Source organism: Ruditapes philippinarum, unplaced genomic scaffold (assembly GCF_026571515.1).
Source record: "Ruditapes philippinarum isolate M1 unplaced genomic scaffold, ASM2657151v2 ctg3261_1_1_1_1, whole genome shotgun sequence".
In the NCBI taxonomy this organism is placed as follows: domain Eukaryota; kingdom Metazoa; phylum Mollusca; class Bivalvia; order Venerida; family Veneridae; genus Ruditapes; species Ruditapes philippinarum.
Genome location: NW_026855786.1, coordinates 1 through 103,321, shown reverse-complemented (window position 1 = coordinate 103,321; position 103,321 = coordinate 1). Strand labels below are relative to the sequence as shown.

At 31.3% G+C, this 103,321-nt stretch overlaps 4 protein-coding genes across 13 annotated transcripts; 3 read left to right on the top strand and 1 right to left on the bottom strand.

The window, feature by feature from the left end:
• The first annotated feature begins 3,275 nt into the window (after window positions 1-3,275).
• LOC132744373 (zinc finger protein 768-like) lies at window positions 3,276-63,938 on the top strand. Of its 9 annotated transcripts, XM_060733063.1 has the most exons (6): window positions 3,276-3,310; window positions 10,874-11,030; window positions 12,964-13,869; window positions 60,996-61,078; window positions 62,151-62,397; window positions 62,674-62,954. In XM_060733063.1, the coding sequence occupies exons 3-6, from the start codon at window positions 13,035-13,037 to the stop codon at window positions 62,793-62,795; spliced, it is 1,287 nt and encodes a 428-aa protein (XP_060589046.1). In that variant the 5' UTR covers window positions 3,276-3,310; window positions 10,874-11,030; window positions 12,964-13,034; the 3' UTR covers window positions 62,796-62,954. The 9 variants fall into 9 exon arrangements, with proteins under 9 accessions (XP_060589046.1, XP_060589053.1, XP_060589054.1 ...); XM_060733070.1 differs by lacking the exons at window positions 60,996-61,078; window positions 62,151-62,397; window positions 62,674-62,954 and adding an exon at window positions 63,700-63,938; XM_060733071.1 differs by lacking the exons at window positions 60,996-61,078; window positions 62,151-62,397; window positions 62,674-62,954 and adding an exon at window positions 56,460-56,791.
• Window positions 26,815-34,379, bottom strand: LOC132744375 (uncharacterized). The gene is made up of 9 exons (XM_060733072.1): window positions 34,194-34,379; window positions 33,338-33,415; window positions 32,879-33,069; window positions 32,357-32,430; window positions 30,469-30,581; window positions 29,227-29,282; window positions 28,230-28,422; window positions 27,772-27,862; window positions 26,815-26,949 (listed from the first exon to the last, which is right to left on the bottom strand). Exons 1-9 carry the CDS (start codon window positions 34,375-34,377, stop codon window positions 26,868-26,870), a joined length of 1,062 nt encoding a protein of 353 aa, XP_060589055.1. The 5' UTR covers window positions 34,378-34,379; the 3' UTR covers window positions 26,815-26,867.
• On the top strand, window positions 35,313-45,165 carry LOC132744372 (uncharacterized). Of its 2 annotated transcripts, none has more exons than XM_060733061.1 (13): window positions 35,313-36,190; window positions 36,433-36,528; window positions 36,921-36,993; window positions 37,237-37,299; window positions 38,296-38,408; window positions 38,960-39,152; window positions 39,861-39,960; window positions 40,935-41,028; window positions 41,315-41,488; window positions 42,614-42,811; window positions 43,643-43,800; window positions 44,108-44,220; window positions 44,452-45,165. In XM_060733061.1, exons 1-13 carry the CDS (start codon window positions 35,428-35,430, stop codon window positions 44,924-44,926), a joined length of 2,613 nt encoding a protein of 870 aa, XP_060589044.1. In that variant the 5' UTR covers window positions 35,313-35,427; the 3' UTR covers window positions 44,927-45,165. The 2 variants fall into 2 exon arrangements, with proteins under 2 accessions (XP_060589044.1, XP_060589045.1); XM_060733062.1 differs by having other exon boundaries at window positions 44,456-44,663.
• Window positions 63,939-67,842: 3,904 nt separating the features above from the next.
• Window positions 67,843-80,297, top strand: LOC132744378 (zinc finger protein 431-like; the record flags this gene model as incomplete). Its single annotated transcript, XM_060733096.1, has 5 exons — window positions 67,843-68,033; window positions 70,034-70,047; window positions 70,720-70,878; window positions 72,309-72,431; window positions 79,272-80,297. Coding segments are annotated over 5 exons (720 nt in total), but the record flags the coding sequence as incomplete, so codon positions are not given.
• Between the last annotated feature and the right edge of the window lie 23,024 nt (window positions 80,298-103,321).

Here is a 103,321-nt window from a genome sequence, read left to right as displayed (position 1 = left end):
TCTACCACCAGGCCTTATTTTACCTCTGAGATCTTTTTTAATTGTCAATAAATTTTCACCAAATAAAGTGCAATCTACGCAGAAATCAGGGATCATTCTGGTCAGGATTTTCAGTGAGAGATTTTCTCTCATTTGAGAAATTTTAATGAGAGAAATTAGATTTTCTTGAGAGATTTAATTTTCATGATGGGCGAGGTTAAAAATATGGAAATTTCTAACTTTTTAAAATCACTGTACATAGAAACATTGTTTATCTAATGAGGATATATAGATGTAGCTCTGGTTTATTACAGTGATTTTTGTTTTCACTTTTTTTTGATTCATCCTATGCCTTTTCTTTTGTGAATTTTTAAACATAATAAAATTCTAATTGTGAAAAATAAATATAACACTTTCATTCTGAAATATAAAAGAATTATACATGGATATCTACTACAACTATTATTTGCAGCCAATGTTTCCTAAGGACAACACTGTACTGTACAGAAGTGATTGTTGAGATTTGAAGAATATTTTTTATAACCTTACATTTTGTTTCTTTATGATTCTCTTCACACACCTCCCTCCATTAAAAAATATTCATTGAATATGTGACCTGAACACATAATGACAAATATCTCCATATCCACAAATATAAAACAATACCTAAAAAGTAATTTTTATTTCATAAACATCATTTTTTAGTGTTATAAAACACCTTTAAATAACACTCAGCTTCCTTTTAGTATTTTTTTTAATCACGACATCGCGAAAATATGTGACAAATGAATATTTGTCTGTTTTCCGCTAAAACATTCACAATTCTAGCTGTTGCTGATTGCAATTATATAAAATTAAATATTTTTGTTCAATAAAAGAATATTTATTATCGGCTTTTTCATCAGGAATCATAAAACAAATTTTTTAATTTGTTCTTTACGGCAAAATTTACCGTGGTTGATGTGACATTTAGGAGACAAATTTTAACGGTATTTGTTTTTGACATGTCCATTTTTATGTTAGTCTGTCTAACAATTTTTATTAAAATCAATTAAAAGTGTTTTGTGTAAATTCTCGACTTACAGATAGATAAAGGTTAGCCATCATACCGTATTTCTGTACGGTGAATTTGCGGTCTCCGATCGGCAATTATTTTAGGCTAAATAATTCAAAGTGTTGGACTACTTTTTGGAGTTTTTTTACACCGATTTCATTAATAAACAATTTGAAATTAAATTCTTGATGGGAAATGTAATTTTTTCATCATTTTTTTGTGTGATTTATCATTCTTTACATTGTGATAAGACATTTTCCGGCTCAAATTGCCGTGTGACATTTTCTCTCATTTCACAAATTTCTCTGAGATTTTGGTGATTTTTTTGCGAGAAATCGCGGAAATCGCCCCCTAGAATGATCCCTGAGAAATGATTTCTCTTTCGAAAAATGTACAATATTAGACAAGTTGGTATGACAAAAGATGGAATTTTAAAGCAAAAATGCACTTTTGTCTAGGTTGGACATTGCTTGACCGAGCCGAAAGTAGACAATTTTGAACATAAAATCGATCATTTTCTTAACAAACTAATGTCGGTGCATGCAAACAGTTGAAACAGAAAAGGCAGCTATAATACTATCTCTTACCAGTCCAAATCCTAAACGTCTGTAGGTAGGCATTTTCAGTAATTATTTGCACAAACTTTTAAAATTTCCTGACATTGCATGTATACAAATGCTGACCCGGATGTACCTGCGTAATAAAGATTGAGCAAAGCTGGGTACCAGCGGGAACCAAGCATGTGTACTTTGAATATCCGGATCAGGTTTCAGGGTTTTTTTTTGGCCGATTTTATAGCCGTTATTCGGTCATATTCCCAATTGAAAATAGTATGTTTATTTCCCAATTTTGATACAAAAATTCCCAATCGAAAACTTAAATTTTTTTTTTAAAAATCGATCTTTGGGGAACGTAAAATTGTGTGAATAGCCAGCGTCTAAACAACCCATGTGTTAGTAGACGCTTGATTTCTCAGTATAAGTTTATCGAGCATCTAATGATATTGACAACCTTCAAAAGTGAAAGTAGATCAAAATGTATAACAATTCAAAATATTACGTTATAGAACTTAAAAAAAGCACTGATAAAGACAGAAAAATTGATTTAATGTTTAAGCAAGCGACTCTCTTGGAAAAGAGTTGTACTTCGGAAACGGTAACGGCAAATGAAACTGCAAGTACTAGTGAGAAATTGCCTTCAACGGCGACAGTGAGTTACCACAATGATGTTTCTTCTCGGGGTTTTAAAAGTTCTAGCAACAAGTCTAAGTCAGATACAGTTGTCCTTGTCACTGATCAAAGGTTATTTAGTTCCAACAAATACAAGTTGAAGTATGAATTGTTGTATTATAGTGGTGCAAAAGTTGGGTATTGTTGCAAATTGTGCAAGCTTTTTTCAGCAACAGATGAAAACATCTTCATAAATGGTACAGGTGATACAATAACACAGTTCAAAAATATGAAAACCAGAGACCTACTTTAGTGAACTAAATCCTATTAGACAAGGAATATAATATTATGCCTCAGGAAACTTGAAAATGTTTTGTTGTTTTACCAGTTTTTTGCAAATGCCGCAAAATTCCAATCTCAAGGGTAGGGTCATGTTCCCAAATATGGAAAAAACCCTGGGTTTTAGTTATACATGTAATGTAGGGAAATTCAAAAGTTAGACATGTGAAATATCATTATATGGACTTAGCTGAGTTTAGCTCTGAGCCATCAATATAAATATTGATATTAAAGTTATTTGATTCAATTCAAAGGGAAAATAGAATTTTTGTGAAAAAAAATTGGCTATTTGGCTATAAGGGAATTCGTCGACTGTTGGTGTCAATTTGTCAGGGAAAAAAACCTGCACTAAACGTCATCTGTTTATGTAGTGTGCCCACATCAGTGTTTTTTTTCCAGGTATTGGAACAATGACCCATACCATTGGAATGGGAAATTCAGGCGATGTATTGTTAAAAATTGGAAAAAAAATACTTACTAATAATTTTGGAACTGATTAAAATGGAAGCAAAGAATCAACTGTCCTAGGGTGGCATTATCAATTATTTAAGCACCTTTATTATTTCTTTTTTTTTTTTTCAGATTAATCTGGGACATCTTGAAAATTGCTTGATACTGAACAATAAAAGATTCTTCTTACTCAAGACAATTGAATAAAGAACAGCAAGTAAACCATGGCAAAGCCAGACCTGGAAAGGTGATAAAAGGAAACTCCCTGGATATAAGTTATCCTGGAAGGCTGTTCCCTTAAAAGCCGATTCAACAATTAGTAAGTTTAAAATGGTTTTTAATATTGGCCCCCAGTTTGATGACCAATTTTTTGAGTCATGATCCCAATAAAGATATAATTATGCCCCCCCTTTCCCCCTTTAATTAAGTAAAAAATTCCCAAAATAAAAACCAAAAAACGGGCCACTTCCCCCACGAATTGTGAGTGAAATTTAAAATAACGGAAGCAGGACGGAGGGAAAAATATTGTTTGCACATTGGATTTTGAACCTCCCGGGTTTTGCAAAAAAAGGAGTGATTTTGAAAATATGGGTAGATAACTTTATTGATTTTAAAGAAAAGTAAAGGGTCACATGGGCCTGTTTAAAAAGCTTTCGCTCAAAAATTGAAAATTCCTTGACCCACATTTTTAAATTTTTGGCAGGGAAAGGTTAGCCATGATTATTAAAAATCCATTTGATTTGATCCCCAGTCAAAGGCCCCAAGGGTCACAAGGGCCTTGACTTATTCAAAAAGGGCTTTTTCCGGGCCCAAAAACTTAAGTTTCCTTTGAACCCAACAGTTTTCATATTTGGAAATGGAGGTTATTTCATAAATAGTAGTTTTCCCCCCCAAATTTTAAATTTTGGGGGGTTCCCCAAAGGCCCAAAAGGTAAAAGGCACAGGCCTTAAACTTAAAAAAGTTTGTTCAAACAAAAATTTTTATAGAAAACTACGGGAAATACTGTTAATAATAGATAAAAGACATTAATTGGGGCATTTTGGGTCCCCTGTAAATGGGGGAGCTTTTGTTTGTTTTTTTCCCTTTTTTAAAACCCGACTTTTCCCCTCTTTAAAGCTGGGCCAATTTTCATCCAAATTACGGGAATTTCCCTTTTGGGGTAGTCATTTTTTAAAAAGGGTTCAAAAAATTTTTAATTTCCCATTCCCAAAAACTTTTTGGGTCCCATGGCAACCAAAAAAAAAAATTTTAAAAAATTTTTAAAAAAACCAAAAATAGTTTAGAGCTTAGTATTTAGCACGAAAAAACTTCAGTGGGTGTCTAAAAATTTGCTAAAACAAAACCCCCGGGGTAGTATTGTTTTTCCCTTATAAATAGCGTAAGTAAAAATTTAAAAAATTTTTTTAAAAAAACGAAAAGAGCAGATTTTAAAATTTTAAAGGGATGAAATATTTCTATTTAGTGTCTCCCAATTTTGAAAAAAATAAAACCCGGGGGACAAAATTGGCCCCCCAAAAGGGGGGGGGGGTATTTTTTTTCCCCTTTAAGTGTATAAAAGGAAAAAACTTAAAAAAATTTCTTAGAGTTTAGACCCTTAGATTTTTTATCGGGAAACTTTCCCAATGGTTTTCTTCCCAATTTTTGTTCAAATTTGGGGGTGAGCGTTTTTCGGGCCATAAGGGCCCTTGTTATTTGGATTTTTCAAAAAATGGGAAAGCAATTGACCAGGTGACATTTTGGTTTAATTTTTTGCATGCAAGAAAGTTTTTACAAAACATTGAAGGGAAGGGTTGAAATTTCACATATTTTATTTGAGGCTAAATAGGAAGGTTGCTTTCCTAGGTCCTAATCGAACATCTGAAATTTAACAGAATAATGGCCCTTTTTAAAACTTAAGAAATTTTCTACATTAAATCAACAAGGGCCTTTTTGTTTTTACTAAAAAACAAAAAAACTATTCAAACATGATATTTTAGCCATGCTGCTGCAATTGACAGTCTTGTTTGATTTAAAATACTTTTTTCTTTAGAAAAATTATGAACAGCAATATTAAATGGCCTCCATTGAAGTTTTATTATAAAAACAGGTTCCGTCATTTTTAGTTTTATTTTCCCCCCTGGCATCACCTGGGTGGGCGGCATCCAATTTTTATACCCCCCGCACAACAAAGTTTTCTGTAAGGGGGGATATACTGGAATCAGCTGTCTGTCCAAGCTGTCTGGCTGTTCCGGGCTGTCCGTCAGTTTTTTCTTTGGTCCGCCAATAACTTAAGGGATTCCTTTGACTCTTAGTCTTCATATTTGGCATGGAGGTTAGTCATGATGAGTAGATAACCCTATTGATTTTGAGGTCACCAGGTTAAAAGGTCAAGGTCACAGGGCCTTGACTTCAAAAGCTTGTCCGCCCAATTTCTTAAGATTGCTTTGACCTACAGTTTCATATTTGGCATGGAGGTTAAGTCATGAAGTAGTAGATGAACCCTATTGACTTTGAGTCACCAGGTCAAAGGTCAAGGTCACACGGGCCTTGACTTCAAAAAAGCTTGTCCGCAAAATAACTTTGAGATTCTTTTGACCCACCAGTCTTCTATTTTGGCATGGCAGGTTAGTCATGTTACGTAATGACCCCTATTGACTTTGAGGTCACCAGGTCAAAGGTCAAGGTCACAAGGGCCTTGACTTCATTCAATAAGCTTGTCCGCCCAATAACTTAAGATTCCATTGACCCACAGTCTTCATATTTGGCATGGAGGTTAGTCATGATTAGTAGATGACCCCTATTGACTTTGAGGTCACCAGGTCAAAGGTCAAGGTCACAGGGGCCTTGACTTCAAAAAGCTTGTTCAAACTGGGAATTTTATAGTAACTACTGGAAACTACTGTATATATAATAGATAAAAGACATTACATTGTGCATTTTTAGCTCACCTGTCACATGGTGAGCTTTTGTGATCGCTTTTCTTCCGCCTTTTAAACGACATCTCCTCATAAACCGCTCGGCCAATTTCATCCAAACTTCACAGGAATGTTCCTTTGGTAGTCATCTTTAAAAATTGTTCAAAGAATTTAATTCCATGCAGAACTCTTGGTGCCATGGCAACCAAAAGAAAAAACTTAAAAAATCTTTTTAAAAAACCCCAAATAGCTAGAGCTTAGATATTTAGCACGAAACATCTTCTAGTGGGTGTCTACCAAGTTTGCTCAAACAAAAGCCCCGGGGTAGTCATTGATTTTCCTTATAAATATGCGTATAGTAAAAACTTAAAAATCTTTTAAAAAACGCAAAGAGCTAGAGTTTAAATATTAAGCATGAAATATCTTCTAGTTAGTGTCTACCAAGTTTGTTCAAATAAAAGCCCTGGGGACAAAATTGGCCCCGCCCAAAGTGGGGGAGGGTCATTGTTTTTCCCCATATGTGTATATAAGGAAAAACTTAAATAATCTTCTTAGAGCTAGAGCTTAGATATTTATCAGGAAACATCTTCAAATGGGTGTCTTACCAAGTTTGTTCTATATACAGGTGAGCGTCTTCAGGGCCATAATGGCCCTCTTTTAAGCTTGACTTTTCAAAAAAATAGGAAGAGCAATTGTACACACTGGTGTCACACTTTGGTTAAGTTTTTGCATGCAAGTAAGTATTTACAAAACAATTGAAGGGAATGGGTTGAAATTTCACATATTTATTTGAGAGCTAAATAGGAGGTTGCTTTCCTAGGTTATAAGTCGAACATCTGATTTTAACAGAATAATGGCCCTTTTTAAACTTAAGAAATTCTACATTATCAAGGCTCTTGTTTTACTATCAAACACTGAGAATATTTTAGCATGCTGCTGCATTGACAGCTCTTGTTTGATTTAAAATACTTTTTCTTAGAAAATTATGAACAGCATTAAATGGCCTCCATTGAAGTTTTTATAAAAACAGGTCGTATTATAGTTTCCCCCCTGGCATCACCTGGGTGGGCGGCATCCAATTTTTATACCCCCCGCACAACAAAGTTGTAAGGGGGGTATACTGGAATCAGCTTGTCTGTCCAGCTGTCTGGCTGTCCGGCTGTCCGTCAGTTTTTTCTTGTCCGCCCAATAACTTAAGATTCCTTTGACTCTTAGTCTTCATATTTGGCATGGAGGTTAGTCATGATGAGTAGATAACCCCTATTGATTTTGAGGTCACCAGGTTAAAGGTCAAGGTCACAGGGGCCTTGACTTCAAAAAGCTTGTCCGCCCAATTTCTTAAGATTGCTTTGACCTACAGTCTTCATATTTGGCATGGAGGTTAGTCATGATGAGTAGATGAACCCTATTGACTTTGAGGTCACCAGGTCAAAGGTCAAGGTCACACGGGCCTTGACTTCAAAAAGCTTGTCCGCTCAATAACTTGAGATTCCTTTGACCCACAGTCTTCATATTTGGCATGGAGGTTAGTCATGATTAGTAGATGACCCCTATTGACTTTGAGGTCACCAGGTCAAAGGTCAAGGTCACAAGGGCCTTGACTTCATTCAATAAGCTTGTCCGCCCAATAACTTAAGATTCCATTGACCCACAGTCTTCATATTTGGCATGGAGGTTAGTCATGATTAGTAGATGACCCCTATTGACTTTGAGGTCACCAGGTCAAAGGTCAAGGTCACAGGGGCATTTACTATAAAGAGCTTGTCTGCCCAATAACTTTAGATTCCTTTGACCCACAGTCTTCACATTTGGAATGGAGGTTAGTCTTGATTAGTAGATGACCCCTTTTGATTTTGAGGTCACTGGATCAAAGGTCAAGGTCACAGGGACTTTGACTTCAAAAAGTTTGTCCACCCATTAACTCAAGATTCCTTTGACCCACAGTCTTCATATTTGGCATGTATGTTGATCATGACCATAAGGTGATCTCTATTGATTTTGAGGTCACTGGGTCAGAGGTCAAGGTCACAGGGACCTTGACAAAAAAAAGCTTTTCTTCTCAATTGCTTAAGAATGCCTGTCCGCAGTGTATTGATTTTGACATTTTCACATTTGAAGCATGTAGAATACATAACTTAGCAATGCACTGGCTTAGTAACCTCAGATTTGGCAGGGAGGTTTTCCTTGAGCTCTAAATGGCCACTGTTGATTCTGACAAAGTGGTATGCGGGGGATAGTGGCAGTTCTAGTTGTCTGTAGCATAATTATCTCATACAAAGTTTCATTGAGATATCTTAATGAAACTTGTTACAAATGTTAACCACTATGACAGTCGATGCGAAAGTCAAAAGTTTTTTCCAGCCACAAGGACTTGATTTCCATAGATTTATTTCCGGCCCTGATGATTTTTTCCCAGCCCGGGCTCTGAAGGGTATTTTTTTGTAGGGGTGGGGGGAGGGATATTGCCATCATTATAAACAAAAATATTTAGCAAATATGAATTATCACTCAACTATAAGATACTATGAAAAAAATATACAGAAGCATAATAAATAAAACATTAGCATAATTCACAAGAAAACAATACATCTTTTAAAGGTTTTGTTTTGAAGATTGGAGAAAAAAAATGTTTTGGTAAGGAAGTTATCCAAGACAAGATGGTGGCTTACATTACTTAGCAAAAACTGGTTGTATCTTGCGTGATTTTGGTTTTCTGGGTCTGTGAATACAAGCAAAAATGAAATAAAAAGATCGATCTTGGATGTTTTGCATATTTTAGAAAGCCAAAAATTGTTTCAAACTGGCTGAAATTTTTTTGGGACATGAGGACTGACTGTATGGAAATTAATCTCGGCCCTCCTGATTTTTAGTTGGCGAGGTCCGAGGACAAACAGACTTTTGCAGACTGCTAGGAGAAGCCATGTCGTGCGCATGAACCAGGCCTCTAGGTCAAAGGTCAAAGTCACACTAATATGTCATTGAAAAATGCTTGTCTGGAGCAAAACTTCTACACCCATAGAGGGATTTCAATATAACTGGACACAAATGTTCACTATTGTGAGATGGTGTATTGCGTGCAAAATTAAGGTCCCTGCTGCGAAGGTCAAGGTCACACATAGGGGTCAAAGTTCAGATAAAAATAAGAAAATGTGTAATGGGACCATTTAGTCATCATTTATTGAGGGATTGAAACTCAAATGGTCATTATCATGACTACTGGTGTGAAACATGTAATTAAGGTTAATATATGCAAGGTCAACGTCACTAAAGATGATTGTCAAAGTAACAAATAATGATAAAATATAGAGATTTTGTCCAGAGCATATCTCCTACATATACTGAGGGATTCTAATCAAACTGCATACAAATGTTCACCCCTATGAGAAACTGTGTCATGTGCATAAACCAGGCCTCTAGGTCAAAGGTCAAGGTCAGACTTAGAGGTCATTGAAAAATGCTTGTCCGAAGCAAAACTTCTACATGCATAGAGGGATTTCAATATAACTTGGCACAAATGTTCACAATTGTGAGGCGGAGTGTCGCGTGCAAAATTTCAAGGTCAAGGTCACACATAGGGGTCAAAGTTCAGATAAAGAATCACTAGAGATGATAATATCTCCTATATGCATATCTATGAAATGTTATGTTTTCACATTTTCAGGTAGAACAGTTGGCTAGTATGAAATGTTACATTTTCACATTTTCAGGTAGAACAGTTGGCTTGTATGAAATGATATGTTTTCACATTTTCAGGTAGAACAATTGGCTAGTACAAAATGTTATATTTTCACATTTTCAGGTAAAACAGTTGGCTAGTATGAAATGTTTTGTTTTCACATTTTCAGGTAGAACAGTTGGCTAGTACAAAATGTTATATTTTCACATTTTCAGGTAGAACAGTTGGCCAGTATGAAATGTTATATTTTCACATTTTCAGGTAGAACAGTTGGCTAGTATAAAATGTTATATTTTCACATTTTCAGGTAGAACAGTTGGCTAGTATGAAATGTTATATTTTCACATTTTCCTGCAGAACAGTTGGTCAGTATGAAATGTTATATTTTCACATTTTCAGGTAGAACAGTTGGCTTGCTATTTTCACATTTTCAGGTAGAACAGTTGGCCAGTATGAAATGTCATATTTTTACATTTTTCAGGTAGAACAGTTGGCCAGTATGAAATGTTATATTTTCACATTTTCAGGTAGAACAGTTGGCTTGTATGAAATGTTATGTTTTCACATTTTCAGGTAGAACAATTGGCTAGTACAAAATGTTATATTTTCACATTTTCAGGTAGAACAGTTGGCCAGTATGAAATGTTATATTTTCACATTTTTAGGTAGAACAGTTGGCTAGTATAAAATGTTATATTTTCACATTTTCAGGTAAAACAGTTGGCTTGTATGAAATGTTATATTTTCACATTTTCAGATAGAACAGTTGGCTAGTATGAAATGATATATTTTCACATTTTCAGGTTGAACAGTTGGCTAGTATGAAATGATATATTTTCACATTTTCAGGTAGAACAGTTGGCCAGTATGAAATGTTATATTTTCACATTTTCAGGTAGAACAATTGGCTAGTTCAAAATGTTGTATTTTCACATTTTCAGGTAGAACAGTTGGCTAGTATGAAATGTTATATTTTCACATTTTTCAGGTAGAACAGTTGGCTAGTATGAAATGTTATATTTTCACATTTTCAGGTAAAACAATTGGCTAGTTCAAAATGTTGTATTTTCACATTTTCAGGTAGAACAGTTGGCTAGTATGAAATGTTATATTTTTACATTTTCAGGTAGAACAATTGGCTAGTTCAAAATGTTGTATTTTCACATTTTCAGGTAGAACAGTTGGCTAGTATGAAATGTTATATTTTCACATTTTCAGGTAGAACAGTTGGCTAGTATGAAATGTTATATTTTCACATTTTTCAGGTAGAACAGTTGGCTAGTATGAAATGTTATATTTTCATATTTTCAGGTAGAACAGTTGGCTAGTACGACTGAGGAAGAATCAGTTATCCTAACAGCAAGTGTAGCAGATGGAACACTGTGTCACCTCGGTTCAGACTCGGGTAAAGTTTTCCTGGAGGATCACGAGGATATCAAATCTCAGTTCCTTGGCTTCTGTCTGAAAAGTAAGTGGAATATATGATATTCTATAGTTGCAAATTTTGTTGTATAATACATGGCAAATTTTGTTGTTAAATTTATATAATATGAACAATCAGTCAGTTCACTTTTTTCTGCATTATGTAACTTTTCATGCTGTAACACAGGCCTGGGCTCTAGCAACTGGGCAATTTGACTGTCGCTTAAATTTTCTGACTGATCATCGGAACAAAATCTTTCAATTTTCCCAAATATGTACTAACACCAGCTTTTTTACTTCCCATATAAGCAATTTTAGCGATAATTTCTTCACAATAACAGGGCATCTTCACAATTAAGTGAGAAAAAAGTCACCACTGTATGCACAATTGTACTAGAATTACAACAAAGCAACTTGTATAACACCTGCATATAATGGAAATATTGTATCTAAGTAATTGTATTGTAAGTATTGTATTAGTATTGTAAGATCCCTATTGATTTTGGGGTCACAAGGTCAAAGGTCAAGGTCACTATTACCCTAAAACTGAAAATGGTTTCCGGAGCATAACTTAAGTTCCATTTGGCCCACAGTATTCAAACTCCATAGGATGATTGTCCATATTGGGTAGAAAACCCCTATTGATTTTGGGGTCACAAGGTCAAAGGTCAAGGTCAGTATTACCTTAAAACTGAAAACAGTTTCCCCGCTCAATAACTTAAGTCTTAATCAACCTACAGCTGTAAAATTTTATAAGATGAACAGCCATGTCCAATACATGACCCCTATTGATTTTACACTGAAAATTGTGGTTTCTGGAGCATAACTACAACTTGATGGTAGTGCTTTGAAAACAGCAACTGTATATATATGAAGGTTCTTCAGCTAAAAAGGAGGATTGCTTTTTGAATGAGGTAATACTGTATTTAATTCCCATGTCTTACAAATGTTTCATCCTTACTAACAAAAAAACAACAACAACACTATCGGGCATATAATACTCTGCCTCTTGTTATAATTTTCAAAACAACCTGTGTTAAATCAGGAAAGGAATCAAATTCCAACAACTGAGAATGGAATTTACCAACACAGTTTATAAAATTTTCAGTTTCAATTCAATTTAACATTATACATGGTACGTAGCAGAAATTTATCAACAACTTCAGCTGCTGTTAAGTCATGGTTCGCACAAGACATTTCAGGTGAAAATATAGCATTTTTAGTGGAAAATATACCTATTTTGGGCTAGAGGAATCAGCATTTATTCAGCTATTAAATATAGGGAAAAAAATCATTTGCTGTGTTTACAGTGTTCTAAAGGACCAGGTTCTTGTCCTGAACAGGCAGGTTATATATCTTAATCTCAACTTCTGAAAATTGCAGTTGAAAGTTTTTGTATCATATATATGTATTTTCTATCTGCAGTGTTAGCGATTTTCCCTAACTTTACTGAGTACCTGGGACTCAGTGCTAATAGATCTGTTACGTCCCAATTCAAATGGAACGAGTCCTCAATTACAAAAATGTCAATGTTTGCATAACTTCATAATACAATCAAATTTGTGACTGTTGATGTTCGCGGATACCATTGATAGGTTGGCCCAAAACGAGGCCGAGCACTTGCTCCTAGTCTACGTTTGGGATATAAATCTGCATTGCTAATGAGAAAGGAACAAATGAAAATGAGGTGAAAGTCAAGTTCTTATAATACAATTTATTTAAAGTGAATAGAAAATCATTTTCAAGCAGAGCAAAAAAACTTAAGAGAGAATTGACCAATTATCGGGGAAAAAGTGTTTCGTCCCAGGGACTCAACAGCCCTTTTTTTCTTTCCTCCCTGGCAATTTTAGCGAGTAAATTGATATGTTTACTCATTAAAGGCGAACACTGCTATCTTCATAACCAGAAATGTCAAATCTTATTAATGCCATTTGTAAATCGCTGAATTTTTATTTATATCTTTTTTGTGTGTTTTTTAGGACATCATAAATTGAAGCAAGAGAAGGAAAGAAAAGAAGCGCAAGAGAGAGAAGAAGCTCTTGCTAGAAGTATGCAGGCAGTTACCCCACCTAGATATGACGGTATGGGTGGAGGTTATATGCAACATCGCTCACCTAGGTATCATTCTCCCCAGCAAAGTCCTCATCCTGTAGCACTGAGCCGAGTGGCACCAGGAAGTAGAATGCGGTCACCCGGCAACAGGCATCAGCCTTATCCAATGGCCCGTCCTGCACGACCAACATTAAGTTTTGATCAGCAAGGTCGTTCACCTGGGCAGGGGCCTGGTCCTATGGTAACTCCAGTACGTAACACTAAACTTGATGGACAAGTCATTAAAATAGAACCAGAAGATGAAGATGAAAAGTCCAATCAAAGTGCAAATGAAAATACAAATGTTCAAAGTGATGTAAAAACTAACATATCTGAATCTAGTCAACCATCCTCTCCATCTATCAAACCATCCACACCCTCTCAAACACAAGGACCTTCAGCATCAGATAATGAAGATGCTCGGTCAGAATCATCGTCATCAACCATTCCAAATGAAGCATCAGATCTCAAATTTAGTGACACTAACCCAGCTGCGGGTCTTAGTTTAGATTCAGATCTCTCCAACATATTACCAACAGATAGTTCTGTGAATGAACCTTCTACTTCACAAGGAAATGAACAAGGAACAATGGAAGGATTAGACCCAAATATTAGTGTAAAACTTGAAGCGTTTGGTGATTCAGAAATGGATTTAGAAATTACGGGTGTGGAGTTAGGTCAAAATACTTTAACACAAGAGCAAATGAGCTCACAAGAATGGATGGCAAATGTTCAAAATGTAATGCAAGGTGCATCAGGCAGTTCTGCAGATATGGCAGGTCAACAAGGCTACAGTAAGTGTCTTATTTCCTTTTACTTTCTTTTTTACCATCTTCCAAATAATCAAATCTCACATTGTTGGAGGAACTCGTGTAGCATTTTTTATCCTTCACACAGGTCCAGTAAACCGGACCTGTTTCCAATTCGTACATGGCCCTGTTTCGGGCTACTTAAAATTGGTTTGGGTTATATGATATTTTGATGGACAAAGCCCAAATGTCTATGACCATAAAAAGTTTTTTGTGTTGACTGATAGACAATAAGATCCGAGTACTACCACAGAAACAGCTTGAATATTATGATTTTCTTAGTCAATTGTAACTCAAATTTGAAATAAATCATTTAAGTTTGTGTCGTATAGTATCATAAAACACATTTTAAAGTGTTTAAAACAAATTCCCCATGATTATATCATATATGCCATTTCCAATTTGAGCCAAATCAAGACATTTTCCAGCATTTGTTTTGTAGTTGCACCTTTCCCAAAGTATTGGGGGGGGGGGGGGGGCGGAAGTCTTGCTCGAAATACTCAAGCATTCAAGTACAAAAACTACAAGAAATAATTTTTAGCTCAACTGTCACAAAGTGACATGGTGAGCTTTTGTGATCGCTGTTTGTCCGGTGTCCGGCGTTCTGTCGTCCGTAAACTTTTACTTTAAACGACATCTCCATATAAACCGGTGAGACAATTTCATCCAAACTTCACAGGAATGTTCCTTTGGTGGTCATCTTCAAAAATTGTTTAAAGAATAATTCTATGCAGAACTCTTGTTGCCATGGCAACCAAAAGAAAAAACTTAAAAAATCTTCTTTTGAAAAACTCCAAAGAGCTAGAGCTTAGATATTTGGCATGAAACATCTTCTAGTGAGTCTCTACCATGTTTGTCCCTAGGGTCCTAGGGTTAAAAATTGGCCCAGCCCCAGGGTCTTTGATTTTCCTTATATGTACTGTAAATCCTTTATTTTTCCTGATGTTTTGATTTTCGCTATTTCTTCTGGGGTGAAAGGGGCTCCACTTAAACCTTTTGACCTTTTTCTCAGGTGAGCGATCCAGGGCCCTCTGGGCACACTTGTTCTGTTTCCCTTTAGAAAATTCTTTAAAATTACGCAATTGTCCTCAAAAGTTCTATTTACATCAAGTTTTTGATTACCGAAAATATCGTGTTTCATTCTCTCAAATTTAAAGATGTAAAGGAAGGGCTGAAAAATCTTATCCTCAACCTGGTTCAAAATGCTTGGCACTATTTTAGTAAAAAATTACTTTGCAAGACGAGGAACAATTTTTTTTTTGTATTAAAGCACATAATAATTAATTGTTCATAGTTGTGAGATGTGATGTTTGGAGGATGGTTTATAGACAGAACACAATATTTTATATTTTACTATAGATATAGTGACCCTGATACGGTTTTCTTCCTCTCTGTTAAAGGTGTCTTATACAATTTAATGACTATGTTATATTTTTATATACCAGTTGAAACAGCATGGCTGGGAATCTTAATTAATTAATATTTATTTTCGGACTGTAAATAGAGTTTTAATACTCTACTTTAGGCTGGATTAATTTAAGTAGAAAATCATTTGTTTTGGATCAAAGATACTAAATCTGAATTACTTACATGCATAATATATACATATATTCTTTAATAATATATTTGGTGATGCTTTATGGGCAATAATTGGTTAAATCTAAAACAGGTGACGGGTTAGGAGTTTTAGATTTTTCTTTTAATTATAATGAAATTACTTCAAAATTATGTATCATAAGTTACAATTGATATTAGGGGATAACTGATAAGACTGAAATGAGATAGGTCCTGCCTTGTTACACTGGTGAGCTGAATGTTGTTAACTTGAAATGAAGAAGTTATAGGTATAAGAGACACGTAGACAGTTGATGTATATTTTCTCAAAGAAGTGTATGACCTCCTGTATTTGAGACTTGTTTGGAATGGATAAAACTTCCATATTGTAGTGTACAGCAGTGTACTGGCTTTACTATAGACATAACACAGAAGATGAACAAGTAGTCAGGTAAGTGATAGAATAGGATAAGTGATATAAGTTATAGAATTAAATATTTCTATGTTTTAGAACTGTTGTCATGGTAATGAATCTTGTAGACATCTATATACTGATTAAATAAATTATTCATTGCTTTAACTAGAGAGGAAGAAAATGATATTAGTGCTACTATTTTGATAAAATGATTCATACATGATACATATACAACACATACATATAACACATACATAACACATACATAACACATACATAACTCATACATAATACATACATAACACATACATAACACATACATAACTTATACATGATACATGCACAATACATATATGATAATACATGATACTACAGAGACTTACAAGATGCAGGATTCCACATGATATACACCTAAAATGCCTTTAATTTTTAGCTCACCTGTCACAAAGTGACAGGGTGAGCTTTTGTGATCGCTTTTCGTCCGGCGTCTGTCCGTCGTCCGTCCGTCCGTAAACTTTAGCTTTAAATGACATCTCCTCATAAACCACTGAGCCAATTTCATCCAAACTTCACAGGAATGTTCCTTTGGTGGTCACCTTTAAAAATTGTTCAAAGAATTTAATTCCATGCAGACCTCTGGTTGCCATGGCAACCAAAAGAAAAAACTTTAAATATCTTCTTTTAAAAAACCATAAGAGCTAGAGCTTAGATATTTGGCATGAAACATCTTCTAGTGAATGTCTACCAAGTTTGTTCAAATAAAAGCCCTGGGGTCAAAATTGGCCCCGCCCCTGGGGGTCATTGATTTTCCCTATATGCATATAGTAAAAACTTAAAAAAATCTTCTTTAAAGAAACCGTAAGAGCTAGAGCTTAGATATTTGGCATGAAACATCTTCTGTGAGTGTCTACCAAGTTTGTTCAAATTTAAAGCCCTGGGGTCAAAATTGGCCCCGCCACGGGGGTCATTGATTTTCCCTATATGCATATAGTAAAAACTTAAAAAAATCTTCTTTTTTAAGAACCATAAGAACTAGAGCTTAGATATTTGGCATGAAACATCTTCTAGTGAATGTCTACCAAGTTTGTTCAAATAAAAGCCCTGGGGTCAAAATTGACCCTGCCCCAGGGGGTCATAGATTTTCCCTATATGCATATAGTAAAAACTTAAAAAATCTTCTTTTAAAGAACCCAAAGAGCTAGAGCTAAGATATTTAGCATGAAACATTTTCTAATGAGTGTCTACCAAGTTTGTTCAAATAAAAGCCCTGGGGTCAAAATTGGCCCCGCCCCCAGGGGGTCATTGATTTTCCCTATATGCATATAGTAAAAACTTAAAAAATCTTCTTTTAAAGAACTCAAAGAGCTAGAGCTAAGATATTTAGCTGAAACATGTTCTAATGGGTGTCTACCGAGTATGTTAAAAATGCCAATGAGCTAGTACTTACATGTTTAGCATGAAACATCTTCTTATGGGTGTCTACCAAGTCTGTTCAAATAAACAAATAAAAGCCCTTGGGTAAAAATTGGCCCGGGGGTGGGGGGCCTATATACAGGTGAGTGACCTCAGGGCCATCATGGCCCTCTTGTTTAGCTCGACTATTCGATAAGAATAAGTAGAGCTATTGCAGTCACCCGAGCGTTGGCGTCGGGGTCGGCGTAACCACTTATGTTAAAGTTTTTGTAATAGTTCAAATATTTTCAAAGTCCATTGACATATGGCTTTGAAACTTTGCACACTTGTCCACCATCATGACCCCAACCTGTAGACAGGAGGAGGTAACTCTATCAAGCATTTTGACAGAATTATGCCCCTTTTTCGACTTAGAATTTACGTTAAAGTTTTTGTAATAGTTCAAATATTTTCAAAGTCCATTGACATATGGCTTTGAAACTTTGCACTCTTGTTCACCATCATGACCCCAACCTGTAGACAGGAGGAGGTAACTCTATCAAGCATTTTGACAGAATTATGCCCCTTTTTCGACTTAGAATTTACGTTAAAGTTTTTGTAATAGTTCAAATATTTTCAAAGTCCATTGACATATGGCTTTGAAACTTTGCACACTTGTTCACCATCATGACCCCAACCTGTAGACAGGAGGAGGTAACTGTATCAAGCATTTTTTTTACTATCAAGCACTAAGAATAGTCGAGCGTTGCTGTCCTACCGACAGCTCTTGTTGTGATACACAATTCCTTATATCTTGCATTCGTCTGGATGCATGAAAATATAATACTGGCTTTATAATATATTGCTTAACATAATTTAAAAAAAAACCTTGCAGTATATTAGTGCTTGCTACATCAGTAGTAACTTTTTAGTAAGAATATGGTCTGCTGGATTTAGATGTTGGACCACTATTATTAAGACCTAGACATCTATTGGACCCCTGGAAATTGAAAGTGATGAAAATCTCTACATGGTACATATGTAATGCATACATGCTACATGTATACATAATACACACTATGTATACATGCATGATACATACACAATAATACACGCTAGATTCACATACTCGATTATGACAATATACATGATCCATACGAGATACATATACAAAATCTTGCTATTTAATACCCTACAAGACATGGGTTACCTTACTAAATTTAATCTTTTTACCGGCTGAATTTATGTTCTAATTTTAGACTGTTGAATATGGAACAGTTAAAAGTTAAAGGGATTTCTATTATAAAAATACAAAAATTGTCAGTCTGCCTGGATATATGCAGACTGTCCTAGCTTTATATTGAAGGCAAATGCTAATAACTTGGAGTTTCTACAGGTAAAGGGTTAAGAGAAATCAAAAATATTGTTAGGTCTTAATTTATAGCAGGTTATGAAGATATATTGTGTTCTGTCTAGAGATATTTATAGTATACTGTTACACGTTAAAACATGCATACTGAGAAACTTTTACCCTGTAAGAATAGACCTGCAGATGTTTGTAAAAAAACAATAGTTATGCTTTTTTCTCTCAACAAAATCACAATTTCTATATCTGCTTTCATTGAATTAAACATTGTCAGATTTTTACAAAGATGAAAATTAATGTAGCTCTGTTTTATTTATAGTATTTTACTTCATTTTGAACAGTAAAGGTTAACATAAAAGGGAGGGAACTATAAAAAAAAGATGTTCTTTTTCCTGGTCTGTTCTGACAGGTGTTTAAGTTCAGTGTGTTCATGTAAGGCTGTAACAATAATTAGAATAAGAAAATGTTGTTTATATATATTTTGCTGTTACGTAATTGCAATGGCTGCAAGATTCAGGTTGATTGAGTCTACCTGAATCTAGCAACTGTTTTAGTTATACCTTTATCATTTACTTAGTGTTCTTCTATTATAAAAGACAATATATATATTTTTTTAAAGACATTATTTTAATGTGAATAGTTTTGACACTGGTTTGGTTCATACATTAATCATCTGACATGAACTTTAAAACTATAGAGTTGTCCCCCCTTTAAAATATAAGGTATTATAGGGTTGTCCCCCTTACACTGTGTGTTGACTATTTCATGTTACTGTCACTGGTTTTAGTTTTACGTATATTAATAGTTTTACACACACTTGACTTACAGACTTGAAATACTTCTTTTATAATATATTATTATATACATGAGTGTAGAGCTGTGATTTATATAAGTTGTATTGTTTCTATGGATATTATGATAGGAGAGGGGAATTTCATACTTAGTTATATTTTTCAATGATAAATACATATATGTCATAATTTATGTTTTGTTTGATCCAGTGATTAGGGAAGCTACCAATACCTTATAAACATAGATTATCATATAATAGTTTCCCCCACCCCACTCCACAATAAAGGATATGAAAATGTCATAATTATAAGAGTGCTTGTGTTTGAAAGCCGTACAATCATTCTTATAAAATTAAACAAATGATGGCCTTTTCTGTGTTATAAACCTGACACTGTGTAAGATGCGTATATATGTCATAAATCTGTTACTGTAAGACGTGTATACATGATGTATAGATGGCACAATTACAGTTTCAAAAGAATTTAAAGAATTTGGTGTTGTGTTGCATGAGTCGCGATGAAGGTGAAACTATTTAACAGATGCGTGTACAATAATATATTTGTATATATTTTTCTTCAACGAAAAATAAATTATGTTTTAAGTATATACAATATACAATATAAATAAAAACTTGATTTAAATGTGTATTTTTGTCTGAGATCCACTGCTAAATGTGATTTCTTAGATCTATGATAATATAACTCTGGAAATATTGTACGACTTGTTTATATTATCAGTTAATGAATAAATTTGAAAAATTTTGCCTTGTTTATTTTTTCTTTGAAGCTGTCTAAAAATGCTGAATTTGACATTGTTTTCTTGTTATAACAATGGTAAATAAAACTTGTTCTCTACTTACAGTGAGGGGTGGGGTGGGGTGGTGGGCATATAGATAAAATTGCCCTTGTCTGTCCTGCTGTCATATTGCCCTTGTCTGTCCTGCTGTCATATTGCCCTTGTCTGTCCTGCTGTCATATTGCCCTTGTCTGTCCTGCTGTCATATTGCCCTTGTCTGTCCTGCTGTCATATTGCCCTTGTCTGTCCTGCTGTCATATTGCCCTTGTCTGTCCTGCTGTCATATTGCCCTTGTCCCTGTCCTGCTGTCATATTGCCCTTGTCTGTCTGCTCCTTGTCCTGCTGTCATATTGCCCTTGTCTGTCCTGCTGTCATATTGCCCTTGTCTGTCCTGCCTGTCATATTGCCTTGTCTGTCCTGCTGTCATATTGCCCTTGTCTGTCCTGCTGTCATATTGCCCTTGTCTGTCCTGCTGTCATATTGCCCTTGTCTGTCCTGCTGTCATATTGCCCTTGTCTGTCCTGCTGTCATATTGCCCTTGTCTGTCCTGCTGTCATATTGCCCTTGTCTGTCCTGCTGTCATATTGCCCTTGTCTGTCCTGCTGTCATATTGACAAGCTGTAGCACTGTCTGTTTGTAGACGTAACAAAACAGTGGAAGGGTGGCGGTCATCTGGTGCCTATGGACACATTTCTTGTTTTTAAAATACGTTTTACATAAGGACAAAATTACCTTCATTGAGCTTGACTGTTTGGATAGCTGGTGTCCTTGTAGTATTTAATAAATATTTTGCTGTAAGGAGAGTTATCATTGATAGACTTTCTATGGAGAAAGTGCTTGTCTTAAATGGTTTTATGCTTGAATTCATTACTTTTAAATAGTTTTGAATTAGTCTTTCAGTACTTTAAACACAACAGGTTTACAGAAATACTGTCTCAGCTTGTTTTGAATACTTCCATACTGTTTCATTGATTTTCTTTTACTTTGCCATTTCCTAGTATTAGTTTTCTGTTGTAGAGTGATAAAATGTTGAAAATAAATATTTAATTGAATTTGTGGATACTGTCTACAAGTGGCTTTTCATGATCATTTAGTTTGTTGTTTGGAAAGAAATAAATTAAAGCATATTTATCATGGCAAAAAAATGGTGATTACAATCATGTAGGCTCATTTATCAAAGTCAGCAACTGTTTGTTAAATACAGTGGTTATTATAACCAAGTTTTGTTGAATCTAGAGTTGTGCTTAGTTAGAGCAAGTATTGACATTGTTTGAAACATACATTGTGATTGGTTGAATCATACATTTTCATTGTGTGAAACAGACATTGTGATTGGTTGAAACAAGTATTGTCTTTGTGTGATTGGTTGAATTGTGTGTGTGTGAAACATGCATAGTGATTGGTTGAAACAAGTATTGTCTTTGTTTACAATATACATTGTGATTGGTTGAATTGTATATTGTTGTTGTGTGAAACATACATTGTGATGTGTTGAAACAAGTATTGTCTTTGTTTACAACAGAAATTTTGATTGGTTGAATAGAGTATTGGCATGTCTAAAATATACATTGTGATTGGTTGAAACAAGTTTTATTATCAAAATTACTTACAATAATCTATGATAAAGTTGAATAAGAAAGGATAATAAGAAATTCTGAGGAAAACTTTTATTGTTGTCTACACTTTAAAGTATGTCTAAGTGGAATTAGTTGGTAAAACTTTCCTTTTTGTGTTACAGAACATGACCTCGGCAATGTAGACTATAACATAAATGAAGGGCTTGCAGCAAGTCGAATGGACACGCTTGAAACTCGAAAAATGATGATGCAACTAAAACATGTATGTACATATTGTGGAAAAATTGAACCTTCCAGTGGAAAACTACAAATACACATGAGAAAACATACTGGAGAGCAACCATACACTTGTGATTTCTGTCCAAAGACATTTTCTAACAAGAGTAATAAAACAAAACATGAAAAACTCCGGCATTCCAAAGCACATTCAGATCTGTGATTGTGTGTGTTAGAGCAGTTGTATTGCATAATCGATTAATGAATAAATGTTTATAAATACTCCAGTTTGAATCTTGTTCTATTCAAACATGATAATATATTGTTTATCCCCGGGTTAGACAGAATTTCTCTGTTTCTATTGATCTCAAACATTGTATGTAATGATCATGTATCTCCCACCACTGATTCAGAAATCATGTGGGATTAGTAGTCGGTCACTTGCAGAGAAAAAATGGTCATTATTGGCTTTGTTATCCAGAAATGCCTGTTAGGTTGATCGCCACATACACTCACACCAGTCTGATTGATACTGGATGCAATCTCCAATATTGCTTTGCTATTTAAAAATCTATTCCGAATATTGTCCTTACTGGAATCTTTCAGTTTGCCATTTATGATTAGTTTGTTGTTAATGTATGTACATGTAATATATATGTAAATATAAACAGTGTTTGTGTAAACAAAGAAGGTCTGGTTTGGCACAATCAACATCTACGGGACATGCAGTTATATCTAGATAAACATTGCATAAAAGTGAAAAATAGTTCTACAATAAATGTTGCAGATTTTTGATTGGCTAAAATGAATATTTTTATTAGTTAATAACATGTACTGTGATTTGTTGAATGAGTACTTGAAAATTTTAATAGCATATTTGTATTGGTTAGTAACAAGTACTGTGATTGGTTGAAACAAGTACTGTGATTGGTTGAAACAAGTACTGTGATTGGTTGAAACAAGTACTGTGATTGGTTGAAACAAGTACTGTGATTGGTTGAAACAAGTATCATGATTGGTTGAAACAAGTACTGTGATTAGTTGAAACAAGTACCATGATTGGTTGAAACAAGTACCATGATTGGTTGAAACAAATACTGTGATTGGTTGAAACAAGTACTGTGATTGATTTAATGGTTGAAACAAGTACTGTGATTGGGAGAAATTTATATTGCTGTTGGTAGTTATTTGATTCCAAAGTAACTGTAATGGTTGAAAAATATGTTTGGACAAATATGTAAGTAATGTGATTGGTTTTATTTAGGTAATATGATTGGTTTAATTTATGCGGCTGGTTAAATTTAAGTAATGTGACTGGATGAATTTAAGTATTTTGATTGGTTGAATTTAAGTAATGTTGATAGGTTACACTTAAGTTATGTAAAGAAACATGATTGGATAAATTTAAGGAATATGATTGGTTGAATTTAAGTAATGTGATTGGTTAAATTAATGGATTGATATTTATCATAACATACATAGTGATTAACAATTAACTGACAGAAGTTATGTAATGGATTGAAACATGTATTTTCATTGCTTGAAACAAATATTGTCATCAGTTGAAACATGTTGAGATATGTTGCTACCTGTGCACCCAGTGCTGACCAGGGTAAGGGTTGTCGACTTTAAACCACTAGCCCCTCACCACTGTTGGTTGGAATCCAAATAGGGACTTTGGATTCTTTCATGTTAGGAAGCTTTCCAGCTAGCTTACAAAACGTTTGTGTTTCTTACTCAGGTGGGCCCGTTTGTGTCTGAAATAATGCACGGAAGGGCACCTGAGATCTTCCTCTGCCAGTAAATCTGGAAAGTCGCTATATGACCTTTACTGTGTTGATGTGACGTAAACCCAACTAGAAAAAATAAAAAAAGTGCAGACAAAGATCAGTTTTCACATTAATGCAGTTTGGTCAAGGTCTTCACTGTTTACTGTTCAGTCAGTACATGTATATTTAAAATTGTCCTTAAAATTGAGGAATGGTTTAGTCCGGATTCTGATTAACAGATAGTGGACAAGTCCATTTAAGATGTAAAGTGGAATATATATAAGACTATAAAATCACCCAGTGGAATCAGTAAATAAAACGTTTGTTTATTGTGTTACAGATTATGATCTTCACAATATAGACTATAACATAAATGGAGGGCCTGCAAGAAGTGGATTGGATGGACCAGATGGTGAAATAATGATGTCACTGAAGTATGTCTGTAAATATTGTGGGAAATTTGAACCATCCAATGCTAAGCTACAAATACACATGAGAAAACATACTGGAGAGCAACCATACACTTGTGATTTCTGTCCAAAGACATTTTCTAACAAGAGTAATAAAACAAAACATATAAAACGCTTGCATTCCAAATCACATGTGAGTGATGTGACATTGTAAAGGGTGTGGCATTAATGTTAAATTTCTAAGTCGATGGTTTCTTTAGTTTGAATCTTGTATTATATTTACCCCCTTATTGCACAGCATGAAGTGTTAGGTCTCTTTGAAAACATTGGACATTTGCACCAAAAATACAATAAATCCTACAAAAGTCATCCGTTTAAAAAATACAAGATAACAAATTTAATGACATTGCAGACATTCATAGATTTAATATACCTATTATTGTTTATAGTATTTTGCAAATGTGTTTGAATTATATTGTGTCAGTGATGTTGGTTGAAAATGGAAATAAATGTTGAAATACAAAAAATGATATAAAATGGAAATGAATGTTGAAATACAAAAAATGATATAAAATGGAAATGAATGTTGAAACACAAAAAATGATATAAAATGGAAATAAATGTTGAAACACAAAAAAATGATATAAAATGGAAATAAATGTTGAAACACAAAAAATGATATAAAATGGAAATGAATGTTGAAATACAAAAAATGATATAAAATGGAAATAAATGTTGGAATACAAAAAATAATATAAAATGGAAATAAATGTTGGAATACAAAAAATGATATAAAATGGAAATAAATGTTGGAACACAAAAATGATATAAAATGGAAATAAATGTTGGAACACAAAAATGATATAAAATGGAAATGAATGTTGGAACACAAAAATGATATATAATTGTTATGCATAAAATGGCTTCTTGTAGTAACAAAACATTTTTACATGAGATTGAGTAAAATAGAGCGTAAAATTTCATGAAGACCAGTCATCGAATTTAGCACTGGCCCGATGGCCCATGGCCAGTGAAAATAATTTCGGGCCAGTGAAAATTTTAAGAAAATTTAGTTAAGTAATATAGTAGAATAAATTCAAAACTGGATTTCGGGCTAGTAAATTCAAAATATTAAATTCATTGACTGGAAGACTAAATCCTGTTAAATGTCTACAGTGATTTTGAGGCATCGTTAGATACCCATGGTTGATTAATGTGTAATGAAGCCGTGGGTGAAATGAATCATTGATATACCGGTACATCAACAAGTGCATAAAATATCGATCAATGATAGGGTGTTTAACAAAATTTATGTTTTTCAAGGGCAAAACCTATCAGTATCCCATGGCTGATAGTGTTAACGGAGTAACAGCTGCCTGTTACATGTCTGCTGTGATTTTGAGGTTAAGACAGATCTTTGACCTAACAAAAATGTTAAATGTATATTGTCTAAAATTATATGATACAGTAAAATAAGTTTATCAGTTATCAGAAATATATGTATATAGTTATATTTGCATGTATGCTTATTTTTCCATTTGAAGAGTACATTAATTATGCCTTTAAAAAAAGAGCAATTCAAACTCCCGCCACGCAACCCCACCCCAAAAAAAAACTCAACAAAGTAACATAAAGCTGAAAAATATCAATCATGAGCCTTCCCTCACGAAAACAATTGTCTGAATCTGTCTGAAACATGTCTGAAACATGTCTGAATTTTGTCTGAATTTTGTCAGAAACATTTTCTGAATTTGTCATTAAAATGGAACACTTTCAGACAAATTCAGCCAGTATTCAGACAAATTCAGCTACTGAGATTCAGAAATGTTCAGACAATATCTGAAAAATTATCAGACAAATTCAGAGACTTTCAGACGTCTGAATTTGTCATTAAAATGGAACACTTTCAGACAAATTCAGCCAGTATTCAGACAAATTCGGCTACCGAGATTCAGAAATGTTAAGACAATATCTGAAAAATTCTCAGACAAATTCGTAGACTTTCAGACGTCTGAATCTGTCATAATAATGGTAAACTTTCAGACAAATTCAGCTTCTGAGATTCAGCAATGAATGATTCAAAATTCAGACACTTTGGGATGAAATATTCAGACATACTTGGAGTTGATTTGAATACTGCAAAAAAAACCTGAATACCGACAACAAACAAAAAATGATCACAATATTAGCCAGCCTACAGCTCACACAAGCTAAGCAGACATACAAATTCAATAAACTCAATATTGAAAACTGATCATATTCTCAATTTATGGACGTACAGCTGACATAGCGCCATTGGATAAGCTCTTTTGGCCAAAGATATCTCGTAAAAGGTTTCAATGTTTAATTGAATAACCATTATTAGTTATATGTTTACATGGGAACACAATTTTCAAAAGGGTTTTTATGTAATGTTTTATGTTTACTCTTCAAGCACTAGTAACCTTCTCAGTCCCTTGAAAAACAACAATAAGTTTATTCCTGTAGTCTTATCTGTTGGATAATGAACCTTGACAGAACTACAAGAAGTATATAATCTAGTGGTATGTTGTTTGGCTGGTTTTGGAAATGAACTGAGCTCTCATGAATATCCAACAACTGTATATAAGTTTGGTAAACATTAAATGATAAATGAAGGCACTACTGTGTTCATAAGCTTTATTTCAGGACCCTAATTATAAAAAAAATCCATGTCACTCAGTCCATTTGAACTTCTCCGTAATGATCCTCTTCCCTCTCCTTCATTGCCTTGCGCTTCTTGTTCATTAAAGATTTGTCCCTTAAAATAGAAATGACAAATATCAGTATCCATTGCTATATTCATTTATAGTAAAATAGAGAATAGGTCAAATGTTAACTGTAAATTATAAAGAAGTATCCAAAAATGTCTAATGTTTGTTCATATACAGTTAGAAAATACTATAATTATGTAATGTCCTTGTGAATTTATATGCATTTATATACTATTGTATGTCTTTGTGAATTTCAAGATATGTTATAATGTTTGTATGTAAAATCAGAAAATAAAGTTACAAATTAAAAAAATATCAGTATTCAGAAATGGCTAGAAACTTATAGACCTAAAGATACTGGTCTGGCAGAATTAGTAAAAGTTTTACAGAACAAACCAATTTAGGAAAGTTTTACAATAAGAGCAAACAAGAGGGCCATAATGGCCCTAAATATTGCTCACCTGAAGCTATACCTGTAATGACATGTATGTAAGTAGGTTAAGAAGTCCTGGTGACGGTCATGTAACAACTACAGTTCACAATTGTGTATCATACTAGAACTGGATCTTTCCTTAGACAACAATCTTGTGCAGAAAATTAAGTGGGTTTACCAAGCTACATTATTAGTTGTGCTCTTATGAAAGAATTTCAGAGGGTGGTGTGTCAATAAGAATGACCCCTTAAAAACAAATATATCACCTTTAGCTACACTCATGGTCAGTGGCTCAAGGGACAAATGCAATATCCAGTGAAGAAATGTACCATATTATATGCACTTACCATACAAATTGAGAGCACAGCAGTAGTATTAATCAACCTTGCCAAAGATAAGTTTGAATGTGCTGAGATAATCTATTAATTTTTCATACCTGATTTCATAGGACACTGCATTATGCAGAGCCTTTTTTAGTTGAGCAGCTGTCACTGGCTTTAATTCACTCTTAAACCTCATGGCACATGCTAAAAAGGTATGCAATGCATGAAAATGTAGCTCAAACAAATATGTACATATACAAAGGCATTCATGAATGCTTAACTTTAAATTGTAACCTTGCAGATTCGACTCTTTAATTATATACTTGCACTATTTTCAGTGCTCATAAAAGAATAAGTATTTAATTAACTAGTATTAATTATGACCGACATATGTGACTTAAAGCGAAGATATTTCAGACAAAACTCAATCACATAAGCTTGCTCTATTAACGGTCTGGTTCAGAGGAGCTAAAACTGAATGTCTGGAAATTTTATTGCAATCATAAAGAAGCATTGTCTTCTTGATTTTGTGAGCTAAAGTATGTGCATGTATACAGTTGTAAATACTTACAAATTACAGCGGGAATTATTCTATCAGAGTCTTTAAGATTATTCAAGCTCTTTGCCTTAACCATGTCATCTGATGTGTAAAAAGCCCTGAATAAGTTTGTGGCCAAAGCTTTTCTTGTCCTGCAGTTACTAAACACTACTGCTTTTAAGTGTTTAGGTATAGCCACACCCGTGTTTGGCACGATTTCTACGAGCTAAAAATAATTGAATAACACAGCTGCTTTATAAAGTAACAATAGTTGTTAAGGCAAAAGTGTAAGTGTTAGAAAATACATTGGATCAGTATATTATAAGCAATTGTTTTATAATGCAGAGAAAAAGTAAAATGCAATAGACTTACTGGTTGACATTGCAATGAATAAAATGTTCAGGTCATTTTGCAATATATCAATAGCTGGTTGAGTAGTTCAGTACTAAACAAAAATATTTGTTTTGTATAAGTTAGGGGTGTAACAATACAGCAAAAACTGTATTGCAATATATTGCCATTTTGCTGAAGCGTATTGCAATATATTGCAATACGTATTGTCGTGTATATGTTTTGATGTAAAGATGGAGTAACATTCATATATTATTATTATATGTATATATTTTTACTAGAAACTTAATAAAAATGTAAGGAATAAATAGAAAGTAAAGTGTCACACAATTTGATAAACAAAACTAGTCGCATGTGACCTTTCACATCTGGGCGGCTTATGTAAATTATGCGACCGCTTATTGACTTTTAAGTGTACTAGTTGTCGGATACTTTTATCTTACGTTGGCGCCAACAAAATTCGCCAATTAAAAGATTTTATGTGAAATTTGTACAAAATTAGAAGGCAATTAATTGAAAATTATGATTTTTATAAAATACCGGTTTTCAAAAGATCGTACCCAGTACAAAATTTATTTTTTCATATTGCAATATATCGGTATACCGGTAAACCGTTACACCCTTAATATAAGTTAGCCTAAGCTTAATAAAGCAAATTAATTAGAAAGAGATTAATTACGTTTTCTTTATCACACTCCTCCTCACTATACACACCTGCAGTCATTGTACCTCTGCCTGAAATCATAGACATTGATCAACAAAATAAATGGCATGCATAAATTAATATGTACTTTAGTGTTGGGTATCGGACTCAAAAGTCACTATCGATAATCGGATCACCACAATCCATTGTCTTCCGATAGTATATTTGAGTTTTGCATTTTTTTAATGGCCCTTTTTGTTTTAAGGTACCAATCCTTGTATGTATTTTTTTATATAATAGTGACCACATTTTGAGAATAAATAAGCTCTTGTCTCCTAGAGTAAAGTAAGATTTACTCTTTGAATTCAAAACAAACAACACAAATACCTAATACTAATTTGTGACATAATACAACTTTATGGCAGTCAATACAAGTACAAATCAAAAGGTCAAAATATTAATGAGTAGTATTGTAGATCACTAATTTAACTACAGTAGTGACAGTAGATATATAATTTTATAATGTTATGTTAGGTGGAAGGTGTCATATTAGTTACGATGCCGTAGATGTACAGTGGCGATTGCATATCATGTCACTTGAACTTGTTATTTGCAGTAAATTTTCGGCACTAAATTTCAATGGTTAACAGATATGAACTAAGGCAAGGATTAAATTTATTGTGCTAGGTAAAGATTTATACATGCTGAAAGTAAAAAAAATATTAACTTGGTGTTCAGGAAACAAAGTTATTCAAATTGCCCACTTATTCACTAGCCATGTTTTTTCTGTATTTCTTTTTTGATAAGGCAAACAAAAAAGACTATAGGATCCTCTGGAATTAAAGAGATTTGGTCGGGAAACTTCTATTTTACCGTGTGTAAAAAAGTTACGCCCTAGGTAATTCAGCGGTGGTAGAACATTAAAATAATTGATTGTTAAAAAGGACTATCTATTGTTGCCGAATTTGGGGTGATCCAATTAGTTATCGATTTTCAGAGACAATCGGGACAACACTAATGTACTTATTGCAACAACTGCAAAGTCTGGACTAAATCTGTTTATTGATTGTTCATGAACCTTTGTTGTAAAATTGTCATAGACATGTTTTGAGGAAAATAAAAATTCGGTCAAATGCACTACAGGGATTCAAATCTGGGTAAATGGTCCATGATACTATACCACCACCTTAATGACCTTTTGAGTAAATACTTATTATTACAACTGCCACACAGCACTAACACCAACTACTTAACCTTCTACAGAGAAGAAAATATTACCCTCAGGTTTCATAAGTTGCTCTTCCAACTGCCTCACTTTTTCTTTGTAAGGACAGTTCAAGCAATAACAGTCTGCTGCATCACCTGCTTCTAAATCAATAGTAACCACCTCTCTGAAAGAAGAAAACCAGCTTTAAATCTCCTGTGTACAAAAATTTTGAATCTTTCTGAAAGATACTTCATACATTAAAACAACAGTTAGTTTGAGTGTTAACATACGAATATACCACATACACCTGACATATATTGGTGATCCTAAAACCACACCATTTGTATTTCGTGCTTATTTGTGCTCACAACTACTTTGAGCAGGGGGCAATATTTATTTAAAGATGAGCATGTAAGCTGTCCAATTCTACTATAATTAAACTAGAGGGGGCCATTATGGCCCTAATTCGCTCACCTGAATTAAGTTGCCTGCTTTTCAATGGAAATCTTAAGAATCGATTGACATTGAGAAGTCTACACAAATACACAAGCAAAGTTTCAAAAAGATAAGTCATAAATGTAGCCTCTTGGGGTTAACAAGCTTTTTCTTTGACTTGACCTTCTGACCTAGTTTTTGACTGCACATGACTCAGATTCAAACTTGACCCAAGAATATTAACATAAACATTCTGACTAAGTTTCATGGAGATACAATCTTGAATGTGACCTCTACAGTGTTAACAAGCTTCTCATATGATTTGAACTTAACCTAGGGTAAGGCTCCCACGTTTACAATTTTTTGTAAACGTTTACACGACTGCTAACAACCAAAACAATACCGTTTAAACGGTGGTACCTCTATGTACTATACACACCATGTATTTGAGTCGCCAAATGATGTCTTCTTTCTATTTTTAATACATGTACAAATAAAGTATGTGCAAGGCTCATCACGATTGAGTCAGCACACATTTTTTGCATTGTAACCCATTTTTTACCAAAAATGTATTATGTCCCGAGCAATTTTGCACGGTAATGCTGTGTGGAGGGTTGTAAACACCCATTTTCCGTTCGTTTACTTTGGAATAAACCACTAGAATTGATAAAATCCATGATTACAGACAATGATTAAGAAATTTTGTTAGACAATATGGTCATTTCGATTAAACGGTAAACAATATCGTAAACGTTTATGAATGAAAATCTAAACGAATCCGTTTAAAGGTGTAATGGTGGGGGCCTTACCTAGGGGTCAACAAGATAAATAATTTGACCAAGTTTTTACAATGATAAAATAATAAATGTGACCTCTGCAGTGTAAACAATCTTTTCCTATGATTTGAGCTGGTGACCTAGTTTTTGACCTGTCATGACCCAACTTCAAACCTAACCTTGAGGTAATCAAGATAAACATCCCGACTTACTTTCATGAAGATACAGTCATAAATGTGACCTGGAGTGTTAACAAGCTTTTCCTATGATTTGACATGGTGACCTTGTTTTTGACCGCACATGACACATCTTCAATCTTAACCTAAAGGTCATCAAGATGAACATTCTAAAGACAAAATCATATGACCTCTAGAGTGTTAACAAGCTTTTCCTTTAATATGACCTGGTGACCTTGTTTTTGACCACACATGACCCAGATTCGAACTTGACCGAAAGATTATCAAGACAAACATTCTTATCAAGTTTCACGAAGATACAGTCATAAATGTGACCTCTAGAGTGTTAACAAACAATTGTGGACAACGGAGGGACCGACAAAAGGCGATCACAAAAGCTCTCTCTATCACTATGTGACATGTGAGCTAAAAAGGCAACATTTGTCCGCACATTAACTTGGAAGAACTTACTAGCTAAGAAATGGAATGGCTCTATACATCTGTCATTTAGATACAGCAGTATTATTTTTGGTTTCTAAGACAGACGATACAAATTCAAAAAGACTGCTTACCTCTTCTCCTCTTCTTCATCACTTGATTCATCTAAGTCTTGAATTTCCATATTTGCAGATGATGTTTCAGCCACCTGTAACATAGAATTTTCTACCCTAAAAATTTCACTTTGAGAATTAAACATATTGTGTCCTATAAATTTCTACCCGAGCAGTTTTGATTTATCTTTTAAATGAATGAAATAGAATTTACATGTAACAAGAGCATTGCCTATGGTCTTAGGAACTCACTTCATATTAAAAAGTCTGATAGAGGATATTCAAGATTTTTCTATAAATACATGATTTATCTTCATCGAGTGGTATGAAAATAAATATTTCATGAGTGGCGGTAGCCACGAGTGAAATATAGTAATTTTCATGCCACAAGATGAAAATAAATCATGTATTTATAGAAAAAACTTGAATTTTCTGTTTATTATTTACATTTTTCATATAATACGTTTATATACAATGTCTTTTTGACATTAAAATTTGAAAGAATTTCACTTAATTTTGTGTACTGGCATTTTATAAGTTTACCTTTGTAGCAAATGGCATCTCCTTGGCCATGTTCAGCATAGCCTGTACTTTCTCATCTGAACTCACACACTGGGAGGTTTTTTTATTCAGGGCTGAACTCACACTCTGGGAGGTTTTTTTATTCAGGGCTGAACTCACACTCTGGGAGGGTTTTTTCTTCGGGGCATGATCATTTGCATTTGTAGGGGGGTCTGAAATACAAAATGTTACTTGTTTTAGATCAAGTTAAATAAGGTTTTATATATAGAAAATAATATTATGTGATCCATCCTTATCTTCGGACATTCTATTATATCTTCAGATAATATTCGAAACTCCATAAAAGTTGACCGCACTACACATCATTCAAGATTAGAATCGGAATTGATTTGTGTTGAACCATTACATAACATATTTATCAACTAATTTATAATAAATATACAAAGTCACCGGAAATGTCTACACTTAAATTTCCCTTACCATTGCAGAAACTGTCAGTGACGTCAACCAGCAGTTCTTGCTGATTCTTTCTCAGCCATAACTCAGCTTCTTTTTTGGCTTAAAAATAAAAAAAAATATATTATGAAAAATAATATAAATCCTGATGAAACGGCTATTTTCAACTGCAATAACAATAAAAGCTTATCACTTCGACAGGCTGGTAAAAATACCTCATGCGAACACAAACTAGCATATTAATTGGACATTTTTTATTTCAACCGGTCATATTTGCCATGTTTATCCTTTACTTAATTTTCAAGTAGCGTTATAAATGTTTGTAACCAAATTCAGAAAATACATATTTTGGTTAAAAGGTACTGTTTACAAGTAGTGTCTAGAAAAATACACTGAAAAATGTGATATGCTTATTAATATGAGTTTGACTATGTTGCTACATGTAAGACTGCATGTATTTAACACAAGTTAAACTGACATTGTCATTTACTTTTGACAGTTTGTATAAAGATGTGATATTTGGCAATCATTTCCTGTCAAAGAAATCACTAATGAGTAATGTGGAAAAACAAATCTAAAATTGAACGTCAATCCATCTAGTATTTTTACAATTTTCACTCCCATCTAAAATTAAGTACCAGGGAGGACCACCCTGCATATATGCCAGAAATGAGAAAATCCAAAAATTCCCCTCCTCCGTACTTCGCAAAACAAACGTGATTTTTTTATTAAGTGGTCTGGTTATTCTTGCCCAAAATATAAAGTTAAAATGTAAATTAATTGAACAAAATAAATATTATCCGTTCATACAATTATTTCGTGGAAATGGAGTCCCCTGAAAATAAGACTTGTGGTAGATTCTAAAAACCAGGATACTTACTGTTGCTTGCGTACAAAACACGATATTTCCATTTCCCAGGATACCCTTTGAAAACGGACAAGCCTGTGTCACCTGGTTTGTAAGTTTGCTGTTTCGGCTCGATAACGTATTTCGTAGCATGTACGGACAGGCGATTTCCGTCGTCCAGCCATCTCATAACGGCGAATTCGGTAGCAGCCGACATGTTTTCAAGTTTTTTGGCGGATAACTTGCTATCTATATTGAATTTGAACGAGTTTTCCTATTGGTGTACGAAAATAGACCGTCCAATCATTTAAGCGCTTACATCGGACAGATTTGGAGCGTCAAGGCTACAAACCACTAATAAAATTTCTTTACGCGAGTTGTGATCTTGTCGTAGTCTATTCATCATTATTTTTTTGTGCGATATTCGGTTTGTTATTTTTATTTTCGTTCAATTGTAGTATTCTGTCGTTTGCAAACGTACCTTTCGCGAAAAATTGCCAGACTTATAATATAGTGTCGTGTTACCTGCATTAAGGGGCAAACAGGACATTTCGGCCCCAAACCAATTCGGTCCATGTATAAAAATCGGCCCTAGACGTTTCGGCCCTATTCATGTATTGTTCTTTGCCTTACTTTTTAAATGTTCAAGTTTTTTAAAAACTGCTTGTTTATAATAAGCAGATGAAAATCTTTTTTCAGTGCTTGTGTTCTACGTTTAACTTTTGTTTAATAAAGTTTAAGCTCTATTCTATATGTTTTGATCACTAATATTTTAAAAGCCTCACTCATTAACAAAATCATAAATTAAATTATTCAATTAATTCTCTCATTCCTTTATTTCATTTTTATTTGAAAAGCTATTAAAATTCTGACTTAAAACACGTAACGCTAAACGGTAAAACTCATTCTTAAGTAAATACGGGACCGATTTGGTAAAGGGCCGAAACGTCCGTGGTAATTTGAGACAGATACGTCTTGGAGCCGAAATGACTCGAAACCATTAAGGGAGATTACTCTCACTGGTCGTCTCGTGTGTGATAATAAATACACTAAATTCAGCTACTAGTGGACTGTTTGAGCATAAATTTTATTGTTGGAAGGTGATTTATCTGTGGTTATTAAATTGATAATATAAATATAGATATTTGTTTTGTCAGAATGCTTGAACCAAGTTAGGTCTTTGAGATGAAAATCTCTGCCAGACGCTTGCCGATTGCGTCATAGACATCGTTTATCAGTTGATTGGTTGTAAGAATCGTATTTTATAATGGAGGGAACGTTCAAAAAACGCAAATACCGCACTTATTTGCACAGTGATACGCATAAAATACCAAGATCAACAAACTTTAGAAAGCGTAAATTGCGTGATGAGAAGTCAGTTTATCCTAAAGTATCAGAAGCTAGTCCTAGTCCTACTGAAGATGTATGTAATGCTCAAAATGTATCAGACAGTGAAATTGATATTGTAAATGTGCCTGAAAGATATAATTCTATATTTATTCAAAACCATTCACTAGATATATACTCTGAACTTGACAATGATATTGAACTGTCCTCGGAAAATGTTGATCTTGTGGAAGATTTATATGAAGAAATTGATGAAATGGAAGATTTTGATGTCCATCTGGACTCCATTGAAATAGTGGAACCCTGCATAAAAGACCGTGACTTTTATTCAGAGAAAGTCATTGATAGTGCCAGTGTTACATTTCATGATCTTGCAGTTCTGTTATTGTCTGCTAAAAGCAAGTTCAATCTTTCAGCTGTAGCGCTTAATTACATTATTAAAATAACAGCATTAATACTACCAGAAGACAGACGTCTATTAAACAGTCTTAATCAGTTGTATTCATACGTCAATGAGAAAGATACAGATGTGCGCAAACATTTTTACTGCGGATTTTGCCAGTTTTACATTGGAATGGATCAGTCTACAGAGAGTCAATGCTGCCCATCATGTAATAAGCTGAATAATTATGAATATTTTGTAGAGATCCCTCTTGAAAATGAGTTGAAAGGAGTCGTAGAAAGTAAGTACAGATGCTTCACATATGTATTAAAGATAACTGAATAAAATATTTAAGAATAAAAAGTAGATTTTATGCATATATATGATCAAAGTTGAGGAAGTGTATTATGAAATTATGTCAGTGCAGCACCTGAAACAGCCTATACTGCATATTAAAGTAAGAAGACAATGCTAGACTGCCTGTTAGTTATTTGGAATTCTTATTTGAATTTCATTTATTTTGAATTCTTAATTTCCTTTCAGGAAACTTGAAACATCTGTCTTACAGGGATGAAAAAAACACAGATCACAACTGCATTACTGATGTTTATGATGGAGAGCTGTACAAAAAGCATATGAGTGAGTGAAAATGAGAAAATGACATGCATGAATATTTATTCATATGCCACTCAACTTTTTTTTTTATGATTTTCTGAAAACACAATTTTCTGGTCTAATGAGGAAGTAAGGTTGTCACCCCAGTCAGGCTCCAAACCATAAAATCTTGGTTGACTGGCAGAAACATTAACCTCTACACTGCAGTTTAAACACTGTTTGGTATTACAGTAATATTATATTTGAATTTAAAATGAAATTATAACCACTTAATGGGTACCTAGTGTGTTTGAAAAAAAAACACAATGTCATTTTTTGTCAAAATTAAGGTGGCAGCTTCTACCAGTACCTTTGAATCCTTGCTATGAAACATGAAATGTATGTGTAAGTGTTCAATACTTGGAGTATCTTTTCAGAGGATGGAGGATTTCTTCAAGATAACAACAATATAAGCCTTCTAGGGAACACAGATGGAGTAGCAGTTTTTAAGTAAGTCATCCCTTTATTTTTTTTAAAGATAAAAATGATATAACAGTTTCAAGCACATTTGGTTGTTAGGAAATAGTCAGGTGCTGTGACAAAGAGTTTTCAACAGATGTTGTTAAATATAAGAATAATACTATTACTTAGGGATGCATTAACCAGATAAATTGTCAAAGGATGTTACATAAAATCAGTGAAATGTCAATGTCTACTTTACAAGTAACTGAAGAAATTCTTTCTACATTTTAGGTCTTCATCTTTCAGTGTCTGGCCAGTGTATGTTGTTGTTAATGAATTGCCACCAAAAATACGGTATTTTTACTTAAATTCCATATTTAATTATGTGCTGTTTATAAACCAGTAGATAATAGATGAGTGTTAACAGTCTTCACGAAAAACTTTTAAAAGCACAGGACATTCGGGCCAGTAAAATTTCAAATCTTACTGGACCTGGTGATTTTTAACCGGACCAAATGCATAGATAGGTAATAAATTGATGGGTAAAGGAAAACACTTTATCATGCTTCCCTTGATAACTTTGAAAGAAGCATAATACTTCTTGTATTCTGGGCCATATGTTGACAGCTTTGAAAAATCTATAAGGACCAAATGTTTAGACAAAAAATCATAGCTAAATAATGACCATAATAAACAATGGTTTAATTTCCGTAACTATACTGTGCGGTACAGAAAATATCCAAGAAAAAAAATGGCGGCCTCCAATACTCAATACAATTTAGACATCTCTCGCTGTGTTTTGAACATTTAGGACAGAATTGATGTGTTTCATTTGCAAAAAAGGCAAAAAGATCAATCTTTTAGAGAACCCTGCTTCATTATTTTGATGAATTTTTCTTACAATATTTTTTCATGGCCAAAAATCTACTGGCCCATCGGACCACCAACCTTGCAATAATCACCGGACCGATGCTAAATTTAGTGGCCTCGGACTGGCGTTAATTTCGAAGACTGTGTTAAAGCTGTTATCAAGTATGTTAGTTTATATAGGATATTCAGTTACACAGGCTGAAATTACTTTCCAGGGTAGAACCAGTATCATCCATTTTTAATATGTAACTATTAAGCCAAAATAGACCACATTTTACTTTACTTTTCACATGCTGTCTAAACACTTTTTATCAAGTCATGGTGGAGAACAAGTGTTTCCAGCAGTTATTATATTAAAATCTTTTAATTGCATTAGGTGTGTATACATGGCTGAGAGATCTAAGCTGTTTGTTCACAATCACTTGTCCAACACTGAGTTTAAATACTTCGCTAAATTACATGTTTTTTTTCCCCAAACAGGTTCAGGAAAGAGAATAGGATATTGTGTGGTTTATGGTTTGGCAAGAAAAAGCCAAATTTCACAACATTCTTCAAGCCATTCACAGAGACCGTTTGGAATTTGTTCACTGATGGTACATTGTCATTTTATACTTTTGGTTAGCTTCAGAGGTAATTTTTCAGTGTAGTATAGGTATAGTTCTCCAATAAGCTGATAAATAGAAGTCATTTGTAGATGTTGACCAAATATCCAGTTTAGAACATTGCCTCTGGCTGAAATGTATTTATAATACATTAATAACTAAAATGCAAATATTTGAAAAGGTTTGTTTTTTAATCAGATGAACTGTTTATATTGCATTGTATTACCTTTCTTACCACTTAAGTAACCATAGTTGCTGATCTTTTGTAAGACAATTATAAATAGAGATTTTGATGTAAAAGAAAAGGCAAGCTCAGACATAAAATACCAGTTGCGGCTCCTGTTCCACAAGTCTTTTGTTTTATTCTGTTTACAAATAGACATATATGTTATGTAAATATCATAAGAAATCTCAAAACGTATGTTTTGATTTGCATGCATAAGAATTCTATTTCAGTTGAAAAAACTTCACAAGGTTGGATTGACCTTAAAATTAAACCAAAGCTATGTTAAATGACTCTGTTGTTTGATATTATTCCTTAGGCTTTCAAATAACTGATCCAGTCAACAAGGAAATGAAGACAGTCAAAGCAATACTTCTTCACATGACTTGCGACTCCCCTGCCAAGTGCATATTTCAGGACTTTATGCAGTATAATGCTTATTTTGGCTGCCCATACTGTTTGGATCCAGGAGCTTACGACAAAGAGGGCCGGAGCCATGTCTACCCATTCAGGTACATTATTCTTTTATCAAAATCTTTGCAACAACTGCACAAGCAATAATATACTTATTTTATTAAGTACTATTTATACCCCCAAAACGAAGTTTTGGCGGTATATAGGAGTCACCCGGTGGTCGGTCGGTCCAGCAGTCCGTTGCATTTTCCTTGTCCACAGCATAACTTGAAAACCACTAAATGGAATTCAATAAATCTTCATACAATGGTCATGCACATTGAGAGGAAGTGCAGTGCACTAGAACCATAACTCCTTGACTAATTACAGAGTTATTGCCCTTTGTTACTTTTCTTTGTCCGGAGCATAACTTGAAATCTACTGGTTGGAATTCAATGCAACTTCATACAATGGTCAAGCCCAGTGAGAGGAAGTGCAGTTCGCACAAGAACCATAACTCTATCTTTACAATTTGTACAGTTATTGTCCCTTGTCAGGAGGAAAAAAACCATAATGCAGAAATGCGTCGATCCTTTTTCTATGGATTCACATTTTATTGTACAAAATTCAATAAAACTTCATCAATGTTCATCACAGTGAAAGGAAATGCAATGAACAAGAACCACAACTATCTATAATTCCCCACAACCATAACTCTATTTCAATTCTTTTACAAGGTATTCTGTTACAAATAACTCTCATTTCCGAAGCAGTCCTGTGGGGTTATTAATCACATTTAGTGATAGCTCTAGTTTTATCTGTTTCAGTGTGGAAAGTGAAAATGGTTTTGGGGTGGAGAGAACCCATGAAAGTACTGTAGTGTATGCTCAGGAAGCACGAGTTAATCTAGCACAGGGTAAAAAAAAGGTAAAATACATTTTTTAATTCACAAATCATTTGGTTATTGAACTTATTTCAGTGTTATTGTTGGATTCTGCAATGTTTGAATGGTATTACTAAGATTGATAAATGATATGCAAATATGATCAATTATAAGGTATACTACAGTTTATTTCATCTTCTTTCCGTGTCTTCAGTAAATCTAAATGTCTGTGTTCAGAGTTTTATAAGCATTATGCAAAAAGCATTTGGATTTCCTTCCTTGGTGGCTGCATTTAACATAGGATCACTGTTATTAAACATCAGAGAAGGGAAGATTGGGTTTCAACATTTATCCCAGAACTCCTTCAAAAGCCTGAGTTTAACTGTTTGTCTATTATTTCATTGTTAGAAAATTGACTTGCCATTAAAAGCAGTTTCATTGTCCCTGTGCCACGGACATGCATTTATGTTGATGATTACTTTTCTTAAAGGGAGACACAGGCATAATTTTCATTTCTTAGTTTTAAATTTTTCAATCATTATTCTGTAAATATCCTCAAAATGAATACACTAGGCAGTCAAAGGAACAAAACTTTTCTCAATATAAAGAATAAACTTGTAGTTTCCTAATTTGACCCGCGTGGGTCAGGTTAGAGCGCTTAGATTTCACAATAGTTGTCACAGTGAACTCTGGAAACTTTAAAGAACATGCCAAAATGAATGACTTGGACTTGTTTCAATCATACAATATCCACATTATCTGTTATTGTAACTTCAAGGACTATCAAGTCACATGATTTGCTTTAAAAGTATTTGGTGATTCTGTTGGCGTCTAGATTTTGTTCAACATACATAGATATATTTACACTTCATACCAAAAATATGTAGAATTAATTAATACAGAAATTCATGCTGGGACTTAAAGAAATGTCAGTTTAAGGTGATTTGAGTACACAAGATCATTTTATTTTTTTTTATTATTTTGCCTTAGTATCCCTTTAAATCTCCGGTATTTACAGTTTGCTGTGAAGGGTGTCAAAGGTTTTAGCTGGGCCTTTTCCCTGCCAAGATTTGACATTATCAACAGTATGTGCCTAGACTACATGCATGCAGGTCTGTTATAAAGTATTTAATTCCATTCTTGAAATCAGAAGAGTATGTAGAGGATGCAATTAAACTTGTACAAAGCAAAACAAAATAACCAAACCATACCTAAAGATAATTTAAAATGTTGTCAAAAAATCATCATTTGCTTGTCATATAAGAATCTCATATAAAATGTTAAACTATTAAATTATCTTTTTTAGGAAAAGATATAAAGCCCTTTTGCCAAATAGTTTCCTGTCACATGATGTAAAACCATTTTTCTAACCAATATCTTATCTCATTTATAATACAGTTTTGCTTGGAGTGATGAAACAGTTGCTACAGCTTTGGTGCAGATCTTCTAAAGAGATGTATACTCTTAGTAATGCAGATTATAGCATTGTTCAAAAAAGACTACAGGAAATTCAACCTCCAAATAACATAACAAGAGTTCCAAGAAGTTTGGATGAGCAGAAACATTGGAAAGGTAATTTAGGATATCATAAATGCTCCAATTTAGAGTTTAAAAAAAATAGTTCATTAGTTTGGTCAAAGAATAAACCAGAGAGTTATAATAATAAGTTTTTCAATTGTAGAATTGTCAATGAGCCTGTTTGCGTATGCGTCCATTTGGATTTTCTTTGTTCCCACACTAAAAGATCTTGTCGAGAATATAACGCTGACATTCAATGGGAATTTTCAAATTACATAGTGCAAATGTTCACCTGGATGAGATGGTGTGTTGCAGGACCGGCATATCGGTAGATTATTGTTTAGGGCAGACCTTGGGAGGTCAAACATAAATGTTGGTATAATATATATGCACTGTATTGCATTACATGTAGATAACCATATTCTCTTCATTTGGACAATTGGAATGCTTCACATGTTACCCGCAAGCATCTAATTTTTTGTTAGACAGTTATAGCTTTGACAGTAAACCAACCATCCACTTTTTTATGTAGACACCAGAGTATCAATATCTGGTATAAGAGATAAAGTAGAAATAACTCCCTATTTTCTACAATTTTTCTACGAATATTCTGGTAGAAAAAAATTGAAATTCAGGGTCACCTAAACCTATATTTTTGTTTAGGGGTGTAACAATACAGCAAATACCGTATTGCAATATATTGCCATTTTGCTGAAGCGTATTGCGATATATTGCAATACGTATTGTCGTGTATATGTTTTGATGTAAAGATGGAGTAACATTTATATATTATTATTATATGTATATATTTTTAGTCGAAACTTAATAAAAATGTAAGGAATAAATAGAAAGTAGTGTCACACAATTTGATAAACAAAACTAGTCGTGTGTGACCTTTCACACATGGGCGCTTATGTAAATTATGCGGCCGCTTATTGACTTTTAAGTGTACTAGTTGTCGGATACTTTTATCTTACGTTGGCGCCAACAAACTTTGCCAATTAAAGATTTTATGTGAAATTTGTACAAAATTAGAAGGCAATTAATTGAAAATGATGATTTTTATAAAATACCGGTTTTCCAAAAATCGTACCGCGGTTCGAAATTTATTTTTTCATATTGCAATATATCGGTATACCGGTAAACTGTTACAAACCCTTATTTTTGTTATTATTGTAGCTTCGGAATACAGATCTTTCCTGTTGTTTTATGGAGCAGCCTGCTTGTATGGAGTTCTGGACCAGGTTTACTTTGACCACTTTATGCTTCTATCAGATGCTATTTGGTTACTATTGCAAGAATGTATCACTAAACAAGAACTGGAACAAGCTACTTCAAAACTGCAATATTTCTGCTTCCAGATGGCTACACTATATGGTAATCAATATTTTCAATATTTCTCACAAGACCAATCAGACTCTACCTTATTTTGAAAACTATAAAAGGAGATATGATTTATATTTGGAAGTTAACCTGTACATTTTGAAACTATTTTAGCATGAAAATTTACAAATGTTAATCTTGCATTATTCCACAACTCACATTCAATTTTTATGGCCCCACAAAGTGGGGTGCATATAGCGTTGCACTTGTCTGTCCGTCTGTGTGTATGTCCCGAAATCTTGTGAACGCAACTCCTCTGAAACCGGATGGCAGATTTTGCTTAAACTTTCAGGGATGAACAACTTTAATGTGTAGATGGTAGTAAAGGAAGGAATTTTTGCTGTGACCAAATTTAACAGAATTATGGCCCTTTGTTGAATTTTTCACTATATACTATGTAGAAATTTTGTGAACGCAACTCCTCTTAATCCGAATAGCAGATTTTGCTTTAACTTCCAGGGATGAACAACCTTAATGCGTAGATGGTAGTTAAGGAAGGAATTTTCGCTGCAACCAAATTTGACAGAATTATGGCCCTTTGTTGATTTTTTCACTATATATCATATATATGTTGTCAGTGGGGGCATCCGTGTCCTTTGGACACAGTTATAGTTTTAACAACCCTGGAAGAATGATGGAGACCACCTTTTAGATGCATTTTGGGCTAGGCATAAATGATTTCCAGGGGAAATCCTGATATCTGATGATAGTTAAGCATTAATATAAAGAGTGAAGCTAATGTTTTATAGCACTCAATCACTTTTCAGTTTAATATTTTGTATAAAGTTTTAAGATGTTTCTGGTATTACAAATTAATTTATGCAGGTAGCAGGTCTGCAACATTTTCAGTGCACCTACTCCTTCATATACCAACAAGCGTACGGTACAATGGTCCTCTGTGGTGCAATAGCTGTTTTTTTTTTGAAGACCAGAATGGAGAGCTTCGACAGTACTTTCACAGTTCACAGCACCCAGATTCCCAGGTTTATTTTAAGATACTTCTTCTTGGGAGTGTGAAATTTGCAATATATAAATCAAAGTATAAATTGCAGTCAATTCACAAATCTAGATAAAAAAATGTTCTTATCACCCTGACAGAAATTTCTGTAATCAACATATCTTTCTACGGAGATGAATTGTTATTCAATAATTTATTATGATTTATGATTCTTGAGTAATTTTATGATAACAACAGTTACTAGCTTCACTTAACTCAGTATGGGCTTGTAATTTACAATTTTTAATTGCACTGACAAATGTCCACACACTATTTTATTTTAATTCAACTAGGTTGTAAGAGCTGCATCCATAGTGCAGACTTTGCCAAAAATGGCAGAAAAGATGGAGAGTGGTTCACCAGCTGACTTTTTGTACCGGTCAATAACAGTGGACAGATACAAAGTGTAAGTGAAATATGTTTACCATCTGAAATCTCAAATTAAAGTTAACAGCATTTTGATATAAATAAAATATTTCTATGATGATATATGTATTTAAGGCTTATTCCTGAAATTCCTTGACAGTTGATGTGTTAAAAAAAACAAAATTAAACTAAATACTTAGTTTGATAGCTAATTTATCTATTTAATACTTTGTTTGATAGTTAACTAATTCATTTATTTAATTACCATTAGGAAGTGTGATGGAAAAGTGGACACTGATGGCACTGCATTTTTGGGTCAACCAGAAGAGATAACAGAAAATGTGTTACACAATACAGGTCTAAGTTACAAGTTCAAACGTGCTCTTGTGAATGGGGAAGTGTTTCATTCTGTGCAATATCTTAAATCTTCTAAACGTAATTCATGCAACGTAATGTATATGGGAGACACAAATAAAATTTTATATGGTCAGATCCAATGTTTCTACAAGCTGGTGACTGGCAACTTTGTTTTGATAAGACGTTACAAATCAAAACAAAAAGAAATCATATGTGATAAAACAGCTGGTTCCATTTCTAGTAGACATTTTATTGTTCTTGAAAAACAACTATCAGAAGAACATCTTATTCACATTTCAAAATTAAAATGCAAAGTTTTAATAATGAATGTCAGTGGGTTAGATTTTGCAATTTGTGCAAACTTTTCCAACTCCATTGAGAAAGATTAAAACTACACTGGAATCTGTATTATGTATGGTGCATTGTAACCATTATTGAACTTTAACTGTATTATGTATAATTATCATGTGCATTGTAACCATTTTTGAACTTGAATTGTATTGTGTGTTTGGGCATTGTAACCATTTTTGAACTTGAATTGTATTGTGTGTTTGGGCATTGTAACCATTATTGAACTTGAACTGTATTATGAATGGTTCATTGTAACCATTATTGAACTTGAACTGTATTATGCATGGTTCATTGTGACCATTATTGAACTTGAACTGTATTATGTATGGTTCATTGTAACCATCATTGAACTTGAACTGTATTGTGTGTTTGTGCATTGTAACCATTATTAAATGGACATATGTTTTGTTAAAAAATAGGCCAGAACTGAATTTTATGTTAGGATAGTAAGTAGCATAACTAACATCTGAAAATTCAGACAAATTTTGTATAAATCTCCTGAGTTAAAAAAACACTTAGAATATTTTACTTGATATGCGTCTGAATTATTCAGATAAATATGTGTTGAATTTTTAATTTTACATCTAGTAATAAAACCTTAAGGATGTAAATGGAAATATATCAAATGGTAAGAATAAACTACTTGTGATTTAACAGGTTCAACTCCCTGAATTTTATGTCATGATAGTAAGTAGCATAACTTACATCTGAAAATTCAGACAAATTTTGTATAAATCTCCTGAGTTAAAAAAACACTTAGGATATTTTACTTGATATGCATCTGAATTATTCAGATAAAAATGTGTTGAGTTTTAATATTAAATATAGTAATAAAACTAGAATAAAGGATGTAAATTGAAATATATGAAATGATAAAAAAAAAATACTTGTGTTTAATCAGGAGGTTCAACTCCCTGAATTTTATATAAGGATAGTAATTAGCATAACTCACATCTGAATATTCAGACAGGTTTTGTATAGATCTACTAAGTTAAAAAAAAAACTTTTACCTTGACATGTGTCTGAATTATTCAGATAAATATGTGTTGAATATATGTGTCTAGTATTAAAACCTTCAGGATATAAATCGAAATAGATGAAATGATAAAAATTAAATAATTTTGTTTAAAACTGTGAAGGTTTACTTTATTGCTTCATTTATGTGATAGATTCTGAAAATTCAGAGGTATTTTCATCAAGTGAAAAGTTCAGAAAAGTAGCATTCAGAATAACTCAGATACAGAGTCATCTGAATTATTCATACTTTCTAATTCAGACACTTTCAGACATCTGAATAATTCTTACCTGATTCAGAAATGTTCAGCAATTATTCAGAGCTTTTTAGCCCCTGACGAGCTTGATTCAGAAATATTCATATAGGAGATTTTTGTTCAGAAATATTCAGTATGAATTCAGACAAATTCAGAAAAAATCAGACAGATACAGACAGATGTTTTCATGAGGGTTTTATGCGCCTTGATGTGAAATTGAAACAATTGTCTTTGTCCTAAAAATATTCTTACAAGTTTTTTCTGTATGTACATGTTGATTCAACATTGATAAAATTTATAGAAGCATGCTAATTAGTTGTTGTTCTTCTCACAAAATAATTTATGTTGTCTTGAGAAATTATATTGTTTTATGTTGTCTAAAGATATTACATAACAATTTTTTCGCTTCCAGGTTCATCACCTTTACTCGGTACAGTAGACAATCATTTGAAGCCGTACTGTCACATGTGTTCGAAATACTTCACAAATAATTGGTCGTTAAATCGACATCAGAGGATTGTACATAAAGGGGGAAAAACCTTTATACCGGGCAAGTTCTGGGGGAAGGTTTCCCTAAACTAAAGGAAACATAAAGGGCCCCATGCTATTGTCCATTTTTCTTTATGCGTAATGAAAGAAAAACAGTGGACTTTTCTAAAAAAGGGACTTGTCTAATAAATTTTTTATAGAGAAATTGTATAAAAAAAGGGGGAATTAAAAAATTTGGGTGCCCTTTCGAAAAAAAAAAACTTGTATAAACAGTGACTTGTCCGAGTTGTGACTTGTCTAAAGAGTGATTTGTCTAAAGAGAAACTTGTATAAACAGTGACTTGTCTGAATTGAAACTTGTCTAAAGAGTGACTTGTCTAAAGAGTGATTTAAAGAAGGACTTATCTAATTAGAAACTTTTCTGAATTAAGAATTGTATAAAGAGTGGCTTGTGTAAAGAGTTACTTGTCTAAAAGAAACTTGTTTAAACTGCCACTGACTTGTTTATATAAAGATTGTCTAAACAGTAACGTTTAAAAAAAAAAAAATCAAAATTTTTGCACATTCATGTAAAGTTAGAAATTACAAATCAGTGTTCTGTTTGCTTTGGCCAACTAGACTGCAAGGAAAAGTGACTAATAATGATAATGTTCATTTAGAAAAAATTTTAGTATTAAGAAATCTTTAATCTATCAAAATTGCCCAACTTAAACGGTTAGATGCTTGACACAGAAAATCAAAAAGCGATTTGTCAAAAATTGTAATCGGAGAAAAGAAAAACAGTTCTGTGAAGTTTGGCAAATTTAAATTGTGAAATGCTTAATTTAACAGACTGTCAGTTGTCAAACCTTGTGATTGAACAAAATGGATACAACTGCAAGCCTTGTGATTACAACAGTGAACTTTTTTCAGTGGCTTATTGTATATTCGAACAATATCAGTTAGCTGACATAGGATTCTTATTATACTTTACAATCAGTAGTTGGTGTTATACTGTTGGGTGATATTTGTGCATTGTCATGGCCTGAAGAGAGAGCTTAAATAAAATAGTGTTTAAAATACTTTGATCATTTTCTTCTTTTTAGCCAGAATTGAATGAATAAACCTAATCCTAACATCCAAAGTTCTTGACAGCTTGTAAATTGTATACCGTAAATCCTTCTGAATTCGTCGTCCTATTAATGTCACTTGTAGTCTTGATGATATCATTGCCTTTTGTTGAAAAAAAATCTTCTTGTCTGTATCTTGACTTAAAGGGAGACACAGGCAAAATGATCATTTCTTTGTTTTGAATTATCTATTCATTATTGTGTAAATGTCCTCAAAATGAATACACTAGGCAGTCACAGGAGCGAAACTATTCTTCTAATAAAGAATAAAATGTTGGTTCCTAACTTGACCCACGTGGGTCAGGTTAGAGCGTTAAAATTTCACAAAAGTTGTTACAATGAACTCTGGAAACGTTAATGAACATGTCGAATGAATTGTTTAGACTTGTTTCAATCATACACTATCAACAATATCTGTTATTGCTTCTTCCAGGGTTTGTTCAAGTCACATAACTACTCGGTGATTCTGTCGGCGTCAAAATTTCGTTCAACATATGTAGATATTTTTATAATTACATCATCGGAAAAAAAATTGAAACTTCATCTAAATAAAAACTTGTTTTAAGTGAAAAACATATTTGCTTCTCATTTCAATTAGATAAAGTTAACAAATAACAAGAAAACGACAATTAATACAACAACCAGAAGAACACAACAATAAATACCAGTCAACTTTTTGTTGCTGACACTTTAGTATATTGATGTTGAAAACCATATTCTCCTGACCATAAGACATGTCAATTCTTTTTTAGTGACAACATTAAGTTGTCTAAATATAGTAAAAGGTATAACACAATGTAAAAAAATACACCAGTATTATTTTATGCCTGAAAAAAAAAGGTAATTTGGTCCTAAAAATTGAAAAATTTAGCAAAATGATACCTTCATACTTAAATGTTTTTGTCTTGAGTTTTCATATGATTTCACTTAAAACATTTTAAGTAAGTGCATAGAATATATAAGTAAAACATATTAGGATTAGATTGATAGTTAGCCAGTTGCCTGATACAGAATAATTATATATCAATAATTAAACTGTTTGATAGTTAGCCAGTTAATGCCTGATACAGAATAATTATATATCAGTAATTAAACTGTTTGGTTTGACTTATTTCAGGTGAGAATATTGACAAATGCCAGCATATAGAGGTGAAACATGAGGAGTCACAGGACAAGATACATGACTGTTCTAAGTGTGCGAAGGACTTTAATTTGAAATATAATATACTTAAACTTCATACCAATGAGAGATTGCCTGGCTTAAGGAAAAGGTGTCGATATCATTTCAAACAATTCGGCATACGTAAGGAAACCGTTTACGGATGCATAATATGTAAAGTGCCCTTGTGTAAAGATGGGTGTCATACCAAATTTCACATGTCAATGTGAAATATTTGAAAAATGTGAAAAATTGTGATATGGTTGATAAAAATAGGAAGACAATTTTGTATTTTTAGCCCGACTATCTAAAAGAAAAGTGGGGCTATCTGATGCTTGCGAAGGCATTAGGGCATAGATTTTGAATGAAATAATGATGGCTCTTTGTGAACTTGCCAAATGAGCCGCGTCATGACAAAACCAACATAATAGGTTTGCGACCAGCATGGATCCAGACCAGCCTGCGCATCAGCGCAGTCTGATCAGGATCCATGCTGTTCGCTATCAGTTTCTCTACTTGTAAGCGAACAGCATGGATCCTGATCAGACTGTGCGGATGCGCAGGCTGGTCTGGGTCCATGCTGGTCGCAAACGCATTACGTTGGTTTTGTCATGACGCAGCTCAAATCATTTACTAAAGTCTTATATTTCCAGTGAAGTCTTCTCTTTTGTTCATTCCTACATTATCCTGGGTTTTGCTATACTTACTTCAAGCATCGACAATAGTTGAGCATTGTCTTACTGACACCTTGAAAGTATGAGCTTGAACATGATTTTCTTACATTTGTAAACTTTATCCTTGTTGAATAAATGAAAAGGAAAAAATACATCTAAATAAAGAATTGTTAAGATAAACATCCTTGCTTCTTATTTCAAAAATAAGTATACAACAACAACAACAAAACAGAAGAAGTATGTTGATAAAATTGATAGCAACAGAACTGTTACAGAATTAGTTTTATTAAGCCTGTTGATATATGATATAGATCAATTAGTAACATGCACATGTTTTGATTTTATTTCAGGTGAGAATATTAACGCATGTCATCGAATAGAAGACATAGTAAAGCACGAGGAATCATCTGACACGACCCTTAAATGTCCAAAATGTGCTAATGACTTCAATTTGAAACAGAATATTCTACAGTTACATACTAACGAAAGACTGCCTGGTCGTGGAAGTAGATGTCGCTTTCATCAGAAACAATTAGGCATACGTAGGGAAACAGTTTACGGATGCATCATATGTAAAGTGCACTTGTGTAGAGATGGGTGTCATGTGAAATTTCATAATTTGTGAAAATTATGTGAAAAAACTGTTTTAAGTTTAAAAAATCCAGGATATGTGATGTCGGTAAATAGCTTATTAGCTAATGTTTCTTGTAATATGTAAACAGACTAAAAATAAACTTTCTGGTATCTTGTAAAATAAAGTTTCTTGTATGTCAATTAAGCTTAATCATTATCTGTTAATGAAGATTTCGGTCATTGATGATAAATTTGTTACTAGTATATTATTATAGACTTATAAATTTGATATCAAAGATGTTAGTAAGATGTTACTTCATGCTGTTATTGTATGTATATTCAACTTAAGTCTCTGGAAAAATATGAAAGTAAAATAACACATGGATAAAGACTTTGTTAAATACATATAACATCTTTGTTTCTGATTTTAATCATATAAAATAAGGTTAATAAATAACACCAACTAAAAATCACAGTAATGAATGATGAATATTATGTTGAAAACACTGCATGATGTAGGGTCATATATTTGACATATTGGATCTATATAAAGTGGAATAGTGCTGTAACAATAACTGTTGATTATAAGTCATGTCTTATTCTTGTGCTAGTTGAGTATTATCTATACTGTAGTGCCCTTGTTTCTGCTGAAGATTTTTTTGTTTGTTTCATTTATATCATCAACAAAATTTATAGTTAGTATATAGATTATGATATTTGACTGAAGTAGATGGATAATAATTTTCTTTGGTTTGAATATTTCAGGTCAGGTAGTGGAGACATACCAGCAAGCAGACGTACAGAATATTCGACAGGTTAACGGAATGTTTAAATGTCCCGTGTGTTTGAAGGACTTCAGATTGAGGCAGAATATGTTACGACATCACAGTATCGTTCACGAAGGAAACCGACCATTTAAATGTACCGTGTGCAAGAAGGCCTTCTCTACCAAAGCTAATTTGAGAAGTCATTATTTGGTTCACATGAAGTCCTGATAATAATACGTCAGTGAAAGTAGTTCCTCCCATTATTTTGTGCACATGGAGTTCTGATAATACGCCAGTGAAAGTAGTTCTTGCATTATTTTGTACACCTAAAATCCTGATTATTGTGCCAGTGAAAGTAGTGCCTTCATTATTTTGTGTACATGGAGTTCTGATAATAATACGCCAGTGAAAGTAGTTCTGCCATTATTTGGTGCACATGAAATCCTGATTATTGTGCCAGTGAAAGTAGTTCCTCCATTATTTTGTGTACATGAAGTTCTGATAAAAATACGCCAGTGAAAGTAGTTCCACCATGAAATCCTGATTATTGTGCCAGTGAAAGTAGTTCCACCATTATTTGGTGCAGATGAAATCCTGATTATTGTGCCAGTGAAAGTAGTTCCTCCATTATTTTGTGTACATGAAGTTCTGATAACAATACACCAGTGAAAGTAGTTCCACCATTATTTGGTGCAGATGAAATCCTGATTATTGTGCCAGTGAAAGCAGTTCCTCCATTATTTTGTGTACATGAAGTTCTGATTACAATACACCAGTGAAAGGAATAAAGTTCTCTTGAATGTCTCATAACACTGTGCCAGTGAAAGTATTACTTCTTGTTTTGTTCACATGAATGCCTGGTATTATATAATTATATCACACCAAAAAAAGTAGTTCCTTTTTTGAACACTTTCAAAAGGATTGTTACAATTGGGATGATTTGAAAAAGAAGAACACCTAAGTTGAATTACATTTGAATTTCAATCTTAAATACCAGGTCATAGAAAGAAGTTATTAGATTGAGTACAAAAGCACAAAACTTGCTTTGTAGAGACAGGTTATTTTTTAAATAACTTGAAAATCTGATGCTTAGTGAATGTCAGGACATTTTGATGCAGTTACCGTCCTGAATATTACTCAGTAGATAGTGTTGTATTGTGTTGTAGTAATGACCAGCTCTACGGAAAGTGCCATTTACACTCTGATAAGTGTTTTTTTTATATAAAAGTAAAACAACACATCTGTCTGTGTTGGCTGATCAAGTTTTTAGTGATTGCATTTTTCTGTGTTTTCTATGCATGTTGATATATATGATAATATTGTACATGTATGTGGTTTTTTTTTTATTTTCCAGAATGTATCAATACAAACTTTAAATGTTCATGTTGATACACCCAAAATTTATCATGAACAGTTTCAAATACCAGGAAGCTGGACAAGTCTTCTTTAGAAATCAAGCATAAGAATTCACAATTAAACCAATATATTTCTTGACTTCGTACTTGTACCAGTTAAAGCAATATAATTGTTGACAATGGTTCATCCCAGCACAATTTCAATTTCACAAATTCTCAGTAATTCTTTGCACAATCATATTCATATTAATACTGCATTTCTATTGGATGTTAAAAAGTTGTCAAAAGAACTTTTTTTTACCTCTAATATGTCATTCAAAACACTCTTCAATAACATTTTAGAGTTTATTTTTAAAATAAAAATTGAACACACAAAATTGAACACACAAAATAGTGTGCAAAGAAAAATCTGAATAAAACACATACAAAATAGGCAGGTAACAATATAAACAAGGTATTTGGTAATACATCATTTAAGATACACATGGGATATAGAGAATACCATGCTAGTGTCTGATATTATAAAATTTATCAGGCAAGGCTTAGAAAAAAAATGAAGGGCGAGGCTGTGCCGAGCTCTTCATTTTTTTTCGTGCCGAGCCTGATAAATTTTATAATATTAGACACTTGTTTGGTATTATATTTATCATGTTTTCAATTTCAATTGTTGTTTGATTTTTTTTATTTTAATTGAAGCAAAACCCTATCCAGAACCTCTCGTGTTCAGACGGCGCGCAATAATATGTGAAATGCCAAATCAAAAAGAAATAGTCCCGAATGTTTTAGTTAATTGTAAGTTACGCGTTCATATTCAAAATTTCTATTCGATTCAAAGTTTATCAATTTAATATTTCCAACCCAGTAGCAGGAAAATATATTCCATTCTTTTTATTTCATTTCGCAAATTTTGCATATTTTTGATGAGGTGTCTGATAAAGCTTGGGGTGACTGATAAAGCTAGGTTTATCAGGCATGCACTTTATCAACAGAAATCAATGTAATGACATGATAAAAATATAAGTCTGCTATAGTCATGAGATAGGTCCTATTTTCATTTAGATATATACATTAAGTTGTTGCCATTTTGCTGATTGTGTCATTTATAATAATTAATAAAGTTGTAATATAAAAATGAATATTTGTAGTTACCAGTGTGTTGTTTTATCACTTGATACACCTTTGAAGTATATTAGTTGACAAACCCAGTATTTCCCTTAAATTGAATATCTTATAAAAAAAATTGGAAAAGAATTAAAGAAAATTCACCTACTGTTCTATGTATTCGTATGCCTCCTAAACCTCTTAGATTTACCCTTGTGAAATTTGCCTTGCTGTCTGTATTTAGATTAAAATAATAATTTAAATGTGTGTGTAGGTGGGGGGCATCTCTAATTTTGTCGCGTTTATAAAAACAATAAGGTAAAAATGAAGTAATTTTTCAAACTATAAAATAATTTTGTTCATTTCAGATAACATTGAGGCATGCATAAAGTTTGACATGGAACTTCAGACATTTGTTTGTTTATTTTGTGATAAACAAATTAAAAGAAAACATGATATTCTTCGGCATGTACGTATTGTACATCTAGCGTGCCGCCCATTCACATGCTCGGTCTGTGGGAAGAAGTACTCGACAAAAAGTAACTTGCAAAGCCATTCTCTTGTGCATTTGAAAGAAATAGGCACCCAGTTTTAGTTTTCCTGGAATTGAGAATGAACATGACTTAACCCCCTGCTTTGTATAATGTAATGTTACATTTTTTCTGTACATCAGTTAATTTGTGTTATTGAAACTAAATGGACAATTTATTTCCTCAATTAACTGTTGATTTATGTAACTTAAACTGATGTAATTTTAAAGTTATGTTTTCATTCCTTTGTGAACTATTTTGGCTAATATTCAGATCAATAAATAATTTAAGATATCGGTAATCCCTTGTTTTCCTATGATAGAATTATAAAAGAACTTTTTATGCCACCGCAGCATCTGCGATGCGGTGGCATATAGCGATTCACCTGTGTGTTTGTTTGTGTGTGTGTGTGTGTGTGTTATATAGATTATATAGTGAACTTAAAAAATCTTCTTGTGAAAAACCACTAGTCAAATTTCAACCAAACTTGGCAGGATTGTTCCTTGGGTGAAGGCCTTCCAAAGTTGTTCAAAGAATTTCATTCTATGCAGAATTCTGGTTGCCATGGCAACCAAAAGGAATTATAAGAATAAATTTAAAAAATCTTCTTGTAAAGACCCAAAAGGCCTAGAGCTTAGATATTTTGCATAAGGCATTGTCTGGTAGACCTCTACCAAGATTGTTCAAATTATATCCCTGGGGTCCAAATCGGCCCCGCCCCGGGGGTCATTGATTTTCACTGTATGTACATATAGTAAAAACTTAAAATACCTTCTTGTCTGAAGGTACCAGGCTTAGAGGTTTGATATTTGGTATGTTTTATTATCTATAGGTACTCTACCAAAGTTGTTCAAATTTTGCCTCTAGTGTCAAAATTAGCCCTGCCCCGGGGGTCATAGGTTTTCCTCATATGTATATAGTAAAAACTTAAAAAATCATCTTCTCTAAATTGACAAAGGCTAGAGGTTAGATATTTTGCGTGAAACATTGTGTAGTGAACCTCTAGCAAGATTGAATAAATTATAGCCTTGGGTTCAAAATTGGCCCCACCCCCGGGGGTCATTGATTTTCACTATGTACATTTAGTAAAAAATTAAAAAATCTTACTGTCTGAAGGTACAAGGCTTAGAGCTTTGATATTTGGTATATGATATCATCTTTAGGTACTCTACCAAAGTTGTTCAAATTTTGCCTCTAGTGTCAAAACTAGCCCTGCCCCGGGGTCATAGGTTTTCCTTACATGTTTATAGTAAAAACTTTAAAAAATCACCTTCTGGAATTGACAAAGGCTAGAGGTGAGACATTTTGCAGTAAACATTGTGTAGTGAACCTTTAGCAAAATTATTCAAATTAAAGCCCTTGGGTCAAAACAAAAAAAATGTGTTCCTACATTACTATTTTAGTGTTGTATTTATGCGGTGGCATAGCATTTTTTACAAATGCAATCTTGTTGTTACATTCATATCTTTAGGACTGAGGTCTCTTTAATTACTCACTAGATAGCATTGAGATGCCTCTGTGGCTGAATGGTCACCAGCTTTAACCACTTGCCTGTCACTCCTGCGGGTTTGAATCTTGTTGTGGACTTTGGATACTTGAAGATGAGGAATATATCCAGCTGGGGTATGGAAGATCTACTCAGGTAGCCTTCTTGTGCTTGAAATAATGCATTAAAGGACATTTAGGTCTTCCTCCGCCAGTACAGCTGGGAAGTTGCCATATGACCCTCACAGTGTTATTGTAACTTACAAATCAAATCAAACAAATGAATAATAGAAGTAGCTAGGCAAGAGGGGCCATCAGTGAAGAAAAATGTAAACTTGAGAATATGTTCATGAATAATATCATGATTTCATGTTCATGTAGTACACAAGTGTGTATGTAACTCAATAAGTTAATTAATAGGGAGAAATAAAAACCTGGTATAGCTTAAATATGGAGAGATCGATAGGATATTTTATAGAATAAATTTTTTTTACAAATTTATGTTGTACATTGCCTTTAACCTGTTGAGTTTATTAAATGGATTTTTGTGGCTTCCATTTTTGGAAATTGTCAATTACCACTTCTTGATAAATATTGGTAGCTAGTTGGCCGACAGTAATGCGAGCCTGGTCAGATTGCATTGATGTACTGACTGGCCTGGCTCTATACTGGTGGAGGCTATAATCACTTTTGATTCCAACAGTAATGCTACAGAAATTTCAGTACAACAATATTAGAATAGAATTCAGAATTGATCTGAAATGTGTAATAACATGTAACATGTAAATAAAATCATATAATAAAAAATTTACATTGATATACTTTGTCATTTTTTGGGGGATGATATATTTTTGTATATGAAAGGTATTGCATGGAATATATTAAGAGAACAATATAGTTATATAATAGACTTATTGTTATACTTGAATGTAAAGGGAGTTAGATCAATTTGTTGTAGGTTAGTATTGCAACATTTTCTGATTTTATTATTATGCATGAAAAGTTTATGTCATTTTTGATTGAATAGTTTCTAATTTGTACATTATTGATTGTTTCAGGTCACATGACTGACAAACGTTATTGGTGCGAGACTTGTAGGCGACAATTCCGAGACAAGTGGACTTTAGAACGGCACAAGAGAACACATACAGGAGAAAAACCATTTGAATGTGTCATATGTAAGAGATGCTTTAGTCGAACTGATCATCTCACCAAACATATGATCATCCATATGCGAGAAGATGAAAAAATGATCATCCATATGTGACAAGAAAAATAACATGATCATACATATGTGACAAGAAAAATAACATGATCATACATATGTGACTAGAAAAATAACATGATAATCCATATGTGACTAGGAAAATATATGATCACCCATATGCCACAAGGAAAATATCATGATCAGCCATATGTGACAAGAAAAATAACAAATGATCACCCTCATGTGACAATAAAACAAAACTAAAATTATAATTATGTGAAACAGAAAATAACCTAAAATAACCAATATGTGATACAATAATCTATATGTGTTGCAAAAAAATAACATAATCACCCATATGTGATACAGAAAGTAACAAAATCACCCATATGTGATACAGAAAGTAACACAAAATCACTCATATGTGATACAGAAAGTAACACAAAATCACCCATAATTATTATCATTCATAATTATTTGACATGGAAAATAACATGGTCATCCATATATGTTACAATGAAAATGTCATATAATTACCTATACAGTCCAACCCCGTTTATTTTGAAGTGCCTGGGACTGAATATTTACTTCAAATAATCGATGGGTTTGAATAATTGAAATCGGAATATTGTGATAGACAAAAACTACTCCACTTTGACCAATCATAGCATAGCTACCGTTTACAACACACTAACTTCCCATAATCAATTGAAAAAAATAAACATTAAAGAAAATATGCGTAAAAATTATTGTATTGACACTGAAGACATAAATACTTGCATTTTATTCTTCATTATGTATCGTTTCGTTTCGCGCAAAGCCTTGATAATGGCCGTGTTGTCACTACGGTATTTATGTGAAGCTAAACTCTGGTATTTTCCATTAGGGTAAAGACTCTCATGTAGCGTTACAATTAATGAAAAAAAGGTATTGGATGTTTTGACAAATTCACATATACGGTATGTATGAAAATTATTGCTGTAATTTTCAAGCAATAACAGCAACAAAATCGGACACGGAGCAAAGCTTTTCATTTTTGGTAATAAAAGTTGATTATAGAACACACAAAGAGTAATTATCATGATTATCTAAATACACGCATGACTGTTGATATTTTTCACATGTCGACCGGTCAGCGAGTTGATCTGGGCCAATTAGTCTGGCTTCCAATAATAATTGAGCCATAATGGAGCACAAACAAAACCATGCAATATAGGTTCAGACAAATGGTCAAAGTTTGCTTCATTTTCCCATCCGAAGTAACCTCACTCCTCCTGCTGTACTCAACTCTCTCTAAGAATTTAAAGGCAGTAACTACAATTGACTGTTGCTTTGGAACATTTTGTTGGCGATTGAAGACATTTTTATTGTTGACTTATATGTATTGTTGAAGCTAACAGTGTGTATGCCGGCTTATGCTTGTGTTATGCTGTAAATAAAAAACACCCCATATTTATTTAGATTTGACTTTATTATGTTGCCATGTGTTGGGATCATGTCGTGTTGCTGTTTCTGGTTGGAAGTTATGGTGTAACTATGTGTACATTAAACAAGGGCTGTACATTTTCTTATGACTTTAAGAAATAAACACTTTTATTTGGACTAAAGTTGGTTGCATAATATTTATAAAACATTTTGTTACAGTATTTTTAGCCTGATACAGAGAGAAATACCTTATTAACAAAATATAAAGAAAGAAAGATCGTAACTGTAAGCAAAACTACAGATATTTCTGCTTGTATACACTGACCTTCACCCTCTATGTGAAGCAGGTGCTTTCTCGTATTCTCGTGGAATTTGATTGGTTGTTAAGGCTGGTCGCTATGTGATGATTTTATTCTACATACCAGTTCAAATCATTAGTGCCACACCTAATTAAGTGTTAAATGGCCTAAATCTGTAATTTTATTGTGTTTTAATAACAGCTTGGCAGGCCATATCAAACTTTTAGGATCATATTGATGCCTCTTTGGTACCAAATGCTTTTGATTGTTCCAAAAATAGTTTGAACTCAATTTAGTGTTGTTATTTACATAATCTCTCTAATAAATATTAAGTTTACGTTTATTTATTAGTTACTTATTAGTTATATGAGCATTAAACAATAATTACTACTGTTTTCCATTGCAGTTGTCAAAAATGAAATGTGTTTAGGACAAACAATGTTTCATTATTGGTTTTTAATTGGAGTTCATATCTTTTTTATACTATCTATTCGTGGAACAAATATTTTGAGCTGTATTGTATAAATAGTAGTGTAAGACCGTCATTTGATGCGTCTTGCGTCAGAGACCCGCTGCAGGTTTCTGCAACATGGAAAATCTAGAAAATTGATGATTTTTGGGGGGAAATTGATAAATTTAATGTTTATTCTCTGGATTTTACGATGATTTCCACAGTTATTTTGGTTTTTTATCTGTTTTTGTCGCATTTCTTTTATTTTTTTAATGGAGATGAAAATGCTCTGCTAAATAGACATGTTTTCGGATATCGACGGAAGTCGCGAGCGTCGCTTCCATCCGTTTTAATTATTCCACGAGAATACGAGAAACCCCGAGAATACGAGAAACAGGGATATGTTTAAATATTTAATTTTTGAGTGAGATGTAGTCTGTCAATGATAGCTTTTTTCTTTGTGATTTCTTTACTGAGTTGTTGAATTTTCTGTTATCAATGCAAATGATTATTTTAACAGGTAAATTTCTGCCCGATTGTTCTTAGTTCAAATAAGGTCAATGATTTCATACAAATTTAGCAGACTAAAGACGTGAAAATGTCATATTGATTCACTATTGTCAGTTGTTACTTTTTAGCTCGACTATTCGATAAGAATAAGTAGAGCTATTGCAGTCACCCGAGCGTAGGCGTCGGCGTAACCACTTATGTTAAAGTGTTTGTAATAGTTCAAATATTTTCAAAGTCCATTGACATATGGCTTTGAAACTTTGCACACTTGTTCACCATCATGACCCCAACCTGTAGACAGGAGGAGGTAACTCTATCAAGCATTTTGACAGAATTATGCCCCTTTTTCGACTTAGAATTTACGTTAAAGTTTTTGTAATAGTTAAAATATTTTCAAAGTCCATTGACATATGGCTTTGAAACTTTGCACACTTGTTCACCATCATGACCCCAACCTGTAGACAGGAGGAGGTAACTGTTTCAAGCATTTTTTTTACTATCAAGAAGTAAGAATAGTCAAGCGTTGCTGTCCTACCGACAGCTCTTGTTTAAGCTCATTGTCTAGATATTACTTTCAAATATTTGAATTTTCAAGGTAAGGCTTGACATTGTTTTCATATGGATGTATCAGCATGGAATGCTGATTATTGCAGAAAATGACAACTGGCAGAAGAACAGTGGAGAAATAACTTTTTTTAGCTTTCAATAATGATGATGTTTGTTGATTATACAAGGATGATGTCACTGTTATACAAGTATAATGTCACTGTTATACAAGTATGATGTCACTGTTATTCAACAAAGATGTCACTGTTATACAAGGAATTTGTTACAGTTATACAAGGAAGATGTCACTCTTATACAAGAAATTTGTCACTGTTATACAAGGAATTTGTCACTGTTATACAAGGAATTTGCCACAGTTATACAAGGAAGGTGTCACCGTTATACAAGGAAGATGTCACTGCTATACAAGGAAGGTGTCACTGTTATACAAAGTTGGTATCACTGTTATAAATGGAAGATGTCACTGTCATTACAAGGAAGATGTCACTGTTATACATGGAAGATGTCACTGTCATTACAAGGAAGATGTCACTGTTATATGATGAAGGTGTCACTGTTATACAAGGATGTTGTCACTGTTATACAAGTATTTTGCCACTGTTATAAGATGAAGATGTCACTGTTATATGATGAGGATGTCACTGTTATATTTAAGTTTTCCATGTTGAAATAAGGGATGCACATACATTTATGAGTATTTTAAATGTTATTTTATATATTCAGTAAAATTGCATTAAGTAGTGATATAATGGCAGTGGTCAAAGTTGAATGGGATTTGAACATCTCTGTGGAGATATAAACATTTTAGCTTGTTAAAATCTTTTATGCTCAGACTTTTTTTGTCAAAAGAGTAAAAAAGTAGAATGATTTACAATGCAATGATTGATTTTTTTTGTTTTTCATAAAACTGTTAACTGGTCATCAAAGTGAGATAGACTTTGTTGTGTTGTTATGTGATCATGTCCAGGTGGTTTGTGGACTCGGACTTGTTTTTTTATGACTTTGATTTTTTTTTGTTATTGTTGGAACTGTGTTACTGTGTGTATGTTGTGGCATGGTGTGTTGTGGATTACTTTGAAACACTGACAGAACAATGTACAATTGCTCCTGACTAATTTGATTCTTTGTTTTTCAGCTCATATGGAAACAACATTCAACAGATCTGGCAGTGGAAGATATAACCCTCCTACTAGACCAAGGGTGGAGCAAGCAAATTATGTAAGCTAACTGCATGATAATTACAGTCAAACATGTGTTCAAGATCACCTCTGAATAAAAACCACGCTGTAAATGAAGGCCATTTTTTTAAGAAACCTCCATTGATCATAGATCATAGTTACCTCCAAATAAAGACCACTTGTCCATAAAGGCCACAATCAGTCTCTCCTTTCAGTGACCTTTGTTCACAAGTTTGACTGTATATATTCTCATACAGAACTGATTATAAATAATAGCAAAATAAGACATTGAAATGTCAAAACAAATAATGAAAAGATTATTATTACAAATAGAATTTTAGAATATTCTTAATATATCATTTTACTGTACTTCCATAACTTATTAATTTAAAAATCATGAACACACTTTATGAAAGGTTTGTTGACTTTCTTATAAATACATAATCGCTCCCAAAAGGAGGAAGAATATATAGTGACTACCTTGTCTGTCTGTCTGTCTCAGTCTTGTAGGAGTATAACCACACAATAACAGAGACTATTGAGAGAAAGTGCTTTGTAGCATAAGAAACATAACTCTATCTTGCTTTATTCTTATGACCTCAGGAGTTAATGCAGCTTGTCTGCGGAATAACATCTAATCTTTTATTGATGTCTCATTGATGTTCTCACACTGTGTCTCCTTTAAGTTTATAATACAAATAATGCTTATTAATGACAGAGAAGAACTTAGTATTGAAGAAATTTTATTTAAACTTGACACAGTGTTAGAGACCACAGAATGAAAGTGCAGTGTCTGAGTATCATAATTCTACCTTGATCAAGTTTTTAATTACCTCCCTACATTTTGTAAAAATGATGCTTGTTTTAAGTAAAACATCTTAATTTCCAATGCCATCTTATTGAAACCACACTGTTATGAAAACTAGTGAGAGAAAGTGCAGTGATGATGATGAAAAAACATAACTCTACATTACTTATTTTTTAATTATCTCCCTTTATTACATATAACTTATTGTTATTAGTCATCTCCCTTTATTACATATTACTTATTTTTTGATTGTCTCCCTTTATTACATTTGAAAATGTTAAAATGGTAAAATTTTATGTTTCAGATTATTATAGATGAGGATGTTGGCATACAGGAAGGGTTTACACGTCTAGCACCAGGGGCCGGTATTGCGGTGGAACGAGCATGGCTGTATCGTGTGGCATCAGGGGTAGGAGTTATAACATCAAGTTCACCTGGAGAATATGAAATCATTAAACGTATGATAGATGGGTTTTATGAACCGTGGGAACTTGGCATTAAAGGAGGGACAGAAAAATTCGAAGGAACAGTTCTCTATGAATCATTGAAGTGTGAGTAGTGTTTCATTTTTAGATTTATTCTTTGTGTTTAATTTACCAACATTTTTTTTATATTTCTGTTATCTATGTAAATGATTCGGAAAACTGGTAATTTTCCAGTGGATTGTTGTTAGTTTAATTAAGGTCAATGATTATGATTTCATACAAATTTAGCAGACAAAAGAAATTAAAATTTTTATTGATTATTGTCGTTGTTACTTTTGTAAGCTTGTTATTCAAATGTAAGCTTGTTTTTTTTTTTAAATATTTGAATTTTAATTATTTCAGGTTACGCTCAGCATTGTTTTCATATGGGTGTATCATCATTCAGACGAGCATGGAACCAGAAAATGGCAACTAGTAGAAGAACCTTACAACGATTAAAATTGAGAAAAAACATCCAAGCTTAGTGAAATTGATGTCACAGTTAGACAATTGTGATGCCATAGTAACTGCTATACAAGGACAACGTCACTGTTAAGGGAAAGATGGTGTCACTGTTACACAAGGGATTGTGTCACTGTTATACAAGGAAGATGTCACTGTTACACAAGGATAGTGTCACTGTTATACAAGAATGGTGTCACTGTTGTATAAAGGATGATGTCACTGTTACACAAGGATAGTGTCACTGTTACACAAGGATAGTGTCACTGTTATACAAGAATGGTGTCACTGTTGTATAAAGATGATGTTACTGTTATAAAATAGTAGCTGTGACATTATAACAAGTGACATTTAGTTTTATAATACAGGGGTTTTGTATAACAGTGATTTCTACAACAATATAAAGTTTTTTTATTTGAAGACTGACATAATAACTTATACCATTACGATAATCCTTATTGTACATACCATATTGTGACTTGATTATACAGACAGGAGTTTTATTCTGTTGTGAATTCGTAAGAACGTAAACCTTGTTGTATTTCTATTGACATGCATGGATACAGAGTTGTATTTTTAAAGGGAATCACAGACATGACCCCAATTTTTGTGACCCCTCTTATAAAAACCCCAAATATGCTCCTGTGTTTATATTGTAACTTAGTTGCCATAGAAAGTTATGTTTATTCGTTCAGTTAGTTAGCATACAATAAAGTTTTGAAAACAGTACTTGTTGATGTGTTAATAATTTTAAAATGATTTATGAAATATATGAACATTATCGCATGTTTTTAACCCAGCCTTTAATGCTATCATGTTAAGTTTTGTTTTAAAGGTTGCAATACTATATTATATAATAAACTGTATTATTTAGATAGTTAACAAAATTAATGACTTTCTAATTATGATAATATCTTTCTGTTACAGGTTTAGAACAGTTTGTTATGGTTGAAGATCCGATGACGACTACACCATCAAGACAACGTGTGACATGTGACGTTTGCTTGAAGACGTTTAAAGATAACGGGACATTAAATCGGCACAAGAAAATTCACAGCGATGAAAAGCCATTTCAGTGTCAGATTTGTTACCGGCGTTTTATACGTAAAGATTATCTCGCTAGTCACATGGTTACACATGCCAAGTTTTGATTGGATATCATGGAATAAGATTCATTGTGATAAATTATCTTTCCTAGAAATGTTTGATTAATTTTTTTTTAACTTGATTATATGATTTGGAATTGATTTTTTTTTTAAAAGGGGGTTTTTAACCCCCCCCCAAAAACCCCCCTTTTTGGGGGTTTTTTAAAAACCCTTTTAAAAGGGGTTAAATTTTTGGACCCCAAAAAATTTTTTTAAAAAAAATTTTTTTTTAAAAAAAAATTTTTAAAAGGGGGAAAAATTTTTTTTTGGGGGAAAAAAAAAAATTTTGGTTTTTTTTTGGTTTTTTTCCCAAAAATTTTTAATTAAAAACTTTTTTAAATTTTTAAAATTTTTTTTTTAAAAATTTTTTTAAAAAAAAAAAAAAAGGGGTTTAAAAAATTTTTTTCCCCCCCAAAAAAAAAAATTTTGGTTTTTTTTTTTTCCCCAAAAGGGGGGGGGTTTTTTTTTAAAAAGGCCCCCGGGAAAGCCATTTTTTTTTTTTTTTTTGGGGGGAAAAAAAACCCCCAAAGGGCCATTTTTTTTTTGGGGAAAAATTTTTTCCCTTGGAAAAAAAAAAAGGGGGTTTTTTTTTTTTTAAAAAAAAAAAAAAAATTTTTTTTTTAAAAAAAGGGGGAAGGGGAAAAATTTAGGTTTAAAATTTTAATTTTAAATTTCAAAAAGTTTTAAAAAAAAAAAAGGGGGGTTTAATTTTTTTAAAAAATTTTTTTGAAAAAAATTAAAAAATTTTTTAAGTTTTAAATTTAATAAAATTTCCCCAAAAAAAAATTTTTAAAAAACCAAAAAAAGGGGGGAAAAAAAAACCCCCGGGGCCCCCCTTTTTTTTTTAAAAAAAAAACCCTAAAAACCAAAAAATAATTTTAAAAAAAAAAAAAATTTTTTTAAAAAAAAAAAGGGGAAAAAAAAGGGGGGAAAAAAAAACCCCCTTTTTTTTTTTTTTTCCAAAAAAAATTTTTAAAAATTTTTTTGGGCCCAAAAAAAAAAAATTTTTTTTTTTAAAAAATTTTTTTTAAAACCCTTTTAAAATCCCTTTCCCGGGTCCATTTTTTTTAAACCTTTAAAAAAAAATTTAAAAATTTTTTAAAGAAAAAATTTCCCTTTTTTAAAAATTTTTAAAAAAGGGAAAAAAAAAAAAAATTTTTAAAACCCCCCCCCCAGGGGCCCCGGGGGGGAAAAACCAAAAAGGGCCCCAAAAAACCAAAATTTTTTTAAAATTTTTTTTCCCCCTTTTTTTAAAATTTTAAAAAAAGGGTTTAAAAAAAAAAAAAGGGGGGGTTTTAACCCCCCTTTAAAAAGGGAAAAAAAAATTTTTTAAAAAAAAAGGGGGATTTTTTTTTTTTAAAAAATTTTTTTTTTAAAAATTTTTAAAAAAAAAAAAAAAACCCCCCCGGGGGGGAAAAAAAAATTTTTTTGGAAAAAAAAAATTTTTTTTAAAAAGAAAAGGGAAATTTAAAAAAAAACCCCCCCCCCTTGCCCCCTTTTTTTTAAAAAAAAAAAAAAAAAGGGTTTTTTTTTTTAAAAAAATTTTTTTTTTAAAAAAAATTAAAAAAAAAATTTTTTAAATTTTTAATTTTTTAAAAAAAAAATTTTTTTTTTTGGGGGGGGGGGCCCCCTTTTTTTTTTTAAAAAAAAAAAAAAATTTTTTAAAAAAAAAGAAAAAAAAAAAAATTTTTTAAAAAATTTTTTTAAAAATTTTAAAAAAAACCCCCCGGGGGGGAAAAAAAGGGGCCCGGAAAAATTTTTTTTTTTTTTTTTAAAAAAAAAAAAAAAATTTTTTTTTTTTTAAAAAAAAGGTTTTAAAGGGGGGGTTTTTTTGGGGGGTTTTTTTTTTTTTAAAAAAAAAGGGAAAAAAAAAAATTTTTTTAAAAAAAAAAATTTTTTAAAATTTAAAAGGGAAAACCCTTTTAAAAAAGTTTTTTTAAAAAATTTTTTTAAAAAAAACCCGGGGGGGGGGTTTTTAAAAAAAGGGGAAAAAAAGGAAAAAAGGGAAAAATTTTTTGGGGGTTTCCTTTTTTAAAAAAAAAACCCCCCCCGGGGGGGGGAAAGGGGGGGGGGAAAAAAAACCCCCCGGGGGGCCCAACGGGGTTTTTTTTTTTTTTAAAAAAAAAAATTTTTTTTTTTAAAATTTAAAAAAAAAAAAAATTTTTAAAAAAAAAATTTTTTTTAAAATTTGTAAAAAAAAAAAAAATTTTAAAAAATTTCCAAAAAAAAAAATTTTTTAAAATTTAAAATTTAAAAAAAAAAAAAAAAAAAAAAATTTTTTTTAAAAAAAGGAAAAAAAGGGGTTTTTTTTAAAATTTTTTTTAAAAAAAATTTTTTTTTTTTTTTAAAAAAAAACGGAAAAAGGTTTTTTTTAAAAAATTTTAAATTTTTTTTTTAAAATTTTTTTAAAAATTTTTGGGGAAAAAACCAAAAAAGGGGGAAAAAAAACCCCCCCAAAAAAAACCCCCCCAAAAAAAAAAAAAAAAATTTTTTTTTAAAAGGTAAAAAAAAAAAAAAAATTTTTTGGGGGAAAAAAAAAACCCCCTTTTCCCCTTTTAAAATTTTTTTTGGGGGTTTTTTTTTCCCTTTTTTAAAAAAAGGGTTTTTTTTCCCAAAAATTGTTTTAAAAAAATTTTTTTTTTAAAAAAAAATTTTTAAAAAAAATTTTTTTTAAAATTTTTTTTTTTTTTTTTTGGGATAAAAAAAAAAAATTTTTTTTTTAAAAAAACCTTTTTTTTTAAAAAAAAATTTTTTTTCCCCCCAAAAAAATTTTTTTTTAAAAAAAAACCCAAAAAAATTGAAAAATTTTTTTTTGGGGGTTTTTTGGGGGGTTTTTTTTTTTTTTTTTTTAAAAAAAATTTTAAAGGGAAAAAATTTTTTTTTAAAAAAATTGGGAAAAAAAGGGAATTAATTATTTTTTCAAAAAAAAAAAAAAAAAAATTTTAAAAAAAAAAAATTTTTAAAAAAAACCAAAAAAAAAAAAAAAAATTTTTTTTTTTTTTAATTTTTTAAAAATTTTTAAAAAAAAGGGAAATTTTTTTTTAAAAAAAATTTTTTTGGGGGGGGTTTTTTTGTTTTTTTTTTGGGAAAGGTTTTTGTTTTTTAAAAAAAAAAATTTTTCCCCCCCTTTTAAATTGGAAAATTTACAAAAAAAAAATTTTTTTTTTTAAAAAAAAAAAAGGGGGGTTTAAAAAATTTGGGGTTTAAAAAAAAAAAGGGGGGGGAAAAAAAAAAAAAAACCCAAATTTTTTTTTAAATTTTTTTTAAAATTTTTTTTTGGCCAAAAAAAAAATTTTTTTTCCCCCTTTTAAATTAAAATTTTGGAAATTTTTTTTTTTTTAAAATTTTTGGGGAAAAAAAGGGGGAAAAGGGGGTTTTAAAAAGGAAAAAAAACCCCCCCCAAAAAAAAAACCGGAAAGGTTTTTTTAAAAATTTTTTACTATAAAAAAAACCCCCAAAAAAAAAAACCCAAAAATTTAAAAAAAAAAAAAAAAACCCCTTTTTTTTTTTCCCCCCCTTTTAAAACCCCCCAAAAAAAATTTTTGTTTTTTTAAAAAGGGGAAAATTTTTCTTTCCTTTTTGTTTTTTTTTAATAAATTTTTTTTGGAAAAAAACCCCCCCCTTTTGAAAAATTTTAACAAAAATTTTTTTAAAAAAAAAAAAAACCCCCCCTTTTTTTAATTTTTTTTCCCCCTTTTTTTTTTTTTTTTTGGGGGGGGTTTTTAAAATTTTTTAAGGGAAAATTTTTTTTAAAGTTTTCTTTTTTTTTTTTTTTAAAAATTTTTTTTGACAAAAAAAAAAAAATTTTTTTTTTTAAAAAATTTTTTTTTTTTTTAAAAATTTAAAAAAAAAAATTTAATTTTTAAAAAATTTAAATTTAAATTTTTTTTTTTTTAAAAATTTTTTTTTAAAAATTTTTTAAAATTGGAGAAGATCACGGAACTTTGTCTGTGAAATCTGTCACAAAGCTTTTACTGATAACTGGAACCTGAAACAACATATGAGAATACATACTGGAGAAAGTCCATATAATTGTGAAGTTTGTCATAAAACATTTAAAGGGAAAAGTAATCTGAAAGCTCATATGATAACACATCTTGATATGAACCTTCTCCAGCACTAAAACAAATTAATTCATATGTATGATTAATATGATGGTTAAAAGTATTTTCTTACTGGGATATTTCTATATGAAATCTTAGTGGAATATTTTAGGCTATGAAGAATTGTGAACATGGAAGAATCTGAGTATGGATAAAAAAAATACATGGACTTGTGTTACATTAATTTTGTTTGTGGACCAGCAATAGAAATATTTCCCGATATTGATGTAGTAAATTATTAGATTAATATTTAATGTGCATATGTTCAGTTCATTTGCTCATTCTGTTGTTGTTTTTTTTTTCATTATAATAATTCTTAATTGTGCCATATGACCAAATAATGAAATAATGCTTTAAGATTATTTTTTTTTCCAACATAATTAGGCAAACAATCACAATATTAATTTTTACTTTAATGTATGAATATATTTCTTCATTATCCTTTTCATTTAAAGCTTGCAGTTTCATTTTTTCAGTAGGTTAGAGCTTGTTAAAGAAATTATCTGTCATTTAAATGAAATTGGAACATTAAATTAAAATAATTATAAACATCCATATTCTAAAGTTTTATAAATAGATTTAAATGTTTTATATAATTTGAGAAGGAAATGTATTAATTGATCAATTAATAAATAATAGATAAAGTTGAACTTTTTGTTATTCACTACAATAATTTTTGAACGCGCAATGGACACAAATTCAGTAATGTTGCTATCTAAAATACGCCTAATTTTAAACATATTGACTGCTGATAAGTGAATGAAAGTGGAGAGTTAAATAAAGAAACTATGTTTTTCTGATTATGGTTGATGGAATGTGAATAAAACATTGTTATTTATGAATAACAAACATTAGTGGTAGCTGTGCCTAGTCTTATGAATAATAGTTAGTTAAAAGATAATTACAATCAGTGGATTTGTTTATGAACAATATTATCTCCCCTGTTTTTCTATGAGAACTTACAATAACAAACCAATATTATTTAATATGTAAATATGTTTTAGAGAAATTTAAATTAAAACATTGTATTTCCTGTTCAATAACATTGTATTTGTTGAATTATATAGACATTGTAAGTAAATAAACTTATTAATTCAATATTTTAGACATTATAAATAAATGAACTTAAATCATTATTTTATAGTTAATTTTTTATGGTTCTATTATATAATGTTTTTGTCAGTAGCTATAAGTTATGTATTTCCACACAAATTTTATCAAGTTATTAAAATGATACAAGTAGGTTTCATAACTGTTACTGTATCACCATTAAAGATTATTACCAAGCTTTGCTAAAGATAGTAACAGTTAAGTTACAGCTAGGAGCTTAATCATCAAAATAAATGAACAGTAACAGTTAAGTTACAGTAAGGAGCTATCATCAAAATAAATGTTCATTACTGGCTCGGGTTCTGAACAGATTAGCAATTTGAGCAGCGTCACGTCAAAACAAACATAGTGCGTTTGCGACCAGCATGGATCCAGACCAGCCTGCGTATCTGCACAGTCTGATCAGGATCCATGCTGTTCGCTTTCCAACTCTATTACATGTAGAGAAACTGATAGCGAACAGTATGGGTCCTGGACAGACTGCGCAGTATGGTCTGAATCCATGCTGGTCGCAAACGCACTATGTTGGTTTTGTCGTGATGCAGCTCATTTATTTTTTGAATAATCTGGCTGGCTTTTTCTCATATGTTGTTCTTAATCCTTGTTTACTTTATTTTCTCTCCTAGTATGTACAGAACCAGAGTTATTTTATTATCATTTCATAATTATGGTTGTCATATTTTGTTGATAACTGTTTTACTTATGTCTTCAACATCTTGTGATAAAATAGATTAGTTACTTATGTCTTCAACATCTTATGATAAACTAGATTAGTTAGGAAATTAGGGGAAAACACATTTCCTGTCAATGAATCTCTTCCATAATAATTCTTAGATTTATTTATATTATGGGTTTGTCTAGCTTTGAATGAATATTTGTTTATCTGGACTATTGGGATTTTAGTTGTGTAGATTTTGGTAAGACAGAACTGATGTACAGGCTGGCATTATTCTGTCAATTTACTGGTGACATAAAAACTTCATCATCGTCACCACTTGAACAATCAAATGTAGCAACTGTTTAAAAGATCCTGTAATAAATTTTTTTTATGATTTTTATATCATAAATATGATGCTCAAATTAAGATTTATCAATTTTATAAGTTCCAAAAAGCATTGCAGACAAAAACACTTCAGGAATACATAATCTACATTACATTGTTAAAATTTCAATCTATTTAGTCTATGTATAACATATGATTGCAATATTTGAATCATCATGAAAATACAATAATATCTCTTGTGTATAGACACCTTGAAATCTGCTCGGTCAATAGTTTCCAGCATTTCCCCTCTAAATTATGTGAAATATTTATTTTGTTGTCATATTCATAATGCTGCACTGACTGTAACATTACTATAATTGATAAGAAAGCTACTAGTAAACATTAGTCTACGGTCAATAGTTTCCAGCATTTCCCCTCTAAATTATGTGAAATATTTATTTTGTTGTCATAATTATAATGCCGCACTGACTGTAACATTACTATAATTGATAAGAAAACTTAGTAAACATTTATCAAGTCTATATAAAGCTTTGATATTGACTTCCAGTTGTTGAATCAATTTTTTGTTTTTTACAATTTTCAGATATGAGTGTTAGAAGTTCACAAGTTTCCTTTCCCAATGAGATGCCGGGGAAATATGTCTGTGAGTTTTGTCCCAAACGTTTCCGTGATAATTGGAAGTTACAGACACATCGTAGAGTACATACAGGAGAACGACCTTTCAAATGTCGGTTTTGTGAGCGTACTTTCAGCACAAAAGGAAACTTGAATTCCCATTTGGCCGTACATCTAAAATTATAGAATTAATCATAATTGTTTTCGTTATACTGTTAATGTTGAAGATCCTGTTTATATTTTCAAAATTGTTTCTACAGTTTCAATTTCCGTGGATTGATTAAAATATTAAGGAAGAAGAGCGTTGCTAATAATTGAAGTGTGACAGTAGTTTAACTCTACAAGTCAATTTGACATTAAGAAGTCAATATTATTGTAGATAAGACTGATTTGAGGTCTAACAGTAAATAGGACATGTGTGATGTTACTGTACCGGATAGGAAAAGATGTTGGTGTACAAGTCTTGTTGTAAATATTTATAAAAAGAAAATGCATGACACGAAATAGGCAAGTAAAATGTACCTGAAAGATTTTAGTCATACATAAAATTATAACAAAAGGTTTTTTTGTTTAAGTAGGAGGAAGACATTAACATTATATATACACAATTTAATCAGATCTTGTTGTAAATACTAACTTTTAAATGACAACCTACGAAATAAAGCTTATATACAAGAAGGCATAATTATGTAATTTATATATTGTATTATTTTTGGCAAATGAATGTCAATTATTATAGGTCTTAACCTGCTGAATTTCTTAAAATGAACTTGTCCAGCTTCCATTTTTGGAACTGACCATTACAATATTTTAGGGAAGTCTAATATGCATGAAAATAAACTTTCTGATGTTGGCTGCAGCAATTAATCATGTGACCAGTGTTCAGATGGCAGAGATGTTCCTGGTCTTGTTCTACAATATATAGTCAGGTCTGATTGCTGCTGTCTTAACACAAGACATTCTATAGACTACCCATTTATTTTGATGTGAAATTTAATCTTAAATTTACTCTACAAACATAGTTATTCCATTTTAACAGCTTTTTGTTGAAGAATGGAAAATTAGAAATGTATCAGTTAGTTTCTTTGAGAAATATCAATATTTGGTAAAGGGTACAACTTTTTTCCTAGTTATCTTGTATATTTAGGTTTCAAATATGTTTATTGATGGCCAATAATGAAAGTTCAGTTTCAAATATTTTATTCTTATAATTTGATTAAACAGACACCTGAAGGGGATAGTGAAAGGCCCCTGGCTTAAAGTAAATGAATTGGGGAAACAATATTTAGCATTTTGGGCATTAGCATGTCAAAATAATTAGAATTTTTCAGGAGTAGAAAAAGTTTTAATTATTTTGGCTGCTGTTCAGGGATTTTTTTTTTTGAAGTTTTGAAAGAGAGTTAGTTTTTCATTCAACCAGGGTCCTTATAATAAGCAAAAAATGCGCTTGACCTATTTCCTCATTGTCATATAGAAATGTTCATAGTCAGGATAGAATTGTAATGGTCTTAATTAAACTCTGTATAATATATACATATTTATATATATATATTTCAGGAAAGAAAGTAGACAGTTCAAAGACTTGGAAACATGGATGTGACTTTTGTGACAAAAGTTTTCCTACTAACTGGAAGCTACAGACTCACAGGAGAATTCACACCGGAGAAAAACCATTTATTTGTAAGGAATGTGGAAAAGGATTTACAACCAAGGGAAATCTACATTCACACATGACTGTACATTACAATATATTCTAAATTGTTCATTTTGTGACTAGAAATCAGAAATGTTTAAAGTCCACTGTGTTTATAACTGTTATTTGCAACTGTTACATAAATGAACATTTTATAGGAGAAAAAAAGGCCCGGACAATTTGTGAGACTTGTTTTGAGTAATTGCATGATTGTGTTTTCATTGTGATTTGAAGTATAGATGTAAAAATTACAATTAAATACATTCAATTAAGTATATTATTTTTAGCTTGATTATTGAGAACTTCATTTGTATCCGTAGAATAAAGAGAGCTAATGTACTCACTCAGCTACATACTTTGGTTGTATGCAAGTTGGTATCTCATAACTTACTGAAGGGAATGGGTTGAAACTTCATACACTTATTTGAGAGCATAATAGGAGATCACTGTCCAAGGCATGTAACTCTAACATAGGTTTTGACTGAGTTATGGCCCTTTTTTAACTTAGAAAATTCTACATGATCTAGGCTCTTGTTTGACTATCAAGCACTGAGAAGAGTCTGGCACGCTGTCCTACCAACAGCCCTTCTTATAGCTTTCTGATGATTATGTGATTTGTCAGTCAGTACATATAATAGTAATTGATGCAAACATCTGTCAGTACTATAAACTGTTTGTACAGTGGCCTTAACTTATTTCAAGAAGTTGGGAGTGGTGTTATGGAGGCATGGTTATTGTGTGTTGGACATAAGTAATCTGACCACTAGCCATATAGGTTCAAACCCTGTCAGGGGCTATCCATAATTATCCTGAAGAAAGAAACTTACATCTGGTACTGGAATGGATATAATCTTGCACACAATCATTCTAAAATAAATTCTAAGAAAATTTAAAAAAAGTGGAACAACCAATCAAAACCGGGTAATTTTTAAGGATTTAATTAATGATAACTGACGTTTCGACTTTCCCCGAGTCTTCATCAGAGTTATAAAATATAAAATATTAATTCTGAATAAACTCACCTTCTGTTCTACCTATACATACTATATTGTCTAGATAATATATTATGTTTAATGTTTCATTTTTAATTTTTCTTGTTTAAGATAAAAATATATTTTAAAATTTCATTTAAACTCAATTATGGTTGTCACGTGTTAGTTTGTACACAATTATTTAAGAGGTTTCTACCTGTACCAAGCATTATTAGCTTGTGTGTTTAGTTAAAATTCAGTAAGTATTTTGGTATTAGTGCATATATTTTATTGTGAAGTTAAATTAGTTTTGATTAAAGTGACAGTATGCTCATATTTTCTTTGTCAAGTTGAGTTGAAGTAACTATATATTTCAAAAGATAAACTGTTATAATGGTGATTGACCAGCGGTTGATGTTGAAAATTGTTTGGGATAAAATATAAATCTGCCAAAATTATAACAAGACTGCCCCACTCTTCTATAAAATTGCACATTTGTAACAGATAAAATCTGATAGATATACATATTTATAGAACTTTTCTTCGGCCACATGAGTTATTTATCATCCAATGGAAGTAAACTATAAAATTGAAAGGAATTATTGCAAAATGAAAACTTATTTTGTCTTTCACCTGTTCATTTGCTATATATTACCCCCTTACCATTCTGTTCTCAGAATCGCAAGAAAGTGAGAGAGCATTCATCAAATAGGGCAGTATGTTTTTATCTCATACTCTCTAATCTGTTCCTGGAACCAACCAGTACTGCAACAATTAATGTCAAGTTTCTTGGGTAAGGAAACAAATGGCTTGCCCCTGATGTGGATTGATCCCATGCTGCTAACGATCCTTGAAATCCTAGTCTTACAGGTTAACCCACTCGCCCATGCCATTACATTATGGCTGTCACACAGGTAGCTAACTTTGAATTTTTGATCTCTTATATCGATGGCTCAGCGCAATACTGGTCTAAGTGACATTTTTACCAAAAATCACTTTTTTACATATTTTGATCATGTAAGGTCAAATACACATTCTGTGAAAATTTTAGGGTATTTTATGCTTTTTTTGCCTTTTTTATTTACATTTAAAATAAAAGTCTATCTCAGGTAGTTCAATTTTGTTAGTGCAATATAGGTCCAACTTTAGTTGGTCTCTTATTGCGATGTCAAATATATCAATTTTCCTCAAAAATCATTGAGTTAGACCTTAAATGTTTCATATAAAAATAATAAAATAATATGCATATCCCATTGAAATGTGTTATCAAGAATGTGAGAATTCATGAAAACACTAGAAATTATTTGCCTTCATCAGTGCTTTGTATTTGTATCATTCGCAAAATATTAGCCAATTGCACATATGTTACATTAGTGGATTCATAACCTCTGATCCCCCTCTAAAAATTCATATTTTTTTTAGTTTGACCTTTGTTTAATCATATGCTGAGATTTCCTAATTCTTAATTTTACACTTTATTCATATCTATATAATGTGTTCTGCTTAAAATGGTGTAAGGTGGTAGACTGTACATTGTTTCACTGCCAAATCAAACTTAGCCTGTAACACAATGACCAATTTCAGGTTTGAGGGCGTTCTTGGGTTTTTATTTTTAAATTATGTATCTACTTCTGTATCACTCTCTCTAATCAAATAAAGTTATTTAAGAAACAATATATCCAAATCGGTGATTTTATTGCTCATTAACATCACTGTTTGGAGTTCGGTTGCGAGGAATTATATCACGAGGGCGCAGCCGGAGTGATATAATTAATGCACATCCGAACGACAAACAGTAATGTTATCAAGCAATAAAATCACAGATTTGGATATATTATTTCGATTCTAACACGAAATTAACAAATAAATGCTGCCGTACCCGATATTTAGCTATATTGTTTCCGTTCTTATTATCAGCGCGTCACATTTTTAGTGGTTACGTCACGTGTATAATGATTGCGTCACATGTCTTAATATCGAACATCAAACAGTGATTTTATAGCATAATAACAAACTTTCGGTTCTTCTATGTTCAATAGGGAAAAATGCCGGTCATGTTAGAAATATAAACTTTACACTATCAACTCAAACAATACAATAACAAAATAGTGTCAACATGTGCAAATCACACTCTTCACAATACTTATATTATTGATACAATATCTTTCTGTCTGATGTGATATGTGCAGAAAAAATCAAAATATGCACACTTATACATTATAATGACCTTTTTAGTTCTTGTATTCTGATAATTTTTTACATCACACAGCTCCATTGAAATTTCGAGAGTGCAATTGTCAAAAACTCTTTGACTTATGTGGCAGAAACAGCTATAAGTTGATAAAAATGTTTCATTTTAGATCTAAAAGCCATTAATTTTACCTATCAAATTTAATGAAATTAAAAATGTAATGACTATCAACTGCTTTTGGTATAGAATCAGTGTCAATGAGAAAATTCAAACATTTATCCATTCTAATTGTTAAGTGCTAATCTAAGGTGTGCACATGGTGCTTTAATTAGTAATTTCAGGTGTGCGCCTTTTCATATCAGAATGAGTATGTGGTTGCAAGTTAGTGTTTAAAGCACATCTAACTTTACTAAAATGATTCTGAATTATATCATGTGCTAACAATACTTTGTTCTATGAATCCCTAATAGTGGGTTGTACTGCCTTACTTTTTTCTCTAAAATATGTTTGACAACCTCTTGTTATTTGGTCAAAATTAAGAGGTGAAATGACTTTGATATACAGTTGACTCTCGGTAACTCGAAATCCATGGGACTGGGTATTTTACTTCGAGAGAAACGGAATTCGAGTTACGTGGATCTGCGCCATTACGTTGACATTCGTACATGTATATACCTGTGCCTGATTCATCAGTTAAGTACATGTTTTAATAAGCATTCATGACAATTCATAACAATAAAAGCACAATAACAACATTTATTTCAACAATTTATCTAATATTTGGAGTGAATTGATCATCAGACGAATACGAAAGTAGCAACTATCGTGAACGACGGAACATTAATTATACAAATGTCAGTTACGTTGACACAACAATACCTAGACTGTTATTTAACTAACACCCGAGTCAACTTTCTTAAAACCAATTAAGTCCTGAAACCGATTAAAGCCACTTTTACGACGTGTTAATAATACATGATGACCAACAATTAAAACTAGAGGATGCTTTTGTAAAAAAGCGCATGTCTCCCCCACTGCTGAGAATAACTGTGAATGGAAACAGGAATGGAAATGGAGATAAGATAATGTAAATACCCGGTAGTCACTTCAATGAAGGCTGTCTATGGATGGTTTCTATTGTTAAGGTTGTATGAGAAGATGCTTCCTATGAAGTTTGAGGGTTGTAGGTCAAAAGGAACTCTAGTTATCATCCGGAAATGAGAAATTGACCAACGGTCACTGTGACCTTGACCTTTGACCTACTGACCCCAAAAACAATAGGGATCATCTGCTCTATAAGACCAATCATCCTATGAAGTTTGAGGGCTGTAGGTCAAAAGGAACTCTAGTTATCATCCGGAAACGAGAAATTGACCAACGGTCACTGTGACCTTTGAACTACTGACCCCAAAAACAATAGGGATCATCTGCTCAATAAGACCAATCATCCTATGAAGTTTGAGGGCTGTAGGTCAAAAGGAACTCTAGTTATCATCCGGAAACGAGAAATTGACCAACGGTCACTGTGACCTTGACCTTTGAACTACTGACCCCAAAAACAATAGGGATCATCTGCTCAATAAGACCAATCATCCTATGAAGTTTGAGGTCTGTAGGTCTATAGGAAATCTAGTTATCATCCGGAAACGAGAAATTGACCCCCGAGGTGGGGGAGACATAATTACCATGAAACGTTTGAATCACGAGTGGCAACATTTCACCTTGATGTCGCCGACCTTTGATCAGTCGACTGTTTTCACACTTCGACTAATTGAGATGACAATATGTTGGACTTTAACTGACGGGACCAAATTTTCTTTTCGACGAAACAGGAGTCTTGGTTAGTCAAAATTTGACCTAAGGGGAGTTAAAATACAAAGATAAGGAAGGAAATTTGACGGGACTTCGGCTAACACGGAATTTTGAGTAAAGTGATTTTGACTTATTGAGAGTCAACTGTATCAAATGAAAGTTTTCAGCAAAACATGTCATAAAATTTGCACATTACACTTTCAAAATATACTCTAATCAGTTGAGAAAGTACATACAAACTACATTGTAATAAAAGCATGGTCTAACAGCGGTTTTCATTTTTGAAAATATTTGATATTTATAAATGATTATATCATCAGAAAAGAGAACCACATACATTAAATTCATTAAGATTTAGCGCATAACAGTAATATCGGAATCATAGCATTTAAGCACCAATGGCAGTAATGGTGTGCATTGAGAAAATAAAATGTGTCTTCTTTGTACAAATGTGAGTTATACAAAATGTACATTCCCTGTTAGATATCATAATATATACCTGGATCGTCAGTCATCATTGTTCATGACTACTGTTCATAACACTATATGAATCAAAACTGTTTGCATTTTGTTTAGAATTCAAATTTATTGCACAGATAATCTGCAAAAGATCTTAAGTAAATCTGAATCTCAAACAAATTGAAAAAGGAGAAAGAAGTGTACTTTCATCTAAAGTCAGCTCGCATGATATATTAATAGAAAAATATTAAAGGATTTAGTCTTTGTAAAGTTCTTTTACAGACTTGCAAAATATTTTAAACAATGTTTAAAGCAAAATATTTTAAACAATGTTTAAATTAACAAAACAATGTCGTTCAAAATTTAAAATTTCATTATATCAGAATATTTAACATAAAACAGGTCTAACTCAAATATTTGTACCACTTTTACCAAATTGCAAGAGGGAATTTGAGTCTAACTCAAGTTAGTCTTGTATTGCGCTCAGAATTTCAGCGCAATAAAGGTCTAACTCTAAAATACACAATTTGTAACATTTTAATAAAAAATTATATAAATGGCATTATTTCTTATTATAATTAATGTTAACATAGCAAAAAAATATTTTCTAATATAAGTATTTTTGAATAAAATCAGTTTTTTGTCTCTCCTGAACATTTTCAAAAATAGCAGTTAGACCAGTATTGCGCTGAGCCATCGATATTATCTGTTGTTTTTTTACCACACTAAATATCTAAAATGGACTTGACCATCATTCAATCTGGACAAAATAATTTGTCATTTTTAGAGAAAAATTTGTACTTATATAATAAATATGAGCCGCATCATGACAAAACCAATATAATGCGTTTGCGACCAGCATGGATCCAGAGCAGCCTGGGCATCCGCGCAGTCTGATCAGGATCCATGCTGTTGGCTTGCCATAGCGGCTCATATATTATTGAATAACAAACAGTGCTGACCCTTATGTGTGCATTATAATGGTAATATAAAACTCATGTTAAAATGAAAAGAAATTTATAAAAAAATAACCTTTTTAGAAATACATGTATTGTTTAAGAAAGCAAGTGATTGTATTTCTCAGTCAGATCATTTATGTATTAAGTGACCGTAATGTCTGTAAAAAACTACTTGTATTTGTTATAGGTTGAATGGAAGTATTGGTACTACTTGTATTTGTTATAGGTTGAATGGAAGTATTGGTACTTTATATAACAAGTGAGTTCTGTTTTTGTGAAATTTGTGTTGTTGTTGTTGTTGTTGTTACTATAATTTGCTCCTTTATACAATAGATAAGAGAAAATTGACCAATTTATTTCATAATTATAATCTTATATATTGTATAGTTCATGTAACCTGTACATATATATATATATATATGTTATATATTTCAGATATAGATCATACATATGTAGGGCTTGCTATGAGACAAGGACCGACTGATACATCGGGAAAGTTAAAGAGAATATGTATGATATGTGATAAAGCGTTCCGTGACAACTGGTACCTGCAGAGACACATGAGATCTCACACCGGAGAAAAACCGTTCACGTGTAAATACTGCGACAAAGCTTTCAAACAGAAAGGACATTTGAGAGTTCATATGCTGAAACATTTAGATGATTAATTAGAGACAGTTTACAATAGTGATGAACTAATGAATGTATCAAATTCTCTTATTATGGGGATTGCTTAAAAAGTGGGATAAACTTCACATTTCCCTGTTAATGTTTGTGTTCTGTGGATAGTGAAAAGTAGAGTGATAAGAATGGTTTTAAGTGTGTTTTGATTATTTTTAAGCATTTTCCTGGACAGCAACGGTTAATGTTTCCGCTGTGGTCATCTTCTTGACGTCTTTTAATGTACCAGCTTCACTAGAATTCAGCATTTAGAGAATGAAATAATGTGTAATTATTAAGAATAATCATTTGGTATGATCTCGCTAGGATATGATTATATAATGGTGATCAAACTCATTCGAAAAGATGGCTAGTTATAGTGGTAGGATTAAACAAGAATGACCGAACATTGCTAGTTATAGTGGCAGGATTAAACAATAATGACCGAACATGTCTAGTTATAGTGGCAGGATTAAACAAGAATGACCGAACATTGCTAGTTATAGTGGCATGATTAAACAATAATGACGGAACATGGCTAGTTATAGTGGCATGATTAAACAAGAATGACCGAACATGGTTAGTTTTAGTGGCAGGATTAAAGAAGAATGACGGAACATTTCTAGTTATAGTGGCAGGATTAAACAAAAATGACGGAACATGGCTAGTTATAGCGGCATGATTAAACAAGAATGACGGAACATGTCTAGTTATAGTAGCAGGAATAAACAAGAATGATCAAACATGGCTAGTTATAGTGGCAGGATTAAACAAGAATGACGGAACATGGCTAGTTATAGTGGCAGGATTAAACAAGAATGACGGAACATGTCCAGTTATAGTGGTAGGAATAAACAAGAATGATCAAACATGGCTAGTTATAGTGGCAGGATTAAACAAGAATGACCGAACATGTCTAGTTATAGTGGCAGGATTAAACAAGAATGACGAAACATGTCTAGTTATAGTGGCAGGAAATAAACAAGAATGACCAAACATGTCTAGTTATAGTGGCAGGATTAAACAAGAATTACGGAACATGTCTAGTTATAGTGGTAGGAATAAACAAGAATGATCAAACATGGCTAGTTATAGTGGCAGGATTAAACAAAAATGACCGAACATGTTTAGTTTTAGTGGCAGGATTAAACAAGAATGACGGAACATGTCTAGTTATAGTGGCAGGATTAAACAAAAATGACGGAACATGGCTAGTTATAGTGGTAGGATTAAACAAGAATGACGGAACATGTCTAGTTATAGTAGCAGGAATAAACAAGAATGATCAAACATGGCTAGTTATAGTGGCAGGATTAAACAAGAATGACCGAACATGTCTAGTTATAGTGGTAGGAATAAACAAGAATGATCAAACATGGCTAGTTATAGTGGCAGGATTAAACAAAAATGACAGAACATGGCTAGTTATAGTGGCAGGATTAAACAAGATTGACTGAACATGTCTAGTTATAGTGGCAGGATTAAACAAAAATGACCAAACATGGCTAGTTATAGTGGCAGGATTAAACAAGAATGACTGAACATGTCTAGTTAAAGTGGCAGGATTAAACAAAAATGACGGAACATGGCTAGTTATAGTGGCAGGATTAAACAAGAATGACGGAACATGTCTAGTTATAGTGGCAGGAATAAACAAGAATGATCAAACATGGCTAGTTATAGTGGCAGGATTAAACAAGAATGACGGAACATGTCTAGTTATAGTGGCAGGATTAAACAAAAATGACGGAACATGGCTAGTTATAGTGGCAGGATTAAACAAGAATGAACGAACATGACTAGTTATAGTGCCAGGAATAAACAAGAAAAGTTTGTGTCACTTTACAGGCAACATTTTTATATCTTTAGAATGAATTGGTGAGGAGGGGTTTAGTGTTAAGGATGTAAAATAAGCAAAAATTAGTATAAAAAATGCATAGTTGACTTATAATTTCATTTTATTTATGATATCTCTTTTTATCAATTGGATTGTTGACTTATTTATAAAACTTTAAGAATGTTATAACTTTGTTTCTTAGGACCAGATTTAAAGCATTTTTCTATGATTTACATTTAATGAATTGATTACTTGTAAGTCTATATTACCATATATTATTTGATAATTATGACCCTCCCCTAATAAACGAAGCCCTATATTTACAAAATTTAAAATGGCTTTTATTTCTATTATATATTATCTAGAAGAAAATATCAAAGAAACAATAAACTTCTGTTTTGATTTGACAATATCTAACTTTCATTACTCTATACTTAATTCCACTCTTTTGGAAAATGTCCCTGTGGGCTTTTATTACAGAATATATCGATGGTTTAGCGCAAAACTGTAGTAACTGTATATTTGTAAATTTTACAAGAGAGGCAAAAAACATTCTGTTTTAAATGATGTTCTATCATTTCTTAAGATTTCTAAGAATATGAAAAGAAAGTGTAGAAGAAAGCAAATGAATTAAAAAAACAATGTTAATCTTTTTTCCTTTCTTAGATATTTGGACTGTGCTGAGTTACTACACTCTTGCGCTCAAATGGTAATATTTTGAAAATTATTCTGAGTGCAAGACAGTAGTAACTAGACTTACTACAGTATAACATGCACAAAATGAGGGCATCTATTTACAATATTAATTGCAACACTGTAGTAACTCAATTGATAATAATTGAAATAAGATAAATGATAGTGTTTAAAGTTACCTTTAATCTTTAACATCATTGTAACAAAGGGGCGAGGGTTCAGGGAGATGGTTCTTCATTATTAATATTAATTGTGATGTCAATAGAACATTATTCTGTGCAGCAGTCACAAGTATGATTAGAGACATTCATGGTACTTTCTTATTTTTTGTATTGAAGCTATGTAGGACATAATTAACAAAAATCCAATTTTTTTCTGAAACAAGAAATACTGACTGTAGTCATTTTGCCTATGTACCTCTAATACTGCATCAGTAACAAAAGTTAAATTTTTAATACAAACTTGAAATTCTCTTAGTTCATCTATTTTTTTCAACAGAAACATGTTTATATTATTTAACAAACCATGTTATGGAAATTGTACCACATAAAAATGTATAACCCTTTTAAGGGAAAACATTAAGGCGACTTTATTTAGACATCAACCATATATTTATTTTTGTTATCGTTTGTATGCATATCTGCTAGAAGCAATCAGTTATTAAAGAGCTACTGTAGAACTTCTATGAGTCGAACTTCTATTTAGGAGTTTATGAGTCGAATTTTTCAATGTGTCGAAGATTTTTCATTGTCCGTAAAGAATCAATGGAGTACTATTTACCACAAATAAGTTGAAGTCCTTTGTTTATTTTGACACCTTGGATTTTGAGACATTTTTCACACCATTTTTAGCCGCGAAGATGATTTCCAATCAAAATTGTGTGACATGTGTAAATTACACAACCGTTTGCTCGAACAACCTTAGTATGCGTTTAATTGTTACCATTCAAATTGTCGTAGTGGTATTTGAACCAAAACAGAAATAACTACTTTCATTTGAGAAATTCTGTGACCCGTCATGTTGGTGATAATCACACAAGTAATATTTACTATAATCGGGCTTTCTTTTTGTTAAGCCTTTTGTAACTTGCTTGTTAACGTCAACGGCTTGAAATTTTTTTAGTAAATTTAGATTGATTTATGAGTCAAAGTCGCGATGTGTTTAAGTTTTTACGCTGTCCTTTCAACCTCGACTTACCGAAGTTCTACTGTATTTCATGGAAGTACTGGTTCTTTTGTACTGAACCAAAGTCTACAGGATAGTTTCCTTAAAGTTTGTCTCTTAGATCATCATCTTTCTAAAGCTAAGTAAAACAAGTTGATGACTTGTATGAATGTATGGGAGATTGTAATAATGCAAATGAATTTCTTGAATTATGAATGACCAAAACACTTTGTAATATGATGCCATATATACCATGAAGAACCGAAGTGCACACAAAAAAAACAACGTATTTCAAAATTGTAGACGATTAACTTCTTGTGCTAAAAATTTGTTATTGCATATTATTCTTTATCGTATATTTCTCGGTTTAAATGTCATTACTTCAAACAAAAGATACACCTTATTATGATGATTTTATATACTTGAATTTCTGGATTTTCTTATAAACTTGTCATCAAAAACAATTTGCATAATTACATATTTGTTATACATGTTGCTGACTGGATACACAGAAGAATTTAGCCTTGACTGGGGTATTGGGTCAATTATTTATCTCATATAATATTATCCCATATATCTGGCAGTAAACTTGTATAAATAATAATATACACACTGGATAAATGTACCTACTTCCGGTAAATAACAGGCATTTGTGCTCGCAAAAAACATACACATTAAATACAGTCAACTATCGTTATCTCGACATCGCTTTTCTCGATATTTCGTTATTTCAATGAAATTTTGAAAGTCCCAATTTTCTTCCTTCTTTATCTATATTGGAAATATGTGTTTATCTCGATATTTTTATTTCGATATTTTCTGTATCTCGATGTAATATTTCAGCCCCGAGAGTAATTTTCATGCTATTATCCTTTCTTTGTCCCGACTAATAATTTTTTGTCTCTCTCCTGCAGAGGTGCCAGACAATAATCACTTAATAGCATGTGTCGTAATGATGACTATGTTTGTAACAAGTCGAGCTTTGTTTATAAAAGTTTACCTAATTAACGTATTGATTGACTTATGTTCAAAATGAGTGAATCTTCTGCTATTTATAAAATATTCGAAAAATGTATTAAATTCATTATGACTTTAGATGTAAATGAAAAAGTGGTCATAATAGAAACATTTTCGTTGCAATATTGTTTTACAACATAGAAAAAAATATCAAACAGCCGTATAACTATCTCGAGAATGGTCCGAAAACCAACCCGGGAGGATATCTGGATTAACCATGTTGAAAATGTTTTCACTGTAGTGGTGTATTACTGAGTAAACCTCAATATGTGTTTTTATCTCTGACTTCCGTATTTCCGCTGGTAAACATCCGCTAATTTAACTTATCAACTTTCGGATATAAGGCTCAAGAAAACAAGACATGGAGATGTCATACTTTTAATTTATTTGACTTAAGGTATGCACATGCCTTCGTAAAAATCAGTTACTACCTTGTTCAATCAAACCTTATACGTTTATCTCGACAATTCGTTATCTCGATATTTTTTGACGGTCCTGATGACTTTGAGATAACGAAAGTAGACTGTAATATGGAATTGCAATAATTGATAGTGATTTTGTTTACACACTGTGATATAGCCTTGCTGACATAAATATAACACTCAACTAGTGCCTTGTGTTATATTTATCACATTCAGTCTAGATTAAAAAAACAGTGATATGCACCTTTCAGACCGTACAAATCATGGACGCTATAGACACATAACACAGTGAGTAGCTAAATACAGTGCAATTGTTTAGTCGAAATTGCTGAGCGGATTGAACAGGGTAACATAAGACAGAAAGTTACTGAATACAGTGGGTCACTATATATGGCAGTTTTGACTTAGACATTTGAATATTCAGTTACCTTTTGTCCATAATTGTCAGATTCCAAAGTAAATCATACAGATTTTAAAGTATGGCATAACAGTATACATGGTTTATGTATAACTTAAAGTTACCTACACAACACTTGCCTAACTAGCCTCTATGATAAGGAGTTAATTAAGACACTTAGTTTCAAAGTGAAGGTTGTAGGTTCAAATCTTAATGAAACAATATGTTTTTATGGGGTTTTTTATGTTGCTTTTTATTATATTTTGTGAAACTACTATTAAGTTTTTGTGTAGGCCAAATCAAATATTATACAACTGTACAAATTGAAATTATGAAACTTTAGAAATATACATCTATATATCAAAGTTATGATTTTTTTTAAAAGAAAAGACATAAGAAATCAAAGAAATGATTCATTCATTAATACTGCATATAAAAGAAACCTTTCAAGAAGTTTTGGAAAATTCGAACTTGCAACTTTGCGAAAACACTTGACCATTGGAACATTAATATAAAATGAAGTATACCCAACTTTCTTTTCATTAAAAACAATAATAAAATCATAAGAAATTACAAAAGTCAAGGAAAAGCTTCCAAAAATTAATGAGTCAATATTGCCAAACAATACTTGCCAAAAGTAAAGCATTGATAACTGGCTCATACAGTAAACAATACAGAGGTGGTGCATTTTTTACTGTAGATAAAAATGTTGTTGTTTTTTTCCTTATTTAGAACAACATACTTCCACTTCTGATATAAATGAAGGGTTTACTTATACATGTATATATAACCGTTAAACCCATGAAACATCTAAGATTTCAACCGAAAACTCCATATTCATTTGCAGTTTTGAAATACACAGACAAAAAATGTTGCTAAAATATAGAATGATATATAGATATACATGTGTAGTGTCTTCCTCCTTTGAAATGTGATCATTGATGATATCATAATATATTGCCTTGTGAGTTACTACAGCCTTACATGAAAATGTAAGGGCAAATTATATTATTTTCAGTGCAAGACTGTAGTAACTACACAGTTACTACAGTCTTGCATTGAAATGAAAGAAAAAATTCATTTCTTTTTAAGTGCAAAACTGTAGTAAGTCCAGTTACAACAGTTTTGCAGTTAAAATATCTTTATCTTTTGAGTTACTACAGTAAAGTATTAATAAAAAAAATATGAAATGAAGTAAAATAAAAACAAAAAAATTTACCACATGATGCAAAATACCAAGTAAAACAGGAAATTTAAAAAAAGTCATTTTCAGAAAAAATGGTAGTTACTACAGTCTTGCGCTTAACCCTCGATATGGTAATTCTTAATTTATCATAATCAGTATACAGCATATTGTATTTACTTTTACTCTTGAATCTTGATTGTATGCATTCATTTTTGAATGTGAAGAAGTCTCTTAATTGTATAAAATGTAATTGTTTTATTATTTCATTCCAACCTGCTGAAAACTTAGCCTTGGCTACAGATATATAACCAACCTGCTGAAAACTTAGCCTTGGCTACAGATATATAACCAACCTGCTGAAAACTTAGCCTTGGCTACAGATATATAACCAGCCTGCTGAAAACTTAGCCTTGGCTACAGATATATAACCAACCTGCTGAAAACTTAGCCTTGGCTACATATATATATATAACCTGCCTGCTGAAAACTTAGCCTTGGCTACAGATATATAACCTGCCTGCTGAAAACTTAGCCTTGGCTACAGATATATAACCAGCCTGCTGAAAACTTAGCCTTGGCTACAGATATATAACCTGCCTGCTGAAAACTTAGCCTTGGCTACAGATATATAACCTGCCTGCTCCAGGAACCATAACCTGTGCCATCGATGTAGAACCCGGCTAGTCTACCTTTATGTGTCCAGTGTCTATTCTAGGAGAGGGGATTCAATCCTAATTTTGATAATCCCCCCATACATTGGGGTGAAAATTTTACAAAGAGAAAGAATGAAAAAAAAAATGAGTAAATGTTATGGATTCTCACTTTATAATAAGCCCCCCCCCACCCCTTCCCTGTTTTTCAAATCCTAGAATAGACACTGCAGTGTCTGACCAGTCTCTTAACTGATTAAGCATAATACTTGTTTTTTGACAATGAGTCCCCGTCATTTTCAAATGAACTATACCAGCATTCCAAGCATGTAAATCCGTTGAAAAAAAATTTAGCAGCTTAAATGTTAACATTTTAATGTTTCAAAGAAATGTTTATATCAGAATAATATAGTATAATATCTGTGTATATTTGATGTTTTCTGTGTATGTTGTGAAGTTGTTGTCTTTAATAAAAATAAAGATAAAGAATCCTGTAACTCTCTTTGTTTCATTTTTAGAAATATTAAATATATCCAAGATTTTAAATGGTTTAAGTTGCCTTTGGCGTTATGATGAGGCTTTAACTGTGTTCACATGATTTTATGGTTAATACAGTTTCTAAAAAAAACATGTTATTAACATCTTGTTATGTTATAAATAATAAATGGTGATGTTAATGTTTAATCATTTAATGATAATACTTTCTACAGTTCAATATCTGAAATGATTGATATCCCCCAGGAAGCCAGATATTATATATACTGTATGCATTAAGGAAATATTTTTATAATATATGTGGTAAAGTTACTTTTAAATTACACTTTTCCGTTATGAGAAAAATCTTAGTGTTAAGAATATTTATTATTAATAATATTGCATGGATGTTTAAGTTTTTTGTTGTTGTATTTATCTATATTATATCATGATATACAATAAGAGGGGTTATTGCCTTATTCACAATGACTTTTTCTATGTTGTTTATTTCAGATTTTGACCATGACTCGATACCCAGAGGAAACATGGATATTGGAATCACCGCGAGGAAAAAGATCTGTCCGCTGTGTAATAAAGGATTTAAACATAACTGGCATTTACAGCGTCATATCCGCTCACACACTGGCGAGAGACCGTACGTGTGTAAATATTGTGATAAATCGTTCACACAACAGGGACATATGAGAATACACATGCTGAAACACATCGATGATTGATGACCACTACAACTGATGACCGCAACGACTGAGGTTGAAAACCTTTCAATTTGATGATAACCTTGGGTTGGGACTGTTGATAACCTTCAATTCTGATGATAACCTTGGGGATTGTTAATAACCTTTCAATTCTGATGATAACCTTGAGGACTGTTGATAACCTTCAATTCTGATGATAACCTTGGGGATTGTTAATAACCTTCAAATCTGATGATAACCTTGGGGATTGTTGATAACCTTCAAATCAGATGATAACCTTGGGGATTGTTGATAACCTTCAAATCTGATGATAACCTTGGGGATTGTTAATAACCTTCAATTCTGATGATAACCTTGGGGATTGTTGATAACCTTCAAATCTGATGATAACCTTGGGGATTGTTGATAACCTTCAAATCTGATGATAACCTTGGGGACTGTTGATAACCTTCAAATCTGATGATAACCTTGGGGATTGTTGATAACCTTCAAATCTGATGATAACCTTGGGGATTGTTGATAACCTTCAAATCTGATGATAACCTTAGGGATTGTTGATAACCTTCAAATCTGATGATAACCTTAGGGATTGTTGATAACCTTCAATTTGATGATAACCTTGGGGACTGTTGATAACCTTCAAATCTGATGATAACCTTGGGGATTGTTGATAACCTTCAAATCTGATGATAACCTTGGGGACTGTTGATAACCTTCAAATCTGATGATAACCTTAGGGACTGTTGATAACCTTCAATTCTGATGATAACCTTGGGGACTGTTGATAACCTTCAAATCTGATGATAAACCTTGGGGATTGTTGATAACCTTCAAATCTGATGATAACCTTGGGGACTGTTGATAACCTTCAAATCTGATGATAACCTTAGGGACTGTTGATAACCTTTCAATTTGATGATAACCTTGGGGACTGTTGATAACCTTCAAATCTGATGATAACCTTAGGGACTGTTGATAACCTTCAAATCTGATGATAACCTTGGGGACTGTTGATAACCTTCAAATCTGATGATAACCTTGGGGATTGTTGATAACCTTCAAATCTGATGATAACCTTGGGGATTGTTGATAACCTTCAAATCTGATGATAACCTTGGGGATTGTTGATAACCTTCAAATCTGATGATAACCTTGGGGACTGTTGATAACCTTCAAATCTGATGATAACCTTGGGGATTGTTGATAACCTTCAAATCTGATGATAACCTTGGGGATTGTTGATAACCTTCAATTCTGATGATAACCTTGGGGATTGTTGATAACCTTCAAATCTGATGATAACCTTGGGGACTGTTGATAACCTTCAAATCTGATGATAACCTTGGGGACTGTTGATAACCTTCAAATCTGATGATAACCTTAGGGATTGTTAATAACCTTTAAATCTGATGATAACCTTGGGGATTGTTAATAACCTTCAAATCTGATGATAACCTTGGGGATTGTTAATAACCTTCAAATCTGATGATAACCTTAGGGATTGTTGATAACCTTTCAATTTGATGATAACCTTGGGTGGGGACTGTTGATAACCTTCAAATCTGATGATAACCTTGGGGATTGTTGATAACCTTCAAATCTGATGATAACCTTGGGGACTGTTGATAACCTTCAAATCTGATGATAACCTTGGGGATTGTTGAAAACCTTCAAATCTGATGATAACCTTGGGGACTGTTGATAACCTTCAAATCTGATGATAACCTTGGGGACTGTTTGATAACCTTCAAATCTGATGATAACCTTGGGGACTGTTGATAACCTTCAAATCTGATGATAACCTTGGGGATTGTTGATAACCTTCAAATCTGATGATAACCTTGGGGACTGTTGATAACCTTCAAATCTGATGATAACCTTGGGGACTGTTGATAACCTTCAAATCTGATGATAACCTTGGGGATTGTTGATAACCTTCAAATCTGATGATAACCTTGGGGACTGTTGAATAACCTTCAAATCTGATGATAACCTTGGGGATTGTTGATAACCTTCAAATCTGATGATAACCTTCGGGACTGTTAATAACCTTCAAATCTGATGATAACCTTGGGGATTGTTGATAACCTTCAAATCTGATGATAACAATAGGGATTGTTAATAACCTTCAAATCTGATGATAACCTTGGGGACTGTTAATAACCTTCAAATCTGATGATAACCTTGGGGACTGTTGATAACCTTCAAATCTGATGATAACCTTGGGGACTGTTGATAACCTTCAAATCTGATGATAACCTTGGGGATTGTTGATAACCTTCAAATCTGATGATAACCTTGGGGACTGTTAATAACCTTCAATTCTGATGATAACCTTGGGGATTGTTAATAACCTTTCAAATCTGATGATATCCTTGGGGATTGTTAATAACCTTCAATTCTGATGATAACCTTAGGGACTGTTGATAACTTTCAAATCTGATGATAACCTTGGGGATTGTTGATAACCTTCAAATCTGATGATAACCTTGGGGACTGTTGATAACCTTTCAATCAGATGATAACCTTGGGGATTGTTAATAACCTTCAATTCTGATGATAACCTTGGGGAACTGTTGATAACCCTTTCAAATCTGATGTTTAACCCCCTTTGGGGATTGTTGAAAATTTTTCCAATTCTGATAAAACCCTTTGGGGGACTTTTTATAACCTTTCAATCAGATAAACCCTTTTGGGGGATTTTTAAAAAACCCTTAAATTCTGATGAAATCTTAAAAATTTTTTAATAATTAAATTGAAAAATTTAACAATTTGAAACAAATTTATAAAAATTTTTGGGAAGATTTTCCCCTTAAAACTCTGGGGAAATTCCCCCGGGAAATTTAAACCCCCAAGTTTTGGGAAAAAATTTGGGGGAAATTTAAAATTTTTATAAACCCTAGGGCCTGGAACCCCTTAATTTTTATTAATTGGATTTTAAAATTTGGAATATTTGGGGCATTTTTAAATTTAATTGGTGGCGGGGAAAATTTTTTGGATTAAAATTGTGAGAATTGGGTTTGGGGTCCCCTTTTGGGGAAAAAATTTGGGGAAATTTTGGGGTTTAAAAGGTGATAATTTAAAAAAAAGGGAAAAAATTTAAATAAGGTTTGTAAAAACTGGCAAAAAAAAAAACAACCACAAAACCCCCAATTTAACAGGAAACCCCAAATAAATTTTCAATTTAAAAAGGGGCCCTGGAAATCAAGGGTTTCATTTATAAAAGGGTGGAATTTTAAAAATTTAAAGGGACCCCGGAGGTTTTTTGGGAATAATTTGGGGGAAAATTTTTTTTAGAAAAGGGTTAAATTTGGGGGTTTAGGTTTGCCATTTTAAAATTTTTTTGCCCCAAATTTTGGATCAATTGCCAAAATTTTTCCAAGAAATTTTTAAATGAAAAAAATCCCAAATGAAAAAAATTTTTCCCCAAAGGTGAAACCCAAAACCAATTTTTTTAAAGTATTTTTTAAATTTTTTATAAATTTTTTTAACCCAGTTTTAAATGAAAAAAATTAAAAATTTTATTTTTTAAAGGTTTTAAACAATTAAAATCCTTTTAACATATTTTAAAAAATTTACTTTAAAAATTAAAAGGGAAAAAATTAATTCTGAAGGATGAAAAAATTTTTCAAGGAGAAACCCGGGGATGAAACCGGGGAAAACAATGTTTTTTAAACCCAATTAATATTGGAGCAATCATTGTTTTTTTTCCAGGAGATTGATTTCCCCATATTTTTGTGAGTTTTTGAAAATCATTTTTTTTTCCCAATGATTTTTTAAAAAAATTTTAAAAATATTATTAATTTTGTTGAATTGTTGCAGTAATGTTGGGCGTAAAAAATTTTTTTTTTATGTTAGATCCCAAAACCCAAATAATAGTATGTCAAAAGGTTTCATTTTTTCATTTAATTAAACTTTTTGTGAAAAAATAAAATTTAAAGGCCCTTAATGTTTTGTTTTGTTTTTTTTTTCCCCCTCTAAGAAATTATATTTAAATGAAATAAAAGACATTTCCAAGATTTTTTTCTCTATCAAATACTTTAAGGTAGCGAATAAGCCCTTTAAAAATTTTTTTTTTTTTAATTTTTTCATTTTTCCATCAAGAAAAAACTTGGGAGTACAACAGAGTTTAATGAAAGTGGTAAATTTCCCCAACATTTGGAATTGAAGGTACATATAAAGAAACAAAAAAGGAAAGAAAAAACCTTTATTGTTAATTTTGGGGGAAACGTTTCCCCCAAAAAAAAAAAAAAGGGGAAAAAATTTTTAAAAACCCCCATGCTGGGACAAATTTTGAAAAAGGATTTTGGGTTTGGGTGGGGTTTCCCATTTATAGAAAAAAAGAAAAGGGTTATGTTTATAACCATAAACCAAAAAACTTTGTCATTTGGCAAATTTTGTCATTTAGTAAAGATCAATACGGGAGGTTTTAATAAGTTTTCCCTTTTAGGATCATGGGGCAAAAAACAATTGTTTAGGGAAAGGGAAAGTATAAGTTAAGTATCTGTAAAAAAGTGAAAAATTTTTAAAATTTAAATGGGGACATTGGCTAAAAGTGCCCGAATTTAAAAATAGTTTGTTCATTTGTAGACAGTATGCCTTTAACAAAAAAATTTTAAATTTAAAATAATAACAGAAAAAGCTTTTAATTTTTTAAAAAAAAATTGTGTTTTTAAAAAATTTTATACATTGTAAAAAAATAAAACGTGAACCCCAAATACTTATGAAAAAGGAATTTTTTTTTTGAATTACCCGTGATTTTTTGTTGAATATATTTTTTTAAATTTAAGGGCTCTGTGATAAATGTTTTATAAACCCAAATTAAATTTTGTTTATTTTTATGATTCCCTTGTATTTTTAACAGGGGTTTTATAAATAAAAATTTTTAATCTAAACCCGAAAAATTTTTTTCCTATTGAACATAGAAAAACCCGAAAAGTGTGTTTTTTAAAAGAAAAAATTATACCCCAAACGTGATTTATCGCCAAAAAAACACTTTTTGGATTTCAAAAAGCGAGGAATTAATAAAAAAAAAGTGTTTTTAAATTTTTCCCCGTTTGGAAATATTTTTTTGTTTCTAACAAAAATAACAAGTAAATCCCAGCTTTTACCTAAATATTCCAAAAAAAGGAGTTTGGGTTTAAACCAATCCCCTCTTTTTTAATTTAAAAAAGAGAGTGGACCAATGATTAGAGTATAGGGGGGTTTAATTTTATTTTTTGATTTTTTTAATCGGGGGAAATTTAATTTCCCATTTTAAATTCTTTTGATTGAAAATTTAAATTTTGGTAATTTAAATCAAAAAAAATAAAAAATTTTTTAACCCTTTTTAGAAAAAACTGGGGGCCCAAAATTTTTAAAAAGGAAATAGGTATATAAAAAATAACCCAAAATGCTACATGTCCCTGCTGTATGACATTTTAAAAAGGTAAGTTTAAATGTTTGGTTTTCATACTTTGGCATTTTTATTTTTTTCCGGGGGTTCCCTTAAAGGGGATTTAAACCTTTTGGGGGAAAAGTAGAAACAGGAAAAAACCCAAACATGAAATTTTTGCAAAAAAAATTTTAAATGGCATTTAAAGAACAAAAGAAGAAAAAGGGGAAAGAAAAATTTTTTGATTTAAAATTAAAAACGTTTCAAACAGAAGGGAAATCTGAACTCACATGCAAAAACCCTCTTTGGGGGAAAAATTTTGGGAAATTTTTAAAAACCCCCAAAACTTTTAAGAAAAACAAAATTTTGCTTTATTTAGTATATTGGTTGTATTTTTCTTTTGGGTTTTTGTGAAAATTTATAATAAAAAACTGGGGCCGAAAATGAATTGTTTTTCCATTTTTTAAAAGGAAAAAATTTTAAAAAATAAGAAAATTATGTAATATATAAAAAATTATTAAAAATTTTAAAATGCTTCGAAAAAACTGGAATAAGTAAAAAGTAAATTTTTTCCCAGTTCTGTATGAAATTTAAAAGGAAACAAAGACAAAAAATGGTAAAATTTAAAACTTATTTTTTTAAAACTTTAATTTTAAATTTTTTTTATGTTGAAAACTTTCCCTTCATGCCATTGTTAAAGTTTGTAACACAAATGTTTTATGGTTTTATATATTTTTGATTTTTTAAATAAAAATTTTAAAATTTTGTAATTTCAAAAAAAGCATTTTTTTAATAATATATTCCCCAAATTTTAACATTTTCAGGGTTAAAAAAGGGAGGTAAAAAAAAATTTTTTCTATAAATTTAAGAAAATTTTTCCCAATTTAAAATGAATGCATATTTTTTAAATTTAATCTATTGTGTAAAAATTTCCCAGTACATATTTTAAATATTCTTTGATTTTGAAAATTTTTTTTATAAGCTTTAAAATTAAAACATATAAAAAAATTTCATTTAAGTGTGGTAAAAACCTAAATTAAACTAAGGGATTTTAAAAACTTTTTAAAAAATTAAACAGTGCATTTTTTATAATTCATTATGGATGAAAAAACCCTTTTAAATTTGCAGGGATTCTTCTTTAATTTTTTTTTTTGTGTTTTTTATTCGTATTTTAATTTCGGTCATTAAATATGGGCCTAAAATTTTTTCTAGAGTTAGGGCCCCTTGAACTAAAAATGAAAAAAATCTTTTTTTAATTAAAAAGCAAATGATTTTAAAAGGGAAACTGACTAAATTTTTTTTGACGGGGGTTTTGGAGATTTGATTTGATTTTTGGCAAATAATTTTGGGAAAATTTAGTTAAAATCCTCGTTTTTTTAACCTAAATTTGTTACCAAAATAGGGGAAAAATCCCACTATTGAAAACGTTGCAAGTTTTGACTCACATAGGGATAAAAAAGCACGTATTATAGATTTTCAATGTTTTTGAGAAATATTTTTAAATTAAATTTTTTGCAATACCCTTTCTGTTTTAAATTTCCCCAAGGTTTAACTTTTTAAAAGGAATTAAAATTTTAAATCTGGTTTTTTAAACCTAAGAAAAATTCTATAATTATTAAATAAATTTTGAAAAACCGGGATGATGATGTTACCTCTAAAAATCAATAAGTTTTTTTCCAAAAATTTTTTTATTATTGTTTTTTTTGGGTTAATTTTTGAACCCAAAAGCAAGAAGGTGCTAAATTTTTTGGGTTAAGTTTGTTCAAAAAGGTGAAGGGGTTGTAAATTTAAAAAACCAATTTTTTTTTGGGGTTAAAAAATGCCCCCCAATTTTAATGTTTTTCCAGTTTTTAAAAAAACTGTAAAAAATTTTGGTATAAGAAATTTTTCTCCCCACTGTTTTAATTCAAATTTTTTTTTTAAACTTAAACAATTTGAAAAAAAATAGACCTTAACTGGGTTTTTGAACCCCCCTTTCCCAAACCCAAAAGCGTACAAACCCCCCCCATGGTGAAAGGGTTAAAAAAAATTTTTAAATTGGTTTGAAATTTTTTTAGAAATTTTTTCTCCTTTTCCTTATTAATTCATTTTCCCTTTAAATTTTTTAAAGGGTTTGTAAAACCCTTTTTAAAATTTTTAAAAAAAGGCCCCCCCCTAAAAACCTGGGGGGGGTTTTGTTTTTGGGGAACTTTTTCCCCCCCAAAAAAATGAAAAAATTTTATTGGGGGGCTTAATAAGTTTGTTAAAAATTTAAAATAAACAATTTTAAAAGGAAATTTAAACCCAAATAAAGGAAAAAATCCTTTTTTCTTTGGGCCCATTTGGAAAAAATTAATGGCATTTTCATTTGGGACCATTTTTGATTTTGATTTTCCCCTTTGGAATTTTTCGGGTTTTAAATGAAAAAAATTTTAAAAGGGAAGGGGGTTAAAAAGTTAAAAGGGATTTAATTTTGGAAATTTTTTGAAAAAAATTTAAAACCACCATCAAAATTTCAAAAAAATTTGGCCAAGTTTTACCTTTTTTATTTAAAAAACAAAAAAAAAAAACAAAAACCATTTGGGGCATTTTCCCAAAAATTTTTTTGAAATTGTTTTTTTGCCCCTTTTTACATAAAATATTTTTGAATTTTTATTTTGGCAATGGTAAAATTTATAGAAAATTTTTTTTTTTTATTTTATTTTTGTTTACTTTTTGTATTTTTAACACCCTATTTGGGGGTTTTAGCATGACTATTAAGTTTAAAATTCTAACTCTCTTACCCCCATTTTTTATAAATTTTTTAAAAGGGGTTTCCATTATTTTTAAATAAAAAACAAAACCTTTTAAATTTCTTACAAAATGAGGGGGGCACTTGAAACAGAAATATATGAAAAAATATTTTAAAAAATATTTTAAAAAAAAATTGAAAATCGTATTTTTTATGCTTTCCCTTCCCAATTTGAGTAAAAAAGCTTTTAAAAAACGTTTCTTTTTGGGGTATTTTTTTACAATTTGAAAAAATTATTCGGGAAACAAAAAAGTGCGGAAGGGATCTGAAATTTTTTTTAAAGTTTAAAGGGGGTAAAAAACCCCAGAAATTTTTCTCATGTAAAAAAATCCTCAGTAGAGTCCCTTTAACTTTTTTTTTTTAAATTTCCCTAAATAATCAAAACAAATTTTTTTTTAAAAATTTACATTGTTAAAAATTTATAAAAATTATTTTTAAGTTTTTGGTTTGTTTTTTTAGTTTTTACTTAATCATTTAAAAATTTTTTAAAAGTTTTTTTTAAATAAATGTTTTTTTTTTTGAAAACTATTTTTCAGATGTTGAAAAGGAAACGTTACCATGGTGATGAACTGGGAAAAAATTTTTCCTTTTGGGGGAAAATTACCAACAAAAAGTTTCTAGTAACTAAATCTGAAGACACATATAAGTTCATACGGAAAAAAACCCTTTTGGTTCCCAAATTTGGGGGAAAATTTTAAAACGAAGGGAAATTTTAAAATTCAATTCTAAAACCCCTTTTGAGAAAATTTTTTGGGCTGTAAAATAAAAATGTGAAGAAAATGAAAAATAACCCTTTTATATATAAATATGAAAAATTTTTTACCCCTTTTTAGCTTTTTGCAAATTTTTATTAAAAAGGGAAAATTGTGTTTGTAAAAAAATTCTTTAAAAATTTTTGTTTCTTAAGGTTATAAAATTTTCATGGTATGAGGGTAATAAGAAAAAATTTGGCAAGTTTTGATTTTGGAACAAAATTTTAAAAATTTTTGAAAAAAAAAATTTCTGAAACCTTAAAGTCCAAAACATGTTTATAAGGGGTAAAACATGTTTTTTTATTTAACATTGTTTTTAAATGAAACCATTTTTTAAAAGAAAAATGGTTTTAAATTTAGTTGTACCCCTGTATTAAAGGTAAAAACATGTTTTTAAAAAAGGTGAAACCCCGGGGTTTTTTAAAATTGTAAAATGTATTAAAAAAGGGGGCCCACGTTTTAATTTTTAATTAAAAATTTTTAAAAATTTAAACATGTTTTTTTAAGTGAAACACATTTTATTTTAAGTGTAAAAACTGAAATTAAATTAAATGTAACACATGTATTTTAATGAAACATGTTATTATAAGGGGTAAACTGTTTTTTAAATGTTAAATAGGTGTTAAAATGTTTTAAAATGTAACACTTTTTAAAGTGCCCAATTTTATTTTTAAATGTAAAAACATGTTTTATAGTGAAAACATTTATTAAAATTAAAAACCCGTGTAAAAAAGTAACAAATGTTTTTAAAAATTTGTAACAAAATGTTTAAAAATGTAAAAATGAACCTTTTTAAAAGTTAAAGTGAAAAAATTTAAAATTTTTAAAATAAACACATTTTTATAATTTGAAAACACTGTTTTATAAATGTAAACTTATTATAAAGGGAAAAAAAATTTTTTATAATTTTAAAACAATTTATTAAAAATTTTAAACCCTTTTTGAAATTAATAAATGTAACACATGTTTTAAAAATGTACAAAATGTTTTATAAATGTAACACATGTTTTTAAAATTTGTAACACAGTTTAAATGAAAACATTTTTTAAGTTTTAACACTTTTTTAAAAAAAATTAACCATTTATTTATGTAAATTTTTTTAAAAATTCAAAAATTTTATTATAATTGTAACACGTAATTTAATGAAAACACATTATATAAAGGGTAACACAGTATTAAAAATTTAAACACATGTTTTAAAAATGTAAAATGTTTAAAAATTTAAAACATGTATTATAAGTGTAAAAAATTTTTAAATAAATGTAAACAGTATTTAAAAATGAAACCAAAATGTATTAAATTTTAACCCATTTTATTATAAATTTTAAACACATTTTTTTTATAAGGGGTAACTGTATTTAATGTAAAAATTTTTTTATTAAAAAATTGGAAACCCACTTTTTGGTTAATTATAAATGTAAAAAATTATTTTAAATTTTAACACAGGATTTAGTGTAAACAGGGTTTATAAATTGTAAACATGTATTATAATTTTAACATTTTTTTAAATGTAAATTTTTTTTTAATGTAAAATGATTTTAAATGTAAACTGATATAATGAAAAACAATGTTTTTATAATTGTAAAAATGTTTTTAAAAAGAAAAAATTTTTTTTAAAAGTGAAAATAAATTTTTTTATTTGAAAAATTTTAAAAACATTTTAATTTAAATTTTTAGGTTTGGGTTTTTATACAGTTTTAAATTTTATTTGAAAAAATTTTATTCTTTTGATATTTTTTATGTATTGGGTAATTTTTTTTTTAATGAATTTTTCCTATTGTTTGAAAATATTTTGTATAATGATTAATGTAAGGTAAAAGAAATGTTTTTATCCTGATTTTTGGCCCTTTTTAATTTATTTTTTTTATTGTTTACTAAATTTATAAAAATATGGATTTTTTTAGCTGGAGAATATGATTTTGATTTTTATAAAAAATTTAATATCGCCTGGGTTTTAATATTTTTTTTAAAGAAACAATCAATCATATTCCCCACCTTAAAAGTCTTTTGTTTTAAAATTATTTTAATTTAAAAATTTTTTGGGCTTTTTAATTCCACCCCCTTTTAAATTAAAAATTTTTGGCCCAAAAAATTTTATTTTAAGGGCCCCGGAATTTAAAATTTTTTAGTTTGCCAAACCCCCCCTTTTTGGGAAAAATTTTTTTAAAAAATTAAAACCGCTTTTACCAAATATTCTTTTTGTTTAACAAAAATTTTGGTGCTAGCCAATTGGGGAAAGGAAAATTTCAAATTATTTTTAGATTATATAAAAAAAGAGAAATTTTAATTTATAGTTTACCAAATTTTTATATTTGAGCTGAGGAAAAAACCCGGAATTAATTTTTTCAAACCCCAATTTAAAGTTCAATACATTAATATATTTATTTTTTTTAAAAACCCCAAAAACCCTTTTAATAATGAAAAAAAATGCTTTAAATGAATTTGTTTTTTTTTTAAGGGTTTTTTTTAAATTTGTTTGTTTGAATTTGGATACATATTTTTTTTTAAAAAAATATTGTTATTTCCGGGTGTTCCAAAGGGACGTTCCCAAGGGAGATGAATGTCGGGGAACTCCCAAGTTTGTGAAAATTTGCAACAAGACTTTCTCCTGTAACCCCCTTTAAAAACCCAAAATGGAGTTCCCATTGGAAAAAAGCCATTAAGTGAAAAAAAAATTGTGGAAAATTTTTAAAAAAAGGGATCTTTAATTAAACATCTCAATAAACATTTTAAAAAAGAGTTTGGGTCTGTCCCCCCTTGGAAACAGTGGGGGAAATAAGCCAATGTATTTTATATTGGGGTTGAAACAAGAAATTTTGGGATTGGTTAGAAATTTTAAATATAGATGTTTTTTTTCTGAAAAGAAATTTTAAAGGGGCCAAGAAATTTTAATTTTTAAAAAAAAAAACAGAAAAAAAGCCTTTATATATTATAAAATAAAATTTAAATTGTGAAATTAAATTTTTGGGTGTGTGTGTTTTTTAAGTTTGGGGGTGGCGTTTTGGTAACAAGGGGAAGTGAAGAAAATTTGAAGTTTTTTGGTTTAGTGATAAATTATTTAAATAAAAAAATTTTTAAACTGAAATTTATTTGGTATTTTTGGTCAAATTTTAAAAGGGGAAACAAAAATTATATAAGGAATTTTTTGTTTTTGATAAAATTAAAAATTTTCACTGAGTAAAACACCAGATGAAAAATTTTTTTCACGATTTGGGAAAGTAAGTAAAAAATGGGAATGTTGGTGTTTCCACAATAAAATATTTTCAGTCTTATAGGGTAAAACAAAAAATTTTTTTTTTTTTCCCATGTTTTTAAAAAGTGATTTTAAAAATTTTTTTTAAGTTTCTCCCCCGGAAAGTTGGGTTTCCTCCTTTATAATCCTCAATAATGAGTAACTTTCATCAATTTTGAAATATATTTCGTTAAATTTGTTTTTTTTAAATCACTTTTTTAACTGTGATGAAATAGGAACCTTTTTTTTTTCCATAAAAAAAAAATTTATTTTGACAGTTTTTATTTTTGGCTTTTTTCCCTTTGTTTTTTCAAAGTGTTTTTTTTAAATCCTGCATTCGGGTAAAAAGCCCCCGGCTAAAATTTGAAAAAATATTTTAAAATTTCACTAGTGGTTTTCAGAAAAGAATAAATTGATTTTAATTTACAGAAAAAACACTGGAAAGCATGAAAAAAGTTTAAATATGTAGTTTTAAATTTTTGGGGTATAAATTCTTTTGAAAATCCATTATTTTAATTTATTTTTAGATTTTAAAAAGTTTTAAAATACATTTCAATTTTTAAAAAACATTCAGACAAATATGTTTTTTTAACTTAATTTCACTTTATTTTTTTTTTTTTTTTTGGCTATAATAACAATTTTTTTATTACAACATTTTTCCGAGTTTAAAAAATACGGGTATTTTAGAAAAATTTTAAAAACAGGGTAAAACCCCCGTTTTAAATCCCCAATTTCGGGAATGTAGCATTAAATACATGTAGTTTTGTATTTTAAATTAAACAAAAGTGATTGGGTGCCCATTGGTCAATTTGGGCCACTTTTCTTTGAAAAATTGCTTTTTGTTGCAAAAAATTTGTTAGCGATGAAAGGTAAACATGGTTTTTTTGCTTTTTTTTTGTTTTTGATAAAATATCTTTTTTTTTCATTTGTTTTCGAATATCCCCTTTCATATTTTCCTTTGAAAAAAATTCAATTTTTTTCGGGGACAAAAAATTATCATGCTTTAAAAAGACTTTTAAAAAAGTTAAATTTGTTGAAAGTACAAATGATACAGTGTACTGCAGATATAAAATCAAATTTGTTTTGTCCCTAAATTGTGTTTAAGAAAAAATTGATTATTGAAATTAAACTAACAATTTGTTCAATTTTTTTCAAAACATACCTCCTAAATATACCAGGACCATACCCAAACATTTTTGCAAACTCTGCAAGAATTTCATTTCTCAGAAATTGGGCATTTAAAAAGACACATAGGGAGAGTACATACTGGTAAAAAAACCATGTTGAAGTCCCCAAATTGTGGAAAATTTTTTCCAAAGCAGAAAGGGAAAATTTTTTAACAGGAAATAGGGTTTTTTAAACTTTTATGAAAAAAGGAAAATTGGGGATTTTGAAATTTTAAAAACATCAAATTCCGTTGGGGGGGGGAATAGGGCCTTTTTTAAATAAGGGGTGCTAGAAATATACATTTCCCGGGAAACTAAAAAAAAAGAACTTTTTGACCCGCGCCAAAAAAAACCAAAAAGTAGGGGCGTTTGCGACCGCATGGATCCAGCCCCACCCTGCGCTTTCTGCGCAGACTGATCAGGACCAAAGTTTGTTTGCTATTAGTTTCTCAAACTTTTTAAAAGGGTTTTTTTAAGCCGATTCTGTTTACATCAAAACAACTTTGTCCCCCTTTTAAATATCATTTTTTAAGTCAAAAAAACCCCAAATAGCCCTATTGTATGGGGTGGCGGATTTTGTATGTAAAACGGGGTAGATTTTGCAGATATGGTAGGGTTTAAACCTCGCCTAAAAATGTAAACATGGTGATGTGGCCGTATTGTGAAATGTTTTTAATCTCATTAATGACAGATAGCACAGTTTTTGAAAAAAATATTTTGTTGATGCCCTGTAAATATTTAAAAAATTAAATTAAAAAAAACTATGACCCTTTTTTTTGTAAAGTTGATTGTTTTATTCCCATATTTAACAGGGGTTTTTTACTATGAATACAGAAAACAAAATAATGTTTTTTAAAATTTTTTTTTTGGGAGCCCCTGATATAAAGTATTGTGTATGAAAAAATATATATAAAAAAAAGGTCTTTTGTTTTAAATTTATCCCTCTAAAGTTTTTGGAAAAGTTTACTTATTTTTTTAATCAAAAACTGAAAAAAATTTAAAAAGCTGAAACAATTTTCTTTTAAGTTGTTTATACCTTTTAATTTGGGCCTTTTAAAAAATTTTTATGGAATTTTTTTTAAGGTATTGGATATTGTTTTAAAAATTTTCCCACCCCATCTCTGTTTTATGTTATAACCAAAATAAATAAACATAATTGCGAGTATTTAGGGATGAACTTTTTAAACATCAAAGGGAAAAAAAAATGTTTTAATAGTTTGTTTTTTTTTGTATATTATAAAAATTTAAAGGTTTTTATATAAAATATAACAGTGGGCCCATTTTTATACATTTTTTATATTTTCTTGTATGGGCCATTGGGGATAACCAAAATTCGATAATATAATGACATGTGTCGATAATATAATGACAAATGATAATATAATGACATGTGTCGATAATATAATGACACATGATAATATAATGACATGTGTCGATAATATAATGACACATGATAATATAATGACATGTGTTGCAATACAAATGTTTTATTTATATTTTTATTTTTTCAGATTCTCAAAAAGATGCAAAAAGTCCTAAATCCCAGGGAAAGGTCTTGGGTACTAAATTTTAAAGGGGTAAAAACGTTCTGTTAGTATTTCCAGGTGTTAAAAGATGAAAAGCAGGGAATGGAGTGGCTTTGGTTTTTACTGTGGGGTAAAAAGAAGCTAATACAAAACTGGGGATTGTCCCCTTTCATTAAAGAGAAAAACAAAACTGGAGAAAAAAACCCTTTTCCTGTAACGTTTTGTAAAAAAAGATTTTGGGAGGGGAAAAGTAAACCCTTTAAAAACATTTGGTCACACAAGTGAAAAATTTTAAAAACCTTTGAAAAATATAAGAAACTTAAAATTTTTTTAAAAAAAAACATAAAAGGTGTACATATTTTCCCGAAAATTAAAGACTGAAAAGATTTAAAAAATTTTAGAAAAATTAAATTTTGAGGTTTTTTTTTTTTTGGTTTAAAGTGTAAAAA

Excerpts from the sequence above, each read along its gene's own strand:
- LOC132744373 (XM_060733063.1), top strand. The coding sequence starts at position 13,035 with ATGCAGGCAGTTACCCCACCTAGATATGACGGTATGGGTGGAGGTTAT. Across the intron at positions 61,079-62,150 it reads GGGTGGAGCAAGCAAATTAT|ATTATTATAGATGAGGATGT; the intron begins GTAAGCTAACTG and ends TTTATGTTTCAG. Across the intron at positions 62,398-62,673 it reads TCTCTATGAATCATTGAAGT|GTTACGCTCAGCATTGTTTT; the intron begins GTGAGTAGTGTT and ends TAATTATTTCAG.
- LOC132744375 (XM_060733072.1), bottom strand. The coding sequence starts at position 34,377 with ATGTCGGCTGCTACCGAATTCGCCGTTATGAGATGGCTGGACGACGGA. Across the intron at positions 33,070-33,337 it reads CACTGACAGTTTCTGCAATG|ACCCCCCTACAAATGCAAAT; the intron begins GTAAGGGAAATT and ends TTTGTATTTCAG. Across the intron at positions 29,283-30,468 it reads GCAACTTATGAAACCTGAGG|GCAGAGGTACAATGACTGCA; the intron begins GTAATATTTTCT and ends CTATGATTTCAG.
- LOC132744372 (XM_060733061.1), top strand. The coding sequence starts at position 35,428 with ATGGAGGGAACGTTCAAAAAACGCAAATACCGCACTTATTTGCACAGT. Across the intron at positions 41,029-41,314 it reads CCTAGACTACATGCATGCAG|TTTTGCTTGGAGTGATGAAA; the intron begins GTCTGTTATAAA and ends TTTATAATACAG. Across the intron at positions 43,801-44,107 it reads CACAGCACCCAGATTCCCAG|GTTGTAAGAGCTGCATCCAT; the intron begins GTTTATTTTAAG and ends TAATTCAACTAG.